General features: G+C 39.4%; 11 protein-coding genes, 1 non-coding gene and 1 pseudogene across 19 annotated transcripts; 8 read left to right on the top strand and 5 right to left on the bottom strand.

Annotated features, from left to right (window-relative positions):
- Positions 1 to 3,235, top strand: part of LOC136746592 (sialidase-3-like) — a 3,987-nt pseudogene extending 752 nt beyond the window's left edge.
- Positions 3,236 to 14,660: 11,425 nt separating this feature from the next.
- LOC136746595 (sialidase-3) lies at positions 14,661 to 18,050 on the top strand. Its single transcript, XM_066699194.1, has 2 exons — positions 14,661 to 15,042; positions 16,466 to 18,050. The coding sequence occupies exons 1-2, from the start codon at positions 14,812 to 14,814 to the stop codon at positions 17,465 to 17,467; spliced, it is 1,233 nt and encodes a 410-aa protein (XP_066555291.1). The 5' UTR covers positions 14,661 to 14,811; the 3' UTR covers positions 17,468 to 18,050.
- Positions 18,051 to 18,746: 696 nt separating this feature from the next.
- Positions 18,747 to 22,391, bottom strand: LOC136746594 (sialidase-3). 5 transcript variants are annotated; one of them, XM_066699190.1, is made up of 3 exons: positions 22,137 to 22,391; positions 20,809 to 21,027; positions 18,747 to 20,280 (listed from the first exon to the last, which is right to left on the bottom strand). In XM_066699190.1, the coding sequence occupies exons 1-3, from the start codon at positions 22,155 to 22,157 to the stop codon at positions 19,261 to 19,263; spliced, it is 1,260 nt and encodes a 419-aa protein (XP_066555287.1). In that variant the 5' UTR covers positions 22,158 to 22,391; the 3' UTR covers positions 18,747 to 19,260. The 5 variants fall into 5 exon arrangements, with proteins under 5 accessions (XP_066555287.1, XP_066555286.1, XP_066555290.1 ...); XM_066699189.1 differs by lacking the exon at positions 22,137 to 22,391 and adding an exon at positions 22,012 to 22,130; XM_066699193.1 differs by lacking the exon at positions 22,137 to 22,391 and adding an exon at positions 21,584 to 21,764.
- A 1,099-nt stretch (positions 22,392 to 23,490) lies between these two features.
- LOC136746593 (exophilin-5) lies at positions 23,491 to 41,397 on the top strand. The gene is made up of 7 exons (XM_066699186.1): positions 23,491 to 23,770; positions 24,049 to 24,482; positions 27,646 to 27,803; positions 30,179 to 30,338; positions 32,312 to 32,366; positions 33,669 to 33,792; positions 34,280 to 41,397. The coding sequence occupies exons 2-7, from the start codon at positions 24,364 to 24,366 to the stop codon at positions 39,571 to 39,573; spliced, it is 5,910 nt and encodes a 1,969-aa protein (XP_066555283.1). The 5' UTR covers positions 23,491 to 23,770; positions 24,049 to 24,363; the 3' UTR covers positions 39,574 to 41,397.
- Positions 41,398 to 43,993: 2,596 nt separating this feature from the next.
- On the top strand, positions 43,994 to 52,711 carry poglut3 (protein O-glucosyltransferase 3). The gene is made up of 8 exons (XM_066699195.1): positions 43,994 to 44,515; positions 46,582 to 46,779; positions 47,205 to 47,488; positions 48,981 to 49,197; positions 49,535 to 49,731; positions 49,964 to 50,158; positions 50,622 to 50,726; positions 51,224 to 52,711. Exons 1-8 carry the CDS (start codon positions 44,140 to 44,142, stop codon positions 51,359 to 51,361), a joined length of 1,710 nt encoding a protein of 569 aa, XP_066555292.1. The 5' UTR covers positions 43,994 to 44,139; the 3' UTR covers positions 51,362 to 52,711.
- Positions 52,712 to 53,143: 432 nt separating this feature from the next.
- Positions 53,144 to 64,428, top strand: c3h11orf65 (chromosome 3 C11orf65 homolog). 3 transcript variants are annotated; one of them, XM_066699196.1, is made up of 10 exons: positions 53,144 to 53,208; positions 56,693 to 56,843; positions 60,664 to 60,808; positions 61,713 to 61,805; positions 62,003 to 62,056; positions 62,597 to 62,806; positions 63,068 to 63,201; positions 63,373 to 63,543; positions 63,761 to 63,816; positions 64,185 to 64,428. In XM_066699196.1, the coding sequence occupies exons 2-10, from the start codon at positions 56,731 to 56,733 to the stop codon at positions 64,280 to 64,282; spliced, it is 1,074 nt and encodes a 357-aa protein (XP_066555293.1). In that variant the 5' UTR covers positions 53,144 to 53,208; positions 56,693 to 56,730; the 3' UTR covers positions 64,283 to 64,428. The 3 variants fall into 3 exon arrangements, with proteins under 3 accessions (XP_066555293.1, XP_066555296.1, XP_066555295.1); XM_066699198.1 differs by having other exon boundaries at positions 53,207 to 53,240; XM_066699199.1 differs by lacking the exon at positions 62,003 to 62,056.
- A 421-nt stretch (positions 64,429 to 64,849) lies between these two features.
- trnac-gca (transfer RNA cysteine (anticodon GCA)) lies at positions 64,850 to 64,921 on the bottom strand. The gene has a single exon. It is a non-coding gene; the product is annotated as a tRNA-Cys (tRNA).
- Positions 64,922 to 65,100: 179 nt separating this feature from the next.
- On the top strand, positions 65,101 to 68,232 carry pomp (proteasome maturation protein). The gene is made up of 6 exons (XM_066699202.1): positions 65,101 to 65,207; positions 65,687 to 65,787; positions 66,148 to 66,208; positions 66,878 to 66,979; positions 67,239 to 67,332; positions 68,023 to 68,232. Exons 1-6 carry the CDS (start codon positions 65,205 to 65,207, stop codon positions 68,088 to 68,090), a joined length of 429 nt encoding a protein of 142 aa, XP_066555299.1. The 5' UTR covers positions 65,101 to 65,204; the 3' UTR covers positions 68,091 to 68,232.
- A 132-nt stretch (positions 68,233 to 68,364) lies between these two features.
- Positions 68,365 to 72,916, bottom strand: ccdc82 (coiled-coil domain containing 82). Of its 2 annotated transcripts, none has more exons than XM_066699200.1 (8): positions 72,763 to 72,916; positions 71,014 to 71,637; positions 70,554 to 70,755; positions 70,214 to 70,306; positions 69,840 to 69,964; positions 69,560 to 69,730; positions 69,291 to 69,479; positions 68,365 to 69,202 (listed from the first exon to the last, which is right to left on the bottom strand). In XM_066699200.1, exons 2-8 carry the CDS (start codon positions 71,623 to 71,625, stop codon positions 69,137 to 69,139), a joined length of 1,458 nt encoding a protein of 485 aa, XP_066555297.1. In that variant the 5' UTR covers positions 71,626 to 71,637; positions 72,763 to 72,916; the 3' UTR covers positions 68,365 to 69,136. The 2 variants fall into 2 exon arrangements, with proteins under 2 accessions (XP_066555297.1, XP_066555298.1); XM_066699201.1 differs by having other exon boundaries at positions 72,711 to 72,916.
- A 122-nt stretch (positions 72,917 to 73,038) lies between these two features.
- On the bottom strand, positions 73,039 to 75,425 carry spag16 (sperm associated antigen 16). Its single transcript, XM_066699203.1, has one exon. The coding sequence runs from the start codon at positions 75,245 to 75,247 to the stop codon at positions 73,343 to 73,345; it is 1,905 nt and encodes a 634-aa protein (XP_066555300.1). The 5' UTR covers positions 75,248 to 75,425; the 3' UTR covers positions 73,039 to 73,342.
- Positions 75,426 to 75,468: 43 nt separating this feature from the next.
- ndufb4 (NADH:ubiquinone oxidoreductase subunit B4) lies at positions 75,469 to 77,263 on the top strand. Its single transcript, XM_066699205.1, has 3 exons — positions 75,469 to 75,681; positions 76,428 to 76,574; positions 77,083 to 77,263. The coding sequence occupies exons 1-3, from the start codon at positions 75,505 to 75,507 to the stop codon at positions 77,143 to 77,145; spliced, it is 387 nt and encodes a 128-aa protein (XP_066555302.1). The 5' UTR covers positions 75,469 to 75,504; the 3' UTR covers positions 77,146 to 77,263.
- Positions 77,262 to 86,071, bottom strand: hgd (homogentisate 1,2-dioxygenase). Its single transcript, XM_066699204.1, has 15 exons — positions 85,964 to 86,071; positions 84,224 to 84,295; positions 83,833 to 83,921; positions 83,007 to 83,112; positions 82,856 to 82,915; positions 82,348 to 82,439; positions 82,113 to 82,147; positions 81,794 to 81,873; positions 81,438 to 81,537; positions 80,994 to 81,118; positions 80,138 to 80,242; positions 79,497 to 79,623; positions 78,905 to 79,086; positions 78,336 to 78,491; positions 77,262 to 77,746 (listed from the first exon to the last, which is right to left on the bottom strand). Exons 1-14 carry the CDS (start codon positions 85,976 to 85,978, stop codon positions 78,348 to 78,350), a joined length of 1,332 nt encoding a protein of 443 aa, XP_066555301.1. The 5' UTR covers positions 85,979 to 86,071; the 3' UTR covers positions 77,262 to 77,746; positions 78,336 to 78,347.
- A 17,225-nt stretch (positions 86,072 to 103,296) lies between these two features.
- arxa (aristaless related homeobox a) lies at positions 103,297 to 113,544 on the top strand. Its single transcript, XM_066699206.1, has 5 exons — positions 103,297 to 103,644; positions 104,518 to 105,070; positions 106,805 to 106,850; positions 108,935 to 109,263; positions 112,282 to 113,544. The coding sequence occupies exons 1-5, from the start codon at positions 103,467 to 103,469 to the stop codon at positions 112,520 to 112,522; spliced, it is 1,347 nt and encodes a 448-aa protein (XP_066555303.1). The 5' UTR covers positions 103,297 to 103,466; the 3' UTR covers positions 112,523 to 113,544.
- Positions 113,545 to 115,183: the final 1,639 nt, after the last annotated feature.

Here is a 115,183-nt window from a genome sequence, read left to right on the forward strand (position 1 = left end):
TGAACTGGAATGAGGGATCCTAGTCTGAATGCTCTCACGTTTTTTCCATTTCTATAACCATATATGAAACTTCCAAGAGGTTTGTAACAGGATGGATCTACATCAGTTTTTGATTATTTTCTGCTAGTAAAAATGTATAAACTCACCGTGCCTGGTAAACATTTTTCCTAGCAGAAAATAATCAAAAACTGATGTAGATCCATCCTGTTACAAACCTCTTGGAAGTATTAATCGTTGTGTATTAATCGTTAGTTCATGTGTCAGACTGATTCATTTTCTTTGGTAAAATATTATTATTTTACCAAAGAAAATGAATCAGTCTGACACATGAACTAACGATTAATGCACAATGTATACACATAAATACATGTATGGATGAAAAAAATTAAAGATAAAACAAATTAAAATAACATAATTGTACACATTTTTTAAATAGGTCTATACTATCAGTTTTATTTATAACACTATTTGTGCACATAAAAAGTGCACAAATGCTTAACCAAATGCTATTTATTGTATATATTTGCACTGTATATAATGTTTTATAAGGGTCCACTGATGTTAAATGTTACATTCATAATGTTTTGTTCAGACATTAATAAATTGCATTGTTTTAGTTGTTTACATCTCGCCCCTTGGAGTGTTCTCTTTTATTAAAGTTCAGACAGGGTAATAGGATTATTATTATTATATACAGAAAAAAAAAACTGGACACAAACTCTCAACTGTAGCAGTAATCTTTTATATTATAGTTAAGGTTACTGTGCCCTACTATATAGCAGTCTTTACTATTTAGCCTACAACTTTCAGAATAGTTCATCAAGAGATTTACATCAATCAATTTTACATCTATTTCCGACACTTGTTCAGTATTGAATAAAATAAAGTTAACATGCACACATCACCACGCATATAGTTTATTATGAGTAAGGTGCTCTTTTACTGGAAGGTTAATGCGTCACGCAAGTAACATCAAATAATAGTGGTTAACATTTTCCAGAGATGGGGGGAATTCCAGTTACATTCTGGAATTTGAATTGACAGAATTCAGAGATTGAGCTGGGATTGAAACTGAACAACAGACATTGATTTAATATATACATTTTGTTAATGTGCTGTTCAAATGCAATATTTTGTCACAATATATATATACACCAATCAGCCATAACATTATGAGGAAGGAAGGAAAAGCGGTGAACCGGCGACAGGGTCATGGGCGGCCAAGGCTCATTGATGCACGTGGGGAGCGAAGGCTGGCCCGTGTGGTCCGATCCAACAGACGAGCTACTGTAGCTCAAATTGCTGAAAAAGTTAATGCTAATTCTGATAGAAAGGAGGCCGAACACACAGTCCATCTCAGTTTGTTGCGTATGGGGCTGCGTAGCCGCAGACCTGTCAGGGTGCCCATGCAAACCCCTGTCCACTGCCGAAAGCGCCTACAATGGGCACGTGAGCATCAGAACTGGACCATGGAGCAATGGAAGAAGGTGGCCTGGTCTGATGAATCATGAGTTCAAGGTGTTGACTTGGCCTCCAAATTCCCCAGATCTCAATCCAATCGAGTATCTGTGGGATGTGCTGGACAAACAAGTCCGATCCATGGAGGCCCCACCTCGCAACTTACAGGACTTAAAGGATCTGCTGCTAACGTCTTGGTGCCAGATACCACAGCACACCTTCAGAGGTCTAGTGGAGTCCATGCCTCGACGGGTCAGGGCTGTTTTTGTAGCAAAAGGGGGACCTACACAATATTAGGCAGGTGGTCATAATGTTATGGCTGATCAGTGTATATATATATATATATATAATACAACAGAGATTGAAATAGTGAGCTATAGGGTGTTTTCCAGTTGGGAGTAACGAAGGAGAGGAATAATCTTAGGCTTGTGTATTCTCCATTACAGCTGTTGCCCAGAAAGAAAAGTAACCTACTTGCTATTTTGATTTTATATCCTGATCCTGATTTACTCTCAACATTTGTTTTCAGTGGTCGCCCATTTGTGAGCTAAAGAAGGCACAGCTATCAGGAAATCGCACCATGAATCCCTGCCCGGTGTATGACAAAAACAACAAAACACTGTTCCTCTTCTGCATCGGTGTTGATAAAACAGAGCGAGAGCAAATAAAAAATGCAAAAACGCAGCCAAACTGTGTTATGTAACCAGCAAAGACAACAGTGAGAATTGGAGTGATATAACTAATTTGACAGAGAAGGTGATTGGCCAAAAAGAAAAGGATTGGGCAACCTTCGCCGTGGGGCCGGGCCATGGGGTGCAGCTGAAGAGTGGGAGGTTGATTATCCCAGCCTATGCCTACAACATTGAGAGATGCTGCTCCACACCGTATTCCTTCTGCTTTTATAGTGATGAAGGACAGGTCTGGAAGATGGGAAAAAGTATGCCACAGTTATCTACACTAGAGTGTCAAATGGCAGAGGTTGAAATTCAGAGTGAAAAATCAGAGACAGAATCAGAGACAAAACTCAAAATTCTGAATTATTTGTACTGTAATGCCCGCAATGTAATGTCGGGTTACAGGGTAGAAGCTGAAAGTCAGAACGCAGGCAAAGATTTTGCAGAGAAGAAATAACAATATCTAGTGGAAGTGAAAGGTGGCTGTCAAGGCAGTGTTATTAGCTTACCTGGGAGTGATGGGAATAGTTGCCTTCTGTATTCCCATCCATCCAGCAGCACAGAGAGATGTGACATCTACCTTAATCGTTCACCCAGAGACCCCTCTAAATGGCAGCACCCTTGGAGCATTTACCCTGGGCCAAGTGGCTACTCTGACCTGGCTATCATTGATCAACCACGGGGCTTTTACTGCCTGTTTGAATGTGGGGTAAATAATGCAGATGAATCGATTGTGTTTGTGAATTTTCACATCCAAGATTTAATGTGAAGCACTGCAGCCGAGGCCAGAAATTAGTAAATACAGGATTGCTGCGGTCAGTTCTACAGAACTGAGCATCAGACAGAAAAGGCTCTTGTAATTTCTTCAGTTTTGTTTTTCATTTCACTATTGTCATTCCTTTGTATCCTCACTGTTTAATGCCACATCATCACTAAAAAACTTTTCATTTCATGGAGTTTAAAACTCAACCTTAAGACATTAGGAGATGCTTTACTCTGCTCCAAGCACAGACAATGAGATGTACCTTCATGTATACACAGTTCTGTCTCCTTGCATCAGTATCTTGCTCCCACAGCATTACAAACACGCTCTGCTGCAACCACACAAAACTCAAGAGCCACATCCCTGCACCTCCTCAGTCTCTGCCTCTGCAGCAGCTCCTTGGCTCCACTCACCATGTGGGGTTGGGGGCGGTTCTTATGGCCTCGTCCTCCTGACCAGGCCGTTGTTGCCTCAGCCAAGGGGTCAGTACAAATAAACTCCATCACTTAATTCACTACTCTTATTTCTATAGGGGGTTGTATGAACTACTCAACTGAAGCTTAGTCTTGTCATTTGTTTTTAATCCTCAGCACGTCATTATTTTATGATTCCTTCTGTGTGGTACATCTTTAGCTTCCCAGAGGAAAATTATATTGCTCAATGGTTGATCTTCTAAAGCTCAGGAGACAAAATTGTGATTATCATTTCAGCCTCATTTTAGTTTCAGTGTTGTCTGACCTGTTTCTCATACGTTGCTCCGAAAATTCACTAGGAGACATAGGTGAGACATAGCATTTAGCAGCAGCATAGTTGAGACTTGAAGGAGATATCTTGTTCAGTCTCATTAATGGCTCATTTCTTTCTCCTTAGGAGAAGAAAATGAGCAGTACTAGAGCTACTATGGAGCAATATGTGAGTCATGCATTTTATATGTGTAAATAAATCAAGGACACTTTCACAAATGCTGAAACAAATGAACCCTTTATTAAAATGGTCAAGTTTACCCTACACAAGATACAGCAATGCTCTGCGTATTAGTGATTTGTTTTAAACAGAACAAGCAGAATAATGACAGGGCTATAAGCTTGACAACATTTTTTTTAGAAATTCAGAAATAAGTGACTTCAGATTGCATTTAAGGTACAATAACTGGTGCTGGCTATCCTGAACAAGCTAGTCCCTCTCTATCTCGTCTTGTGACAATAGATGAGTGGTGAAACATAAATAGAATGGTAAATTGAGATCTGAAAAACTGAGATATACTGAGATAGAAATATACATTTGAGTTTTTGCAGTATATGAGGCCCAGTATATGAGGCCCAAGCTTGTTCAATTGTAAAAAAAAAAAAAGGTTTAATATGCTGCAAATGAAGTAGCATTTTACGTTTATTTATAATTAATTTAGGCTACCAGGTAGAGTGCACTCATGCAGTCCACTGCGGCCCTAACCCTAGAAAGTAAGTATCATTTTGTGTAGATTTTTGTTATCATAATATCATCCAAAACAATAGTAAAAATTAAGAAACATTTATTTAAAGAAATAACATCAAATTAAAAAGATGTGCAGTAAAATGACAATGATTCAGTTACCATCCTGGTCATCTTTGGGTGAGCCGGGGTCTGGTTCATAAAATCTCATCTTCTTCGTTGGGATGCTTGCCCTTTTGGGCATCTCTTTTTTTAAATTTCCCGCTTGGCATTCCATTCTGTAAAATACATAAAGGTACAACACATGTAAATGAAAAAAATGCCCATACTGCATTTTATTAACATAAAGAGTCATACTCATAAAACACATTTTCACCCATTTGAAAATGACAATGTCAGCTTTTCCATTGCCAAAGTAGCCTAACTTTGGTGCACTATTTAGCCCCCGACAACCTGTGTCGTCTACTCTCATTTGATAGGTATCTTCACCCGCATTAGTGATGGGCATTCTTTTGGCTCCCAAGCGGCTCTTTAAAAAAATATATGTTTTGTATTTTTGCAAGTCAAATAGTTTGCGACAGTTTGACTATGATTGGTGTTAAAACGATTCTAATTAAATTATTAAATGAAATCATACTCTACCTTAACCACAATGTATTTAAAAATGCATTGGTTTGTTATGAAAAAGAATGCTATTAAACATTTGCATTTAAAGTATAAAATTGCAATGTATATAAACAAAGTGCATATAAATCTAAGCATTCAAAACGAATACAATCTGAACAACATAATAGAATATTGCACCATATTAAAGAAAAATAAATAACAATTTGCAAACTGCAGCATCCCAAAAATTGAAATTAATTTTATAAAGAATTATGCTATTACACATGCACAATCTCTAACGTCTGGCATCATTGTTTTGTCTCCTGTATTCTAGTTCAGTTTGTTATTATGTGACAATTCCCGATTACGTAATAACGTAATAATTCCCCAACACGTAAAAACGTAATAATTCAGTATCACGTAAAACCGTGATAGTTATTACGTAATTACGTGATATATATTTTTTTTTCGTGTGGCAGCAATACGCTTCCGTATGTTGTGAAGGCGTATAACATAGGGAAAACGGTTTAAACTTCAAAGCAGTATGTCAAAGCTAAACGAAGGAACAACTATACAGTATTATTTTGTGATGGGATGCAGATCAAATATGGCCAGATTGAATTACTGTGTTCTTACAAAGAAACCAGTGAATGTCAAAATGAGACCAAGTTTGCATTTGTGAATGAATTCTCAGTTGCAGGCATAAATCCTCTACTGGATTCTCTGACAGATGGGACATGTTTTCACATTGTGAGCTTACTGGAAGTTCCTGTAAAAAGGACAGAAGTTGCACTTCATAGTATTTTGGGAAAGATGATGTTTATTGATTTGTCCTCAATGTCTGGTATTGTGTTTGTTGCACATTTCCCCAACAGACTTGAAAGGGACTGAACATAAGTCAAAGAAGAGGTCATATTCTGAACAGAAGAGCATTAGTTAAGAGAACTAGTTAACATTTCTTATTGAAAATTAGAAGTCTAAGTTGATGGACAGATATTACATAGTTTGTATTGTGATGCCATACCAAAACAAATACTAGTGATCTCACGGTGATCTTTTCATATAGGCATATCTATTGTCACACTAAAAGGTCGCTTTTGAGCCCTGCATAAGAAGATAAAAATATCTGAATATACTACACTTACTTACACCAGTTATGAATCTGTTCTGAGATTTTTGCAATTTTGCTTTGATACAGCTAAAATGCTGTCTTGTGCTTGTCTAAATGGCTGTATTACATGAAAGTGATAATTTTATAAACTTGAAAGACACTTGGAGCTGAGTGATATTAATGATATACTCTAACTGATTATCATCCTCATTACTAATAAGCAGTTTTCCATGTCCTATTTAAGAGCAAGTAATATTGTTAGATTATTGATGTTGAAATATCCAGTGAAAATATTGTTATATTTGTTTTTGTCTGAATTATGTAACCCCAATTATCACCATGTAAATATCAAAACATCTGTTTAAAATGTCTTGGAGTTTGTTTTTGTCATGGATAAGCATATAAAACCCATTACAATGAGGTCCATGTATTTGAGTTTCTTTAAAAAAAAAATTATATTAGAGATTGAGGAGATCTATTTTGAAACTAAAAAGGAGGCAAATTTGAGATTTTGTGTAGCTTTTTCTTCAGGAGAAAAAAATGAGAAACAAGAGAAATAAGCCATAATCTCGTTTTGGTTTCACACAGACCTCATTGTTGTTTATGAGAAATACATGAGACATTTTTGAGAGCTCTTTTCTAATTTTCTTTTCCTCTGGGTTGATTCCCTGATTATTTTCATAACCTTGTTTAAGGAGAAATTCCTGTTTTAAATATCATAGCTGCTCCTAAACAACAACCACCTGTTTTTAAATTTGCTTTAAAGAAAGAGATATTTAAAATATTTTCTACCCTCCAAATTAAATGGTCTTACAGTTTGTAGTTTGCATATCTGATGTGATGATGCAAGAGCATTATATAATTGTTGTTTCCCATTTTTTATTCAATTCATTATATAAATATAAGATGTTTTCCCTGTGGACGTTTCTAAAACCTTTTTGTGGCTGGAGTATCACCTTGCTGAATGTAAAGGTTATATTATGAACCAATTTGTATTTTAGTATTGAGTATTACTTCAAGAATGTGGTGACTTGATGCTAAAACAACAAGCTCTTTATTCAAAAAATGAAGTGAAAACTGTATGGCAGGCTGGGGAGATGGCATAGTACTAGTACTTGTATTGTTTCTTTTGATCTCCCTTATGCTGCCTTGCCCTGGCCCTTGACTGTGACCTAACATCTTGTCTGCACTAATCAGCTTTTATAGTCCAGGATGTAAGACCTCATATATTGTGTAAATTGGAATTTGTAAAATGTTATGCCTTGAACTGCACTGTATTTTTGCACTTTGCAATGCACTTATATTTTTTTAAGTCACCCTGGATAAGGGTGTCTGCTAAGAAATAAATAATAATAATGTGAGACAACTTTCCTGGATTCTCCCATACTCCATTAATGTGTAAAGAGCTATTTTTTCTCTCTGACTGGAGAGTTGTCAAATGAACTGACAAAATTAGTCATTGCATCTAAAAAATACTGGACTGAATGGACCACAGCGCCCTATGATGGACTTCAGTCAAAGATGATTAATTGATCCAGTTCACACGGATTGATTGTTCGGAGACATCAGCCGCCAGCAAGTCCTGAGAAGTTCTACCTTCACAACTGAAGACTATAAGGGCTGTGTGACTGATTTGTGACGGAGAATTATTACATTGTAAAGCAAATAGAAAAGATTATCATGACTTTTATTAGTACTGGTAGAATTACATACAAGTTAGGAGTAAGGTTGTGAAAATTAACAAAACGTTTTATTTTGTACTTTATAATCAAAATATTAGATTCAAGATGATTTATCTTTTTTTTTCAACAATTGCTATTAAATGAAATACAATATATATCCTGCTTGCTTTCAAATTGAATTCATGTATCTTACTGAAGCATTTCATTTATCATTAATGGATTAGAAAAGTGGAATTGGTTTGGTTTGTGTGTTTTGGTTTCTTGGCAAAGCAATGTGGCAGTTGAAGGCTCCATTGGGGCAATAATAACAGGCTGGAGATGATGGTCAATAAAACAAGGACATTTATTTCCAAAGAAGACACAGGGTTCTGGGGGTTTTAGAGTCCAGTTCTGAGAACTGGGTATGAATGGTTACACAGGCTTTTTATAGTCTGAAAAAAGGCGACTGATTCTAATTGCACAACTGAAAAGAGAGCAACCCTGAATCCCTCCCATAAGATCTCATTATGTATTTTTATTTTATTATTATTTTTTTATTATTATTTATCTCAGTCATGGCCAGAGTGCAGAGTGTGACAATAAAGTAACGGTTCTATTTATTTAAAAGTTTGTGTTATTATTAATATTTCTAAAAGGCTGTAGCTGTTATTTAAATAAATTAATACAAATAAAATCACAATACCTACTTACCTAAAACACAAACAGATGTGGGTATAACTTTATTGTGGGGAACATCACTGGTCAGGACAGAAGGACAGATTTGTGCTATGTTTTCAGTGCGTTTTCGATACTCCAGGACTGTTATTCCATAGAAAGCAGCTGTCATTCCACTTATATGAGGTTATTTTAAAGAAAGTGTATTCAGGATTTTAGGATTCCTGTGTGGGATTTGAAGATATAGACCGTCCTTCTGTTTTCCCCATTATAGTCAATGGGCATTCCGTTTTGTCATTCGTTTTAGTCTGTCCCTTTATTTCACAGAAACATCTCTTTCCAATAAGCAAATTGCTATTAAGTATGGGTTTGTAATTTGTGATATTATCTGATACTTCGTCAACCTGTTGAATGATGTATTCACTGTGATTGTGTGAACGCCACTGTTTCAGAGATCAGTGCTAATTTGAAAACGAGCACGATGCTGATTAGCTAAAATGATATATTGCCTTTTGATATAATTCGGGAATGCCAAATGTCCCATTTTGGGTGGGGAAAAAGCAGTTTTTAGCATTGGGATTACAAGACATAACTCGTTTTAGATTAAAAAGGGTACCCTCTAGGGGTATAACCATAGCAAGAGCCTGAATCATGTGTGGAATTGGCTTCATTATCACGTTTTGCCACGAAGCTCTTCAAATGTTTGCTCACTAATAGGGCTGTGACTGTCACGGGCGGGGTGTGACGGGTACCCAGCAGTAGATCACTTTCAATGTATTTTTCTAATATGATTTATTTGCACTTAATTACTGTTTGTGTGCACTGTTTGGTTTTCACGTTTGCTTTATTTTTCGAGGTATGTTCTTTTACTTCCTTATTGGTTATATCTTTATGGTTTATTGTTATTGGGTTTATTATTGGTTTATTTGATTGATTGCTTTGTTGCTAAGCATTGCATGTCTAAGTGTTTATTTATTTGTTTTATTTTTTATTAAATATATACACTCACCTAAAGGATTATTAGGAACACCATACTAATACTGTGTTTGACCCCCTTTCGCCTTCTACGTGGCATTGATTCAACAAGGTGCTGAAAGCATTCTTTAGAAATGTTGGCCCATATTGATAGGATAGCATCTTGCAGTTGATGGAGATTTGTGGGATGCACATCCAGGGCACGAAGCTCCCGTTCCACCACATCCCAAAGATGCTCTATTGGGTTGAGATCTGGTGACTGTGGGGGCCAGTTTAGTACAGTGAACTCATTGTCATGTTCAAGAAACCAATTTGAAATGATTCCACCTTTGTGACATGGTGCATTATCCTGCTGGAAGTAGCCATCAGAGGATGGGTACATGGTGGTCATAAAGGGACGGACATGGTCAGAAACAATGCTCAGGTAGGCCGTGGCATTTAAACGATGCCCAATTGGCACTAAGGGGCCTAAAGTGTGCCAAGAAAACATCCCCCACACCATTACACCACCACCACCAGCCTGCACAGTGGTAACAAGGCATGATGGATCCATGTTCTCATTCTGTTTACGCCAAATTCTGACTCTACCATCTGAATGTCTCAACAGAAATCGAGACTCATCAGACCAGGCAACATTTTTCCAGTCTTCAACTGTCCAATTTTGGTGAGCTTGTGCAAATTGTAGCCTCTTTTTCCTATTTGTAGTGGAGATGAGTGGTACCCGGTGGGGTCTTCTGCTGTTGTAGCCCATCCGCCTCAAGGTTGTACGTGTTGTGGCTTCACAAATGCTTTGCGGCATACCTCGGTTGTAACGAGTGGTTATTTCAGTCAAAGTTGCTCTTCTATCAGCTTGAATCAGTCGGCCCATTCTCCTCTGACCTCTAGCATCAACAAGGTATTTTCGCCCACAGGACTGCCGCATACTGGATGTTTTTCCCTTTTCACACCATTCTTTGTAAACCCTAGAAATGGTTGTGCGTGAAAATCCCAGTAACTGAGCAGATTGTGAAATACTCAGACCGGCCCGTCTGGCACCAACAACCATGCCACGCTCAAAATTGCTTAAATCACCTTTCTTTCCCATTCAGACATTCAGTTTGGAGTTCAGGAGATTGTCTTGACCAGGACCACACCCCTAAATGCATTGAAGCAACTGCCATGTGATTGGTTGGTTAGATAATTGCATTAATGAGAAATTGAACAGGTGTTCCTAATAATCCTTTAGGTGAGTGTATATATAGGGGGGTGTTGTCGTCTTCCAGTATTTCCCTTTACGGTCTTGTATGCTCAATTGACTGACTGACCTTCTGATTTGTGCCCCCGACCATGTCTCTTGCCTTGTCTTTATCTCTTCCTGCACCTGAGTTCTATACTACAGTGTCTTCCACTTTGTTAATGATATAATTTTTGATTATGTTAAAGGAGACTTACTCAGGGAAAAATGCTGTCTGATTCAGTTAGCCCTTTAAATGTTTACCTTAGTAGATATAACTTTCATGTTGTGTTTCTGTGCTTTACAATATTTAACTTAATTTTACCTTCATTTCAATACCCACCTGCAGAAGCCATGGTGTCATATGATCCCCAGCCTGACTTAATATTTACAAGAGCCTTTCGGGATACCCAAAGACACCGTACAAAAAGTCAGAGCAAAACATTAGCAAACAGACAATCAATCTTAAAATGCTCAACAAGGTTTGTGTATTGTGGATGTACATGGGTAGACTGTGGGTGTGAATGCGCTGGGGTTTGGCTTCCTGGAAATCCGGTCTTGTTAGAGGATGATCTGGGTGCCAGCTCTTCCCCATATAAGGAATTCAAGAACTGTGTAAAAAGGGCTACTTGACCCAGACATATATCTGTTGTATTTCTCTACCAAGGAGCTGCAGTCCACTCAGTCTCTTTAAAGCTGTAAAAGGGGAAAATAGGATTTTCTTCCTTGCATTATGCTTTTACTTTATTTTTAAAAAGGAGTGTGTTATTCATCAATATTCCTTTTGTTTTCCAGTTTCACTGTTTTTCAAGAATGGGTAGCTCTACATTATTATTATTATTTTTATTTCTTGGCAGATGCCCTTATCCAGGGCAACTTACAACATAAGTGCAAACAAAGTGCAGAAATACAGTTAAGTACAAGGCATCAATCATTACAAATTCAATTTAGCTAAAACATAGCAATTCAAACTAATACATTTTACAAATTCCAATTTACAATTTATGTAAATTATGGAGAGACGAGGGTCTGAAGGTAGCTCGGTGCAGTGTGGTGAGACAGCGGTAGGTGAGGGTCAAAGTCTTGAACTGAATGCGTGCCGCTATCGGGAGCCAGTGGAGCAGCGTGTGCGAATCGGGGCAGAGAGACACCAGGCGAGCCGCAGAGCTCCGGACGAGCTGGAGCGGCGGGTAGTGGATGCAGGCAGGCCGGCCAGGAGGGAGTTGCAGTATCCAGGCGGGAGAGGACCAGTGACTGGACGAGCAGCTGAGTCGAGTAGTCGGTGAGGAAGGGACGGATTTGGCGTATATTGCTCAGGAAGAATCTGCAGGTGTGTGTCAGCGTGGTGATGTGCTGGGTGTAGGAGAGCGCAGGATCTAAGGTGACTCCTAGATTTTTAGTGGAAGAAGAAGGAGAGAGTGTGGTGGATTCCAAGGGGATCGAGATGGGGAGGTCAGAGGGCAGAAGGTGAGGAAGAGTGGGGGGAAAACAGGAGATCCGATTTGGAGAGGTTGAGCTTGAGGTGATTTTATGAATCCAGGAAAGGCACATTGGATGAGAACTACACAAATATAAACTCTGAGTTCTTGTTTCCCCCTTACATAGTAATTAAGATGCGAGATTCTGATGACCTGGATCAAAACTACAGAGCAGGTGGGGCAGTCAGCCAATGGGAACTGGAATCATTAGACAGCACAGAAGTTAAAATCTGATCCATAATACATACTGTGTCCCAAAAAACACACTTTCCTCATCAGTGCAGTCTCTAGTTAAAGATCTTTCAAATGCCTGAACCCACGCAACACACCATCACTCAGGCAGTGACCAAGTAACTAGCAAAGCAAATACACTGAAATAATGGACTTTATATGAACTTACATACACAGTGCATATAGAGTGTGCTTGTGTAGTAGTTTAGTTATGTATTTGGTTCATTAACTTCCTCCTTAACTTGGTCGATAAATCATTCACCCATGCAAACTCTAATTGAGAAGATTACCTAGAATATAGGTAATATAATATAGATCTGTGGAATTTGGAGGCAAAGTCAACACCTTGAACTTGTGATTCATCAGACCAGGCCACCTTCTTCCATTGCTCCGTGATCCAGTTCTGATGCTCACGTGCCCATTGTAGGCGCTTTTGGCAGTGGACAGGGGTCAGCATGGGCACCCTGACTGGTCTGTGGCTACGCAGCCCCATACGCAACAAACTGCGATGCACTGTGTGTTCTGACACCTTTCTATCAGAACCAGGATTCACTTTTTCAGCAATTTGAGCTACAGTAGCTCGTCTGTTGGATCGGACCACACGGGCCAGCCTTCGCTCCCCACGTGCATCAATGAGCCTTGACCGCCCATGACCCTGTCGCCGGTTCACCGCTTTTCCTTCCTTGGACCACTTTTGATAGGTACTGACCACTGCAGACCGGGAACACCCCACAAGAGCTGCAGTTTTGGAGATGCTCTGACCCATCTAGCCATCACAATTTGGCCCTTGTCAAAGTCGCTCAGATCCTTACGCTTGCCCATTTTTCCTGCTTCTAACACATCAACTTTGAGGACAAAATGTTCACTTGCTGCCTAATATATCCCACCCACTGACAGGTGCTAAGATAACGAGATTATCGGTGTTATTCACTTCACCTGTCATGGTCATAATGATCGGTGTATGTCATAGATGTTGCATGTTCTGATTCAGTGTGACATAACATATGAAGTGCACTATGAAGTGTCATAGGTGTAGTTTAGTTCTCCACATGAATATTTTGATGGAGGATCTTGGTAATAACATGTTGATTGACCCTTAATCGTCACAAAATTAACAAAGGGGGTTTCTATTTGTTTGCTCAAGATTAATACTTGTGTTGATTCTCATGAATAAGACTTTTACGGTTTCGGAGGGATTATAAGACTTTTGGAGAGATCAGATCAAACATTTTTTTAAAGAATAAACTCTACAAATATCCCTGAATTATTGGTTGTCTTTTTAATTCAAAATATTGAGCAACACAATTTTAATCCAATAAGGCTGGTCATTGAAATAAAGTAGTTTATTTATTTGTTTATTTGTGCTTCATCTGTCCTGAGAATAAAAAATAAATAAATAACTATATATGTATATCTGTTACATCTGCTATCCACACTTCCCCAGTTCACCTCCAGAGGTCATCATCTCCAGAATACTAACCATGTCTCTCACATTCCCCAACTCAATGACCAATCGTACAATTAACCTTCCTCAGCACCATGTGCACGTCCACCATCATCCCTCTGCTCCCATTGGACCAGCACTACACATCCCTGTACCCTGCATCCCTCTGCTCTGTATTAAACCCCCTGCTTCATGCATTCAACATTTAGTCTTGTTAGTTTCTGCATTGCATGTCTAAGTGTTTTTTTTTTTATTTAGTTTATTTTTATTAAATGTGTATATATATATATATATATATATATATATAGGGGGGTGTTGTCGTCTTCTAGTATTTCCCTTTACGGTCTTGTATGCTCAATTGACTGACTGACCTTCTGATTTGTGCCCCCGACCATGTCTCTTGCCTTGTCTTTATCTCTTCCTGCACCTGAGTTCTATACTACAGTGTCTTCCACTTTGTTAATGATATAATTTTTGATTATGTTAAAGGAGACTTACTCGGGGAAAAATGCTGTCTGATTCAGTTAGCCCTTTAAATGTTTACCTTAGTAGATATCACTTTCATGTTGTGTTTCTGTGCTTTACAATATTTAACTTAATTTTACCTTTGTTTCAATACCCACCTGCAGAAGCCATGGTGTCATATGATCCCCAGCCTGACTTAATATTTACAAGAGCCTTTCGGGATACCCAAAGACACCGTACAAAAAGTCAGAGCAAAACATTAGCAAACAGACAATCAATCTTAAAATGCTCAACAAGGTTTGTGTATTGTGGATGTACATGGGTAGACTGTGGGTGTGAATGCGCTGGGGTTTGGCTTCCTGGAAATCCGGTCTTGTTAGAGGATGATCTGGGTGCCAGCTCTTCCCCATATAAGGAATTCAAGAACTGTGTAAAAAGGGCTACTTGACCCAGACATATATCTGTTGTATTTCTCTACCAAGGAGCTGCAGTCCACTCAGTCTCTTTAAAGCTGTAAAAGGGGAAAATAGGATTTTCTTCCTTGCATTATGCTTTTACTTTATTTTTAAAAAGGAAAAGTGTTATTCTTCAATATTCCTTTTGTTTTCCAGTTTCACTGTTTTTCAAGAATGGGTAGCTCTACATCAAGCAACAATCCCCAGACAACACCAATGGCCCCACTGAACCAAATCGTGTTCAGTCAGGAGCCCAATGGAGTGACCTACAGAGTCCCGGCCCTTATCTACCTGGAGGAAATCGGCACATTCCTGGCCTTCGCAGAGAAACGCTCCTCACCTGCTGATAGTGATGCCAAATACCTGGTGATGAGGAAAGGAAAGATGAACGGTGAATCAGTTCAGGTAAAAGTAATCTATATTTAAGTATCGCTTTGAAGATGGTACAGTCTGTTGGTTTAGTACAGTCAGGTGTGAGGATTGAATTGGAATGAAGGATCCTAGTCTGAATGCTCTCACGTTTTTCCATTTCTAATACCCATATATGAAAGTTCCAAGAGGTTTATAACAGGATGTATCTTCATTTTGAAATAAGCCTATATTTTTAGCATTGAAATTGTACTTGAATTCACACAAATGTTTTATTTTCCAAACAAATGTTTTTGAATTAAATTAAAATAATAGTATAGTTGTGAATTAACACATTTTATTATTTAAACAAATGCATACAATTAAGAAGGCACACAATTACATATATTAATCGTTAATCCTGAAGTTTCTAACTACTGGACCCTTCACAGAAATCTTGGTGCCAGTCCAGCTGATGGTTACCTAACTTCTGAACTGGTTTCTGACTTCTATTTACTGAAACGCTGCATTAATGTAACTGTGTTCTCACAGCTATCTCTGTTGTAATGTACTTTACAGTATAATATAATGCATTATAATTGTGGTTATAATTTTCCAGAGATGGGGGAAATTCCAGTTAAATTCTGAAATTTAAATTGACAGGAATCAGAAGTACAGAGTTGTAATTGAATAAATCAAGCTGGAATTTGAAACTGAACAAATGCAATATTTTGTCACAATATATACAGTAAGGTCCAAAAATATTTGGACAGTGACACAATTGTCGTCATTTTTGCTCTGTACACCACCACAATGAATTTGAAAGGAAACAATCAAGATGTGCTTTAAATATATACTTTAATCTATAATTTGAGGCAAAACACCCCAAGAACAAGCAGGAACTAAAGACAGCTGCAGTACAGGCCTGGCAGAGCATCACCAGGGAAGAAACCCAGCATCTGGTGATGACTATGGGTTCCAGACTTCAGGCAGTCATTGACTACACGGGATTTGCAACCAAGTATTGAAACTCACAATGTAATTCATGATTATGTTAGTTTGTGCAAATACTTTTGAGCACCTAAAACAGGGGGGACCACATATACAAATGGGTGTGATTCCTACACCGTTCACCCAATTTGGATGTATCTACCCTCAAATTAAAGGTAAAAGTCTTCACTTAAAGCACATATTGATTGTTTCCTTTCAAATCCATTGTGATGGTGTACAGAGCCAAGATGATGACAATTGTGTCACTGTCCAAATATTTATGTACCTAACTGTATATAATACAACAGAGATTGAAAATGTGGGCTATAGGACGCTTTCCAGTTGGGACTAATGAAGGAGAAGAATCTTTAAGAGGAATACTCTTAGGCCTGTATATTCTCCATTACAGCTGTTGCCTAGAAAGAAAAGTAACCTATTTTCTATTCTGATTTTGTTTCCTGACTGGGCTTAACTCTCAATTTGTTTTCAGTGGTCACCCATGCATGAGCTACAGAGTGTATGTCTACCAGGATATCGCACCATGAGTCCCTGCCCTGTGTATGACAAAAACAACAAAACGCTGTTCCTCTTCTTCATCTGCGTTGATAAAACTGAGAATGAGCAAAAGTGTAGTGGGATAAACGCAGCCAAACTGTGTTATGTAACCAGCCAAGACAACGGCAAGACCTGGAGCAATATAACTAATTTGACAGAGAAGGTGATTGGCCAAAGAGAAAAGGATTGGGCGACCTTCGCCGTGGGGCCGGGCCACGGGGTGCAGCTGCAGAGTGGGAGGTTGATTATCCCAGCCTATGCCTACAACATTTGTGGCTGTAAATGTATTGGGAGTTGCTGTCAATGTAAATGCACACCCAGTTCCTGTATAAGCGGATGCACTTGCTATAAATGCGAATGCACTTGCTGTAATCCCACACCATTTGCCTTCTGCATTTATAGAGATGTAGGGCAGGAATGGAAGATGGGAAATCAGATGCCACGGTCACAGTCACTAGAGTGTCAAATGGCAGAGGTTCTTGACCACCAGGGAGGGAAGTATTTGTACTGTAATGCCCGCACTAAGTCAGATTACAGGGTAGAAGCTGAAAGTAAGAACGCAGGTGAAGATTTTGAAGAGAAGAAATCAAAACTAGTGGATGTGAAGAAATCTGGTTGCCAAGGCAGTGTTATTAGCTTCCCTAGGAATGATGGGAATAGTGGGCTTCTGTATTCCCATCCATCCAGCAGCACAGATAGACGTCAACTAGGCATCTACCTTAATTGTTCACCCAGAGACCCCTCTAAATGGCAGGACCCTAGGGTCATTTACTCTGGGCCAAGTGGCTATTCTGACCTGGCTTACATTGATGGAACAGAGAGCTTTGGCTGCCTGTTTGAATGTGGGGAAAAAGACTATCACGAAAAGATTGTGTTTGTTAAATTGCCTATCAATGATGTAATGGGACGCACTGCAGCAGAGACCAGAAATGTGTAAATACAGGACTGCTGCCATCAGTTTTGCAGAATGCTCATGTTAAGAGCATCCAACAGAAAAGGCTCTTACTGTAAATGTCTCATTACTGTTTTTAATTTTACTGTTGTCATTCCTTTGTATCTTCACCATTTAATCATAAATGATATCTAACAATTTCAAGTTGTGTCAGTAGCTTGCTCCCATAGCATCGCAAACACGGTCTGCCACAATCACACAAAACTCAAGAGCAACATCCCTGAACCTCCCCAGTCTCTGGATTTGCAACACTCCACCCCCCACGTAGGGGGCCGGTTCTGATGGCCTCGTCCTCCTGGCCAGACTGTCGTTCCCTCAGCCAAGGGGTCAGGACAAATAAACTCCATCACTTCAATCACTACTCTCTTCCACCTATTTATATAGGGGGTTGTATGAACTACTCAACTGACGTTTACTGTTGTCATTTGTTTTTAATCCTCAGAACATGCTATTATGTGTATGAATCCTTCTGTGTGGTGCAGTGGTATCTCATTTCATATCTTTAACTTTCCCTGATAATTTGCATAACCATGTTTAAGAGAAAGTCTTGTATTAAATGTCATAGCTTCTCCTAAGTAGCAACCACCTTCTGCTAAGAAATAAATAATAATAATGTGAGACAACTTTCCTGGATTCTCCCATACTCCATAAATGTGTAAAGAGCTCTTTTTTTCTCTCTGACTGGAGAGTTGTCAAATGAACTGACAAAATTAGTCATTGCATCTAAAAAATACTGGACTGAATGGACCACAGCGCCCTATGATGGACTTCAGTCAAAGATGATTAATTGATCCAGTTCACACGGATTGATTGTTCGGAGACATCAGCCGCCAGCAAGTCCTGAGAAGTTCTACCTTCACAACTGAAGCCTGTAAGGGCTGTGTGACTGATTTGTGACGGAGAATTATTACATTGTAAAGCAAATAGAAAAGATTATCATGACTTTTATTAGTACTGGTAGAATTACATACAAGTTAGGAGTAAGGTTGTGAAAATTAACAAAACATTTTATTTTGTACTTTATAATCAAAATATTAGATTCAAGATGATTTATCTTTTTTTTTCAACAATTGCTATTAAATGAAATACAATATATATCCTGCTTGCTTTCAAATTGAATTCGTGTATCTCACTGAATTGTTTTGTTTATCATTAAAGGATTAGAAAAGTGGAATTGGTTTAGTTTATGTGTTTTGGTTTCTTGGCAAAACAAAGTAGTAGTTGAAGGCTGCATTGGGGCAACAATAATAGGCTGGAGATGATGGTCAATTAAGCGAGGATATTTATTTCCAAAGAAGACACAGGGTTCTGGAGGTTTTAGAGTCCAGTTCTGATAATTGGGTATGAATGGTTACACAGACTTTTTATAGATCGCAAAAAGGGAACTGATTCCAATTGTACAACTAAAAAGAGAGCATGTCTGAATCCCTTCCATAAGACCTCATTAATGCTTATCTAAATAAATACTGATGCATGCAGGTCATCATACTCTAAGCACCCCCCACCCCTCCTCTATGTTTTGGCCATCCCTTGTGCTGAGTAGTCATGTCTTCAGAGTGAGGGAGAGGTTGCCAGCACATCACTTCACACTACTGGTTTCTCAATCTTGACCCAAGCGTAACCTGAAATCAATCTCATTTATGGAACTTAAAGAAAAGCACCATTTATTCTGAAAACAGAAAAAGTAGGGAAGAGCTTATTTTATGCATGCTTGCATTATTCTACTAGTTCTACTAATCTGACATAAGGCGTGGAGATGTCAACTATATGGAAGTGCTTCAATGTAATGTAGAGCTTGTTTTATGTCCTGATGCCCCAATCACATCTTCCAGGGGAAAACTGACAAATGCAATCTCTTCTACCTCACTCTTCAGCCCGCACTCTAAGAGGCAGCCGAAGCTCTCTGAGCCTTTACAGTAGGCCAGGTCAGAGTACCCACTCGGCCCTGTGTGGATGATCCAGGGGCTCTGCCAGCCGGAGGTGTGTGGGGGTGAGCAGTTCAGGTACACCCCCAAGTCCATCCTCTGCTTTCGGCTGGTTGGGTGGGAGAAAAGCAGCCCGGTGTGAGTTTCTGAGGTGAACAGCAGGCCGGAGCTCTCTTGGTTTTCTCCCGCTCCCCTCTGGGCAAGCTGCTCTGGCACAGGGAAGCTGACCACGCTTCCCTGGCACCCATGTGGCTGCTCCACCAGCTTGGGTGCCAGATGGGGTCTGTCAAATTCTGTCCCCCTCTTCTCACTAAGAGCCTCCACCCTGTAGCCCTTTGTGTTGCGGGCATTGCAGTACAAGCTACTCCTTCCGTCCCGGTCCACGATCTCAGCCATTTCACACTCGCAGGACTTCAGACCCCGTATGAAATCCCCCACGTGCCACGTCTCTCCACAGTCGTCGCTGTAGAAGGAGAGTGCATGAGGCTTAACACAGCAAGGCAAGGGCAGCAGGCAACAGCACTTGCAGTGGATGTAGTAGACGTAGGCCGGGATGATCAGCCTCCCACAATCCATCTGGATACCGTGCCCTGGTCCCACTGCAAAGGTTGCCCATTTATTCACCTTGCTGCCAATCACAGTCTCTGTCAGCTCCTCCAGCTGGCTCCAGTTCTTCCCATTGTCGGTGCTGCGAATGTAGCAGAGTCTGGCTGCGTTTCTCCCAGTCAAAATCTGACGGCACTCGGAAGTGGTTCCCCAGATGCAGATGAAGAAGAGGAACAGGGTTTTGGTCTGCTTCTCATACACCGGGCAGGGGTTCATGGTCCGATGTCCAGGCAGACATGCAGTAAGAAGATCCACCATGGGCGCCCACTGAAAATCAAACTTTATGTCTTTAAAGTGTTTACGTTTCATAAATCCAGGAAAATCACATTGGATTAAAACTACACAAATATAAACTCTGAGTTTTGGTTTCTCCCTAATACTATTGAAGATGTGAGATTCTGATGACCTGGATCAAAACTACAGAGCAGGTGGGGCAGTCAGCCAATGGGAACTGGAATCATTAGACAGCACAGAAGTTAAAATCTGATCCATAATACATACTGTGTCCCAAAAAACACACTTTCCTCATCAGTGCAGTCTCTAGTTAAAGATCTTTCAAATGCCTGAACCCTCGCAACACACCATCACTCAGGCAGCGACCAAGTAACTAGCAAAGCAAATACACTGAAATAATAGACTTTATATGAACTTACATACACAATAAACGAAAAAGACCATTGTAATTAACATACTTCTTGTATTACTCGTAACTAATTGCGATTCTCTTAGAAAAGACACCCTAATCTTTCCTTGTGGGTCTCTACACATGCAAATAAACCGTGTGTCCTCCGGTACCTGAACAGCCCCATCCCTCAGGGTCCCTCTCCTCATCACCAGGTATTTGGCGTGACTGTCGAGGGGGGAAGAGCGTTTCTCTGCGAAAGCCAGGAAAGTGTCCGTGTCGCTGAGGTAGAGGAGGGCCGGGATCCTGTAGGTCACCCCGCCGGGCTGCTCCTGCCGGAACAGGGTCGTCTTTTCTGGGATTGCCATTGTTTGCGTGCAAATGGAAAAATCCTGAAATAAATAACACACGGATGATGTAGGTATGTTCTCCCGCTATTTTAAGGTGATAAAATGAAGATTATATCCAGTGCAATGTGTTCTACCTGTTTAACTCACTCGTACAGACACGGTCCGATATATATAGCGTCTCTACCAATCATAAAGCATAAGCCACTCAATCATAATCTTTCCATGTAACTAACTTTGCCTCCATCAGCAGTTTAACGGCGTTATACGCAGGTTTTCTGTTGTATAAAACTGTCAACCAAGCCAGCCAGAAACAACTTTCAATTTATCTTCCCCCTTAACTCCTTCCTCTTATTGCGTTTGCTACGAGGCACTTCAACGCAAATCTACAAGATACATTGTAATAAAACAGAAATTGAATGCAGTCTTAAAATAATGTAGTTTAGACAACAACAACAACAACCATAATAATGATTCAATTCATTTACTGTCACATATCAAATATTTTGCACGATTCTTCAGTTTTACTTCTCCGAATCAACACAAGCAAAACTATGGAGCTGTTTAATACGTGCAGAGTGAAACCGGCAGAACTGGTTACTGTAATGCGTCTGCAGTCGCAGCCTTAATGGGTATCCGGTATCAGATTATATCACGTCAGCGTGTGTGCATCTGAGTTGCTCTACAATATTCATTTACACGTTTATTGGCAGAGAACCATTCACGATATAAAATGCAATATCCCTGCCACTGTCGACAGTGCAGGAAGTAAGGACGCGTGCTTGTAACGCAAATGTCCGCAGTTCTGCGCAGATCTGCAGAATTCCACCGATCCCATTGGTGCAGCAGCGCAGATCTGCACAGAACTGCGGACATCTGCGCTACAGGAATGCGACCTTAGAGTCAAGGAGCGCAATCTACACTCTCTTCGCACATTCGATGCTTCTGTGGGTACATAGGCACACATCCCCAATAAAGAAACAGAAATGATTAAGCAATTATTATAATTAGTATGATGCGTATCCCTACCTGTAGTGCACTGCCCTGCAGACGCAATGCTTGGACGGCGATATATTCCTTGTGTAGATTGTGTTTGCTATCGTAATCGTTTGTAATAATAAAATACAAAACTAATAAAACATGCATAGACCTACTGGTGTCCAGTGTTTATACATATTGTTGTATTTCTTTTTTATTTCACATCGGAAAACACGTTTTTCCCTGGCAGGCTGGATCCTTGACACGCTTTTTCTGTCGAATCTGACTTTCGTGCTTCGTGAATCCCCGGAACATTTCGTGCATTTCCGACTTAATCCTGTAAAAATTACATGTAAAAAGATTGAGGTGAAAAATCGCAGTATTTTTGGTGAGGTTGTGTCAGTCTAGAGCTGTGGTGCATCTACAATGGCTGAGTTCCGGTTTGATGACGGCACTTTGCCCTCACAATTATTCTACACAGCATAGTTGAAAGCTTTTTAAACAAGAACGCCTGGTTGGAGTGATTTAATCATTAGAATTATAGTATTAATAATAATATTATTAATAATAATAATAATAATTGTTGTTGTTGTTGTTTAATATGTAAATAGGAGGTCATTAAGGAAAACACAAAGTGGACAGCCAAAAAGTGGCATACCGACCAAAAAGTATTATATGTGAAGAGTGCAAAAGTGTCATACATGACCAAATAATGTCATACTGGAGAAGAAAAGGCCATACAGCACTAAAATGTGTTGTACGTGACCACAAAATGTAATACCTGACAAACATTTCTCTGATTCTGTCCACTGTGGCCTCTAAGGAATCTGATTTACACACAGGAACATCTAGAGATGCATGTGTTTAGTGTTTCACTGCTGCACCCCAATAAGGCAGTCTGACACTGCTTTGACTCTCAGCCCTGCTCCTGGGGGCACAATGTCTTGCTGTTTTTTGTTCCACCAAAGCTTTACTTAATTGACATCTTAATTGAACTGCTAATTGGCTCAATTTTACTTTTTAAATTGCTAAGCTAACAAAAAGTGTTTCATCATTTTATATTTAACCTGATATCGCCAACTGTTAAAATATTTATTTAAAACTGTGATTAGGCAAATGATGAGTTCGATTAATGGTTCAATGAAGTAATTTAGAAATGGTTTGAACAAAAATCAATGAGAAGTACAGCTATAGATCAAACGTGTTTACACTCGTTCCCAACTACTTGTGTACCCACAAGATGGCGTAGTCGGGCCACGCATGATATACCTTTTTTGGTTCTTTAATTGTTTATATTTCGATAAACCACTTATTGATGTTGAATTTAAAAAACTTTAAAGTCAACTTCCCACGGTAATAATGAGAATTGGAATTACTCCAACTGCCTTAAATGCTTGTTTTTCACGTCCACTAATGACTGCACCATTATTCTTTCAAACGAGTTAATATATAACCTGGATGAACCTTAGAGTAGAAAATGAAACGAGCTGTGACTTTTACTGAAATGAGAAATCTTGTTGGAGTTAATGAGCAAACACAGGCAAGAAGAGAGCAATGTCACTGTGATACACCCATGTTTGCGCAGCATACCTGTTAAACACAAAGTGGAAAACTGGAGCTGATAAGATTGACATACTTCTTGCTCAGGAACCTGAAAGCTACCAGGCAGTTCTTCATTTTGTTTAATACGAGACCGTTTGATTTTGATTGAATTCACATTTAGCTACACCAGCGACTGGGTGAAACAGGAACATGCCAGAAATCAACTTGCATTGAAATTGGGAAGGAACCGTTATTACCAGTTCATCAGGTAAGTAATTATGCAATGTTTTTTGATGTATATACTTTTAACTTGTATAAACCGTTTATAAAGATTAGTAGTATAATAATTAAGGGAATAGGCCAGCCACCAGAAATAGGGCTTGCATTCACCGATAATAATAATAATAATAATAATAATAATAATAATAATATCTAGTCAATACGCAAACGAGGCATAAGAGCTCAAAACACAATTTACGCCCCGTTTTGCTTAAAATTGATGAGAAGATAATGCAAATACTTCAATGTCATATTTTTCTGATTTAGGTAGAAAATAAGGAGGACCAAGTCGACCTGAGAGAGAGAGGATAAAGATAGGTCTGCCTACACCTACCGGCCAGTGCTCAGTGGTGCCATTTCGGCTGGCTAGGCTTGGTGCGCTCAGGTGCGCCTGCAGCGATGGAGGCGTTATTGGACGCTTACGCACTGTGCCGATCGAGGGATAGGCTTCAGCCTTAATTCCAAACCGCATTTTTGGAGTGTTTTTGGCAACCTGTCTATGGGAAAATGCACCGGAGCATTAAGGGTTAAGAGCAAACCAGCGTAAAAAAAAAAAAAGAAAAACAAGAACACCCAGGTATAATGACAACAGCCGCCAAAAACTTGGATCTGGGTTTCTTAAACGAGGAAGAAGCAGACTCGATCTTGGGAGTGCTGAAGCGAGACGAGCGGCTGAAAACCTGCGACAGGGAGAGGATCGGGTGAGTGGGGGAGCGCTCTGGTTATCGCACAATCGCAAGCTTGTTGCTGGTGTATTGCTGTATTCATTGCGTGTGCTATTTAGCTTCTACTTTACATACAGTGAACTTGGCATTTTCTTCTGAAGGCTGGTTCCAGTATTCAGAGTTAATAAACACACATGTTGCACTGAATTGATTTGATGTGTGTTTTTTTTACAAGAAGCCAATGTGAAGGCATGAGGTGCAGATGCATTGGCGTCAGATGCCATTTCATTGCAGTTGCGCTGTCTGTCTGTCCCAAGGTCGGGCACATGGACTATTGCCAAGACAACTGGGTCTTAAAAAGTCAAATCTTCAGAAGGGGCTTGATTTGCACTGGGCTGGACATTCAAGACTAGACCTAATATCCTCTACTGTGCAATTGTGAATGGTTATGTCAACGTCTACAGTGTTTGGCGTTATCCATATCTGTGCCCATGTTTGAAAAGTTTACATGGATTTGTTACATATTGTGTTTATATGAAATTGTGATACATTGTTACATAGGGAGAGGGCTATACAATTATAAGCTTTCTTTATCCACCCATAATCAAGTTACTGCACATTGAGTTGTATTACAGCATATGGTGTTTACTTTGGTATATGTTCTATATACGTATATTGCAGTTATTTTCTTATTTATGACAGGCCATTGAACTGCATTTACAGTCTGCACCAGAATACATCCAAGTCAGGGTTTTTGAAACGACTGTCTTGTGTTGTTCCCTTTTATGGATTCTTGCCAAAATGTTGCATAAAATGCCCGCTGGAACCTTCCACCCGCTTTTGATCTTGACTCCATAGAATCAATTAATTTGAACTGTCAAGCATAAATGAAGAACACGTAGTCTGACAATTATTTTGAATCAGGCTTTTCATGATGCATATGCAAGCTTTAACCGATCCTCTGGAAACCGGTTCTAAGATTGGCATAATTAAATTTAGTTGTTTAATGAGCCCTGACATGGCAAGAACATGGCACTTGGTCAGGTTTTAAGAACAAAAACAATAATTAAAAAAATCGAATGCACATCAGTTTAATTAAATATACATGCCCATCATAATGGCAATATATTTTCTAAAATTATGTTGACGATCATAATAATAATATTGTTGTTTGCAGTTTTTTTTAAAACAATGAGTCTTGTCCCCCTACCTTTGTATCATCAAAATAGGGAAGGAAAGATGAATAAATATGGAACTCTTCAGAGCATCTACAAGATGTTTAGAAAGTTTACAAACGAGAGGGGGCCATTCGACACATCGTGCTCGTTTGATTTTCCCAAACTTTCAGCTTCTACCACATCGCTGGGTAGTTTATTCCAGATTGTGACGACTCTCTGTGTAAAGAAGTGTCTCCTGTTTTCCGTTTTGAATGCCTTGAAGCCCAATTTCCATTTGTGTCCCCGGGTGCGTGTGTCCCTGCTGATCTGGAAAAGCTCCTCTGGTTTGATGTGGTCGATGCCTTTCATGATTTTGAAGACTTGTATCAAGTCCCCACGTAGTCTCCTCTGTTCCAGGGTGAAAAGGTTCAGGTCCTCAGTCTCTCAGTAGAACATTCCCTTCAGACCTGGAATAAGTCTGGTTGCTCTCCTCTGAACTGCCTCTAGAGCAGCGATATCTTTCTTGAAGTGTGGAGCCCAGAACTGCACACAGTATCCAGATGAGGTCTAACTAGTGCATTGTACAGTCTTAACATTACACTTTTGACAATATACCCTAACACTCTGTTTGCCTTTTTTATTGCTTCCCCACATTGTTTGGATGGAGAAAGTGAGGAGTCCACATAGACTCCTAGGTCTTTCTCATGCATTACTTCATCTAGTTCTATTCCTCCCATAGTGTAATTATAGTGGACATTTTTGTTACCTGCATGTATTACCTTGCACTTGTCCACATTGAATTTCATTTCCCAGGTGTCGGTCCACAACTGAATATTATCTAAGTCCCTTTGAATAGCCTGTGCTGCCGAGATTGTATCTGCTGAGCCACCTATTTTAGAATCATCTGCAAATTTGACAAGTTTGCTAACTATCCCAGAGTCCAGATCATTAATATAGATTAGAAATAGCAAAGGCCCTAGTACTGATCCCTGTGGAACTCCACTAACAACCTCACTCCAGTTAGAAGTGACTCCTCTAATCGACACCCTCTGTTTCCTATACATTAACCAGTTCATAATCCATCTACTTACATTACCCTGAATGCCTACAGCTTCCAATTTGAGGATCAGTCTTTGGTGTGGAACCTTATCAAAAGCTTTTTGAAAATCTAAGTATATCATATCATATGCTTTCACGTGATCTACAGCTGCAGTTGCATGTTCAAAACATTTTAATACATTAGTAAGACATGATCTGCCTCGTCTAAACCCATGTTGACTATCTCCAAGAATATGGTTTTCATTGAGATGCTCCTCTATTTTCTGTCTAATCATTTTTTCCAACATATGTGTGTTTGATTTGGCTTAAATTAGCATTTAAGGTACATTTCAAAGTCAATTCTGTAGAGACGTGTCTTGGCTTGTTGTTCTCACTGATCCAGCTGTGAAAGAATCTAACCCTGAAGTAATCAAAATCTTTTAATACATTTGCCTCCCTTTGTTATTGTAGCATGGGTGTAGTGTTTGTTATTTAAGTTGACGTCTTCACACAATGTACTAAGGTACCAAACTTTTAAGAGAAGGGTTGGCAGACTGGTTCTATCACTGGAAACGTTTGCTGATTGCATTTATGTTTGTATATGTGTATTGATGTTAGGAAACGTCATTAACATAAATATAATGCATGTATTTCCTAAATATTGCTGATGTTTCCATTTTGGAGAGTGCTTTATCTAAGTTATAGACTAGTAATTTGTAAAATAATATTTGATTACATTTTTTACATTGTAGAGTAGATCATGTGTATGTAAGGTAAATGGATGGTTATAGATTGAATTTAGCTCAAGATATCACAGCTCAATGGTGTGGAGCTGTAAAAAGTTTGACTATAGAAGAACAGAGAGCATGTGGCCCTGGACGCCCTCATTATTATTATTATTATTATTATTATTATTATTATTATTATTATTATTCGTTTTACTACCAACAGTATGTGCACAACACATGTATTTGTAGTAATTTTCCTTTTTCCCTTTGATAAAGGCGACTTCAGCATGCAAGAAAAGACCTGACGTGGCTGAAGGGAGTAACTGGACAGTGGTTTGAGGATATACAGAGGAACAAGTACAAAAATGAGTCCAGTGTGAATGCTGTCCTACAGCAGTCTCTCACTGTCAAAGTTAAGAAGAAAGTCCGACCGGGTGAGTGTTCACAGACAAGCGACGCTAGCAGAGAGAAGTACAACTCGTGTTGGATTTTGAAAGCAGTGGTCTTTAGAGAGTAAATCTGAAGCTTGAAAGATACTGTGGTGGTATGTAAGGAAACGTCATGCTTGAGAAGAGATAACGAGGAACACCTGTATAGAGTTTCAAAATGGAAATGGAAAAGTAAGATGCAACATGAATTGACACTTGCCCCAAAAAACAAGGGTGTTGCAACTAAGTGTTTTCACTTGGGACTATTAATCATATTATTGTGTAATGTTAGATAGCAGAGGCATGGATGCCAGCCCAGAAACAGAATTTGTGTGTGTGTGTGTGTGTGTGTGTGTGTGTGTGTGTGTTTAGATCTATTTAAGATGAAGTGCTTGTTCTTCAAAGCTAACCCGGCACAATAGCAATTACTGTAGTTTCTGAGGCTGTTTTCTCAGCTGTGATTGGGCAGTTTTGTCCACGCTTCTGACCTGAATGTTGTTTTTTGTATTTTTGTTGTGTATGCAGGTCTATCTTTCTAAGCCTCAGACCAGTAGCAAAAGCACACTGCCTGCTGAAGGTTGTGGTTGAACCAGTGCAAAGTGGCAGATGAAATATGTATAAATCTTGCAAAGTTGTGACAAAATGCCTTAGGACTGTGTGCTGAAATATGCGAACAATCTAAAATAGTATAGTCTTCCCATGAGACATCAACAGCAGACAGAATCTGTAACCAGTGTCAGAGAGTCTTCTCAGAGCCCGATAACTGGCTAAAAAAACACAAGATCCATTCTAAATAAGTCTCTGAGGAGCTATATCTCTGCTTATGACATTTTGATGTTCACAGTCCTGATTCACTCATCGCATGGTGAACGGGGCTGTGACTTTAGAAGTGGAGTGCAGTGGATATTGCTGACTTCTGCATATATTCTTTCAAACAATGCAAGAGAAAAGCTTATTCTTCAGAAATTAAAAATGCTTGACTGAGCAATCGGATATTCAGGTGGAATGTGTATTGAGCAGTGAGGAGCTCACCCTAGGCTCCAGGGATTCCTGTCTTTCCGCTACTAACAGACATGTCGTGCCCATTATAGACATTAATTGATTGGGACTGCTAGCATCCATGCAATAGGGTTGCAGCTTTCAATCATGCTTCAGTAATGTTAAGCTGGATGGGACTATTTTAGCAGTGTTGTATATTTCCCTTTTTGAATATGTTATCCATTGCCATTAATGTGAATGTAACTACTAGAAGGCCCAGTTGTTGGCACCATGCTTTTTGTTCCAAGCCCAGTTAATCTCAATTGGTTTTGTGTCCTTTTGGAATTTCATGCTGCCAGTCCTAAAGCAGAGTTTAAATGACATGTCCTGGTCTTTCAGCTAACATGTGAATTAATGACAGCATGGAATGTGCACGTGTGATATGAAGGGCTCCGTCAGTATTCCCTCAGCTCCTCTAGAGCAAATATTGATCAGAGGTGGTGGACAGAAAGATTTCTGGGTAAATAATTTTTGTCTAGGCTGTAGTAATATGCAAGTGCAAAGGTCACTAATGGTGCATGGTAGCAATATCTTGAAGAAGCTTTGTTTTTTGTCGTTCCCCCTTAATTAAAAGCAGTATGAGCTTTTGGACAGCTGGATACTGTGCCAGTTAAAACAGTTGGCAACACTTTAGATAGTGAACACAGGGGTTTTCATGTGTGAATACTTAAGGGTTTGTTTTCAGACAATGTCAAACACACATTTTGAAATGGCCTTTATGTAGTTCAACTGAGAAGCCTCAAAGCATATTTTAGTTAACAAAGTTTCAGAAGGTTTATTGAGAGCTGGAGTATGTGTAGGTGTGTGTTTGTGTGCAAGTGTGGCATGTTGCAGACCTGTAATGAGTGGCTAGCATGGATGATTGTTTTTACTGATTATTTCTTGACACTGTGTGCCGTTTGTTGTATATGTCTTGTTGTTTCAGATCTGTATTTCAAATAGTACATATATAATATATAATTGAGACGTGTTAAAAATTACATTGGCCAGAACTTTACCAAGTCCTCATAGGAATTATTTTATATTCAAAAAGCATATAAATAAATCCAGAGACATAATATCTGTCTGTGCCACCTGGCAGGGCAATGCCTTAACTGATATAGACAGCAAAGTGTATCACTTTCTTGGCAAATGAGTGAAAATATGAATCAATCCAAGCTACTGTTCTTGAGTACACACATACACCTGGTAAGGTAATAATTCTGGTAAAGAAGCGATTTCCCAGGAAATTCAAAACATACGTATCAAGTATGACTACTACTTCCTCACAAATGTGACATAAATGAAGGTGTTTGTGACTGATATTGAGTGGGGCTTAATTTGTATTTGTTTTACTTTTCCAGAGCTTAAATTTGGAAAAACAACAAGTTTAGGAACACACAACGATGAAGCGAGTGTTGGTGCTAATCCCAATGGCAGCTCCTTCCGAAATCGACTGACTTCATTATTCAACTTAAAAAGCTCACGGAAGCGTATCGCCCAAGAAAACCAGAAAGAACATAGGTAAGCCAAACATGGCTGCAGAGTCCCTGCTTCCTCTTCCCCTCTACTACTAGTTAAGTCGGTGCTAAAATGTGGTAACCTTGATCCATTAAACATTAAATTATTACCTACGAAGCTAGACAGAACTATGGTCCTCTTTCTGAATGGCTGAAGGTAAAACCAATGGCATTTATAAACCATTGCAATACTGATGAGGATATATAGACAGCAGTAAGCGCATATAAAGGTCTGAGAAGTTAGCCTTCTCAGACACAGGGAGTTACTTGTTGCTGCAAGCAAACCAAATGCCCCCTGGAAAGTTTCTGCAGTGTCTGCAGAGCTACAGTCCCACAGGCAGCTGTCCCAGTAGTGTTTGTGGTTGCTGTTACTATAAACCCATCTGTGCTTAATCACGTCAGAGGAATGATTACACAACATGGACAAAGTCTGAGAACAGAAGGGCAACTTCATACTCACACAAGATCCACACCTTCCTTTCATTGTTTACTGCAATTAACTATAGTGTTTGAAATCATCTCCTAAACTCACTACATGGAAGTTCAGCAACCTGAAGGGTGTGTGTGTGTGCGTATATGTATGTAATATATATATATATATATATATATATATATATATATATATATATATATATATATATATATATATATTTAAGTGTCTCCACCTAACATGGTAAAGTCTACTAAATAAATAGTTGAGACCAGTGTGTCACTAAACATTAGTCTGTGGCCTGACAAAAGTGTTGAAATGCGTTGTAATGTATGGTCTAAATATATATTTTTGAATGGGATACCTAGTGTTTTCACTTTAATTGAACAGTTCATCATTGTAAAGGACCTAAATGAGTAGCTGACACACTTGTCTCTGCTACTTATTAATTGAACTTTACCATGGGAGTTGGAAACACTTTTAAGTGTTTTTCTTTTGAGGTAAGTACTTTACCAATTAAAGTTTTCCAAGTTTCTAGTAGATAACTAAACAGAGTATGAACAACATCAGTCCCAACTGTCTCATTTCTGAACTTGATCATCACGATTTGTTTCAATAAACTCTTTCCATTAACAGAGTACAGAGGGTATCATCAGGAATCAGTTAGGTCTGATTGGGCACCAGTCTGCTTCAGATTTGATAAGCCACTCATTGTCTGGTGCAAAACTTTGACTTCATTAATTCATGATAAGATCACTGCTTACACCTGGTGTCACACCTGGGATCTGCGGTACTGCGCCACTGTAAAAGCTCATAATTTGCTATAGTTTGGGATGTAGAGATGCAGCTTCACCTTTTTCTATGAGGTGACGTGTTTCGCACCACATACTTTTTTTTATCCTTGCAAAAAAAAAAAAAATACCTTAATCTTTCATCAGAAGTAGTGTGCTGTTGAAATAATAAGCAATGGAATGGAATGCTGCCAAGCTTGTATTTCTGGGGAGTCTAGACAATCCATGCTGTTTAGACTAATGGGCAAACTAATAACCATTTAGTGCAGAGATGGGATTCTATCAACCTGTGTCTGTGTGTTTTATTGAAGTAGAAAAAGTTAACAGATCACAAATAATTGTGCAATGTTACGTTGACAGAATAATCCACTGCTGAAAATGTCTGCGGTTCTGCACTGTTAATTTTAGTGTTCTTTTTACACTGTAAAAGTTAGCCATTAACAGACCAAATTAAATTATATGGTTAACTTGTAGTTCCATTCTGTTTTCTACTGATTTTATGATCCTGTTAAACATTTAGTTTCTGGACAATATTTAAAGAACAACTAAAAGCTTAAATTCTATACAGATTGAGCATTTTACTTAAATTGTGAAAATACTGATGACTTTGAATTCCAAACTCAAAATGTTGATGTCCGTGTCAGTTCCATAAATTGTCAATTAAAATGAATTATTTCAGTTCATAAATAAATGGACAGCAGATTAATCGATTGAGCTGATTCAATTATAACTGTTCATTTATAATTGCTTTTTTAGCAACACTGTTCAGGATGCAGTAAGAAACAGTTGTGCAGCTGAAGAGCAAGCTGATGTAAGTACTGGAGGTCTGATTGCATAGTGTATGATTCATGTTTAGTTATTTACAATTTTTAGTTTGACAGATTTGAAATGAAAGTGATTTAACAGATTGTATTGGCTAATTTTGAAATCTTTGATCATGCAGTTATTTATAAAACCTCTTGTTGTGTGACGAGCACTCTGAAAATATAGATTTTTGGAGAATAAAGTGGTCTTCCTTAGCTAAGAGGATAAACTAACATTGTAATGGGAATGAAGTAACATTAGGTTTGTGGTTCTTGGTAAACAACAGCTATGTGTGCCACACCCAAATATCTTTCAACCTAAATACATCCGATAAATCTTTGTGCTTAATTTATTTTCAAAAATTGTTTTACTGAGAAGCATTTTTCACAAATGCAGAATTTCATATTACAAATTAGTCCATTGGCTTTTCAGATGGATTCTAGTTTAAATACATATCTTTATATTGCTTCAAGTTCAATGTGCTGCACATGTTCTCCATTTACCAGTAAAGCTGTGTGACTGGATTAATGCTTCTATTATTCATACAATACGTATATGCAAAGACTACCAAGACAGGATTTGCAAGAATCTTCCATGCAATAGATTTAACTATAAGATGATTAAGCATCTAACAAAAGTAAAAACACAAAACTTGAATAGTTAACTGTATGTGTATGTATACACATCACACACATATCCTTTTTGGTTTATACTTTGGCCTATGGCTATTGGAACGGTTGTTTTAATTGCTCAACACTACATTGTCAAAAACATTAAATGTGTAATAAAAAGCAGACCTTGATGTGTTCTAATCTTGATTTATATCCTTACATTTTTCACAAGTCATATGTGATGACACAAGGCTATTTGTTTGTCACGTTAATGATTTAGCACTAAATATAATGATAAAACTCATGGAATAATTAATAAGGAAAATGGAAGTCTTGAAATTAAAAAAATTGAAGCAGATAAAACTTGGTGAGTTTACACAGAATTCAGATGCCCATATAAAGAAAGTTTTGTGCATTGACACACACGGTATAATGGACATTGCTGTACACGAAATGATGACAACACCAGAGGGCATACAGTAGATGGCTTGCTCTAAACTTCACAATGAAAGGTCTGTTCAGTCTTTCTATGAAGTGTTTAGTGTCCTTGGGCAGTTTATCCTGAGTGTTTGACAGTCTGTTGATGTAGGGTTTGTGTAAAATAGATTTTTTTGAAGCACGAATTGAGACGTCTGTCTTCTTTGTGCAAGGGGCGGTGTGATGGACTGGAAATGATTTTATATTTCTATTTTAAACAGGAGCAGACAAATGGTGAAGGCACACATGATGAGGAAAGCAAACAAACCAGTAAAAGAGAAACTCACCACTGGTCTGTCAGCAAGAACAGAGATTCTGCTGATGTTCAAGAGGACATATTTGCTGGTAAGTGTTGGCTCCTGTACTATAAAGTGGTAATTGCCAAGTATCTGAGCTCAAACTTCAGAGCTGTTATTGCGGTTAAAGTTTTTTCTAGGAAGTGTGTGTTCACCGTAAGAGGGTGACTTCATTGAGGCTTTAAAACTAATACTCAGTAGACCTTTTTATTAACTCACAGCATGTTAGTTTTGCAAAACAAGACAGGAAGCTTAATCAAAACATTTTTTTTAAATTTCTAAAACACTCCTAATTATTTACCATTTTATTATTATTATTAAAAAGGGTGACTCAGTTTTGTTTCTGTTTATAAACAAGGATGTAATAGCTGCTTGGGTAACCATTATGAAAACAAAACAAGACTACTGAGTACCCACAGATTTATTCAGCAGCAGCTTTATTCACTCTGCTCACCAGTAATCAAGAACACGTGTCTAAGAAAGACAAAGGCCATTGCTTTGTCATAATCCCTTTTTTTTTTTTTTTTTTTTTTAAGTTTTAGGTGACCTAGACAGCAAACTCGCCAAACAGGATCAAGACAGCTCTGGGGACACAGCCACATGTGAAGAACAGGCAAGAGAGTCCAGACTCGGGGAGCAGCAAACAGAGGGAGAAGGCAGAGAGGGGTCAAGAGCCCAGCTGAGACGGAGGGAGCAGAACCATTCATTAGCACCAGAAGACAGCCACACGACACCACTTCACTGGCCAGAAAGTCCACTAAACATAGCAGATGCAGAGAATAAACTGAACAACAGTTCACCAAATGGCAAAGTTACTGCAGCTAGAGTGCCACCAACACTAGAGCCTGAAGAAGAGGAAAGCTCTCCTGTAGAGGCACAGGAAGAGGAGTGCGCACCTGTAGAGGCACAGGAAGAGGAGTGCGCACCTGTAGAGGCACAGGAAGAGGAGAGCGCACCTGTAGAGGCACAGGAAGAGGAGTGCGCACCTGTAGAGCCTGAGGCAGAGGAGAGCGCACCTGTAGAGCCTGAGGCAGAGGAGAGCACACCTGTAGAGCCTGAGGAAGAGGAGTGCGCACCTGTAGAGGCACAGGAAGAGGAGTGCGCACCTGTAGAGGCACAGGAAGAGGAGTGCGCACCTGTAGAGGCACAGGAAGAGGAGAGCGCACCTGTAGAGCCTGAGGCAGAGGAGAGCGCACCTGTAGAGCCTGAGGCAGAGGAGAGCGCACCTGTAGAGCCTGAGGCAGAGGAGAGCGCACCTGTAGAGCCTGAGGAAGAGGAGAGCGCACCTGTAGAGCCTGAGGAAGAGGAGAGCGCACCTGTAGAGCCTGAGGAAGAGGAGAGCGCTCCTGAAGAGCCTGAGGAAGAGGAGAGTGCACCTGTAGAGCCTGAGGAAGAGAAAAGCTCTCCTGTAGAGGCACAGAAAGAGGAGATCGCAGCTGTAGAGCCTGAGGAAGAGGACAGTGCACCTGTAGAGGCACAGGAAGAGGAGAGCAGACCTTTAGAGGCCCGGGTAGAGGAGAACGCTCCTGTAGAGCCCGAGGAAGAGGTGAGCCTACCTGTAGAGCCTAAGGAAGAGGAGAGTGCACCTGTAGAGCCTGAGGCAGAGGAGAGCGCACCTGTAGAGCCTGAGGCAGAGGAGAGCACACCTGTAGAGCCTGAGGAAGAGGAGTGCGCACCTGTAGAGGCACAGGAAGAGGAGTGCGCACCTGTAGAGGCACAGGAAGAGGAGAGCGCACCTGTAGAGGCACAGGAAGAGGAGAGCGCACCTGTAGAGCCTGAGGCAGAGGAGAGCGCACCTGAAGAGCCTGAGGCAAAGGAGAGCGCACCTGAAGAGCCTAAGGAAGAGGAGAGCACACCTGTAGAGCCTGAGGAAGAGGAAAGCTCTCCTGTAGAGGCACAGAAAGAGGAGAGCGCACCTGTAGAGGCACAGAAAGAGGAGAGCGCACCTGTAGAGCCTGAGGAAGAGGAGAGCGCACCTGTAGAGCCTGAGGAAGAGGAGAGCACACCTGTAGAGGCAGAGGAAGAGGAGAGCGCACCTGTAGAGGCTCAGGAAGAGGAGAGTGCCACTGTAGAGGCAGAGGAGAGCACTCCTGTAGAGGCAGAGGAAGAGGAGAGCGAACCTGTAAAGCCTGAGGAAGAGGAGAGCACTCCTGTGTCAAGCAGCGAATCGTGGCCTCCCGTGATTGGTGCTTCAGAGTTAAAGAGGAGTCGATCACTAAACGATCTGCATTCACAACCGCAAGGCAATGAGCAAGACAATAGCCCTGAGGATGGCTTTAACTCTGTAATTGCCAAGATGTCCTCAGTGGCTTCAGATGTATGCAGATACTACACAGGGGGCATGAGGGGACTGCTGGAAGATAAAGAAAAGAGAGATCTTTTTGGTTTCAATCGTGCATACAGTGAGGATTTCTCTGGGCCACATGTTCACAGGAATGCCATTTCTCAACCTCGTTTCATTCTTAAGAAGCAATCGCACGCAGATGGAGAGTCTTTTTATGGATACAATAGCATGGACAGGAAAAGATCTCTAGGTCATCAAAACGTTTCTCAACCATTTGGGAATGGAAATAGTAAAGGAGTGAGCTGGCTTGTGGACAGTGAACGGACAACAGTAAAGAGCCCCATTTCTGATGTTGCCTCTGCAAAATTGAACAGCAGGTCACCGGTCACATCACCAGTTGTCTCCCATCAAAAACAATATCCTGCACAAGAGAGATTCCAGTACCAAAGGATTTCACAGGATAATCCACAGAGCGCCTTGGGATTAGTTTCCCCTATGAGTCCAAAGTCATTAACAAGCCCTTTATTTCCAATGAGGAGATATAACTCTGTAACCATTTTCTCTAGCAGCATCCCTTCTGGTCACAATGAGAAGAGTTCTCCCACGTATGGCACACCCTACACAAGCACTCCAAAAATTAACTTGGCTGAGCCACGCAGAGTTAAAAAAGGTCCCTACCATACAACGTCCCCTAGCACTGAAGGGAAAACTCCAACCTCCCCATTGAGAAACAGCAAGGGAGACCTTTTTCATAACTATGGGGAAACTTCAAGAGAAGAGATTTCAAGGACCAAGACCCTGTCCATTAACCCCAGCTTCAGCCCCCCACCACAAAACCAGGCCAAGACTGACAACATGTACACAGCACAGCAAGGTCCAGAAAGTAACAGCCCTGACAGCCACCCCCATCAGCTCTGCCTTGCTAGGAAGAAGCATTACATGTCGGAAAGATCTCCTACAAGCTATATGCGCCATTCATCTGATAAAGAGAGTTCTCCAAATGATGTTAAGACCTACACAGTCTCAACTCAAAGCCCTATGGAAGCTTATTCTCCTGCTGTTCAGAGAAACCGGTCCCAATGGTCCCCAAGTCCTGGTCTGTCTAGTACTCCTGCATCACCATCCAGATTCCCCCACAGTGGGGACAGTCCAAGGACTTATTTGTCCCCGCAACACGTCAGCCCAGCCCAACCAACATCGCCAGCGAGATCATTTTTGGATCAGGAGTCGAAGGGTGATGGCCACTCCATGCCTTCTACACCCAGTTCTGATGACAGGAGGTTTGCATACAGGCGCAACATCATTAACAGCCATCCCAGCTCACACTTTGTCTTTGATTTCCAAAATGACATCAGCTCACCAAAAGACAAGATTCAGAGCCACTCCTTAGATGTTCCTGACCACTCCCCTCAGTCCCTGTCTCCAGGATCACCCAGCAGATACAGGAGAAGACTGAGCCAAGCATCCACCAACAGCTCTGCCAGACCATCCCACAGCAGTGACTCTGAGCAGCTGTCACCCCTCCACAATCATCACAGAAGAGCCAAGTCATATAACTTGTACCAGGAGATGGAAGACAACAGCCCAACTTGCATCCTCCATAGTCCTCTCACTGATGCCAGACTAAGGTCTACGTCTGAAAGGATTCATAGTATAGCAATGCAACATAACCTGTCCCCCAAGCACTCTGCAAAACAAAGTGAAAGTGACAAAGTAATGAAATGGGAAACAACTGGGACAAATTGCACCATTTTCCCAGAACAACCTGCACTTTTGAAACCGAATCTGCAGGGCCACATTACGGATACAAATACTGTAACTGATCAAAGGATGTATGAGGAAAGGTACTCCCCCAGTTACAAAAGAGACACCTCACAAAACATGTCACCTGAAAACTTTCAAGTTCCTCAAAGGCAATCAGTTTGTAATACATTTCCTGGAAACAGTTACAACAATACATATGTGGACAATAGCGATGTTTTGCCAACTGCAACCAGGGAAATAAATACAGTTGGCAGTACAAAGCTACAGAATACTGTAGATCATACCCCACTAACCAGACAATACATTTTCAGAGACAAAGGAAAGATTGTAAGTAAGGTCAGCCCAGCTGTGCCAAATGATTGTATAAAGATGTCTGAAAGTTCTACCCTGGATCTCCCACAGAAGAAACAAGTCATGAACAGAAATCGGTTACCAATTAGGAGGATTCAAGAAAAAGGCAGCCCACCCAGCTCCAGTGTGGACAAGCAGCAAGTGTCTTGCCACCTTTCTTCTTCTGACAGAACCGGCAATGATACTGTCTTAAAGAAAGGCAGTAAAGTTGAACAAGTGGTGCACCGTACAAAGTTGACTTTCAGTGCCAAGTGGGTTGAAGACGAGATACTTACAACAAGGAAAAAGAGCAAGAAGATGGATGAGGGCTCCCAAACCAGCTCCACACAAAGTTCTGAAACCCACGAGAATGTGGAGACCATTGAGGAAGTGATCAGGGTGGTATTAAAGCCCTCCAACAATGAAAACAAGCTGGCAAATAACAATTACAGACTGCAGTATTCTGACATCCAATGGTTATGTCCACCAGGAAAGAACAGTGAACCTGAGGACATGCAGTTCAAAACTTATGAAAATGTCAGTGGTTCAGAAAAACTGAAAAATGTTAATAGGAGCCAGTCCTCCCCAGCTGAGGACTACAAACCAATTCAAAATCAGGCTTACAGTTATGGTACAATACCTGGATGCAAAAAGTCCTCTTCTGGAGCAAGATTCAGCAAATACAGGTTGAACTATGATCCAGAAGATTTGGAAAATAATAACGAAGTCTTTTACAGTAATAGGAAATCATCAGGGCAGCCCAGCAGGAAGAAGACTGTCTCGTTTTCTGAGGATACAGAGAGGGCCGCTGGTGAAACGCTCACCAACGCAAAAAGCATGAATGCCGTTGCTGAATGTTACTCGTCTGCCGATTACGGCCTGAAACATGGCCGGTCCTATTCTGTAAACAGTTTCCAGAGCAGCCGGCCTTCTGGGTTTGACCGGATATCCACAGGCCCTAAAATCACAAGCGCTGACAAGCACAGCACTCTGACCAGGACACGCTCTGAGGTGCTTACCTGCGAACCAGACCAAAGTCTAGCAGAGAGTGACAAGACAGGCAAAGGTAAAACTCTTCTTAAGACCAGCAATGGGTACAAAGTGAAGCCTCCCGACACTTCCATATACAACGCAGAGCAGCAAGCTTTGTATTTGGACCAGATTAAGAAATCCCTGACCGTGGGTAGGCTATGGAAGCCAGGCTGCCTTGAGAACCTTCATTCCTACAAGGATGAAGAGTCTCCCTCTTCTCAGAGTCCCACATCAAGGCTGCTTAGCACTTCTTCCACCAGTAGCTTCACCTCCATGGAGAGCCTGTCTCCTCTCGGGCCTCTGGCCTCTCGGGGCTACAGAGGCAGCCAATCAACCTTCGAGGAGTCTGACTCCGACACCACCACGGACGACGAGTACTACCCGAACATTGATGGACCCGCCAAAGAATCAGAACTGTAAATCCATTAATGGACTATGGTTTGTTTGCTTTTTATTTTTTAAAGACTACTTTATTTTCTTGGAATAGAAAGATGATATATGTGAGGTGAAATGTGGGTTCTGGTCATAATGGTCTTTAGCTCTTGTGGAATCTTCATTTTATTTTTATTATTTTATTTCATACACACACCTTGGGACTTTTTCCAGGACTTGGGTGTTTATATAGTTTCGGTATATTGGAACTATCTGAGAAAATCTCAGTCCGAGCTCAAAGAGTCTTCTTTGAAAGTCACAACCTGTATCTGCCTCCATTCATTTCAGTGGAACGCACCCTGGAATTATACTATATTAATGATAGTTGTGGTTACAAAAATAAAACCAAACCATTCATTAAAAATTCAGTACAAATAAGTCCTCATGCTCTGTTTTAAGCACAAAAATATAATAGGAAGCTTTTTGGCAGACTATTTCAAACAGACTCCCCTTGCATTAATGCTGAAGACTTCAGACACTCTTCCAGACATGCTTAATCTTATATTTTTTAATAAATTCAGTCAGATAATACAAATAGAAACCAGTTTTTCCTAGGCATTTCAAAATTATGATTCATTGTATAATATATACTGAGAAAATAAATGATCTAACTTCTAACTTCAAAACATCTTCCATCTATAGTTACAAGTGATTCAAACACCCAACCAACTAAATTCAGAAAGTGCCATGGAGCAGGAAAAAAAACAATGACCAATAGCTGAAATTTGGATTTGGTTTTAATGCTATTAATAAATCTGTCATATTCAGTTTGGGGTTGGGCATTGCAAACAGGGTACATAATTTTTATGGGAGATTTTTCATGATTTAATTATTCGATTCGTGTTTTGTTTCTATCTGACTGATATCTGCATGCATTACAAACACAAACATCCTAACAAAGATCCCCTTCATAGTGTTTATAAACAACAAAAAAATGATGACTTGAACTTGCCATGTAACCTAGACCCTGGCTCTCATTATGTTTACAGGAATCTCCACTTCGAGAAATAAGGGAGAACAGTTTCACTGTATAACATATGCTTCTCATATAACAATTGGAAAAGCTTTTAATATAACCTAAATATTAGAAATTTGAAGGGGGGTAAATGAAAGTAAAATATGCTCTTTTAATTAGTTTGTAGGACTTGCAAAGGTAACTTACACAAATCGAGATTAAAGAATAACTTTCGATTTTCATGGTATTTTCAGCATACATTAATTGAGCATTTATATTGAAAAAATATTGCTGCTATGGCATTTCAAATTCAAATCACAGACTCTTGATTCAGTTAAATGAATACCGATTATGAAAATATTGATTTCCAAATGTGCAAGATTTTATAAATGCCTAGATTTAAATGTAAAATGTAATAATGAGCACAAAACACGATTGATGATTGTAATTACTTTTGACTGCTAAATATGTTTTTTACAACGAGGTTTACTGCTGCTTGAGGATACTTATATCTGTGTATATGTATGTATGTATGTATTGTCAGCATATATTTGTTATTTTTTTTATTTAAAGTTTTTTTTTAATTCAATGTATTCATTTATTTTTACTGTTTTAAGTAAAGCTGTTTATATGTTAATACAATGTAATAGCTTTATATACCAAGTGTACAGTTTACAATTATTTTCATAATGGGATAAACACCAGATAACAGTAGATTTTGTAAATAAATTATTTATGTAAAATGCGTACATTTAATGAAATGGTATGTACATTTAAATGGTTAAATATTGGTAAAATGTCACGTTTTCCCAATTACCATTTTTTGTTCAAATTAAAGGGATGGTCTTTAACTATTATTTTATTATATTATGAGTTTTTGTTTACTTGTCTCTTCCACTTTAGAGTACTACTTTGTGGGCTCTCACTAGGTGATACTCCAGGTTTTAACATATTTGTTTGCTAGATTATTTATTAAATGGACTCTAAAAAGTGTCAGCTATAGTTAATTTAGTGTCATAGAACTTAAAATTACTTTATTTTCACACGCACACACAAAACTGTATTAGATTAATTATTAGGTCTTCATCATTCACTGCAGCATAGACTGAGGCAAACAATGTTTTTTTTTTATGTCCTTGTAATTGGTGAAGCACTTCAGATGACTTATGTACTTATTCTTTCAGTTGGCAAAAACAACCAGACATTAAAAAGTAACATTGAAATCATTTTGTCCAGATAAAAGCCTTGAAACGTCTGCGTATTCTGGGCCTTTAGCTTTTGGAAGGCTCCAGGGTTTAGATAATGTAAATAGTTACAAAACAAACAAAGCATATTTTAACTTGACTAAAGCAAAAACCTTTTTATTGTTCTTATTATTTCAAACATTGAACCTAGCGTCTTTCAGGTCTCGACAAAGGTCCAACACACCCTGCAGTAATCACAGATGAGATCTCCTGATTTAACTCTTATTGTACTTCAATGCATTAAGCTATTGGGTGTGATCACAGGAGGGAGGGAAACAGCACAAGCCTTACCTACATGTGTAATTATCATTGACAATAATTATCCAGCATAATAAACACCCTACATGTTTGCTCTTGTAAAGACGCTGAAACATTTTTGTCTAATATTCACTTGCAATTCAACAAAAAGGTCTAATAAAATCATTATTTCTGAACTGCAGCAGTTTGAAATAAGTACCCATAACCTCATCACACGCACTGGCACAGTTATGAATTTGCACAAGGTTGCAAGCTGTGTCAGGACAACCACGACCAGCTGGAGAATTGCTGCAGTCTTCATGAGAAGAGAGTTAGTTTATTCTGCCTTGAAACTGTAACCTACTGATGAAGGAGAAAATTATTGATAAGTACTTATCCAGAACCTTTAAAAGCACAATGTCGTACCCATAATATGTCCAAGTTTGAATATATATATATATCTCAAACCAGTGCTCATCATTATTTGTGGGATAGAAGGAAGGGGTAGAGAACATTTTAAGATCATGATTCTGTGCTACATATAAATAAATATTATTACAGTTAAATCCGGCTAAATTTTGTTATTTGCATTAACATGGTTTATAATCCACCTGTAATACTGGGTTATAATAAATCCATCGTATTATTTAGAAATACTTTACACTGACTGAAGTACACTCACCTAAAGGATTATTAGGAACACCATACTAATACTGTGTTTGACCCCCTTTCGCCTTCAGAACTGCCTTAATTCTACGTGGCATTGATTCAACAAGGTGCTGAAAGCATTCTTTAGAAATGTTGGCCCATATTGATAGGATAGCATCTTGCAGTTGATGGAGATTTGTGGGATGCACATCCAGGGCACGAAGCTCCCGTTCCACCACATCCCAAAGATGCTCTATTGGGTTGAGATCTGGTGACTGTGGGGGCCAGTTTAGTACAGTGAAGTCATTGTCATGTTCAAGAAACCAATTTGAAATGATTCGACCTTTGTGACATGGTGCATTATCCTGCTGGAAGGAGCCATCAGAGGATGGGTACATGGTGGTCATAAAGGGATGGACATGGTCAGAAACAATGCTCAGGTAGGCCGTGGCATTTAAACGATGCCCAATTGGCACTAAGGGGCCTAAAGTGTGCCAAGAAAACATCCCCCACACCATTACACCACCACCACCAGCCTGCACAGTGGTAACAAGGCATGATGGATCCATGTTCTCATTCTGTTTACGCCAAATTCTGACTCTACCATCTGAATGTCTCAACAGAAATCGAGACTCATCAGACCAGGCAACATTTTTCCAGTCTTCAACTGTCCAATTTTGGTGAGCTTGTGCAAATTGTAGTCTCTTTTTCCTATTTGTAGTGGAGATGAGTGGTACCCGGTGGGGTCTTCTGCTGTTGTAGCCCATCCGCCTCAAGGTTGTACGTGTTGTGGCTTCACAAATGCTTTGCTGCATACCTCGGTTGTAACGAGTGGTTATTTCAGTCATAGTTGCTCTTCTATCAGCTTGAATCAGTCGGCCCATTCTCCTCTGACCTCTAGCATCAACAAGGCATTTTTGCCCACAGGACTGCCGCATACTGGATGTTTTTCCCTTTTCACACCATTCTTTGTAAACCCTAGAAATGGTTGTGCGTGAAAATCCCAGTAACTGAGCAGATTGTGAAATACTCAGACCGGCCCGTCTGGCACCAACAACCATGCCACGCTCACAATTGCTTAAATCACCTTTCTTTCCCATTCAGACATTCAGTTTGGAGTTCAGGAGATTGTCTTGACCAGGACCACACCCCTAAATGCATTGAAGCAACTGCCATGTGATTGGTTGGTTAGATAATTGCATTAATGAGAAATTGAACAGGTGTTCCTAATAATCCTTTAGGTGAGTGTATATAGGAAACTGCAGTCAAAGTTCCTCCTCGCCCACGGAACCCAATACCCCCTCGCAGTTCCCCGTCGGTATTATTTTCATGGTGCACCCGCATAGACGCTGAACTCCCACGATTAATATTTAACTTGAAATAAACATCAGCACTTGTACATCGGCGGGCACATTGTGTAGCAAAACCATCACGGAAACATAAGATCATGTATAATCTGTAATTTGGGGAATGCCAATCTTGTTAAGATGTCTGTTTCTCATGCCAAAGACGAGTCTGTCCCGCGTCCAATCAAACTCGGCCAAATGTCAGAAAGTCGGAACTGTTGGCAGCATCGCTAGTGGCTCAGACTCAGACTCTGGTCCAGGCTGGTCTGTAGACACTATGATTGTACTGAGCCGCAGTGCCATCATGGTCGTCCTGGGCTTGATTTTAGCCTCGGGATGTGTGCATGTGTCTTATTGTGAGGGCACCCAAGATGAAGTTATTAGCCCTGCCATGTCTGTTATCTGGGGTGCTGGACTCCAACCCAGAGTTGTCCTGCCTGTTCGATACTTCTACATCCAAGCCGTGAGTCCCACTGGACAAAACCTCACCTATTCTCCAGGTAAAGGACATTTCACTTAAGACATAAGAGACCCGTTTTCACAAGGGAATCATAATGTGCAAAATTACTTTAAAACTGCTGTGATAAGAAAAGTCTTCTTTTTCTGTGATGATGTCTATACAACTCCCTACCACAACCGAGAGGCAAGGGTGTGTGAGAGTGAATTACTGTTAAAGTATAGTTATGCGACAAGAAGAAAAAAGGGGGGGGACACTAAACAGGATACATCTAAGCTGTATAAAAGACAATATAATTCAAAAGCATTTGTATATTATAATGATAGGATAAAGCAACTGTTCATTATTCATACATGCTGAAGGTATATTTTTATTATTGTTGTGGTTAACATGTTTCCATACAACTACTAGCTTCAGGGGGCCTGAACATATAGTATAATGGCAGGCTGGAAGAATAATTTGGAGGTAATTTGATAAACTGTTACATAATATACATAATTATATTTAAAAAGTGAACACATTACACATTGTGATCACAGATTTGTTCTTTGGTTTGACTGATGTTCTCAACTTGTCTGGGCCTGTCAGTAGTGCTGGGATGATCAGTCTCTACTGGGTTTGGTGAGCCTGGTGGGCATATGAACAATAAAACAGACATAACATAACAAGTGAGCAAACAACACATCCAAGCTGATACAATCCTTTGAAAGGTTCTTTTGCATCTGTAGTTCAATATTTGCATCACTCAGGTGCTCTGTGCGACTTGCTGTTCCCCATAGAAGCCTTGTGTGGCTATTATACTATTATTATATTATATTATACTATACTATTATTAAATATAAAATATGATATATTTACATTTTACATCTGTTCTTATGGTGCAATGTTGAAGATGCTGAATGGTATCAGAGTGCTTGTCACACCCTCAGAGAAATCTTCACGCTAGGGTGTGGTGAAGGGAAAAATAATCTTTCTAAATAAAAGAAAAGAAAACTGTGATTTATTGTTTCCTCTGGTTCATTCTTCAGCTTCAGTGGAAACTGGACATAATATCCTCACTCCTGGGTGTTGGTTGAAGTAACCATGTTTCTGTCCTGCATGATGTTAGTATGTTAGAAATAAAGAACAATGTATGTATTGTTCAGTATACTTTAAATTTAAACACGTAGGCCCTTTGTTATAACACTAATGTTGTGCACTCTTATATGTACCATTTTGATGATCACCTTTGCAGAGAGGTGGAGTTTCTGAGCAGGCTGAGCTACTATAGTATTAAATTAACTCGTATTATTTCTGTCTGGAGATGACAGTGTCCCAGAGACATTGGCAGGGGACCTGTTTTAAAATTGTATTATATTACTTGTGATGGTTCCCAAGTTATTCTTCTGTATGGGAACCTCCCAAACCACAGGCAGTCTGCGGCTGTCATGGCCTCCAAGGCAGGGAGGGGAAAATGTGAACAGGACTTTGTAGGAGGCATTAGAAAAGTGACAAATGGCTCTCTAGATTGCTTTGAAAAATCTTATAAGCGAAATAAGCGTAAAGTGACCTATCTTGCCTAAGAAATCTGAAATAATCTTGTTGATGGAGATTGGAATTCAGAAAAATTACCAAAGTGAAATATGCATGCCACATTCTGTGAGATTAATAACAAATACAAATACTTCTAACTGAAACTACAGACCATAGAATATCTGATTTGTCAATTTTGTGTTACTGTGCCTTAAATAGGCTTTATCCAATGTCTCATTCAGAATGTACCCCTTTCTCTCTGTTAATCCCACTGGGAAACCCATTTCTGCTTGTGTCAAACTACAGGGGAAGTTTGTGCATTCGCCTTCTTTCACTCATGACTGCCTACCCTGCTTTTCCTGTATCCATTAATAAGTAAATAAGGTTGCAGGTTGTTTCTGTGTACACGCCTGTCTCATATTACCATTTCACACTGAGTAAGCTTTCAAGTTGTAGTTTCAATTCACACCATTATGATGTGTGATTTAATCTCAGTACTTACTAACTCTTTGATCTTTTCAAAGTGGATACATCAGTTTGCCAAATTGCTTAAGTAGCTGTAGGGGCGTTAGTATACTCATCTTTCTTGCATTTCAGGAAAAGAAGCTTTTGTGGTGAGAATTTCCTCTCTGTCACCTAAGGAACACATCCGTATCCATGTGCCAAAGCCCTTGGACAGAAATGATGGCTCATTTTTGATGAGGTACCGTCTGTATGGCAGCGCCAATCAGGGCCTGAAGATTGAGGTGTTACACAGGGATAAGCCTGTTGCAAAGTCCCCATACATCTTAGAAGGTAACTGATAAGCTCCTTTCATGCTTTTTTTGTAGAAGTGGAGTTTATGCTGATTATTTAATTTTAATTTTATTAACAGTGGTGAGTTTACTTTAAATTTTGTGATAAATTATGTCCGCAAAACTTGACAAGTAACAGGAAAGTCTGACAAAATGTGAAACTATCTTTTCCGTCTGATAATTTTTTTTTAAAGAAAACATTTTCATTTTTAAAAGGAAGTTAAGTGTTAACCCACAGATCCATAATGGTTTTCATATTAATTAATACAGCTTTAATTTGATATTTATTCATTAATTTATGCATTTTTAAAACTTATAAGCATCTGTTTTTAAAATATCTTTAATGTCAAAAAGTATTATGAGAGTTCTTATGGAGAATGGTGAAGAAGTAATTGACAGTTTCATTAAACGTTCCTCTGTTGGCAGGGCCAGTATATCATGAGTACTGTGACTGTCCAGAGATGGACCCCCAAGCGTGGCAGACTGCAATGTCCTGCCCTGACCAGGAGCCTCAGATCTCCATGGACTTCGCCAGCTTCCCTCAGATCGACCTGCAGCGTCTGCGCCAGGAGGTCCCAAAGCGCTTCAGCCAGAGAGGGGGACTCATTCATTACACAGTGGTCAACAACCAGGTCTATCGCCAGACCCTGGGGAAGTACACAGACTTTAAAATGTTCTCTGATGAAATACTGCTTTCCCTGACCAGAAAGGTGAGTTTGTACAGCAGTGGTTTGTTTTTTGGAAATTGGGCAGAATTCCCGGTTTGTAGCAGTGTTTTTTTTGGATTGTAATTCAGGAAAAGTTATGCATACTAAAGTGATTGTCATCCTTTTTGTGAGGTGCGTTAGGATTCTGTTTGATGTTAAAGCGCTATATAAATGCGACAGCATCTGGTTGTTATTGTCAAGTTCACTCCAGTGCTAATCTAGAATCGAGAAATTGCCGTGGTAACTGTAGAGCTCATGAAAACCACATCGTCGTGACACTGTGCCACAGCAAGTCTATTATACTAACACTCCTCCAGGCACTGCTATTCAATCTCAAGTGTCCTTCATTTGTTGTTCTTTTCAGTATTAGTCACTGTGCAGGCACTGTATACATAGATAAATACTCTGTAATTCCCTAAAATCTCATGATTAATACGGATCACTGGTTAACACATAAAAACAAGAGCTTGTGTATGTTTAAAGCCAGCTGATTAAGAGTTTAGTGAGGATATCCGATTAATACGGTATTAATTTAGTTTCATTCAACTGTGAGATCAACAGAACAAATAGGTTAATGGCTTAGTATTTGAAAAAATATTATGAACGTGGTTGTTTTTAATCCTGCTAACTTGAAGCACAGTTTATTCTGAGGGTGAATTCTTCATGCAAGCATGCCGGGGAGAGTGTCAAACAGTCACCACGAAAATAGCAGGATGGTTTTAAGGCAGTTCTCTCAAGCACTTAATTGGTTACAGCTTTCATAACATATTACAATGGCAAAGACTAATAACTGAAGGCAGTATAATACATTTCTATTCTAATAGTCAGGAAGTTAAATCCTAATATGGTCCGTAATACCACCTAGCAACAGCAAGTTATCTGTATGAAATGACAGTAACGCGTCTGCAAAACCTTGAGCAACAGAGTCTCAGCTAGAACCATGTGTAAAATAACAACTGAGAGAGAGAGGAAAGGACGATAATATTAAATTAAACTCCTCAGTATTAGCAGCATGGAACAGTACAGAGCATACACTAACGCTTAAATAGTTTTTGTAATAAATATAAATATGGGTCTTTCATAACCAAATCTTTATTTGTTCAAATCAGTAGGATTCGTATGTCTAGTCTATTCCAGTTCTATCTGTTTGTACATGCTGTCAACCTTTGCTTGTTATGATTGTCTGCCAAGAACCTCTTTGTGGTTTTCGTGAAAAAGGAAAGCTCACAGAGGCTACACAACACTGTGTGTAAACATGTGAAATAGCTTTACACTGTGGACACATTTGTTGTTTGAAATTATGTAGCAATTACAAAACTAAAGACTAGAGGTTGTCTTTGTTGATTTATTGCCGGGTTGCAATTCAAATAGCAACGATGGGAGAAGAGAAAAACAACATAATTTACTCCCACACTCATCACTCTCTTCAAACAAATAATAACAAAATAATTTAATAAGGTTTCCCACACTTTTCCCCTGCTTGTTTCTATGTAAGGTGCGCTTGCCCGATGTGGAGTTTTACATTAACGTGGGAGACTGGCCCATGGAGAAGCGCAAAGTGAACGACACTCCCGGTCCAGTGCCAATTATTTCATGGTGTGGCTCCACAGACACCAGGGACATCGTGGTGCCCACCTATGACATCACACACTCCACACTGGAAACCCTGCGAGGCGTGTCCAACGACCTGCTCTCCCTACAGGGGAATACAGGTGACCCTCTTTAAAACCTGCCTCTGGTTTCCACATGGAAAAATCAGTTGAAAAGTTAGTGTAGGCAAACTCAAGCCTTGAGCATATTCCAGTAGAGCACTTTGGCCTTTTGGAATACCTGCAGTTGTCTACTAGCTTAGCCTCAGTTCTTGAACATTACCTCAGCCTGCTGAAAAAGTATCCTGTCTACTGTTCACTGCTGTCTTTTTAGCTTATACCCTCCTCCTAATAAAAAGATGATGGTAGAAACCTCTGTCTGCAGCGTTCATGGGACAGGACAGCAGTGTTGGATTTTGTGTGCGTGTCATTATAATTCCAGCCTCCCTGTCTCTCTCAGGCCCTCCATGGAGCAACAAGACTGAGCAGGCGTTCTTCCGGGGCCGGGACAGCCGAGAGGAGCGTCTCCAGCTGGTGCAGATGTCCCGGCAACACCCCGAGCTCCTGGACGCTGGCATCACTGGCTTCTTCTTCTTTAGAGAGCGGGAGAAGGAGCTGGGGAAGGCCTCTCTTGTTGGGTTCTTCGATTTCTTTAAGGTACAGGGCTGGAGGTCGTTTAGGGGAACTGAGATACAGGCTTTCAGTCAGGTGTGCAATAACTAAGGGGGTAGGGAGGGAGATTTCTTTTGAAGTGGGACGATAAGTTAAGTGAAATTGTCCACCTTAGGGGTGTAATTTAATTATCATGGACAATTACTGTAATGGGAAAGAAAACACATGGGTCAGAGCAGAGTAAAGATAACTGGAAACCGCATCTCTTTCCCTGCAGTACAAGTACCAAGTGAATGTGGACGGCACCGTAGCAGCCTACAGGTTCCCCTACCTGCTGCTAGGGAGCAGCCTAGTGCTGAAACAGGACTCCAACTATTATGAGCATTTCTATATACACCTGAAGCCAGGGAAACACTATGTGCCAGTGAAGAGGAGCCTCTCGGACCTCATTGACACGATCAAGTGGGCTAAGGTGAGCGAGTGACATCACCACATTACTGGGACAGCCTTGGACAGAGCTCTCACATCGGAGCAGTGCTAATTCACATTGTTACGATTGACACTGGGATGCAGGTTTTTGCCTGAATTTACATCAGAATTAAAATCAATGTATACAAGACATGGATGTGTGCAAGAGGACAAGGTGTGGTACAACCCCCCTCCCGCCACACACACACGCACACACACACACACACAGCCTTTGATTGGACCACATGTGTTTCTCTGCAGTTGTCCATCTGTCATCCTCCAGTAACTTCAGAAGGTGAAGATTTTTAATTAATCAAGGTATAGATTAGGGTGGGATGCAAGCTCATTCATATCTAATAATCAGTAAAGCCACAATAACATATCATGTGGAGTAAGTTTGAATTCTTTATCATTTAATAATAATTTTATAACAGGGTCTCAATTAATCTGTATTGTTTTGTTCCCAGGAGAACGATGCTGAAGCAGAACAGATTGCCGGAGCTGCACAAGCTCTGGCCAGAGACCTCCTCCAGCCTAACCGACTGTACTGCTACTATTACATGGTGTTCCAGGTAACCTGGTGACCCTTTTACTGAGAAAATGGAACTAAGTGGAAAATGGAACAAAGGAAAATAATCCGGAATGTTCAATTACTGGGGCACCCAAAGACTGACCTAGGAAGTCTGCCAGGCTTTTTGGATGTCTTTAATCAGTCACCTGCTCAAAGCCTGGGAAAGATAACTGACCACTTCAGTACATACATTCAGTACCAACAGATCTCCGCATAGATCAAAACTTCAGACATCTATTAATTATTTTGTTATGACTGGTCTATTATTTAATGTAAGCATAACCTAGCTCTATATGTGTCCATTGGAACAAGTCACATTTTTCAGTCTTATTATTTAGAAAACAATTGCAAACTCTGAAAGTGTAAATGCTTAAACAGTACTCACTCACTTTTACTGCACTTCAGATTCTAGTATAATGTTCAATGTCAATTTTTGTTTTAATATCATTTTCTAATTTGTTAATTATTTCCTTTCCACCTTTGTTGTTTTGGATGTAGAAATATGCCGAGCGTCAGACCAGCAGGCCTGAGGTCCATGAAGGAATGGAGCATGTGCCTCAGCCCAGTGACGGGGACTCCTGGTGTACCTGTCACCGGAGCCCACAGGGGAGCTCCCAGAAGAAGGACGAGCTCTGACCCCCAATCTCTCTTCAGAGTCACAGAAGACCGGCACAATTCAGTGGTAAATTATCATTGCCCTGTTGTACCCAAGGGGCTGAAAAATCACATTCAATCTCTAGAGGCCTGAAATGTGTCTCGGGTCACCAGTGAAGGGGCAAGCAAGACAAAGGAGACTAATAATAAGCAAAAATAAGCATAACGTAACCAAACCGTTTATTGCTTATTTCCCAATGGAGTTTACTGCAGCCAATCCAGCAACCTGTCTGCTCAGTTAACTAGAATTTGCTGCTTCACATGGAGCAGTAATTTCTCACTCATTCTTGGGATGCAGAGTGTACTGTAAGACCCTTGTGTTCAAGGCTGAGTTATTGTAAGTGTCTTCCATAGTTCTGGTAAAAATACATACAAATAAGGGTTGTTGTTAAACTTGATGTGCCATAAGCTTTTATTTCTTCACAACACTCACCAGGAAGGTACTATACATCACAAATGTTGTTTTTGTTTATGGCCCTGAGGCTTGTGAGTTACTACATTTTAGCTATTGAAAACACATGAATGGATAATAGACTTTCATGTAGGTGGAATAGGTAGGTACAATCTTATGGGTGCCGGGGTATTTGTATAGTATGTTTCCAGGTACAAGGTGAGTGTCAAATGGATGAAAATGTTCCAAAGTGGGGCCTTATTTCTGACCCTGAAATGTTGGCTGTAGTCATTGAATGCTAATATTGTGGTAGTGAAAGGATGAGAGAAAATAGCTTTAGGCTTTGCTGCCTGGTTCTGTTTCCACCCTCCCCCCAGAGACGCAGTAACACTCAGAGAATGGAATCACTAGGTGGGAACATGACAACAGTCTTGTGACGTCAGGTGCCACTTATCCTTTCTAGAGAAACTCGGGTGAAGTTTGTTGCAAGTGCAATTACAGCAGCCCTTTCAGAAGATTTTAACGCATAGTAGGAGTGCCTTGCTCTGAACGGTTTGCAGCCCATTTAGGGGAAAAAAGGTACATTTACTGTGGAGCCTGCCACATAGTACAATTCAGTGATTCATCCATACACCACTTGTTATATTTACTCTTTAACCAAGGCTATTGTAAAGACTTAATACATTGAAGAGAATTTGTAAAGTTTACATTTATTTAAATGCCACTTTCACAGAAATCATATTAAGGTAATTTCTGGATATATCCATGTTTGTATTTCTATTCCTCTTGATCGTGTCTTTATATCATTATGAGTGAAAATGTTTAATGGTGCATTTGTATTTTTAATACATTTATACTGATGTTTTATTTTGCACATTTTTCAAATATTTATTGCACAATAGTTGTGAGTTTAGTTTCTTAAATAAAAACAATATACCATTCACACCGTGTGCATATGTGTTTTGTCTTCGTCAGGGCCTAATTAGAGACGTAATGTGAAGGTTTATGTTATAGATCAAATGTTTCTGCTTGTTTTTCCTCATCATAACTCTCAAACTTAACTAACATCTTTCTGAAAAATATGTGTGAGCTAACAAAACAAAAAAAAGCTGTGGTAGTTAGCTATATTTTGTTCAGGTGATAGTCACAGTCTGGGGAATAGAAAGGCTTTATAACTTCTATCACCTTGAAAAAAGTTCACATAACTATGATAAAACGAACGACGTAAAGATTATCTCATCTGCAACGTTGCAAATCCGTGCAGGCTACCAACGTAATAAAGCTACAGCAAACATCTTTGCCTCCAGTATGAAGATTATATAACTGCACAGTGCAGCAGACACTGCATGCGACGCGAGCGCTTACACTGACCACTTCCGTCACGTCATATCCGCTTGGTTGCTGCGGTAACCAGACGCCGCGGGACGGGATCCGCAAGGTAATCACGGCTGTGAAAACGTCACCTTGTTTGTATGCATTTCGCTATACGTTTGAAAGGTTTATCTGATGTTTTCAATTCAATAATTTAATCCCAGAGCACGTCCATTGTCGTGTTTAGACGGTGGCAGAACTACGGTGTTGTTGGTCGGGCTGTACTCTGAAGGTCTGCTTCTCCTTACCGAAAACGTGTTTGGTGGCATAACATGCAGGAGCTCACAATTAATTTCAAACTACAATCTGCGTTATGTGGACGATAGCTACATTAAAAGAACTGCGAGAGTGAAGTTTTTCTAGACTATTGACCTGTTCCTGAATACTGTACTTGCATTTCCTTTAACTGTTTTTTTAATAATATTTGAAGACTGTGGTGACTAAGAAATCAAAGGCAGGCTGAAGCTTGGTGATCTCAGTGCAAAACAAAATGAAAGTCTCTTGTTCTCACCTCACCAGACTACTTTCACTAGGGCTGTCACACTACTGCTTGTGTCAGACATATGTTACACCCAGCGTCACTTGATCATCACATCGAATTTGTTTTTATTATTTTTTTATTTTTTTATACCATTCTGATCTCAAAAGGTTTTTGGTTTTTTTTTTAAGTTCAAAGAGAGCCCATTCTGCTGTACCTGATTTAGTAAACATCTAAATTGTTAGGGTGTTAGCGGTCATGTGATTTCCAGAGGAATGGGCCTAAGATAATGTCCAGATGACACCCAGAGCAAGAAGATGGAAATGTGCTGTAGCCCAAGAGTTCACAGTGTAGAGAAAAGACTAGGGGGAGGTGAGTCAATGGTATTTTATTCTCAGGATGAATATAGGAAGGGTGTGCAGAGATTAAACATAGGTGTGAAGTCATCATACCTTCCCAAATACTAAATGGAAAAACACCAAACTTGGCTTTAGGTCAACCTATTTATGTAACTCCGTCCAAAATGCTGGGCAGCATAGTCCCAGGTAGATTTCAATTTTTCACACATTGACAGCTCTGATTATTCAGCACTAAGTAAAACACTCCATCGCATCTTTGGTGATGTATAACAAAAAAGGCACCAGTGACAAAAAGACTCATCCTTTTTACACCCTGATGTGAAGGACTTCATGACAGATTTAACTGATGTTACAGCAAGCAGAGTATGATGCCATAAATTACATTTTAATTTTTTACTTGAATCACACTTTAAAGATTAGATTTTAATAAACAAATTTCACATTTCCAGATTTTCTTTGTCCAATAGCACATTTTCACTTTCAATAGCCCACAATGTCAAAACCTTCTCTAGACAGCTGAAGACTAAGAAAGAGACTTTGTCCAGAGTTAATTTTAGTCTCCATGTTAAATGGGGAATTCAGGTTTGCAGAAAGATTGTTTATGTATGGTGCAGACAGGTTATTTAATACTGAATTCCTACACCAGTACACCAGTTTTATTCTTCAAAGTAATTGTTTTGTAAATGTGTTGGTAATGCATTCCCTTAATGGGTGTTTTCCCCTATAAATAGCCAACAATGCCAAAGAATCTTAAACCTGTCTGAAGAAATAATGACTCATTACACAGCCATTCAGCAGGGTTCTTCTCCCACTTCCACTGCGTTTCACTTAATGTTGCAGTTCCCATGAAGACAAATTGCATTTATATAGTTTATGAATAGTTCTATGGTATTTCTACATAGATGATAATAGAACGTGATGTTTGCATTTTTTCTTGATATGCCATCTCATGAATGGTATAGGGACTCTTGTGTGGTGTGAGATTTAATCCTTCTCTTAAACCTGTATCAAGTGGTGATGTCATTGTGCAACAGGAATGTGTTTTAATGTCGGTCTTATTTTCACTTACCTTTGCAATTTAGTTTGATTACATGGATGTTCTGTGTAGATTTGTCTTCAGTAAATAGCAGAGGTTAAAACACAAGCAGCGGCCTGTAGAAGAAGTATTACAGAAATTAACATGGATGTGTTATGCTAATTCCTTTTTTTGTTTTCTTCATAGCTCATATGTATCCTGTATGTTAAAGTACAGATACAAAGACATAAAACTCGTAATCATTTCCATATGGTTTGTATTATCCTGTAAAACATTAATCACACCATCAGCAATCTTGTTTATCTATAGTTACACCTTCCTTTCTGCCATCTCATGAACTTTTCTAATTCCATCATGGCTAATTACCTGCTGGTTTGCAATTCTCAGAAATGCATAGAAAAAAAGGGAGTGCTTTTGAAAGGCTTTCTGCAGCTTGCCAAGCACTCCTCCACTGAGAGTTGGCATAGCCATAAAAACCAGCTCGACAGCACAGGATAAAGTCTCCCGAGCTGTTTGATGCGTTTGAGCTTCCCACACAAATATTACAGAGGAAACGTTTATTATGTCATTATTAACTAGTTTTTCTTCAAATGTATCCTAAAAATACTAGAAATCCACTTATGGTCCCATCTATAACTGTGGAATTAATATTACAATTATGATTACTAGGCATGAAATAAAGTACATTTATTTAATTATGCCTGTGGAATAATTGTGTACATTTGGCACTATATTGAGTTCTAAAGCTTTTAATGCACTGAGACCATTGTTCATCCACCTGTAAAGTAATGTTTTCAAGTTGATGCTAATTGTTGAAATACAGTGTATTCTTATGGAGAGTCGTAATGCAACTTGAGCATGATTTTCATTTTAAGGCCATGAGGCTAATCTAGAATGAATGTGCATTGCCTTACTAAAGTTGTGTTGAGTGACCTGGGTTTTGTTCCTTTAAAGTCAACATTAAAGTGCTTAATTGCCTCTGGACAGTCTTGTTTCCTTATTGCAGGATTAAAGTAACATCGAGAGTTAAATAAACAGGATCTAGTGCCAGTAGACCTGAGCCAGCATGTTTGTGTGCCATAGGTGCTGTCAGAGGATTAATCCTGCAAGCTATAAGACATTGAACAGCTGCAGTCGAATGAAGGAATTTAAAAAACAGACTAAAGGCAAAACATAACATGTTTCATCAAAGGCCAGGGCACAATTTTCTTTTAATAACTGGAAAACACAAAATGACAAAAGAAGGGCATAATACATTTTGCATTGTTTGATTGTTTTCAGTTAAACAACAACAACCACAAACAGACTTACAGATAAAGAAAAAAATGTCTTTAATTACAAGGAGTAGAATATAAGCTAAGGAGAGGAGTAAGTTGTCTTTAACTATTAAATAATTATTAACATTTTGATTAGTTAAAATATTTGCCTTATGTTGGTTATTAAATAATAAAATTAAAAGGAACAGAAATGTTTTAGATAAAGGGCAGAAAATATGCTTCACATCTTTAAGCTGTTTTTAAAAGAATTTGTTACATTAATGACTTAACGTTGAGTGAAGACTTTAGCCAGACAATACTGCAGTTTAAAACAAAGAGATGGAAATTATCTGTCAATAAAGTGTGTTTTCCAATCTCCTTGTGTTATGCTTTCTACTAAAAACATGTTGTGCTTCTTCTAGGAGGTGATTATTGAATTGAGCCCCTTCAGCAGACCCCTATGTCCAGTTATGTGTCTGGAAATCCAGCCAGTGTAATTGCCTCTTCTCTGGTGTCTGTGGCTCTGGTACCGGCAATGTCTGAGAACACGTCTCCTGTGGAAGACAATATAAGGTGGGCGAAGCTTAACAAAAGGGCAACTGGCATGAATGACTTTTCCAACACGATCTCACATGACTCTCAGTTCCAAAGGGCAATACACAACATTCGATCACAGCCTGTCCGCCAGCTACTTGTCTTTGGTGTGTTCTGATCATTAAAAGAAGTTTGCTCTTTAATACCTAAAAGACGGCACAATTGCAGTCCGTTAATCGATTTATGAATACCTGCACATCTAAACATAGTCTACTTAAAATTTAGAGATTTGTACTGCCTTGATCATTTCAAAGTGGTTGCCATTTGGATCAGTCAAATAATCCTTCATGTATTCCATTATTCTCTCATTTCCGTTATGCTCAGTACTCATAGGGGTGCATTACACTCTGTCATAAAATCTACCGCTAGCCATAGTTATTAGTGCCTCATTTAGGATTCTTTGAGGAGGTTATAGAATAAAGTCAGACCATGCTCTGTTTTTCAACGCCGTGATTTACAGGGTTCCTTTTCCGTTTTACAACCACACTCACATGTGAAAATGCTAGTATGGTATGACCATTAAAAACATAAATCAGTCCAGTGAATTACAGACTTGTCAGGCGGCAGGTGAAAGCTAGGAGCCTTGTGGAATTCAATGACAGGGTGGTGTTGTGATTCCTCTACAGTCACATTTTTCTGTCTTTACTGATAATTGTCCAGCCCCACACAGCCTCTGTTTTCAAGCCTACCCTACCTGGGCTATTAATTTTCTCTGCTTATGTAAATATTTTACCTCTCTTCTGCTCATTCTGTTTCCTGTGCAAGATCTGTATCAGACTATACAATAGTCTTGCGCTGTTTCGCATGGAATGAGATCAGCCAAGGACAAGTTCTTGGAGATTTTGACTTAAATTCAACACAAACGTATGCATAGATTTGTCTGGATGTACCCAGATGAAACGTTTACTAAAATTAAACAAAAACAATTACCACCCAGTTTGGGTCTCTGGATCTTTTTTGTGGGGGGTAAGATTTTAAATATTTTGTTGAGTGTTTCCTTTATTAATGAAGTGTTGTTGGCTGTAAGTTATTTTAATGTGTACTATCTGTTTAAAATGCTCTTACACTGTAGCCAACACATATTCATTAGCATAAACTGACCTTTAGAACGCAAATGGAGTACTGTATAAAAACGTTTTAATGAATAACTGGAATGAAAACAATAAGAGGGCATTCATTTGAGAGATGAGTTTAATATCTGTTGATGTCAGTACATTTTGGTTTGATGGTTCAGTGAACATCTGGACTAAATGTGTCTGTTTGTTATTGTGCAGGGATGTTGCTAAGGTACATTTAAAGGAATGACAAACATTTTATTGTTGTTGTTTAAGTCTGAGAATAATGCAGTCACGTGTTTTCACATAGAATAAATGTATCTCAGGACAATGTAATGTTTTTATTGAAGTTAAATAAGTCTCCTTGTGTACCACTGCTTTGAGTTTTTTCCAAACAAGGGTGATCCTGGGGGCTGAATGGTCAAGATGAAGTGGGCATTTCAACAGTGTGAAATCTAACAATGTGACACACACACAAACACACATATATTGTACTAAATAAAAGAAGAAACAAACAGTATTTGAGGTTTTAGAAAAGTAAGATTTTGCTTTGTTTAAGAAACACACGGGAACATTTTTTGCATCTTTCCAAAACACACGTATCTATACAGTAGATGTTTTATATTATTGTTTTCCTGAAAACATAGATTACCACACTATTGCCCAGCATTTCATTACATCATTGTGCTCTAGAAAACACTTGGGCTATATTTTCTTATTGGATCAAACTGAGGTCTTAAATAAAGTGGACTTAAAACAAACACTGTAAAAGCAGCATAATCTTTATGGTCTCTTAATTTACAACTTCTGCCAATCGTATTTGCTTTTCCCCTGTGATGGAAATTCAATATTGTGGTTGACTATCGTACTTTTGCTTTTGTCTGCCTCCTGTTTTTCAGGAATAAGATTGATATTTTCCCAAGTGCAATGCTGCAGAGAAAAAAAATAACACCAAAGTAATTTTACAAGCTTTTACATCTTAAAATAGCCAACAATTCCCAAACAAGCATTTATTTATTTTGTATCCTACAGCCACAGTGCAATTAGGCAAGATGCGTGTTTTGTCTGCTGTGTCAGTGTTTAGGGAGATCAGGGGAGTTAATTTACTTCCATGTGGCTAAGTGTGCTTTATAGCAGAATTGTTTGGATGTCCCTGAGGATATATAAAAGAAGCCTTTACCTTGCCAGCAGGGGGGTTTCCTGTTTGATTTATGAGGCTTTTTCCAAGTGCTTTTCTTTGGGCAGTTGGAACAGGTTCTTTGTTCCCTGCATTCACCAGTGTGTCTCGCTTCTGTTCAATCTCTCTCGTTGATTACATAGGAATGGGGGTGGTGAGAAACACATGTCTGGTGGGTTACTGAACCCTTTCCATTAAAGTCACAAATGTAGACAAAATGGTTCCTGCAATTTCATACCCAAGTGCTCAGATCATCAGCTATCACTCAGCTTTATCGATTAAATTTGGACAAAGACTGGAAATATGTAAAACATTTCTTTTACTGCTCTGCTCATCCTCTACATCAGCGCTGACCCCCTCCAGACCTCAAGGACGCACGGTGTCCAACTGAGCTGCAAATTACACAATTGAACTAATTACTTTTCTGAGGTAATTATTGAAGTCTTGGAAAGCCTGCTGGACTGTGCCCCTCGAGGCCCATGGTGATCGACCCTGCTCTTATCCTGTTCTTTTTAATTATGTGAATGGACGTCTGATTTAATGTTATTCAGTAACCCTGTTGAAACTGTCTCTAGCAGGCAAAGAAGAAAATAACTATAATTTCTATAGGTCCCCCATACAAACTGAACTGCCCTTGACTGCAGGTTCCTTCCCCCCACACAGTATGTTTATACGTAATGGTTTGAACTTGAGAGTGGTGTGGGGCTTATATAACAAAAAGAGCTGTTTGAGGTAAATTTCATAGCATGGTTTTCTTGGGATTATGATTTTTGTAATGTAATGTAATAGGAGACTTTCCCTGTAAGCTTGTTCAACCGTCTTCTCTGCTCAAATCTTACCGTACTCTAGCTTTCTCCCCCGAGGCATAGGTGTGCTCTCTGAAAGCTAGGGATTTCAAGGTGTGTTAAAATATAATGAAAACTTCAAATCTATCAAGTGTCGTATATCATCTGTAATTGACACTTCAAAATCGCACTTTTAAGTCAGGTCCAAATCTTTGTTGGCAAAGTACATTGACAAGAAAATTGATCTTCTACCTTCTTCCAGTTAGAGCTTCATTATCTGCTGGATGGCGGCAGGTGATGGAAGTTGGACATGTCGAGCTTTGATGTTATGAGCTGCAGCCTCCTCCTCCCCATCCCTTTTGATGCGTCTGTCATGACTTACTGTCATCTGTTGAGTGTCACCAGACTTATTTCCATCTTTTCTTTCAGAGACCGGTCTTGGTAATGAGAATGTCATTCTGATGGTGTGGCATGAAGTGGCTGCACTTGTCTGTCTTGTTGCTACTTTTCAGCAATTCAGCCTGAAACTGAATTGAAACTGAAACTGTATTCTATGTATTCAAACAACTGTATGGCTACTTTATGACACTGAATCGGGATGTGATTGCTGACTTCAGATTCGCCTCCCTGACTCCTGTTTTTCACAGCACATGTTCTGCGGTATACTCAATCAGTATATAGGCATTGGGATAGTCAGGCAAGGCTTATAATTTGATCTCACAGACCCAGTGCTTCTGTATTAATAACTGTCTATAGCTTAAACATTAATAATTGTCCTGCAGTGACCTAGAAGTGAAAGGGCCATTCTGGGAAGGAAGCCCTCTGGAGCCTGTGGCATGGACGACTCCTCCAGACAGTGATGATCCTGTACGAGACAAGCAGGCCCATGCCGCACAGGTCATCCAGAGGGCGTGGAGAAGGCATATTGTAAGCACGCAGCTCATCTTATTTTTTAATTGTATTTATTTATAGATTAAGCATGAATTGCACTTAAACCTTAAGCATTTTAGCACACAATCTGGGCAGAAACAAAGCTTTGTTCCCTGGGGTGAACATGAAAGATAAAGTCAGGTATTACTTCAGCATCAGCTTGTTTTCCATGAGCAGGAGTCGGTCCCATCCTCTTCTTCTTAGATAAACAGATATCAAAAACATGAAAAACAGAGTTCACATACAAGTTGAAACCTGTGAAACAGAAGAAAATGGTTTTGGTTCAAAGCTCACTGTAAATGAACTGGATAAACATTCCTGCTGGTTGCTAACTGTTTGTTTTTCAAGAGTTGTAGGAGGTGTAATACATCCTGCACAACACATTAGTTTACAAGGTTATGAAGCACAAAACTGCTTGAAACTTCTGTGACAACAAATGGGAGTCCTCTGTATCCACTGTATGTCTTAAATATATTTGCAGTTCAGTACTTCCATTCATTGCCCTTTTAAGCAGACAGGTCCGTATTCTGTGAGGCTGTCATATATATGAACTTTAAATGCAGGGCCAGTGAGATTATAGTAGTTAGTTAATTCATCAATCATACTAAAGATGCTGCACATCTGAACTTTGACTAAGGAACCTGATATTAAGTTGAAGCTTTTTTTGTATGTGCAATATACAGACTTCCCCTACCTAAACACAGCTGATGTTTCTGACTGTAGGCTGAACCAAATAAAAACGTTCACCTCCCCGTGAACCACAAAGTGCAACTGTGCATCACTACACAGTTAAGTCTATTGTCAGAAACCGCTTTACACTATTTATGAATCAAAACGCAATATGCTACATTTGTATTTCACTCGGAAACTGATTGCACTGTCCTTTTCACTGTATGTGCAGGACACTCATGTATTTCAGTACTACAAGCATCTGATTGGATTCAGAAACCAAGGGGACCCACGCTTACTACTTAAATATGTCAATCCTAAAGAGGTGAGTAAATACATGTGTATGCATTTTTAATATAACTTTGTCAATATAAATGTTAAAAATTATGTCTAAAAACAATCTGTAAAGAATTTCCTAACATGAGAATAAACATACAGTCTAGAACCTCAAAGTCAACATTATATATTTGTATTATTATTATTTTATTTATTGATCCCTTTTTTAATTGGCATAATTTCTAGGCTGAATTACTTGATGCAGCTGCAGGGGTTTACATAAGATTTCGACTTGGAGGTGTAAGTACATTATAATACTAATTTTGTATATTTATATAGAGATTTTTGTTAACACTTCATTAGACACATTTTAACCGTCTATAGTAAGTGGCAAAAGTCTGTTACAACCCACTCCAATTTCTAATAGTATATAATAATACATGACCTCCATTTCCTCATAGTCCAACATGTCTTAAGTTCTGTAAATTGGTTAGGAAATGAAGGCAACAGTAAGACTGACCTCCCATGGAAGACAAAGGAATAACATAACCAAACACATTGCGTGCTTTGTTACAGCTAGTATTGTGTGTGTGTGTGTGTGTGTGTGGGTATCTTTCTCTCTCTCTCTATTTATATATATGTGTGTATATCATCATCATCAGCCCATATTGATGAAGGCCTCCCCAAGATGTTTCCACTTCCCTCGATCTAGTAGACACTATATTCCATATGTATAATACTAGCATATTTTATTATTAACTTCAAAATTAACTGGGGGAGAAATGTCAAATAAGAGACAGTGTTTTGTTTCTTCTCAGGATTTAATATTTATTTTTCTAGACCACATTTCCTCCAAATATCTACTACAAGATATACACACACCGGCCCATTGTGGACATGTGTGCCAGCAGCCCTAAAGACTACACCAGCCCTTCAGCTAAACAGCCTCTGATGGGGCAGCTGCATCACCACGGCCCGGCTCCACAGGACGATCGGTCGGGCTGGTACAGACGCACAGAGAACAACGGCTGGAGGCTGCTGTCAGGCAAGGTAGTGCAGATCACTCCGGGGCATCATGAGTGTTGTATCATGAAGTTCAGATATCAAAGAAGGCAGAAGTGTGTGCGACATGTTTTTGCACTGACAACGTATCTGGATTCTGTTACCTCATTCCAAGGTGTTTGTGTTTGAAATACTTCATTCTCAGTTATGGTTTTTGAAACAGCACACCACTCTGAAAGTGTGCATGACAGTTTTAAAAACAACCTTCCCTTTTCCCGTTTGGTGTGCCCTGCGTTTTGCTCTTCTTAGATTGCGTTAATGGGAGACACAGTCACACAGGACTCCAGCAACAGGAAAATGGAATTCCACTTCTCTAAAGTACAGAGGCGGCAGGAGGTAGAGAGAAAGCGGAAGCAGAGGAAAATTGAATGGATGAAAAAGATGTAAGTTTGTCATCTGTCATGACCTTGTATTTAAAGGAACAAACTTAGACTTGTGGCATTCGGTGACGATCGAAGATCCAGCCTGGAGTGGTAGGATCTGAGACAGTGATTTATCTATTCAGAAAGTGACAACTGAAGTGTGCTGTGGATTAATGTGACCGCTGTTTGCAGGTACGAGGAGGGCATTCTCCAGGCCCGTACGGTCCAGCCCGACACTGCGGCGCTGGTGCAGAAGGCTGCAGAAGGCATGATGGCAGCCGTGGATGAAATGGGGCCAAACCACGTGCTGGAGTGGGAGGTGGATGAGCTGCTGGAATGGACCAATTCTCTCAACTTTGAAGAGTAAATGACTTTGTATATATACACACTTTCTCCCTCCCTCCCTCTCTCTCTCTCTCTCACACACACACATGCTTGCACACACATTATCTCTATTAGTAGTAATATTTGATCGGGACTCTTGGAGTAAAACATGCGTGAAATGGTATAAACTGTATGTGTACTGCACGTTGAAACAAAGGTGAGAGTTTAATTTCTTTCCATGCTGTGCTTGTTTTAGGTACATGAATGAATGGAAGGAAACAGCAACCAGCAGTTCATCCGATTCCTACAAAGGTAAAACACAAAGAACATGACTGATGGCTTACAGTTAATTACCTATAAATCCATCTTCATGCAGAGACATATACAGCCAATTACAGCCAAACATACGCCCAGGTCATAAAAACCCAGGCTTCTGTAAGGTGTGGAATAGAGTGGAATAATGCTACGTATATCTGGAATTAAATGCTTGTCTTGATTTCCTGCAAAAAGGAAATTTCTTAATTCCTGCAACTTAATTCCTGCAATTGAAGGATTACTAGAGTTCCTCCACTTTTAATTACATAATATTTCATATTCAAAATTTCATAATTTCAATGTGGAGTCAGGTATAGTACCCTCTGCTGGCGGAGCATTGACACAGCCTTTTATCTGTCCCACAGGTTCTAGATTGGTTCTCTCACATTGTGACCAGCGGTTCTCAGGGTTCTCCCAGGAATACAGCCTCCCACCCACGGACAGCGATGCCATGAGTTTTTAAGTCTCAAACCAGTGCAAGTCTTACCACTCATCTGTGCTCTCCGAAGTGAACGTTGCAGATTAGAAAAACTGACTTTATACCCATTTCTTCAATGTAATAATGGTTGCTGTGCAGGGATGGTGTCTAATAAAGTTCCCCAGAATGTAGTGGCATCTGTTCATTTCTGTTTCAGTTTATGTCAGACAGGTTGATGCTTAAGCTCTGTTACTTAAACATTGTTTGTAGTTTTCTATATTATTATATAGATAATGTCATGCTGTTGTTCAATCTGTACGATAATGTTATTTGTTTTACTTTCTCATAATTGTTATAAACAGTAAGCAGTTAACTAACACTTGGTGAAGTGTGTAGTTTCCAGGAATCAATTGTCTGCTGATAAAGTGATATGTAGGCTATTGGACTTGTCAAAGGACTTATTTTGTTCATGAACACTGCTCAGGTTAAACTTCACGATTGGATGGATACTCAGGTTTATATAATTCACATATAAGATATAATACAATAAACAATAACAATAATAATATTTTACAATGTATTCTATATATTATAAAAAATAAAATAAAAAAGAGGGGGCACCCGGATTTGAACCGGGGACCTCTTGATCTGCAGTCAAATGCTCTACCACTGAGCTATACCCCCGATTGTTGAAAGCGTAATATTATTACCTATATAAATTTGTATCACTGGAGTTTTCAGTGAACTAATTGTTAAAAATTGAATAATTAGTTAATATGTATAGAATATAAATGAAGATTTATATTGAAATAATGTATTTTTCATTACATTAAAGCACATTATAGTCTTGTTTTCTGCACATGTAAGCGGAAGTTGCGTAATTTGTCACGTGTGTTATTTCAGACGCGGCCCGGAAGTCTACGGTGTGACTCGGTGTATCGCACAGTGAAGCAGCACATTACACGAAATGGTAAGTAAACTTTTCGCTTACTTTATTTATTTTTATACAGAAATATCCTATAATACTGCTTTTAAATTAATGTTATGAACAGACCCTTTTCCCCCGATGATGGGAAATGTAGGGTTTGTTTTGAAAATAACGATTTGCTTAGTTCTGATTAGTCACTGCTGTGTGTGCATTCATTTTCGCAGCAAACTACAATATTGAGGCCTTGTGTTCATCTTGTGTGCTGACAATGTAGCACGTCTGACTTCATAGCCCGTTATTAGTGTGATCAACCCTGTATTTGAGCTCCAGAGACACTCCATTGCTTCGTGGCGGAGCAGGGAAAGAAAAGCGTGATCAGTTTGTCAGCGGATACAAATGAAACCGAAAGTCAGCGGTTGTCTTCGAAGCTGAGAGACGTCGTTCATTTGCAGTTAAACTAAGCGTGACAATCAAGGTGTGCAACACATCCATGATCACATCCTGCTTCACATGTGTTACAGAATACCAGAGGCCTGCGCTCCCAGCTGAAGGACAGCGTCCCTGTCACAGGGCTTTGTCCCCAAGCAGGGGCTTACGGGGTACCGGACACACTGCGCAAGGGGTGAGCGGTCTGCACTGTCTTTAATGAATGCCTGTTATCCTGAGTTATGAACCAAGCTTGATTATTCCACTATTATTACTTGTTGTTTTATTGAAGCTAAATTACTGCATGTACGTGTTTTAAATGACATTCAATAGCAGCAATCTGCCTGCCAGCTACAAGTCCATATCGTACAGTGCACATATAATGGCATAATGCTGGTTTCCATGTAAGCGTGACACACTAATGATGTTAAACAGGTGTTTCTATACATTGAATTGTATAAAGCATAATAGGAAGGCTTGAGAGCTAATATATGCACAGTGAGTGCTCCGAAACCCCATATTGAGCAGTTTCACCCCTTCCTGTCTCTGGGCTCAGCTTCAGCAGTGTGAAGAATGAGCTTCTGCCCAGTCATCCCCTGGAGCTCTCTGAGAAGAATGTAAGTGTCCCACTGCTTTCATTTCAGGGTTTATTTAATTTATTTATGCCCTTATCCAGGGCCACTTACAGGTTACAAGAGCAATACAGAAGTGCAATACTACAGTACAAATTATAAATCAAGCACAATACAATTTATTTACACCTCTCTTCTGACTTTGTTCTTTATTTTTATTCATCCCATTTGAGTTTTCAAGTTTGAGTTTCTTTTGTTTAAACGCAATAGCTTTCAGTGTCATAATCCATCTCACTACCACTCACTACAGACGCATGTCAAGTGAAGCCTTCTCTGTATAGTAAATTGATATTCAAGACCTGTGTAAACTGGTACCTTCAATTTACACTTAAAATGTTACTATGAGTCTACTAATGAGTTACTATATTTTTTAAGCCGATGCCCTTATCCAGGGTGACTTAGCATTATGAAAGAGCACACAACATACAAAATACAATTTTGTAATCTACACTCCTTAAGTAATTTAACTCTTACAGTTGAGAGTGATTGCTACTTCTAGCATATGTTATTGCTCACCATGTTATCACATTAATTCAGTTAAGATTGAGGTTTATGTATTTATTTATTATCCCCAAATGAAACATTTTGCAGTAAATTACACCATCCGAAAATCACAGTCTAATGTCCTTAATGCTCATTCTCGGTTTTTAACAGTTTCAGCTCAACCAAGATAAGATGAACTTTACGACACTCAGAAATATTCAGGGGCTTCATGCACCTTTGAAACTTCAGATGGAGTACAGGGCAGCACGACAGGTATGTCCTCAGCCAGGTATCATAGTCAGCAAGATGCATTTGGGTACTTGTATATGGAAATCTGTGTTATTTCATTGATATTAAATTTGCTTTTAAACATTCGTTTTCCAAGTTAAGCAATGTGCATCATAAGACTTCCTTTGTGTGTCTGTGTGTATATCATTTTATTTTGTAAAACTGTATATATGCCATATTGAAGCTACAAGTTGTATCTGCTTCTTAACACAATATTTGTACTCTGCATGTAATGTATTTACAGATACAGCGCCTGCCATTCCTTCAGAGCTCAAATATCGCACTAGATACTCTCAGAGGCAATGATGAGGCAATTGGATTTGAAGACTTCTTGAATGGTAAGCATGGATCACAATGCAGTTAAAAGAATTCAGTACTCGGTAGTAATTGTTCCTTTTTTAATTGCATCAACACACTGCTAACGATGGACTGTTTAAATTATATCTGACGAAACACAAATTAATTTGTTTGCTGTCTTTGGATTATAGTAATTATTTTGCTTAGGTCTCTCAAACTTGAACCCCAAAATATCTGTACTTACAAAAGTACAGTAAAGGATAATTGCATTTATTACACCTGTAGATGTGATCAGAACAAGAATGTTATCAATCTTGGCAAATTCAATACAACTTTTTTTAAATTAGTCACACTAAGAAAATTAAATGCCATTAAATACATATAAATAAAGCCATATTCTCTTTGGAGGGGAATCATAGTTTGTTTTTAACTACAGTGAGTAATATAAACAAAAAAGCATGTATGGATTAATTAGATCTTAACATTACATATAATGACATTTATTATTTAAAGTTATAGTAAGTAATGGGTAATTATTGCTAAACTAATACTAGTATTTCTTTAGCACACACTCAGGACTAAGCTGTTATGTCTGCAGTTATGAGCTCAATATACTAGGATGTACTGATAGAATTAATGCACTTCTGTTACACTTTAATTAGTTTCTTGTGTAAATTGTAAGTAGCCTGGATAAGTGTGTCTGCTAAGAAATAAATGTTGTTTATTTGCAGATCCAGCACAGAGCGAAGTCATGGGTGAGCCTCATATCATGGCAGAATATAAACTGGGTGTGCTGTAAAAACGACATGTGTGTAACATTTCTGATTTGTACAACATGACATATGTGCTTTCCCCTCTATACAACCTAAGCATACAGGATTATTTTGTATGATTAGAATAGAATTAAACGTAATGTATTTCTAATAAAACTTTAAATCCCACTCTTGTTCTCCTGAATTTACATTTATGTGCTGTTTTTGTATATATATATATATATATATTTTTTTTTTTTTTTTTTTTTTTTTTTCTCATTTTTTAAATTTAAACTTAAAAATCACACCATTCAGACAAAGGGAAATCAAGAAAGCTTTAGACATTTATTCTTGCAATATACTTGTTTTTTTTATAACAGGTTATGTAACAGGTAAATGCAAATAGAAGCTGAGCTCATGTATAGGTTCAGGAATTTGCAATTGTCTGGTATGTTATTTTGTTTTAAATGCATTCTTAACACGTAACTAAGATACAAGAAATCTCAGCATTTGTCAATGTGAGTGTTAATCACTATAGTTAGAACATTATAGAAGCCTTTCTAGTAAAACAATGTTCACAAAATGATTACACTGCACTAATAATGGGAAAAAAAAAAAAAGTAAAATAAAGTGCAAAATGAAACTGTGGATCACTATCTACCTAAATGACCCAGTGTTGCATTATTCTTTTACTTTTTTTTAGCCCAGCTAAAAAATCAAGAAATTGCAAAACTAAGCATAATAAAAATCTGTATAAAACAAACTTGCAATGTGCCGTAAATAGACAGTTCAGGACTTGTATGTTCCTGGTCCACAGCACATCTTGATATGTGATGGAATCGGTTACATAAAATCAATTAAAAAATATATATATATACTTTTTTTTATATATATATATCTACTTTGTTCTTCCTTTGTGCCATATCAGTGACACTGCCTCCACATGATAAAGGAAACCAGTATGTACAGCAGCATCTGAGCAAAAAAAGTAATTAGGGAAAAGGTTTCTTAAGTGGGAATCTTATATAAACACTTTCACTTGAAGAATTTTGCAAAGACACCCTGCAAAAGGTTTCCCATAACAGCACAGCCTCTAGTCCAAGCACTCTTCCTGGAACAGATCTGCGTCATTCAGGTAATCTTCAAACATCTCGTATTTCTGGAAGAGGAGAACATGCGTTGTTAGGCTTTCTTTTGGGGTTTGTGTTGTGCTTCTGTATACTGTTTAAATCTATACAGCGGAGCACCTCTCTGATCCAACCCCGCTCCTCCAGCTCGGCGAAGGTCCTGCTGACCGTGTCCTTGACCGTCTCCTCCGGCGGCGCAGCGCAGCTCTTTAGCTCGGAGCAGCACATCTTGAACAGGTGGTATTTGAAGTGCCGCAGCCTGTGGTACACCTGGGTCCGCTGGGCGCACACGTTCCCCACACGCAGGCACTGCAAGCGGGAGCACATCCTTCAGAAACGCACTGGGGCCTCCCGCCACGGGCGATCCAGGAACATTTTCACTGACTCACCTGTCTGTCGTCCGGCATGAAGGTGTCGCTCTGCAGCGTGCGGCTGTCGTACAGCTGTCCCGACAGGCACACGCTGAATCGGCTGTGGCGATGCAGTTCGCAGGCCTCGCAGGTCCACGCGTGAACCCCCGTCATCAGGACCTTCGCCACAGGATAGCACTCCACTCGCTCCTGCAAGGACAGCCAGCAGTAAGTCAGACACCGGAATAACAAAACGACTTCCTGCTCCTACCACAGGAACCCCAGGCACAAGGTTCTTATGTGAGTTACACTCATTCACCTTGTAGCGTTCCCGCCAGCGGCTGCGCTGCTTCAGATTCTCCAGACGGGGAAGAATGAACCTCTGATCAAAGTAGTACAGGGAGTTCTTCATTTCCTGGGCGTACTTCTTTGTTCGGCTTCCATCTTTGAAATGATAGAGATTTCATTAAGAAGCAGAAAAACACAAATCCAAATTCACACCTGTACCAAACTGGAAGGCTGAAGTTACGTGGACAGAAAGTGGTAAACGGCTTCATCAACAACGAGGCAACAAGTTTTGATCTTACAGTCCGGCAACTGTCCACCTCAGAGGTGATGCCACAAGCTGTGTTCTTTTCATCAGTGAAATCAGGATCCACTGCTGTGTGTGCTTCTGCAGTTTAAAAGCCTTACCGTGGAGTGACTTCAGAAAGGTCTCATCCAGAGCGTTTATCAGGAGCGCCTTGACAACCACCTGGAAGTGGGTGAAGTGGCAGCCTGAAGAGACTGAACACAGACACCACAGTTAGTGTGAAGTGACCGCACTCGGGTAAAACACACACACGTGTTCAGCTCAGTCCAGATAAGGTGTGAAATACTGCTGTCTGGGTTTCATCAGCCCTCGTCTCATTAACTGTTGGCTGGAGTTTTCTGAAGCTATTGTGATTTCTATAACTCCACGATAAGACAAATCCAGCACTTGAGTTTTGAACGTTTATATATATTTGACGGGACAAGGACGGTTCAAACTCACACAAAGGAAGGTGGTGAGACAGGAATGATTTTTTCGGAGGCTCAGAGTCCTGCTCTGGCTGGCTGGGGCCACTGGTCTCTTCCTCTTGCTCCTCATCATCGACAATGAAATCTTTCAGGCTGTCATCATCCCCTTCACTGCTGCTGCCACCCACTGGGGCCAGAGAGACAACCTCCTCTTCCTCCTCCTCCTCACTGGAGTCCTAGCAACCAGGGACCAGAAATATACAGACATTCAAACCCAGTGGATCACAGATGTTCCTCCTCTGTATCATTTAGTTCTACAACTTATTGCACCCTTAAAATTAAATACAAAAAGCTGTTTCATCATATTCTTTAACAGGGGTGTCAGATTCAGCATCATGTTCAGATCCTTCACAATTTATACAATGTGAGGTCCCTACGGTCCCCCCAATCTTTATTAAGATAAAAGACTGAAGCTACAACCAGACCCAAGTCACCTCCAGGGTCACGTTCGTGTTGCTGGATCTCCGGCGCCTCCTCTGCTTCAAGAGCTCCTCAAGCTTAGTCTGCCTCAGTTTTCTCTTCGCACTGGAGACTCTTTCCATGTCCTCCTTTCTCTCAACACTTTGAGTAGAACTGGCTGTGGGTGAGTCGGGGCCACTCTCGAAGTCCGACTCCCCATTAAAGCGGCAGAAGCGTCTTTTTGGGGCCACTTTCCTGATCGGTTTGCTACACACATCGCTGTCCGATTCGCTGGAGCTGTCCATCAGCACGCTGGTCGAGGTCCTTTTCCGGTGCGGTCTGACCACCACGCCTTCCTCATCGCCGTCCTCCTTCCCATCGCTGCACTGGGCGGGCGGCCGGTCCTCCTTGCCGCTCCTCGCAGAGTCCTCGATGTCCCCATCGCTGTGGTCTCCCTGGGACTCGCTGTCGGAGTTTGTGCAGCAGCTCCTAGGGTCGGACTCATCGCCGCTGTCACTGTCCTGCAGGTGAGACAGGAATCCGAGTCTTGTTCGTCTCCGGTCCACACGGGAAACCTTCTTGGACTCTACAGATAATCGTGTCCTGCGTCTGGTTCCGTAGGTGTTAGTGCTGCTTCCACTCGCCATCGTGTAAATCGTCTACCAAGGAAACGTAAGTTATTTAAACAGTTAAACATGTTTAGTTTGGTCTTCCATGGTAAAACCACAGTAAAGTGTAGGAAATCATAGTCAAGCAGGTACAGTAACCATAAAGCAATTAAAATTTGTACTGCAATTGATTAAATCCATTAATTTCAAAATGTCAATTCCAATTCTGATTCCTATTCTTACTCCACATCCAACATCCATCTGAATTCACTCCATCTCTGGTAGCTGAACAGATCCATTCCACAAAACAACCCATTTCTCACTGAAGAAATAAAATCAACATCTAAAAGGTTCAGAAAAATGGCCAAATATTTTAGGAGCCACCACAACCTGGGAAAGAAACCTGGGTAAGTATTTTATTAAAACAAATAACTACATTAGCACGGCCACAGTGCATCAGCACCCTGACTATCTCAATCAGATGTATGCTGAAGGGGTTTATAACAAAGGCTAGGGGGTGATGCTCTCAAAGTAAGGACAGTTTACAGGGACACAAAAAACAGTGACAACAGGAGCGCTTCATATGTTCCTGAACTCGGGGATTTCCACACCAATAGCTACACTGGGATGCTGTGCAGCACCTCTTCTGTGAAAGCTAACTTACTGGCTGACAGTCAATGGTAGCAGTACATTACACGACAGTAGTTTTTTTATTTAACCTTTTCCGTACATACATAACACATCATCAGCTTGGCACACAGGACAGCTGTGCAAGGAGCCCTCTACTCCAGGAGATGCTGCAAATCAGTGTGTAAGAGCTTAAGACATTGCTTTGCCACTATGGACATCTCATACTGTACAGATTTATCAAAGGCCACCAAACAGAGAAAGACGCTCTACTGTGATTCACTGTCCAAATAGACTTAAATTAATACGAAGCAATTACGTCCATGTGTGTAAGTAAATAAAACAAACGCATTGGGGAATATTACTGCAGCATCTCAAGTTTCAACGTGTTTGGGAAATAATCTCAATCATGTGAAGCCAGAGGCATGTTTTACTGTTCCTTGAGATAGTGGTGCGGTTGTGTTTAAAACGCGACATACAGATACACTAATACATACATTGCAGCTTCATCTGAAGCACTTCTCAGTTTTGTTGGTAGCCTGTGCTTACCGGAAATCCACAGAAAGCAGCTGAAACCCAATTACCGAAGGAACCCCGATATCTGTAATATGTCAAAAAATATAAAAGCTCTATTTTTTTGTTTTCGCCAGGGCGGGAATAATAATTATTATTATTTGCATGCTTACTTCCTTGTACACCTACCGGAAATACGTCACTCACAATGCTGGTCCATGAAAGCGCCACAGCGCCACCACGTGGGGCCTGGCAGTACTGTTTCAATGCTGCAGTACAGCGGACATATTTTCAAATGAAAACAGTAGCTGGTTTAACTTCAAAATCAAAAGTATTTATTTATTATTCATACACAAGTTCAGAAGAAATATGCAGCTTTATACAGACGAATCATTACACAGAACACCAAGTTCAGAAGACAATGCATTTGGATATGGTTTATAGATTGGCATAAATGATGTATATGAAAAGATTTGCATACACCTATAAAGATATTACAGTGGATTCACACGTACTTTAAAGAAAATTAACACAAACATGTCATATTTAGAGAGAGACTGGGATGTAGAAAGAGTGAATCTGTAGTTTATTTTAAATCAAAATGTGTGTGTTTCTTTTAAGACCAGATAAGCATTTTGCCATCTGAACCTCCTGAGAGTAAATATTCCCCTTTGTGGTCAAAAATTACGCTCTGGACGGCGTCTTCATGCCCCACTAAGCTGGACACCTCTGAGGAGGCGAGATCCAGGAGCTTCACAGATCCGTCATTGCTGGCGATGGCCACGGTTCTGCCTGAGGGGCTGAAGGTGGCCTGGTTGGCAGGGTGGGGGCCAGTGTCCACACTAAGCATCACCGCCACCTTCCTGACATCCCACAGCTTCACCCCCCCGTAGGAATCGCAGGACACAATTGTGTCCCCCAGCAAATTGAACGCAGCGTGGTTACAGGAATGCAGGTGGCCGTAAAACGTCTGGCCACATAGGCCAGTCCTGGCGTCCCAAAGGGAGAGTGTCTTGTCGGCAGAGCTGGTGAGAAGGGTGTTGGAAAAGGGCAGGAAGGTGATGCTGTTCACAGAGTCCACGTGGCCATGCAAGGTGAAGCGGCACCTCTGGCTGTTCAGGTCCCAGACCTTGCTGGTGTTGTCCATGGAGCAGGATGCCACAAAGTCCCCGCAGGAGTGGAAGGAGCAGCCCCAGACGGCGTGGGTGTGGCCCTCCAGGGTCAGCATGCACTCTGCCTTGGAGAAGTCCCACACCCTCACCGTGGTGTCTCCACTGCTGGTGGCCAGCTTGCTGCCGTCAGGGTGGAAGCAACAGCCCGATAGCCAGTCAGAGTGGCCCTCACCGGTCATTATGATCTCCCCATTAGGGAAGCCCCACATCTTCCAAAATCGGTCGTCGCTGGCCGTCACTATGATCTGCTTGCGTGGGTGCATGGCCAGGCTGCTCACAGGCAGGTCGCTGGCTTTCAAGGAATTGGTCAGTCTGAATCCGGATGCTTTGGAGACGTGGGCAGACTGCCCTTTGGCATGGGAGAGGTAGGGGTTAACCCTGGTATCGACAGGGAACTCAGAGTCCCTAGGGTGTTTGCTGGCTGTGTGCTTGGTAGGATCTTTAGCAGGATCATATGGTGCCACGCCTTCCACATGCTGCCTGGGCTCTCTGTCTGGGCTGCACTTGGGTCTCCTGTGGGGAACACTGCCCTCCCTTGCAGGCCACTGTGACGACGGAGCCCCCTGAGGTGGCACCTCCCTCCCGGACTGCAGGTTGCGCAGGGTGGCCTCCAGCCCAGTGATCTGGCTCACTGCTCTGTCCCGCTCCAAGCTCACGAGCATTTTCTGCTTGAGGGCGGCCTGGCACTTGTCGTTCAGCTGCCGCACCGTGGGCTCGTAGGAGGCGTAGTGCTTCTTCAGCCTCCTGATGTCCTCGATCAGCCTGTTCTTCTCCTGCACCACTCGCTTGTGCTGCATGCGGTGGAAGTCGCGCTCCTTCTGCAGCTTCACCAGGGTCTCGGCGGCTCTGAAGGCCGCCTGCCTGTAATTGTCGCGCTCTCTCTGCACACTCCTGATCTCGTTGTCCAGGAGCTGGTTGTGGGTGTACACGTCGGGCACAAAGCCCACATCTGCGGCGTTCAGCAGGCCTCGCTGCTCCATTTCAAACCACTCCGTCTGGAAGCAGTCCATGGTTTTCCCCATGCCCATCTTGATTAAGAAGTTGCGGATAAAGTCGTCCACCACTTCTGGTTTGTGGGAAAGGAGCTGTCTGGCCGATGTGGGCCCCTGAGCCACGGTGAGCATGTCCCCTGTCTGCTCACACATCGCCTTCACAGCAGCTTCTAAATTCTCCTCCCCCTCTGTCAGGCTCCATTGGTCATCTGCAGGGACCTCCTCGTACTGATAGTCGTCTTCAGACTCTTCAGCTATTGAAACCTTGTCAAGATAGTAAGGTCCCTGTCGCGTTTGCTCCGCCGGTGCAGCCATTGCGCCCCAGTGCCGCCTCTGCGTGCAGTGTACTGTTGGCATGGAAACAGCCTGACCGCGGGAGAGCGACTGCTAATCTCGCCAGAAGTACGGTGTACGCATGCGCAATAAAATGTAAATGAAAAATATATAAAGGTCTATACATAATGATGTTATTTTACGATTTTAATGAATTTGTGTTAGATGTGGTTTCTGGTTCTTTCTCAATACAACTAAAAAAAAAAAAAAAGTAAAAAATAGAAAGTGATCTTGTCAATAAAGCTGCATCGCTTTGAATTGTTGTTAGGCTTCCTTCCATCATGGCGGACTATCGAGAGGCGCCCTTGGCATCTCGTCCAAAAACCTTGGACCCGGCCGAGTATTTCGCCCTATCGCCGGCCCAGCGGAGGGCTGAGGCGGAGCGGGCTGCGTTGCGAGCCCAGCTGAAGAGGCAGTTCCAGCTGCAGCTCAACGACCCTCGCCGGGCGGCGCTCATTGTAGGTCGGGGGCAGGAGGACCGCAGTGCTGGGTGGTGGTGTCATTTCATTTCAACACAACACAATGCATCGCACCCCGTGATCTTACAGTGAGACAACTGGACACGTTTGTTACAGGGACGTGTCGCTGCTATAGTGTCGCGACTCTGGTTTGTGATGTCTAAGCAGGTTTTGATTTGAATGCACAAAGTGTTGGATGCGAGACGACGTGACCTTGCTGCTTTGCTCTTATGTTAGCAGTAGTATATGATTACATCCAGTTAGTCGCTCAGTGTGTTCACATTTACTGACATGAATATGTTTACAGTACAGCAATAAAATAGACCATGTCACTAAATTACACTGGTGCTCTGCGGAAATGTGTTGTCTGTACTATGTATAAAAATATATCAATTGTGACAGGCGTAAGGACTACTATTTCCAACACGTGTGTTTTATGTATCAAAGTGCTGGGCTATTTATTTTGAAATAACTCGTTTAATGACTTACATAGATGTCACTACAATCGTGTCTACTAATGATGGAGTATTTGAGTAAATGCTAAAAATGCATTTTAAGTGATTGAGCCTGTCCTCAAAGGTGAACTCAAGGCATTTGTTATTTGGCTAAAATAACTCCTAATGCATCTACTTACATGCTGGGGTGACTTGACAGTGTTTTTTGTGTCCTTTTTTTTTATCAGAGAGGGTTGGGTGGGGGTGACAGTGGAAGACTTGGGTGATCAAGTTTGTGTGTTGTTTCTCCAGGAAGACCCAGCTCTAACTCGCTGGACCTACGCCCGCACGCTCAACGTGTACCCCAACTTCAGACCTACTCCCAAGACCTCCCTGCTGGGCCTGGTGTGTGGCGTGGCACCCCTTTTGTTTTGGTACTTTGTCTTCAAGACAGACAGGGTGAGTTCATTAAGTGCTTTATGGTATGCTATGCTATGGTATTGCCAAGACTGACTTGTTGTGCCTCTTTCATTCATCTTCTTCCAAGTACTATTGGTGTGTTAATTGCCGGAAGACATTTAATTTGGCTTTTGAAGCTTGGCTTGGTATATTTCAAGCAATTCTGCATAATGTACATTGATTTCCAGCAATGTACACAGCCAAGTCCATTTTTTTTTTTAGGAAAAATATTACAGGCCTCTGGAAAATGTAACCACAAAGGATTGAAAATAATGCAAAAAGGGACAGATTTGTAATTTAACAGTATTACTTGAGTTAGTCAACAATTTGGCATTGCAACTTGGTTAACATAAATACATAAAGTGAATAATGAAGGGATTCTCTGGAGGCATTAACCATGTGCTGTTATATTGGGCAATTAAAAAAATCTTAAAATGCATACTTATGGTAGCCGAGTTCTACTGTTCTGTTGTGGACTGTTGATCAGTTATTTTCCCCTCTTTTGTAGGATAACAAGGAGAATCTGATAAAGGAAGGAAAAGTAGATCGCCGATTCAAGCTTTCCTATTGATTTGATGGAGATGCTGCAGGATAGCCAGAGCACTTTTAAAACAATATTTGTGTAATGCAATGCTTGACAAACCTATACATATTTCAGTGTAAAATAAATAAAAGTATTATGGAAAGTAGTTTTGAGTAGCTTTATTTGCAAGAAACACAAGGAAGTCTGTCCATATGTATTTAAACATTGGTGGGAATGCTGGACATTTTACTGCTAATATAGAAAGAAACTTGCAAGCCAATCTCAATATTTTCAGATTATGTTTGGAAACTTCATTTAAACTCAACTTTTAAAAATGAGGAATGTTTTATAACCAAATCATCATTGAATTTGGCCACCAAGGAAGAGATTAATTAAAAACTAGTTAAAGGCAAAGATCAGATTATTTAACTTTTCTTGCTAATTTATAATTTATAATTCTAGTTTATTAAGCTATAAAGGGAGGGCATTCATCCAATGTATTTAATTAGGCCAATGGGGATGCTTCTTTTGCATTTAGGTGGTGCTTGTAGATACAATTAACCTTCATTTTCTAGCAAACACAGTAACCAGGTCCGCTGATCAGCTGAAGAATAGTGTTAGAAATGGCTCCACGTTCTTCCTTTATCTCCTATAACAACAAAAGTGGAAGATATTTATCTGTTTGCCTTTAAACTGAAACATTATGAGAAGCAGAATAGACTACAAACAGCATTTTAAGCACAAAGTAATTCAAGTACCACAACAACAGTTACTAAAATGTGTACAAATAAAGTATTTGATTTAAGCAAAGCGTAATCCTGAACAAAACCAAGGTGGCTTTCTCAGTCTCGACACGTGTTTGGCATTTCATCGCTTATCTGCTACCCAACACCGACGGAAAACTGTAAGAGCATGGGATTTATCTCCCCATGTTCAGTGGTACCTTAGCATTAATGTCATAATGTAACAATAGCTGTGAAGTAGTGGGTTTTCCCATTCTATTTCAACATGAACAATCGAAATAAGGTCTGAAAACTGAATCAGTTTTACTTAAAGAAAGGCTTCATTGTATAATATTGGGCGTCAGCTGCTTTTTGTCCCGAGTAGTACTCAGGAATTCGCTTTTCATTTCTACTGCAAATGAAGGGGCTAAAAAAACAGGAGTCCCTGCTACGTGCATAATGAGTGTTCCACACCAGTGACGTGTGGTGGAAACGGTGGCTTTAGCCCAGTTTTACCTGCTGTTTTCTTTATTTGCTGCTCGGTTTCCAGTTGGGATTGAAGTGGCTTTTCAGAGGTTCCCAGCACTTGTAATAGTTCTTATCCAGACGATTACAGGTGTCCAGACCCCACTTAGTGACTGCCATGCTGAAGGATGACTCGAACATAAAGGCCTGGGCAGCACAAGAAAAAAAAGTCATAGAAGTGAAATTGCCTAGAGAAAGGAAGGTGTAGATCTAGATTGACTGTAAATTGTCACATGACTAAAATGTTAAAATCTGAATAGGACATTCAGAAATAGTCCACAACATGTTTAACACTATACAGCTTTTTACATCATTACAAAAGGTTTCCCCATTTGACTTCTGTTAAGAGCTTTGGCAGTCACCAATCGAACACTTGTTCAGAAACGCCAAAGAGAAAGATTTTTCATATTAAACTATTCACCCCCAAGCCCCCTGGATAGAGTTAAATAATAATAAACAGCATTAGAAATGAATAATGGCAATTGATTAATATTTGCTGTGCACCATGTGCCGTGCTGAGCTTATGGACACAAATGCAGTGCAGTGAGAAGAGCGCTTACCATGGTGCCCTCTGCCACGCGCTCTGGCTTCAGGTCGGCCCCGCTGGCTTTCTCAAAGCACTCGCTGTCGGGGCCGTGCGGGGTCATTATGCTGTGAAGACTGGCCCCTCCTGGCTGGAAACCTTCCTCCTTGGCCTCGTAGTAACCTTTGATCAAGCCCATGAACTCACTCATGCAGTTCCCTAACGCACAGAAGGCACTGTAAAAACTTTGGACATTGAGGAACACTTTTCACTGAACCCACAAGAATGTGCCTCTGTTAGTTAGTGAGGGGGATAATTTCGATTTCATTACTTGTCATGGGAGCCCAATTATAGGAAAACCATGAACCATGATATTAAATTCATATGAAGCTTTATTTATTTATATTCACTGCATGACCAACAAATCTGGAGTCACGTGAAGGTCCCATGATGTGGCATTTAAGCAGGCTGACTCAATGGGGTGAGTTTCATCATTCTCAAAAGTTACTGGCTTCAGCCTCTGTGCTCAAGGTTCATCCTCTTCCAACCACGTATCCTGTCCACTGAACCCACCAATCCCAGAGCACCATCCCCGCCCCACCCCTCCCTGGCCTCCTGCCCAGCCTTACTGTGGTAGTACGGGGGCCTGAACGTGTGGTCAGCAACCCCCCACCGTGGGGGAAAGATGACAAAGTCTGCAATAGCCACACCGGGGCGAGTGGACTTGGCTGTCAGCACCGTGAAGATGGAGGGATCCTGAGAAAAGGCACAAAGCAGACTTGGATACCTAAAACTGCACTTGATTGAAAATTGATACTTTAATTACAGACCTCCCACAAAAACCCATACAGGTTTAAATCAACAGCTTATTGATTCATAGGTCTTTTTTATAATCTTATACAATAGCTTATTTTGTCTGTCACAGTGTCTCGCTGCAGAGCCTTCTGAAGACAGCACACCAGTGTAGGCAGTTCTGAATTATTCATAGGAGGTCGAGTGCTTTATCTGAGGGGTTGTCCAATCATTTCCATAAGAGAAACCTGATGTTCTGACTAGGTTACACAATGTTTGCACAGTGCCGTGTGTACATGCCTGATGTGAGGTTTCAGGTGCGGACTAGAGCAGTGTGGGGGAATGACCCAGCTTGGAGTAAATCATAAGCCATGTCTTTTCTTTCTATACATAGATTTCACAGTAACAGATGCTCCCTAGTGTTGTTTTCTGCAGTCATCTACTAACTTGGTGTATATTTTCAGCTCTAAATACTTACAGCGTGGTCAAAGGCAACACAATTGATCACCATGAACTTCTCCAGGTTGTATTTGTATGGGACGTAGTTTCCATGCCAGGCCACGACATTAAATGGTGAAAAATCCTATAGTTAAATAAGGTGTTAATAAACACATTTAAATTATTGATCAAATAATGGGTTTGTTACTGATGTAATTACCTCCTGTAGGTTAACGTTAGATTTCTTCTCTGTACAAGTTCTCTTTCTCCACTACAACCATAAACATTATACTAAAAATCCTCAATCCTCGTGAAGAGAACCAGGTTAGAATGACTAATATTCTTCTCTGTCTTGATAGTTACAGCAGCAGCAATTTTATATAGCACTCCTCTGACAATGTCAGCACAAAGTGGCGTTCAATAACAGCTGCGAGATCAATTTTTATTCATTACCTGCAAGAGCCTCCAGCCTTGCACCCACACATACACAAGCAGTGTATGTCTACACCAGGGGCACCCAACTGGTCTTCAAGTGCAATCCTACAGGGATTACTGTTCACTGCAAACCACTGACTCCTCAAGACTCGCTAAACAACAAAGCATCGTATTGGCTCAGTGATGCTAATAATAATTTCAGCAATTCTGGGCTCAGTGAAAGACCAGAAGGAGCACAAGACTTTGCTGTGTTCTTCCCGGGTGTAACACGAGCACCACTTGCTCAGACTAATAGGACAGTTGTGTTGTTTCTCTGGGTCCTACGAGAGGCTGCCAGAGGTTTGCGATCTCAGTGCAGCACTGGAGCGAGCAAGGGGGAAGCAGGAGGCTGAGGCAGAATCGAAAACATTGCTTGTTTTACATGGATAATTGTCCATAACACGTTAGGCTGCTGTTCATACCTGTTCAGCTGCAAATAGCCTGCCCTGGTACTTATTTATGACCGAGTACCCACTGGGCACCTTGCGATCCTCATACCAGGCAACAGGCACCAGGAAATCACGAGGATTGGCCAAGCCATTGGCACCTGGAGGAAAAGCCGTATAAGGCATAGAGAGACACACTTGGATGCGAGTAGTTTGTCTGGTTTGGCAGTGCTGATTTTAGGCTTCCTGTAAACTGCAGCATTAAACAGACAGTAGGTGGACATTCAGTTTTCACACAAACTTTTTGTTTTTAAAATGTGATATGTGCAGCTCAGCCCTCTGCTGTTCTGGCTATTTTATTAGCAGTGAGATGACATTAGGAAAAAACAGTAGGAGAAAGGATGATATATAATATTGCATGAGTAGGTTTTCTATAATTGTTATCATGTCATTTTCAATATAATATATCCGTTTACATACCTATAGGTCCAAGATCCGGCAGCTCAAAGTGAGAGCCGTACACCTCCAGGATGTAGCCTCTCGCCTCCCCAAACACGTCCACACTGAAACGCATCCCTTGCTACAAAACCCACAGATAAAGGCTGTGAGACGATGTGCGAGTGAGAATTTCACATTCGGTGTCGAGAGATTTCCCCGATATTACAGCATTATGCAATTGTTGTTACTGGAGCTACTAACAAAATAATTGCATTTCGATTCTCCCATGGTAAACAGGATTGTGCATTGGTGCATAGAATCTATTGAAGTATTAGATATTTCATATTAGTTTGGGGGTTTGGATCACCGCCACAGTAAAACAAAAAATAATCCCTTACCTGAATAACACAGATCTCATTGGGCTCTACCATCATTTTCCCAAATTCAGTTGTAATCAGGAGTTTTCCTTGCTGGGGAACTGGACAAGATATGTTTTTTACAGCTCATATTTCTTCAATTTTGAATGTAATCAAGAGTACAAAATCAAGTAATTATCTTAATGTAGTTCTAAACCCATAGCAGGTTCTAGGTTTATCCCCTTAAACAAATCTATTTATAATCTTGTGTCATTACAGTACAGTTATTATGCACTTATATGCTCCAAATAATAAAGCTTTGTACTCTGTCCTGTCCAGAGACGTATTAAATACAACTTACCAATTAGAAAATCCCCATCCGAGTTGTTGAAACACCTGAAAAAGTATAAAAATCAGAAGTGATGCATTGGAAAGACAAATTGGTGGGCTCTGGAAATATCTTGCATATCTGAGAATCAGCCAGCTTGAATGAGCATATTTTGACCATTTATGTATGAACATAATGATATAGTGATTTCACCATACATACTCCATGCTGCTTTCAGGCTGGAATCCAAAGCAGACAACACACACACCTGTCGAGCATAGAGATGTTGCAGGTGTAGATGTGAACGGCAATCCCATTGCGAGTTCTGGTGTCCCCCGCCCCACACACTGTGTGCAGACCCTGAGAGAAGGAGTGAGACACAGAAAAGACAAAGAAAAACAGAGATGCAATGGAAACATTTGTATTTTTGTAAGGAGGCACTTTACATGTTATAAATGTCAAACACAGGAACAGCTTGTCTCAGATTTTCATACAGAGATGAAATGATTTAATTTGACTTTTTTTTTTAATAATCACAGAAAATCCTTGAACACTTACAACCCATCAAGGTAAATCTGACCTGTCTCTTCAGTAAGATGGGATGCAAATGACCGAATCTGATTTCTCTCAGACACATTATCATTCGGCAAGAAGCCTTTCCAAAGGTACTTAAGGGTTCAAGTGTTCTACAGTATCAGTTGCAGTTGTACAGTGACAAAAATACTAAAATAATAATAATAATATTATTATTATTATTAATAAGCATAGAAACCTACTGTCACAAAATCCATCTTCTTCTCGGATACCTTGGGAACAGTGAATGGCAACCACCGGAGCTGAGGAAAAAAAAAAAAAAAAAAAGTTATTTCAAGACATCAGCCATTTCTTAAGTTTACAGACTGAAGTTCAGTGTGGTTGTGGCCATACCTGGTTGGGATCGGGATCGACTTCATCCCAGTTTTGTGTCAGGTGTCCCTGCTCCAGAGGTGCAAAGGGCTTGTGACGCACGGAGGGTAGTATCCGGTAAAGCCAGCTAAAACACAAACACACAGAAAGTGCTGTGGCTGCAACCCTGCCTTCACTCAATCCGATTTACACCGTTTTCATGCAGCCTATCCTGGCCTCTCTCCGAGCTTTGAAGTGTGGCCGAGTACCATCAGTTTGTACATATGCACGTATACATATCATTTCAGACTCAATGATAAAATGATAATACAGAATTTTACATCTGCTATACGGTTTAGTAACTGGATAAGAACAATAGTACATGGACATTTTCTTGCGGTGTTGATAATTTTAATGTGGCACACTGGCATGAATACATTTTCTTAACTAGAACATACATTTAAACAAGAGTAATCAAAAATGCTAGAGTTAACTGCCAACGGTAAATGTTTTTTTCTTTTTAAAATATAATTCAAGCCCCTGGGAATCAGGCAATGTGTAGTCCATATCATCTAAAAAGCAACTCAATAAATTCTGCCACCCTTAAATGGCAAATTTATCCTACTGCTGCTTTCCCCATGGGGAGTTAATTGCCTTCTTAAACAAAAGAGTTTGAAGCACAGCAGGTGTGCTAGTGTGCAGATCATTGATACTGAGCCAATGTTTTGAAAAAAAAAAAAAAAAAAGATCATAGAAACAATGCTTTTAAAGCAATAAACACAGCAACACAATCTATTCAACTTCATTTTGATCATGCTCTGTTCGAGACTTGTTTCGACATGTTTTAATTGCAGCCTCTCATGGTTACCTTCTCTTATTGGTCGGTCGTGGGCAGGTGAAGGCGGAGCCAGAGAGCTGCTCTGCGTACAGACCATAGGGGCACACCTGCGGATTGTTCTAGAAGAACAACAGGCCAAGAAACTTTGCATCTTATTTTAGAGGTCTTCTTTAAACACTTCAGTCTAGCACATGGGCAGAAAACAGCATGATAGCATCAGAAGTCATCGGCAAGTCAGTTGCTCATTAAAAAACTGAAGATTGTTTTTTATTTTTTTTTAAATTAAAAACCTGTGGCCCTTGAGGACCCAAACTGTGACTTCCTGAATAAAAAACAACATTACCATCAGTTTAATCACATCACCTCCACATGGGAAACAGAAGTGTAGTGTGGGTTTTCAGTATTTGGCTGTCTGTATTACCTGTGCATCCGGTAACGCCCCAGGGCAACGTGGATCTTCTGTGGCAAATTCATTGCCAAAGCCAGACAAATACTGAAGGAAGCAAACAAAAGCAGTCATTTCTGTGACATTTCCTCACAAGGGACGAGTTGGTACAGCAATTGATCTAAATCAAAGATCACACTTGACATTGTGCTGAATATGTTGTAGACATTTGGAGACAGTCACCGGCCATGATGTAATTTTATTTTGTATTTTTTCTCTAGCTCCTCAACAGTTCTTCTCTTCGTGAAACCTTTTACTGGTTTGTTAGTTTCACCAACTGGACAAGCAAGGTAGGCTCCAATGGTGTGTAAGATTTGTTAGTTTAAATCACTGCTTAAGGGAAACTGAAACAATTCCCCATGCAGGAATGCAGAGAGAGATTCATGCTGAAGATCTTTCACAGAGGGGTGATCTTTGTGCACTTTGTTCACATCAAGAACAACCGAGAAACATCCGAGAACAACTAGCAATTGACTCTCACCCGTGCAGACATTGCAAGAACCTGCAGTGCTGGGGCCACTGGCCAAAGCAAACGAATATTGCTGAATCATTGTTTGCCTGCAGAAATTTCCAGACCATCTGGATCTAATTCCAGGGCTGAACGCTCCATCTTAATTCCTGTGCATGTGGTGAGAGAACACACTGTGCTGCTGTACCGTAGCACTGAAGCTAGTTTATATTCTGACATTTTTAAACACTTTTAAACACTTCATATGTATTTATTAAAAACGAGCGGGAAGGCAATGTTTGCATTCAAAAGGACATGCATTTCATAAAATATATGACATAACCTAGACTGGGGCCCTTCTCCCGCCGAGAGGTGGCAGCATGACCATTCCTGATAGACTGCAGTGCACAGCAATACTGGAGAAAAGGCAAACCTATCAAAGAGATAGCAGTCGTGCTAACTTTAGTCATTAGTGAGCACTACTGATCTTACAGACTGACTGTGGCTTCTTAATATGAACTCGGTTATTGTATCTCGTTAATCACCCCGCATATAATATTCATGACATTGCTGTACTAAAACATGTAAACTGTTGGGTTATTTCCAGAACATGGTTACAAATGAGAGACGGCCATTCTGCTTATTTGCCTAAATATTGAAATCACATTTCTGCATTTCTAAATGTATTTCGTATTGTGAAATGTTTCAATCTAAACAGTTTTTTTCTCAGTAGGCTATATGGTTGATGCATTTTACTCATGATCATTCCTTTGAATACTGCATCCGGAGGTAACACGAGTAATTTGCCAAGTTCATTTCGTTCAAGAAGTTGGTTTTTTGGCGTTTTCAGGTGCACAGTGAAGTCGCTGTTAGTGAGCAGGCCAGGCTCAGCGCAGTCTAGCCGGAATGCGCAGCTGCGCAGATGTTGCTGCTGCTGCTCTGATTGGAGCGCTCGGGCGGCGGAGCACAGGAACTGTGAAACACCCACCGCAATCGTTACTTTCTTTGAAAGTACAAGAACAAATCCGTCTTTTTTGTTTTCCACTTCTAAAAAGTGTGCCGTGTATACATTTTCAGCATGTATTAGACACGTGTGCCCATGTGTTTATATAAACCAATATACATAAATCACACACACAGAAACACAGTCGACAAAATGACATTATTAAAGTACATGACATTTACATATATTGGAGTGTTTTGTCTACAATGACGCACTGACTGTAACGCATCCAAATGCCAAATTTTAAAGAAATGTTGAAAACTACCTTAAGTTCGGCCATGTCTTCTGTGAAACAGCTAGCAGATGAGCAGATCAATAGTGCGCGCTGTTTGCTCAGTTTGAACGGGTTCTCAATGTGGGTGTAATTAAGCCCAGGACCAGCTGTGACGTAACCACGCCAGCAATGGAGAGACCTGGACGAGCACGACAGCGCTGGCGACGCACGGAGTAGGAACACGTGTGATACATTGTTGTTTTGTGTTTTATGTTACAGAAGATGGGTGAAGTAAATAAAATACTTGTGTATTTGAAAAACCGCTGCAATTCCCTATTTGTGCGGGAAAGATCAAAGTATCAAGTCTATTGAACTCTGGAGTTATTTGCTCAATTACAGGAACATGGTATTTAGAAACAGGTATAATGTGGCTGACATTTCCTAATACATCTGTGGTTGGAAGACAGACTACACTTCACTGCCCAATGTACCTGGCAAATAATAATAATACTAATAACGGTAGACATGTCTGGATAACGTAATTGTCTCCTGTAATACGCAATGTTGTCTTCTTATGATATTAAGAAACGCACTCTTGTTAAATTTGATACATTTTATGTAATATATATGAAATGTCTGATGATAGTTTATGGGATCTACAGGCCATAGCAAACTAAGTATATGCTAATGTCAAGTACACACTCCGTTAGCAAAGCACCTGTATCACATAACAAAGGTAATATCACAAAGCAAAATATACCCATGCTATGGGCGGGACATCACCTGCAGTAGTAACTGATTGGCTGGAGTCTGACGGAGCAGCCGGAGAAGCGTTGCAATATCTCCCTCTGGTTGCACGGGAGAGCTGTCAGTCACTCACAATGGGCGGGACCTCCAGCTGTAATCAGGCTCTGCCCTGCAAGTCAGTGTTTGAGTTGGCAGAAATAATGCCACCGACAACGCATTGCACCCTGGTCTATATATATCAAGACTGTTGGTTGGGGCAAGGTTTTAGTTTAATATTTGCATAGCTTTACCCCAATTTAGTCCATATATTGCATAAAGTGTGCATACCACACAAACTACATAACAGAGTGCATATATCAAACTTCTGTATGGATCACTATACCATGATGGAGCAGTGTCTGTGCGTGGACAATGGCTGTAGCCAACACAGGGAAAGCAGTCAGTGAGGAAAGCTGCTGAATGAGAGAGACTTTAAAGAACTGTGTTCATTACTGTGGAACTAAAAGGCTTTGTGAATCCTGTACATTTCATAACACATGGGAGAGGTCTGCCTAAATTAAAGCTATAGACTGTGAATTTGGCAGAGACACCTCTCGCTATATACACTACCATTCAATAGTTTTCTAATAGTCACTTAGAAATGTCCTTGTTTTCCAACATACATGAAATGAGTTTGAATAGGAAATATACCAAAATGAATAGGAAATATAGTCATTGACAAGGTTAGAAATAATGATTTTTAATTGAAATAATAATTATGTCCTTCCAACTTTGCTTTTGTCAAAGAATCCTCCATTTGCTGCAATTACAGCCTTGCAGACCTTTGGCATTCAAGTTGTCAATTTGTTGAGGTAATCTGAAGAGATTTCACCCCATGCTTCCTGAAGCACCTCCCACAAATTGGATTGGCTTGATGGGCACTTCTTACATACCATACGGTCAAGCTGCTCCCACAACAGCTCAATAGGGTTGAGATGCGGTGACTGTGCTGGCCACTCCATTATAGACAGAATACCAGCTGACTTCTTCTTCCCTAAATAGTTCTTGCATAGTTTGGAGCTGTGCTTTGGCTCATTGTCCTGTTGTAGGAGGAAATTGGCTCCAATCAGCCGCCGTCCACAGGGTATAGCATGGTGTTGCAAAATGGAGTGATAGCCTTCCTTCTTCAAGATCCCTTTTTGCCCTGTACAAACCTCCCACTTTACCACCACCAAAGCACCCCCAGACCATCACATTGCCTCCACCATGACAGATGGCATCAAGCACTCCTCCAGCATCTTTTCATTTGGTCTGCGTCTCACGAATGTTCTTCTTTGTGATCCGAACACCTCAAACTTAGATTCGTCTGTCCATAACACTTATTTCCAGTCTTCCTCTGTCCAGTGTCTGTGTTCTTTTGCCCATCTTAATCTTTTATTTTTATTGGCCAGTCTGAGATATGGCTTTTTCTTTGCAACTCTGCCTAGAAAGCCAACATCCCAGAGTTGCCTCTTCACTGTTGATGTTGAGACTGGAGTTTTGCGGGTACTATTGAATGAAGCTGCTAGTTGAGGACCTGTGAGGTGTTTGTTTCTCAAACTAGACACTCCAATGTATTTGTCCTCTTGCTCAGTGGTGCACCGGGGCCTCCCACTCCTCTTTCTATTCTGGTTAGAGTCAGTCTGCGCTGTTCTATGAAGGGAGTAGTACACAGCGTTGTACAAGATCTTCAGTTTCTTGGCAATTTCTCGCATGGAATAGGCTTCATTTCTCAGAACAAGAGTAGACTGACAAGTTTCAGAAGAAAGTTTTTTAAAATGATAAACTTGGATTAGCAAACACAACGTGCCATTGGAACACAGGACTGATGGTTGCTGATAATGGGCCTCTGTACATTTATGTAGATATTCCATTACAGATCAGCCGTTTCCAGCTACAATAGTCATTTACAACATTAACAATGTCTACACTGCATTTCTGATCAATTTTATGTTATTTTAATGGACAACAAATTTACTTTTCTTTCAAAAACAAGGACATTTCTAAGTGACCCCAAACATTTGAACGGTAGTGTATACTGAAACTGTTCTCTGCCATTCAAGAGAAAGGGTGTTTTTGCATTGTTTATGCATGTTGTTTATAAACTATTTAAACCAATTGCCATTTATAATCTTCTCAATTAATCATGTCATTGCTTTCATCAACATAAATATATTCACACATTTCAAGGTGATTGTATTAATCACAAATGCAAACCCAAGACAAACTAGGAATAAATATATAACAAAAATTCCCACTACAGATTATGTATTTATTTTTGTTTAAAGAATACTGAAATGATTTGATTTATAATGCTTGAAACTAAATATCTTACTATTTTCACAATCATATGTTCATAATATACTATTCTATACTATACTATTATATTATACTTGTAACAAACATGAAGGGAAGAAACAGTCGAGTGTTCCTGGGGTACCAAAGTGAAATCAATATGCTGTGGAATATTTTGTCTTCCCCCCACCTCTTTTTCTTTCTTTTTTTTTTTTTTTTGTAAATGATGGCAATTCTCATAGAGAGCCACAAATAAAGTAGAAATGCTAGAAGTAACTATTCTGCAGTCAAGCATGAAGATGGTGTCAGGACTCCCGCTGGTAAGCAGTTTAGTACCTCCGCTCACAATGAAAATGTCTAATGCTAGAAAATATCCTGACCTAGTCTGAAGAAATTGATCTGCCCTCGGAAAATGACTGATTTTAATTTCGTCCCTGCATCTGATGACAGATTTTGAACTGCTCCACAGATTTTGTATGTGTCGAAGGAGACAATTTCTCCCAGCAACATGCTGTACAGATTGAGAGATAAACAGAGATGTAAGTTGTATGGGTGTATTTGAAATTAAATCCTTTCACAGAAGCTAAGCACATTTTTGCCTTTATCCAATGCATCTCACATGCAAGAACTGCACCTGCATCATAAGCTCACAAGGACCTGTAAAGAAAAATATATAATCCAGGTTTATATATTGTAAATTGATTGTCTTGCACAGTAGCTGAACCAAAGGGCTTGACTTGAATAAATCACACAAGTATAAACCCCTCTGAGGTCTACACAGATTAACCTCCATGACATTGCTGTATGATGTCTGAAATAATGATGTTACACGTAAACCTGACCACAGACAGTGAGTGGCATCTATAGCCAAAACTTTTCTTTGCTACTTCATGTGCCATAATTCAGTGAGAATGCAATCATAAATAACAACGTCTAAAATGACCCAGAGAGATTAAAAACAGTGCTTTTCTGATGGCCTGTAATATGCTGTTTAAACTGTCTCTAATACCTGGTGGAAACTTATGCAAATGTGTTAATATGATAAGCAACCCGTTTCACAGAATTTATAGTGCAAACAGAATTCTCCTTCTCACTTAAATGCTATGAGCATTATTGAGAGTCATTAAATAACTACCTTCTATGGCAATTTCCCCCTGTCATCTCTGGCCATTAAAGTACTGTACACACATTTAAAAGACTGCAGGATAACATTTATTTTTTATTTTTTTATTTTTTTAGACAACAGAATCTCAGAGAACAGAAAATTACACCATCCTCCCACAGAGAAAATTGCTTCAGAATTGCTTGGTTATGAGATGTGCTTTAAACACCATTTGAAAAATAAAATATAAAAAAAAAAAAACACAAACATACGGTAATTACTTTTGGTGGAAATCCCATTGTTCAGTGTTGCCATTCCTTCCAGGCTTTTAGCCACCAGATTAAATCCTAAATAAACAGCATACCTTGTGTTTCCTTGTGCATTATGCTAATGAGGCTGATTATTACCTCTCCAGCCATCTCTCTTGTGAAGACAGGGTGACAAATTAAATGGAATTGTGTGGAGTTGTGCGAGGTAATGAGTGCTAAGTGAAGGTAAACAAGCGCCTCTGAAGGAAAAGTGGCCCTGATTCATCGTCTTGATGGCCTCCTAATTACTATTTAGGAAGGTCACCTACATCTTCTCCGGAGATGATGAGCTTGGAAGGAGACGCTCTTTTCTTTTTCCTTGTTTTTCCACTTGTTTTCCTGGTGCCAACCGGAGTCTGGGAGTGTTGATGGTTTTGATCTGCCCAGCTCAGCGGTGATCTAGAGGGGTGATCTCTGCATTAAGGAGGCACAATGGGGTCGTAAAGACAAAGGTTCTGGTTTTTGTGTGTTTTTTTTTTGTTTTCTTGCAGCTGAGTCAAAGATGCCTCAGGATTCCAGACACGGTGAATAACATTCGGCCCAGGAATGCAGAATGTATGATCCCATTGAGGGGAATTTTTAACTGATGAGATGTTTTGAGTCATTGGTGAAGCAGAATTAGATCTAGTGGGTCTGTGGGCATCCCATTGAAAGTGTAACCTATTGGATCCTCTGAAGACATTTTGGATCCTGGCAACTCCAATGTGGCAGCCTTCCACAGCCATCCCCTGGCCAGAGAGAGCAAAATCCCTCAGGAAGCAGCTCCTCAGTTTGAAGGGTGTATTGCAGTTGCTGGGCTTGTGCATCAGCTCACAGTGACCGAGCTGCACAGTGGGAAGTGCGCTCATATATCCTGACGGTCAGAAGATTCTGCCTTTATGGGGGTTTTGTTGTTGTTTTTACTGGTGGTCTTTGCCAGGGCAATTGATATCCTTAATTTTTTTGTGTTTCTTATTTCCATTTAGAAAACATATAAAATAATCCACATTTACTTAAGGGCGGTTAAAAATGACAAGATGAGAACAAATATGGGGGAAAAAAACATATTCCCTGTCCTGAAAATGGCTATTTACTTCAAAAATTGATTTTCCAGAGACGCCTTTGAACGATGTGATGCGTAAAAAAAAAAAGAAAGAAAGACAGAAAGAGAAAGGGAAAAAGCAACTTAATTTCCTTTTTAAGTTGCTACGTTCAGTTGAAAGAGCTGCCTGCCCGACTCTGTTAAACTAGTCACTGAACTACTTCATACTGACCTTTCAGTCCCCACTGTGAAGTGAAATTTACTATTATGAGTTCCTCGCTGTTAGAGCTGGAAGCCTGGTGATGGAACAGGAATAAATCCAATATAGATTGCAAGTCACTTGTTTTCCCACTGTGCTGCACAGATTCAGGGACTGATATTGAACTACTTTTCTCTGCCAAATTGTTCTCGAGGTATTAAAGACTTCACCATATATATGGACATCTCCACACAGAAGACTCCTCCACCCCATGCTTAATTGTGCCCCTGGTCTGCTCTGGTTAAAGGCCTCACTCTGCACCATTCACCTCCAGCGTATCCAGAAACTTCCATTTCTAAATCGGCTAAAGAGATGGTCATCTTATCGAGGTCATTTTTATTTTTATTTCATTCTACCCCCCACACACACCCACCCACCCGATGCTCTGTCGGTGAAGGGAACGTCAGGAGAAAATATTGTGAGCCGTATAAAATAACTGTCTTCAAGTCCAGAAACCAGTCTGAGTACGAGACAGCGTTCGCAATTATGGCCTGGTGATTCATTTGCTTCGCCGTCCCTGTTTTCTTTGAACAGTGCTGGGTTGAGTTTGAGTGAGGAAAACCCAAAGCCTTTACCTCTCAAATAGCCTATGATGATGATGAAATGCACCACTTTTCATATGAGCCAAATCAATACCCATTTCACATTAAAGATAAACACTATTTGCAAATAATGTGCCACTCAACTGCTAAGGAGAGAAAGGGAGGGAAAAAAATGAATAAAGCATCTTCCTTTCTTTTGACAGATACAGAGACATGGATATTTATATATTTTAATGCAGTAATTACTTTATGCCATCAGAGGGAGTTAATCCCTGTTCTGAATCCCAGGCTCAGTGTGATTGGGTGCTCGGGCTGTATTCCTGTGTCAGTGCAGCAGGCCGTCTGCATGTAGTTCTTGGATGTCACTGATGTACAAAATGAAAATGATTCCCGTGAGCTGAGCAGGGCCAGTGCATTTCTGCTCTCTCATACACGTCTTTTTATGCCATCCGCCTCCTTTTGTTGTTAACAGTTCTGTGGGCTGGGAGACAAACGTTTCTTGTTAGGCTTGACAGTTTAGTAGGGGAGGTAAATTATTTACTCTAGACTTATAGTCAGTATTAGGAAGGGTCCATTTTTGAGATGAAGCTGACAGCATAAGATTAATTGTTTGTAGGTTGTATGTAGGTTTTCTTGTGTGAGGGTTGACATGGAATGAGGGTTTAGATACTCTATTATTATCTTAATAGCTAGAACCTCAACTTTAGCCAATACCAGGATCTGAAGGTACACCCAATCCACCCTCATACATCTGTCCACCTTAGTTAACTATGTAGAATCGCAACTGGAATGGTAGACCTCTTCTATTGAACCCTGACCCCAGCCCAACCCCAAGACCTAAGCCTAATTCTATTCCTAGTGCAAAACACACATTAAATATCATTTAGAAACCCTAGACAAACCAAAAGTCTAAGTCTAGTCTAATCCTAGTCTGGATACCAATCCCCACTTCAACCACAAAAGGCAAGTAAAGTAAAGAAAAAGAAAGTACCAACACATCATTGATGACATACTAACATATCACTACCACTAGGTGTCGCTACTTACACTCCATAACTTGAGGAACTCAGCCACACTTTGCAAACAAACCCAATTCTTGTTTTTTAAACAAATTCTTCTTGGTTAGAAACATCAGACTCAGGTATAAGATGTTAGTGTTAAAATGGCAGTGATTTAGAGATATTTCCCTCCCTGTAACAAAAGCTGAAAAGTTGCTATTTTTTAATATTCTGACAATCTCTCCGAGTGTATCTATGTATCGATGTCTATAGCTGTTTAATATGGGGCTGCTGTGTGTTCGCTGATGCCTGCCTGCTGTGGGAGCATCACAGTGGGGCTGCCAGCCGTGGCAGGATGTGCTCAGGGCTGTTTCATCATCTGAAATTAATGGCTTTAAGGATTTATCTGTTCCTTTCTCCTATCGTTGTGTATTAATCTAATGTACTACATAAAACATACATAGTTTAAGGGTGTCAGACTGTTTATGAGGTACAATGCAATCAATACTTAAGGCTAGCTATCTCATATACAGGTATATATATAGAGAGAAAGAAGGGGGGGAGAGAATATTAAATGATATCTGCACAATAATGTTTCCTAACACTGTATTATTTTGGAGTATTGGAATATCTGAAGGATTAAGAATGAAAAATATATAGCAAATGACATAAAACCATTGTCTCTCTCATATGCATCTGAGAAGATCCATCACCTCTGTGATGCACATGTCCCTATGGGTTATTTTTAGGAACTGCATTTTTATTATAATCTCTGTATAGTACATGTTTTCCAACTACCTAAAATCCCCCAAAACAACTTGTGTAACTTAATTATTTTATATATATGACAATACTTTTGACAGATGTCCCAATTTGCCAACATAAACTAATTAAAACAGCATTTGCTAGGTTTAAAAGCTATAACTAACAAATCATCTGATTCTGGTAATTAAAAATAGCAATCATGTTCAATGCAGGTTATTTAAGAGCAGCTCTATTAAAATTAACCTGGTGCTAATTGAGCTTAATTTTCATAATTAACAAATATGCACGTCTAAATGCCTAAAGTCAATTTAATTTCCATGAAGGATGCATGCTCCTTTTTTCACATCAGAAATCATAGTATAATTATTGTTATATAGTCACATAAAAAATGAGTATGAATATATATATATATATATATATATATATATATATATATATATATATATATATATATATATACACACACAGATATATATATATTAGCAGTGATATAAAACAAAGCCTAATGTGTGAAATTGTCCTTTAAACAACACTTTCTTGCTCTGGAAATGTCTGTTTGATTGAGGCAGTGAGGCGGTAATGGGAGGAAGTGCTATAGATGTTCAGTGAAAGAAGGGGGTCTTACAAAGGTGGAATCAGTGAAAAATGCAGTTGTGCTCCTGAGCAATGTAGACTGATCTCCAAAACACACTTCCTTCTGCAAAGCTGAGCCCCGCCGCACACTGCCGTTTCATGACGGCTCGATCAATCTCTCCCTTTAGCCAGAAAAGCCCTAATTACCATAACTGCAAAACAATTGCTGTAATAGCAAAGTAATTATTTTAATATTTTTTGGTGCATAATTACATGAAAATATGGTAGCCTCCCAAGTTTTTCTAATTAGAAACTACTGGAGTTAATTTCTTTCTATATGTTTTTTTGTTGTTGTTGTTTTTGTTACAGCCTAATTTGCATATAAACAAAGAATGTGCTTAATAACATGGTATATTATTTCTTCTCTGCTGGCGAATTGTATGTGATTCTTGCAGCCTGGGAGTTGAGCCAGTTTTCAAAAGGGAATATAAAAATAAATAAATAAATAAAAAATAACATCAGGGTTGCAGAACACAAGTCTGTGTGCTTTCAATGTCTCTCTTTCATCAACTGGGGGGTGATCATTAGGACACTGAATTATAAAAGCAACACTTTTAATTGTTTACTGGGTTTGTATAATGTAATATAGACCATTTTCATTAATATAATATTTGATATAATATTTTAGGCAAACAATCATATCCACAAACCTACAGAGGCCTGTTCCACCATATTAATAATACAGTATCAATGTTATTAACATCAATAATTCATCATTAAATAATTGAAAACTGCATGTTCTGTATTAAATGGTCCAACACATAACTCCACAATCAGACTGTGATCCCTCTAGCCCATGCTGCACTGCAGGACTGATGTACTTGTTCTTCTTTGGATCACTAGTGTTTCCAGTCCATTCAAAAGGTTACTATTGGCTGGCCACTGCTGCATTTTACTCTCAGGAAAAGTCTAATCTCTTTTCAAATGGCTTCACTTACCCAGAATTGTGTTTACAATAAATTGCACATTTACCACCCACAAAAACACAGTGACCTGTAACAGGAAATGGGGGAACAACAACAAACCAAAACAAAAACAAAATGACAAAAAAAAGACAAAATAAAAGGATGGCTTGCATTACTGGGATATCTTGCCTTTCAGTTTGTCCTAAATGACAGGGCTATTACTGTGCCAAGAACTTCCTGCCAGGACTGCGTCTAAGCTTTGTGATTGTCCTGCAAAACGAAGTGGTTACTTCACTTTTCTGAGACTGATACACACCTGGGGAAAGTTGTTTTATATTGACAGCTACTTGTCCCTGAATAAGCTGATTACACTGAAACTTCGATTTGAGGCAAGGTGGTGAGGGCAGAGTATTCATAGAGACTTTTAAATATGTCAGCATGTCCCTGGTTTATGTGTTGCTGTGCATGAGATTAAGAAAGACTCTTTAAGAAATCCATGTACATTGGAGTGATTAAACAAGTTCCAGCTAACTGAAATATTATATATTTATATGCCTAGACCTGATTAAATCAGAACTTTGACCCATCTGCCAAAAGACCAAATTCAAACCTGCAGATTCCCATTGAGTAGATCCAAGAAACAAAAACATTTTAAATATAAAACATAAGGTGAAATAATCTGTGTAAATAAATGTATCTGTTTGAAGTTGCTGCAGAAATCCCATTTAAAATCATATAATTTATCTTACCAACCAAACAAAAGCAAAAAAATGCTCAATCTCAATACATTATGAATTCAGCCTACAGTCTGTTTTGCAATTATTTCAGTAACAGTATTAAGTGTTAAAAGGCTACGTTTCTTTACATTTCTTTAGATTTTAAAGTTAGTCATGTGTATTGGGGATAGATTGTGTGACCTTGAGAACACTGAAGATACAAAGAACCCGCTTCAATATACACTTTATTACATGTAACCTTTGCACCAGAATTTTAAAACATTTACATAAAATACAGACAAGGTCAAATAACATGAAAGCCCTTAATTAATTGTAATCAACTTTAATTTACATCCCGGTATACATAGTAGTTATTACTGCTAACTAAATAAATGGACTTCTTCGGTTTGGAGAAAAAAGCCACGTTTTGATAAGCAGATATGAAAATCTAAGTGCTAATAAGGTTTCATTTGCATACATTAGTTTGATGATCTTAATAAAGAACTCATTGAAGTATTCCTTCAGATTTTTTTGTTCTTATTATGCACATTTATGCCACGCGGCAATCAATAAATGGCAAAGTGGGGGGAAAAAATATCATTTTAAATGAAGACAGAAATAGTGTCTGATAAAATATATTACAGAGGACATTTTCTAGAATTGGGCATAACATTGTTATAAACACATGCACCTTTGTTAGTTGAAATGTATCACATATACAGGCACAATGCAGAATTTCCAAAAGCTGAAAAATTGATTGAAAATAAGTTTTGAAGGCATGATTTATACAGCTTTGTCTCTTTGTGTGGCCTATGTATCTAGAGCAATAAATGGATAAACAACATTTTACATAACTCATTCAAATGCCATGCATTCAGTGATCCAACTTGCTCTCTAGAAATCACTTCCCTACCTAGTACCTATCCCCCATTTTATAATTCATGATGGACATGTGATAGACCAGTGAAGGTGATATGCTTTTATCATTCTATTGATTTCTACTGGATTTCCCCTATACTAATTAATTCAAATTGGCTGAAATATTTACAATTTTCTTTTGGCTGAACCAGCATTCAACAGACTCTGAAAGGACATATTGGATAGTATAGTCTAACAGACAATATGTATTAACCCAACTGGCACTGTTTCAAATGTAGGAGGTGCATATTCCCAAATACCACTGCATATAAAACAGGCAGGACATATAGCAAGAAAAATGGACCATCACTGGACCAGGGAATTATGGGACTGAATCCTAAGACACAAACCCCAGGAAGGTGATGGGAAGAAATCAAAAATATTCTTGAAGCATGATGGATTAGAATAGACATGCAACATGCAATGATGGATTAATCTTGGATAAATATATAATGTTACAAGCAGATATACCAATTGATTTTGCTATGCTATTGACCTACATCTCTGTCATTTGGCATGATGAAACTTGGAAGCGTTTCAGAGGTTGCAGGGGTTCATTTAACAACAAGCTGTATTGCTGAGTATTTTTGGCTTTGCTTAAATTATATTCTGTGTGACCTCCTCATGTGTTTTTTAAACATTAACAAAACATTATAACAGTAATTGCAAAGATTAAGCATTGTGCTGCTTAGCTGAGATGTTAAAGAAATATGAAGGCTGACGCAGAAGCTTTAATTAATATATGCTGGCTGTTGAGTTATATAATTAAAAGATATACATCCACACTTTTAAACGATACCCCCCCATTACAGAGACAATGGGACGAGGCCGCCTAAATGCAATACCAACTCATACCCTTGGAAGAACTGCAAGTAGGTGTATTTTCATTTAATCTTTTTTTTAAAAAAGGTAATCTTCTGGCTAAATATTAAGTCATCAATTATTCTTTTACATAACTTTAAATTACCGAGTCAGTCTAGTAAAATTAGTGTCTTTTGTTTTCATGACGCCGTATTGCTGTTGGAAATTATAGTTGATCATAGCATGTAAGGCTTGGCCATTGTTGTCCCATTCATCAGTTGTCATTTTAAACTTTGCAGGAACAAAGTGAATAAATTGACTCTCTCGCGAGCTCATTATGCTGCTTGCTTTTAATAACTGCTAATTAGCTTTGCTTGCGCGTGCATATCAAAGCTCCCCTTTTTTGTTCTCCTTTACAAGCAGAGCAGCAGCCAATTATGCCACAGCAAAGCAAAATATCGAATGCATAACGAAACATCAATGTGTCCACCTCCCAATGTACACTGCCTGCATGCACTCTATTGGCAACTATACAGTGGTGATCGGAAAATGTAGTCCTATAATCTATTTAGTTAAAATACCTTATCCTAGCAGACACTGACTGTGTCCCCAGCACATCCAAAATCTCACAAGCACCTTGCTTTCGTTCTCAATCTGGATTAACCATATAAGCAAGCTGTCAGTGCTGAATAGCTACAATTTACCTTGCAAAAACTAGCTCCCTGGCTCCCCATAATGAACGAGTAACTCTTGGTATTAAATTGATAAACACATATGTATGCAAGTCCTGGACAAGGGCGTCTGCTAATCAATCAATCAATAAATAAATAAAAATAATAATCCCGTCAAATAAAACGAATTGAGGGTAACGAACTGCCAAAGCAAAGTGGTTATATCTGAGCAGACCTTGCAGCCTTAAAATACCGGGAAGCTAAGAGGTTTAATTGCGAACCTTGATCCATTTGTTTGTTATCTAGGTTCCAACATTTTTTGTTTGTTTGTTTGTTTGTTTGAAGAAATAAAACTGCAAAAATATCTGCTTGCTGTTGTGTGAACTTTGTGACTTCCAGCTGATGAAAATACAAAATCACACCTGCAAGAGCCACACACTCAGACAGAGACAGTGGAGAATAGGCATATAGATGGGCCTGACCTTTAAAAGCTTTTGCATTTTCTTCTGTACAGCACACCATCATTCTCCAAAACAATAATACAAATTGTGCAATATATATTCATGAAACATTTTTTGAGCCCATTTTAAGAGCTCCATGTAATAAAACTGAATATTCAGGTAAACAGGAAGAAAATGTTGATTGATTGATTGATAATTGAATGCTGCTGCCAGTTTAATATTTAGACCACTTTTAAGTACACAGATATCTTAAAATGTATATAACATTAAATTAAAATTATTTATTGCAGATACTCTGCAACTGAAATCTGTTTCATACTATGAATATAAAGCAAGTATGACTAATATATATATACCTTAATATACATTAAATATTTTAATATTAATTACATTGAAAAATGTTAATATTCAATGTCTGTAATGTGAAAGGAAAAGCGCGGCTGACTATCATGGGGAACACTTAAGATTTAGTTAATTAATATGCAATTATGCGCAATTACAGAGAATCAGCTTTAATCAATGAAATCAGATATGTAATTAAAATTTAGACATCAGCTACTTTACATCAGTTAATTATTAATTAGTATTTGACGTTTTTTTCTGATCGTATCATAGTTTTGATGATTGCAGATCAAATGAAAACCGAAACCTGGAGATGGCGCCAACTCAGGACAATGAAAAAAGGGTCTACTGTGTGAATGCCTTAAATACGAGACAATTGCTGTTACTTGTCTGTTTTATTGACCACTAAGACATTGGTCTAATTATCATGCCCCCATGCAAAGCTTCCTGTATGAATTTAGTTGTATTTTCACACAAAGGCCACAAGAAGGCGCAACGAATGGGCCAGTGTATTAAACAGGCTTTCTTAAAGTCTTCAATTTCATTTGTCCCAATAAACTACCTCGCCTACCCAACACACCCCCTACCTCGGCGTCTAACAAGTAGGCAAAGAAGGCAAAAGTTACTAAAAATGCGAAATTATAATAATGTTTAGACCCTAAATGAAAGGTAACGGTCCGTCCCCTCCCCTCTTCAACCTCTATTTCATGTTATAGTGCTCAGGGATGTCTTGAGATCTGTTCACCTGACTGTAGGGCTTTAAATAGATTGCAAATTGACAATGTGAATTGCGCCTTTTTATTATGTATGCTGGTAATTAGTGCATTTTAAACAAAGCGACGGTGCCCTGCTGGAAATAATAGACCCTGACATTTATTTGCTAGGGTTAATAACAGTGCCTGGATAAATGAATCAAATGGTGTCCCTAAAATAATACAGAACCTCTTAATATCAGTCTTTAGCATGTTTCTATTTGTGACCACGGAACATATATATATATATATATATATATATATATATAGTATTATGATTATTATAATTGCATTCAGCTGAGTGTAAATGGCCTCCAAAGTTTCTGCCACAATAATGCAATATTATTTATAAGTAGCATGTTGCAGCTAACAATACTGGGGTCAGAAAACGTACTAAATAATATCCAAATATTTATTATACGCACAGGTTGATATTGAAACGGGTTTCTCAACCACACTAATGCTATTACCTCTTTTACTGTTGTGAACACATAGAGGAACACACATTATCGTCCATAATATAAATCGCATTTAACATTAATATAGATGAAAGACATTTTACTTTACATCGCAATGTATACACACACACACTCAAGCACACATATATTACACATACATACACATATTATATACATTATATTACAAGTATTATTTAAAATGGGCCTATCTAAATACCACATTTCCTTAAATAAGTTATTGTGCAATGTAAAGTACAAACAACACGGGAATCAGGATAAACCTGTAACATGTCAGGGTATTATTTACACACAAAAAAGAATTGAAAAATAGGAAATATTAAATAAAAAAAATAAAAAGTTGCATGCTGAAAAGTAATTGCATGTTATTTAAATAATTATAAATCATCATATTTGTCACTGTTTTACTTTCGATATTGTCCTGTGTGTGCTTATAGCGAAAAAAGCAACTTGAAACTACTTTGCAAGTTTATGTGCTGCTTCTTATTTCTGTAAACTTGTTCATTTCGTTTTTTCTGTCTGAAGTTATATTTTTTATTATTATTTTCATGCTTGGCAGATCTAGCACTATATAACTGAACTGGTATATAAATAGAGAGAGAGTAAATTGCAGCTTGTTGAAGTTTGGGGATTGAATTGTGAAAATGATCCTTTTAGCAGAGATGGTGTGGAGCTGGATGAGGTCGCGCCATCCGCAGCGGGTTAAATAGACTTTCATTTAAAATTACATTCTCAATCTTTCCCAACTCTCTTCTGGCCGATTCCAAAAGAAAGAAAGAAAGAAAGAAAGAAGAGAAAGAATGAAAAAATTAACTTTTTCACTATTATTGCAAGCCTATCACTTTTTCAGTCAATCATCTAAGTTGTTAAAGGTTGCGTCGGTTATTATTTTTTCTATTCAATCAATATTTTTTTAAAATTTTGTATAGCGCCCTTCTCTGGGTAGCCAGATTTACAGATTAATAAACAGACAACACAAATAAACAAATAAATACACCATAAACAATTAAATAACATATTACAATCATTCGATATAACGAAGATAAGCGTCTTCCCGAGGCTGGGTATTTTAATGAGATTTAATCGAAACAGACTTGTATGATCTCAAGCAGGTTGGACAGCAAACTGCCTAAACAACCAAAACAAACAATTACACCTATGGAACTTATTTTGTGAAACGTCGTGTTCTATGATATGTCCTGCATTTGGACAAAATTATTTGCATTTATCTAAACGTAAATTATAATCCAAAATGTCGTATTACTAGAGCTATTGTTATTACAGATACAAAATACTAAATTCTGAGTTTGATTTAAAAAAAAAAAAACTAATGTAGAAACATCTCGCATTTTAATTCTCTCTGCTCATTTTTGTCACCTTTGCCAATGGAGCCTGAGTCCCAACGAGTTTTTTTCCTTGTTAAATAATTAAACTAATAATGTGAAAACATGACTGGAAACGTGAAATGCAAATGCCACATTTTAAGTCCAGTCCATTTACATTGTATTATTTAGACTTAATTAATTTCCCACATATAAAGATTCAAGTTGATTTCAATAATTTCAATTTATAGGCCTTACCAGTACCCCAGTTTTTCAGTCAATATGAATTATATACATACATACATACATACATACATACATACATACATACATACATACATACATACTTAACAGTTTTTTTTTAAAGTATAGTTAGACTTTTGTTAAATTATTTTTACGGAAAAAATAAAGAAAAGTATTTATGTATTATGTATTATGATCAACATCTGTTCACGGCGCACTATATCTTTTAGTTTCTTGTGATTACCTATTGATTCAACCATATGATGTTATCATTGACATTGGCCGGGGAGATAAATGTTTTTGCGCAGTTCTTGTAATGCGTTGCCTTTCAACGTGTCAAGAGCAAAGAGAAGAAGAGCAACAAAATATGGTCTGGAACTTTATTATGGTCTGGACCCCCCTGTCCTTAAAAAAAAAAAAAAAATCACCCGTCAAACTGAACTGTCACTGTCTTCATATCTTCTACATGAACTATTACAATAAAATGTAATGAGTTCGAAATGTTTAAATGTTGTGGTGAGCTAATCCAAATATAGAGATTAGTCATGCCTTAGGTATTAAAACCAAAAGACTTATGTATTAGTATTATTATTATAAAAGCAATAGTTGTACAGAAATATTTCTGATGATCAGAACATTTGAACATTTAGTAAAGCATCCACCACACTATATAATACAATTGAGTGCATTTTGAGAAATACTGTTTCAATATTGTAGGGACATGGAAAAGTGTATGTATGTATGTATTTATTTTTGTGTTTGTTTTGTTTATTTGTCAATAACTTATATTTATTAAGATGGTAAATAGCAATAGAACCTGCATACATGCATGTATGTAGCGCCGTATATTGGTAAGAGCTTTTTTCATTCTGATCACCTTAGATCAATAACAAAACATGACAGTAATTAGTGTTGGTCGTTTCTGATCCAGTCCAAAATTAAACTTCTGCAGGGAAGCAAAAGTTCAGTCCACACGGGGAGACTCCACCTCGAGGTTTGATTTCGTCTCCAAGTCTGTGGTTAATGGCAAAGAAAAATAAAGATCCTTTTGGTTTTGTCTGGGAGCCAATCAGAGAGGGAAGAGCCCGTCAATGTAAGAGAATCGGGAGCAAAGCGAGCGCAGCGCAGCGCACAGGACATTAGTGTCTCCAAGAGTGGCTGGAGAAGAGGGGGACCCGACAGACACCGGCGGAGAGACGCAGAAAACAAGGGGGGGCAAGAAAACAGGGTGGAAAAAAAACAATCTCCAAAAGGAAAAAATGAGCAGTCAGTACGAGGAAGACATTTCCGAGAGAACAGAGTGTAAAAGTAGATCTCCAACTTTGCTCTCCTCGTACTGTATAGACAGCATACTGGGCAGGAGGAGCCCCTGTAAAATGAGACTGATAGGAGCGCAAAGTCTACCCGGCAGAGCGGACCTGGACAAGGCCGGCCAAGGTAAGGGGTCAGATCTCAGCCTTGAGAAATAACGGGTTTAAAGAGCCTGACCAGGATCGGGCATCTACAGGCACAGGGCGAATGCCTTGAGAAGCCCCGACAAGATGGGCTATACCCTACAGCGTGGGTTTGTTGTGTTGCATTCATAATATATGGTTTTGGTTTTGTGTAAAGAAAAAAAAAAGGTGTAAGGATATCATTTTCTTGTTTAAGAGACACAATACTTCAAGCTGAGGCAAACACTGTCGCGGTATGTTGTCAACTGGAATAGATGCCTCAGGAAAGTGAGACAGTCTGCTCAACACTGTCTACATTTTGAAAGTTGTAACGATATAACTTAATACATTGGAACATTTCCGTTTCTAAAATGCCTGAGAAATATTTAGCACAAAACATTTAATACAAATGTAATATTACATATTCAATATACATTATATAAAAAATAAGTATTTACATGGCCTACGAGATATATTAGTATTTCATCTTTATTTAGTGTGATAATTAACTAAGTAGATGTATTGTCATTACTTTCGTTAACGTTGCTTATTGTTGATGTTACTGTTATTTATCCAATAGCAGCTTATGATTTAGTGCAACTCTTTAGCTTTGCTTGCCCTGGCGTTAAACATCTAGTGTAATGTATTTCATTTTATAAATGTATATTGTTTAATAACAGCAACATATTACTGCGGAATAGCTCTCCATATAAAATTATACTAGGCCATTTATAGGAATAACTGCATCGCTAACCGTGACATTATAACCAGATTAATGAACTGCGCATACAAAAAATAAAATAAAAACACAGATTAAAAAGCACTATGAACAGCGACATATGGCATTAACTGAAGTATTTTGGTTGTTATTTTTCAGGTTCCCCTAAAGACAGTCTCTCTTTCGATTCGGAGATCCACCTGCCCCCGAAGTTGCGCCGGCTTTATGGGCAGGGAGGGAAATACCTGGAGTCCAGCAGAGGATTTAACGAGCATGGGGAGAAAGGGGAGAGGGACAGAGTACTGGAGCAAACCTGTGAAAACCTGAAAATCATCCAGGCCCCGCAGGTCAGTATCAGCCGCAGTAAGTCCTACAGGGAAAACGCGACCTACAGCCAAAACGCAGGGGACCAGAGCCCGGAGCGCAGCGCGGAGGAGCGCACGGAGCTGGAGACGCGCCACTGCGAGGAAGACGCCGTGAAGGAGGAGAACTGCGGGGAAGGAGACCTGTCCCCCAAGGGTGAAGAAGGCCTTCACCACGATGGGGATGTTAAAGACGGGGACGACAGCGTGTGCTTGTCCGCTGGCAGTGACTCGGAAGAGGGGATGCTCAAGAGGAAGCAGAGGAGATACAGGACTACCTTCACCAGTTACCAGCTGGAAGAACTGGAGAGGGCTTTCCAAAAGACGCACTATCCCGACGTGTTCACCAGGTAGGACCACCTCAGTAGGTCAGCGCCTGCACTGCTAGAAGGCCAAAGTTTTATTTTATTTATTATTTTCAATGTTTTGTAGGCCGTTAGCCGTTATCATTAATGGTGTCGAATAACACCCAAAGCGCATCGGGAATAGCGTGAAAGTGGAATGATTCATTAGTGGGTTGTCAGCAAATACATAGCTATATCTATCTATCTATCTATATCTATCTATCTATATATATATATATATATATATATATATATATATACTGCATATGGTAAATTATATTAAACATATGTGTGTGTGTATAATCGAAAGTAATCTTTAGTACCAAAACCTCTCTTATTATATAAGTATAATCTTCAAACTAATACTGAATTAATGAATTGATGTATAAATATAAATTGATGTAGGAATAATACACGAATAGCTTATGCAGTTCAGCTGAGGTGTGCTATTAACCACGTGTATAACAAGGTGAGGGTCAGGGTTGCAGTCTAGGCTTGGGGTCAGGGCTCATGTATGTGGTCAAAAAGTGCCTTCATATGTTATTTTTGTGAGATTCATAAATAATTAATACTAAGAACTGGTGCCTATTATCGTAAAGTGATACCTTTATCATGTGTATATATGTATGAATGAATGTATTTTATATTATAGGGACTGGAGGGTATGAAATTGAGTGTGTGGTCACACTATTATTTTTAAGGTTATTGTTTTGTGTTTGTATGTATACAGAAATGTGTGTGTGTGTGTGTGTGTGTTTTGTTTTACCTCCTCAACTCTCGATCAAAGCTAACATTTTATTTGGCTAAAAAGTAGATTGTGCTCAAATTTCTTACATACAAAAGAAGGAGTTATTTAGGAGCGATTAACAATAACAAAGCGTACTTATAATATTCATAAAAAGCTTTAATACTTTGTGAAATTACTTAATATATTTAATATATTTATGTTTGACTAATCATCATGGAGAATGTGTACTCTACTAATCATCATGGAGAATGTGTACTCTATATCTATATATACAAATGATAAATAATTACTGATCATTTTATTTGAATAATTTCAGCATTATATATATATATATATATATATATATATATATATATATATATATATATATATTATAGCATTATTTAACCAAAGGTAAATGGTTCCCTTCCATTAAACATGACAGGTGGCACCTCAGTGTTATCGCTCCTCAGCTCAGCAAATAAGCTATAATAAGCACAATGTTTCAGATAAGAGTCAATAAGTTAGAGTCAAAACGGAGTCATCAGTTAAAGATGGAAGCGATTGATTTACCAGAGTTTTTTCCAGAGGGATTTGTAACATACTGTTTTCATACATACATATATATATATATATATATATATATATATATAATGGGTGCTTCGATTACTTAATAGCTTGTTAGATGTCTTTGAAATGTTAATGCATTGAGGGTTTTTTAAGCTCTGAATATTGAGAGCATTTTTTAAATGGTGTTGCAATTTTTCTAGAAATGCTTTAAATTAGATATTTCTAAATTAAAAACTATTTTAGAATAATTATTCTGCATGTTCTGTACAGAACTGCTAATACTACATAAATATTAGCCTTTATTATTCGGTTGTAATTTGCGAATGACTTCTATCCCTCCTGTATTTTCGTATAAATGCAAAAATAAAGGCTATTATAAAAAATGTAATGTAATATTATGTTGAGTATTTTTTTAAACTTTTTTTTTTTTAAATTATTTTTAGAGAAGAGCTGGCGATGCGACTAGACTTGACAGAAGCCCGAGTTCAAGTAAGTGGTTTAAATTTGTTTAACTTGTCTATTTATTTTAAATTTAATTTATGGCTACACAAATATTAATTTGTTCCCTATTAAAAATACAACACTTTAGATGCGAACCATAGGCCAAATTCATAATATTGACGATAATAATAATAATAATAATAATAATAATAATAATAATAATAATAATAATAAATACCTATTATTTAGTTTTGATTCTTATTCTTAATTATAATAATGCGAAGGAAACTTATGCAGCGCTTAATTTTGTAAAGAACATTGTTTAAACTATTTAGTGTACCAAAAAAAAAAAATATGATTCAAATTGATTAAGTTATTAATTGCATGGAAGTATTGGAGTAAAAACTGAAGGCATCTCTGAACAAATATTTTTAAACACACAAATCTATCTTTATAAAACCGTTCATTGTAGCCTATTGCTGAGAACACTGCGGTCACCGATCAAGCTTTATAAATGAAGAAAATAACAGAGCAGGATTGAAGTTAATCCTTAACTTTCATTAGTTTCCAGGTAAACCGCCATTTCCTCCTGTCGAAAGGTATTAACGGCAATGCAGAGTATTTCAGCTGTAATTAAGTGAACAATTGTGATTCATAAAAGCGCACTTTAGCGCCAGAGTAAACAGGCCCATTTCAGGGTAAAATGCTATTTGATTTCTCATGGCCTGTGAGAGAGAGAGGAGCCAGGATAATGCTATTTGATTTCCCATTTTCTGATTGCCATAGCCTTGCATTGATCTGATGCCTAGCTCTGGGAGCAAGTGAGAGGCTATTAAAGGCGTTTGCAGGTCCCCCCCCCTCAGTCAAAGCCTGGCTTGCATTTTCTAACCCAAGTCTCATAACCAAAGAGACCATAAACACTGCGATGCCCTGATGGCCAACATAAAACAGATGTCAGTGTGGGCTTGGAGATGAACAAATCACTTTACAGTTACAATACAGCCCAATCAATTCCATATGGCTCATTTAATACACAACAGCTCCTTGCATGAAGATAGTGGCGACTTTATGAGGTTTATCCCCCCCAGCCCCCCACTCACACACACACTGTTGACACATTGCTCTATTGTCACAGCCCATCAGTATATTTCAGCCTCGAATCGAAATACTAGAAAGTCGTGGGAAAGTTAAATAACTTTACCCTTTTGAGTAGAATTTAATTTAAAGAGTATTAATTATTATTACGCAGCCTTTCAGCTTCTCTGTCCCCACCTTTTGTTAACACGACTCTTAATGATCTCTTCCCTCCCATATTTAGGAAGGCTAAACCAGATTTTAATTAGGAAACTTAGGGTAACGGGCCATAAGGGAAAGGGTTTAAGGCTATGTAATTAACATTGACTTTCCGCCTATTTGTCACCTCATTAAAGCCTTTTTGTTAACTGAAGCGACAGCTTTTTATGATTGTTTTTTCTCTCTCCTTTTAAAAGAAATAAGCTTTTACAGCGTATATACATAATATAATACAAATGTAATTCAGGATGCAGTGCCTAATGCACGAGTAGAGCTCTACAATACATTATTCATATTTTAAATGAAACCATTATTTGAAAGTAACTTTTGATTCCATAATGTTTCATTCTACAAAATAATTTCGTTTTAGCATTTTCCACTATGTACCCAAATACACAGTCACATGAAGAGAGTACTGTTTGAAGGTGTATCGGTGTGGAGTTCATGCTGCAGGTGTCTCAACAGTTAACAGGATTAGTCAGTAATAATACTGTGTGCAATATCACCGCAATACACAATAGGAGAATGCGACACATAATAATAGTGCTGATTATGATTACCAACAGAATTCGGATTATTTAAATGTCTCAAATCTGTGCTGCAGGCCTTGAATGTTGTCTAAATAATTAAATGTGTCCAATTGAGAAAAACACAGCTTGTGAAAAGCAGCATGTGAAAGACAATTTGCTAAATGCCGAATTTACCTTCAAGTGCTACCAATGTGTTGTTCTTAGAAACCAGGCCATGCCGTCCTTAGACAAACACATTACCCCCAGAGATATCCTGATAGTATATTGCAGGCACTTGTAACCCGCTCCCTCTCTCTTTATAATTGCTAGGTGTGGTTTCAGAACCGCAGGGCTAAATGGAGGAAGCGGGAGAAGGCTGGAGTTCAGACTCACCCGCCAGGACTGCCTTTCCCCGGCCCCCTGGCTGCGGCCCACCCCCTGAGCCACTACCTCGACGGCAGCCCCTTCCCCCCGCACCACCCGGCGCTGGAGTCCGCCTGGACAGCTGCCGCCGCCGCCGCCGCCGCCGCCTTCCCGGGCCTGCCGCCCCCGCCCGCCAGCTCCAACCTGCCTCCCGCCGGGACCCCCCTGGGCCTCAGCACCTTCCTGGGGGCAGCCATGTTCCGACACCCGGCCTTCATCAGCCCCACCTTCGGCAGGTAACTTTATTGCATTTTTGCACTGGCCTGGCTCTACTGAAGCCCCTAAACTGCTGGTTGTTAAAATGCAAAATAAAATCCCAACCAGCTTGATTTTGTAAAGCACCTTTTACGTTGTAGATCAAAAGCAGAGATATAACGTGATAGATTAATAGTTACAAAATAGCAGAGCATAGTTTCCAATGTAACGAACAAACAAAACCCCAAACTTGTGGAGAAGTGTAGCAGAGCTGGTTTAAGGTCCTATCACCACATGCCACAAGGAGACTCAAAGCAGAAAAAACTAAAAACTAGAAATGATTCTCACTTCAATACAAAAACAAATGTCATAACATTCCTTTGATGTTTAATCCAAGTTTTACACTTAGACATTGATTATAGCTTATTCACCTGCAGTTTAAATGCATCAGTACCAGAACAGTGTACCCTCCTTTTTTTAGGTACATACAGCTCTTAAACAAACTTCAATACTTTCTGAAGTGTTTTTTTTATAGTTCAAATTCTAAAAATTGTACTTCATTAAATACACCAGGGCCATGGATTTTGTAAGTATATTTCTGAAGGTGGCTACAAGCTGTACAGACACCATTTCTTTCCTCCTTGAGAAGTAATATCCACTCCAATACACTTCAAACAAGGCACGAAAGTAGAGAAATAACAAACATATTAAGACTGCAATTAAACTGATGCCTTTATTCAATTTTTGTGCTTGTTGAGAATTGTGATAATCTTCCTGCCAGTGGAAGTTGCTGCACAAACTCCATTATAAGAGGAGCTCCCCTAGTAGGGCTAATTTAGTTGTATTGAACGGCAGAAATTAATAAATACAGAAAGAATTTGGAACTGATGTTAACCTGCACTCAATAAAATTGTAATGGAAATGGAAAAGGAAGTAGGTAGTGTAAATGCATCTGAATTACAATGAGGCACTGTTTGGCTGAAGTGGGGGAGCACTGCCCAGTTATGTTTTATTTTTGTTTTGCTTTTTTAATTTCAGTTAGTGTCCATGCATATTATTTGCACGGACAGTTTTATATCTTTTGCATTCTTGGTGCACGGCACATTTACTGCGATATGTGTACTGTATGTGTTTCTGTGCGTAAATAGGTATTCTGCTCTGCACTTTGTTAGTTGAACTTTAGTGGGTTTTAGGGAACTTTCCAACGCTTCAGTTGCACATTTTGGCAGATGTGCTTTTGCATGCGTTGCGTTTCAGCGTACTGCACAGTTGTGAGAGTCCAGTCAGTGTGAATGAAAGGACTCATGCTGGCCTGATACTTGACATAAACTGAAAGGCTAAAGTCTTTACAAGCATAACAAATCCATGTAGTCAACCTAGTTTGAGAGCATCCGAATCGTCGATCATAGAAGACACGGAAATCAGTCTCCAAGCACTCGGGATTGTGTTTGAAAATAAGACTAGAACAAATTAGCAAAACTGGGTAACTGCAAAGGTGTTGGTCTCCCGTTTAACATCTTTCCTGTACACCCCACAGCATTCCTTCAGCAAATGGAATTGATAATCACCGATAACACTCTCACACAGATTTGTAGGAATGCGCTGGTTGGAAAGTGATTTTAACAGATGCTGATCACACATAATTCAGGCAGTGTGAAAAAGGTACATGTGGATTGAGTTGCTGTGGAATTGTTAAGTGAAAGAAAGGCAGCTACAGAGCCTTCTCTCACAGCACCGAGCCCTGGGGGTAATGTAATTAAAAGTTATTTTGCAAAATCCTCTAGAATTAGACTGCAAGAAAGGTTTTTGGAGATATTTTGGACCTCTGCCTATTATATTTATATATCATGAATGGGAATTCCCTGTAAGATTGAAGCTACAATATTTGCCTTGTAAAATAATAAAAAATTAAAAACTATATGTGTTAAAAATGAAACAGTTGGGACCAGTAGAGAAACGGTGTGTGGTGTGTGTGTGTGTTTGGGAGGGCTCCTTAAACCAGCAAAATGAAGTTATAGGAACACAGAAGAAGATATTTATGGGATTCTACAAAGTACCAAGAGTGGATTTGAGAAAGCACATAAAAATAAAATAATTGCGTAAAACGTGGCCTTGTCATGACATAGAAATGGGTATCAATTAAACCTAAGTGGAACTATAAAGATTCACATTGTGAGGTATTATTCTAATTGCAAATCCATCTCTAACTCTATTGGAACATGTCTTTCCCTTCACTGACACCCACACAATGACTTTGTTAAAAATGCAGGCTAATTAAAGTTGTTTACCATAATCACATATCCTGCATGCCTTGTTAGCCAGATCTTATAGATAAACACACTTAGATGAAGAGGAGTTTTGTATTTACAGTTTTGTCACCCTAAAGCACCTCTCCAAGTAATACTGAATACCAATCAAGTTGCTTTGTATTTCACCACCAAAGATGTATTTTCACATAAATATTTTTCACTGCAAGTCAGTGTTTTACTGCTCTCTAATTATGATTTCTTACCAAACTTATAAATAGGTTTATAGTCCATTTCTTAATATCTCTCTCCCTCTGTCCCCCCCATATATATATATATTTAAAAAGTTTTAATTATTGACTAAAGTGAAAAATCCCTTGTTCTACCTTCATGAGCTATAAAGGTTTTGCTCGTGAAATAGCACACTTGAACAGATTACAGCACTTATGCTAATACTATGCAATTAGTAAGATATCCGTCCTTTGCATTTATCTTCAATGCTTTTCTCTTTCCTTCACTTCAGTGTTTTTCAATTCAAATCCTTCAAATTAATTTTAAAATATTGAAATTTCTACACGAGAAACACGAAAACAGACAATCCACTAAATTCCCTGTTAAAATCAAAAGCACAATACTTCATCAAGCATCACGTTCTTAAACAGGCTGCACTCCCCAGTGTGAACACTAGGCATTTAAATCTCATATTTTACAGTTGTCCCCCCACAGAGTGAAGCCCCTCTGGGGATGCCTGAACTCAGGGAAGCTATAGTGACTGCCTCGCTCATTCCTCTCCCTTCTCCTTCCTCCACACAGGCTTTTCTCCACGATGGCACCCCTGACCAGCGCTTCCACTGCAGCCGCTCTTCTGAGACAGCCGGCCCCGGCAGTGGAGAGCGCGGTGCAGGCCAGCGGTCTGTCCGACCCCACCGTGGCTGCGGCCGACCGCCGGGCCTCCAGCATCGCAGCCCTCAGACTCAAAGCGAAAGAGCACTCTGCCCAGCTCACCCAGCTCAACATCCTGCCGTCCAGCAACACGGGCAAGGAGGTTTGCTGAGCCCAAGGGCCTACACTCACCAGGAGCACGACCAAATTCAAAGAGGACTGGCAACTCTCGCAAGCGGCTAGGATTCTGAAGGCCCCATCTCCCCTACACTCCCTATCCACCCCCCCACAGTCCACAACCACACCTTGTGCCATGCATCAGAAAAGTCATGAACTGGCTCGAACCAGCATTGGTCACCGAATAGAACAGTCAGGATAGATGATAAAGAGTTGTTTTCTTTTCCTTCCATAGTAAACTAGAACTCTTATAACCCAAGGTGATGCACACTTACTTACATGTAAGTATGAAATGTAAGCAAAAGCAAAAACATACAAACTTACTGGAAATGCAAAAGGTCCTTAGACAATGGATCATTTTCTTCACCTGTAATGGAAGAGCCAACACATGGAATATCATTTCACCTGCTTCCGATGTACTTTGAGAGATTGAGCACACGGTCATTTTTATTATCTACGCCACTGTGTGACCAGAAGTACAGCCGTAACGGCACATTGACGCGAAACATTCGTAAGACTGGACTACAAAGTTGGGAATGACTCGAGCTAATGGCATATTACCAGAAGTTGAAAGTGGTGCACTTACATTATAGGATTGTTCTGTCCTTCATCTGTTTTACATTGTAACCAAGGTTGCTATGCCAAAGGGAAATATACTACTGCCAGATTTTTGGACTGTTTTAGTCACTAAACTGTGATTAGTACTTCTGTACATAAAGTTGTAATTAAGAAAAAAAAGCAAAACAAAGCTTTGTATATTTGAAATGTTATAAAAAGAAGTTGCACTTGATATAGTATTGTATGGATGTTACCCTGTAGATTTTTTCCTGTGTCTGTGAAACAATAGGTTCCTAGAATATTATTTATGTAAACTCTTTATTTAACTTATAAGCCACAGGTTTTGAAAACCTTGAAAAGGCAATGATACTTTTTTTGTAATGTAAATGTTTGTACTTTTCCTTGCCTCAGTTGAGGCAGAAAAGTGGCCTACTAAAAATAAAAATGTTGAACAAGCAACTTCATCCCTTTTTAGTATATTTCAAATCCACAGGGAATATTTCTCACAGAGTAAAGCTGTTAACATTGCCAGGCACTGGACTTGCATGGGTCTTCACAGAAAAAATAATAATAACCAGAACACATCTCCCCTCTCTCTATATGTCAATCTATATCTATATGTGATGTGTAATTGAACACAAATAAACTGTCTTGAATCATAAGAGAAGCACAATAAAGATTAGATTCACAGCCTACCTACAGCACAGTAATAACCAACAACTGTGCTCTTTACGAGATAACAACACACGTGTAAATAATAATGTGTTTAAAAAGACAGTCAAATAACCATAATACAGCACTTAAAAATACTACCCGGGATATAATTATTTCCTGATTGTTTACAACCTAGTATGGAGACATAAGACACAATTGCGCATTTTTTATGAATGTATTTATATATTTATTGTCAGATAGATGTATTGTTAATTGTAACAACTTATGATAACCGCGCAGTCTCTGCTAAGTATCACATTAAGTGCGTTATTGCCGGCATTGAAAGCGCAAAGGCAGGGGAGCACTGTTTTAAAAATGCGCAATTACTTATCAGGAAGACAGTGCAAATATTTAGTCGGAGAGCTTCCCTAAAAACACATTAGCTTATTTGAAGACTGTTTTAAACGGTTAGCGATCTTCAGGCTTGAGATCACAGATACAACGATTTTCGGAGTATGTTGTCCTTTACAAGAAAGCATTAAAAAATAAAACTAATTATATATCTATAAATAGACTTTGCATGTCGTTTTTTCTTTAAAAATACATGCAAAGGCTGAAAATGTGCTAAAAAGTCAAAGAAATTGAACACATTTTACAGTAAGAAATTAAGTAGCACTTTAGAGGACTTTTTTTTCAAGTTCGTACCACTTGAAGATTTATAAAGCAAAATAATAATAATAATAATAATAATAATAATAATAATAATAATAATAATAATAATAATAATAATAATGCAACAACGTCAACATAGGCTTTAGTTAAAATACATACCCACACACACACACATACATATAGATAGATATATAGATAGATAGATAGATAGATAGATAGATAGTTTAAATGTCCAATTAGTAAGATGGCTATAGGCTATATGCCTCAGTAAAAGCACTTATGTCGGGGCTGTTTTCGGGTCTCCCGGGTTACTGAGCCCCGTGTTAACAGTGTCTCTGGGCGCTTGTTTGCTGAAATCCCGTTTGTTTTAACTGTTGCTGACAACCCTATAGACACAGCTTGTTTAACTGGGGGCCAACTCGTCTCATTAAGAGGCAATTTAATGATATTACACCAGAGCCTCCAGAGATTTCGTTTTGGAAAGGGAAACAGGAGAAAGCTGTAGTGATGACTGCTTCATTGGTGTTTCGTTTATATGCCACTATATATATATATATATATATATATATATATATATACACACACACACACACTTACACATATATACACATACTTAAAATATATAGAAAGACAAACACAATAATGAAATTCAAATTACTTATATCTATTATATCTAATGGGGTTCCTAGAGAATCAAATGGGCAATATTGCCGCCAAATAATAATAATAATAATAATAATAATAATAATAATAATAATAATAATAATAATAA

This window comes from Amia ocellicauda, chromosome 3, assembly GCF_036373705.1.
Source record: "Amia ocellicauda isolate fAmiCal2 chromosome 3, fAmiCal2.hap1, whole genome shotgun sequence".
NCBI classification, from domain to species: Eukaryota; Metazoa; Chordata; class Actinopteri; order Amiiformes; family Amiidae; genus Amia; species Amia ocellicauda.

What these genes read in the sequence shown, in the direction of transcription:
- hgd (XM_066699204.1), bottom strand. An exon ending in GCCGGATCTTGGACCTATAG is followed by an intron (nt 81,119 to 81,437) that starts GTATGTAAACGG and finishes CTTTTCCTCCAG; the next exon opens with GTGCCAATGGCTTGGCCAAT. An exon ending in CAGGCCCCCGTACTACCACA is followed by an intron (nt 79,087 to 79,496) that starts GTAAGGCTGGGC and finishes TCTGTGCGTTAG; the next exon opens with GGAACTGCATGAGTGAGTTC.
- pomp (XM_066699202.1), top strand. An exon ending in TGGAGCTCTCTGAGAAGAAT is followed by an intron (nt 66,209 to 66,877) that starts GTAAGTGTCCCA and finishes GGTTTTTAACAG; the next exon opens with TTTCAGCTCAACCAAGATAA. An exon ending in AGTACAGGGCAGCACGACAG is followed by an intron (nt 66,980 to 67,238) that starts GTATGTCCTCAG and finishes ATGTATTTACAG; the next exon opens with ATACAGCGCCTGCCATTCCT.
- poglut3 (XM_066699195.1), top strand. Translation starts at nt 44,140, where the DNA reads ATGCCAATCTTGTTAAGATGTCTGTTTCTCATGCCAAAGACGAGTCTG. An exon ending in GTCCCCATACATCTTAGAAG is followed by an intron (nt 46,780 to 47,204) that starts GTAACTGATAAG and finishes CTCTGTTGGCAG; the next exon opens with GGCCAGTATATCATGAGTAC. An exon ending in ACTATTACATGGTGTTCCAG is followed by an intron (nt 50,727 to 51,223) that starts GTAACCTGGTGA and finishes TTTTGGATGTAG; the next exon opens with AAATATGCCGAGCGTCAGAC.
- c3h11orf65 (XM_066699196.1), top strand. Translation starts at nt 56,731, where the DNA reads ATGTCCAGTTATGTGTCTGGAAATCCAGCCAGTGTAATTGCCTCTTCT. An exon ending in GGGCGTGGAGAAGGCATATT is followed by an intron (nt 60,809 to 61,712) that starts GTAAGCACGCAG and finishes CTGTATGTGCAG; the next exon opens with GACACTCATGTATTTCAGTA. An exon ending in AATTCTCTCAACTTTGAAGA is followed by an intron (nt 63,544 to 63,760) that starts GTAAATGACTTT and finishes TGCTTGTTTTAG; the next exon opens with GTACATGAATGAATGGAAGG.
- arxa (XM_066699206.1), top strand. Translation starts at nt 103,467, where the DNA reads ATGAGCAGTCAGTACGAGGAAGACATTTCCGAGAGAACAGAGTGTAAA. An exon ending in TATCCCGACGTGTTCACCAG is followed by an intron (nt 105,071 to 106,804) that starts GTAGGACCACCT and finishes AATTATTTTTAG; the next exon opens with AGAAGAGCTGGCGATGCGAC. An exon ending in ATCAGCCCCACCTTCGGCAG is followed by an intron (nt 109,264 to 112,281) that starts GTAACTTTATTG and finishes TCCTCCACACAG; the next exon opens with GCTTTTCTCCACGATGGCAC.
- spag16 (XM_066699203.1), bottom strand. Translation starts at nt 75,247, where the DNA reads ATGCCAACAGTACACTGCACGCAGAGGCGGCACTGGGGCGCAATGGCT.
- ndufb4 (XM_066699205.1), top strand. Translation starts at nt 75,505, where the DNA reads ATGGCGGACTATCGAGAGGCGCCCTTGGCATCTCGTCCAAAAACCTTG. An exon ending in CTCGCCGGGCGGCGCTCATT is followed by an intron (nt 75,682 to 76,427) that starts GTAGGTCGGGGG and finishes TTGTTTCTCCAG; the next exon opens with GAAGACCCAGCTCTAACTCG. An exon ending in TTGTCTTCAAGACAGACAGG is followed by an intron (nt 76,575 to 77,082) that starts GTGAGTTCATTA and finishes CCTCTTTTGTAG; the next exon opens with GATAACAAGGAGAATCTGAT.
- LOC136746595 (XM_066699194.1), top strand. Translation starts at nt 14,812, where the DNA reads ATGGGTAGCTCTACATCAAGCAACAATCCCCAGACAACACCAATGGCC. An exon ending in TGAACGGTGAATCAGTTCAG is followed by an intron (nt 15,043 to 16,465) that starts GTAAAAGTAATC and finishes ATTTGTTTTCAG; the next exon opens with TGGTCACCCATGCATGAGCT.
- LOC136746593 (XM_066699186.1), top strand. Translation starts at nt 24,364, where the DNA reads ATGACAACAGCCGCCAAAAACTTGGATCTGGGTTTCTTAAACGAGGAA. An exon ending in TGCGACAGGGAGAGGATCGG is followed by an intron (nt 24,483 to 27,645) that starts GTGAGTGGGGGA and finishes CCTTTGATAAAG; the next exon opens with GCGACTTCAGCATGCAAGAA. An exon ending in GAAAACCAGAAAGAACATAG is followed by an intron (nt 30,339 to 32,311) that starts GTAAGCCAAACA and finishes TTGCTTTTTTAG; the next exon opens with CAACACTGTTCAGGATGCAG.
- ccdc82 (XM_066699200.1), bottom strand. Translation starts at nt 71,625, where the DNA reads ATGGCGAGTGGAAGCAGCACTAACACCTACGGAACCAGACGCAGGACA. An exon ending in CTTTCTGAAGTCACTCCACG is followed by an intron (nt 69,965 to 70,213) that starts GTAAGGCTTTTA and finishes ATCATTTCAAAG; the next exon opens with ATGGAAGCCGAACAAAGAAG. An exon ending in GCTGGCGGGAACGCTACAAG is followed by an intron (nt 69,731 to 69,839) that starts GTGAATGAGTGT and finishes CTGTCCTTGCAG; the next exon opens with GAGCGAGTGGAGTGCTATCC.
- LOC136746594 (XM_066699189.1), bottom strand. Translation starts at nt 22,128, where the DNA reads ATGCATGTTTTATTAGTTTTGTATTTTATTATTACAAACGATTACGAT. An exon ending in TGCAGGGCAGTGCACTACAG is followed by an intron (nt 21,028 to 22,011) that starts GTAGGGATACGC and finishes TATTTATTTCAG; the next exon opens with GATTTTTCCATTTGCACGCA. An exon ending in TGAGGGATGGGGCTGTTCAG is followed by an intron (nt 20,281 to 20,808) that starts GTACCGGAGGAC and finishes TTTGATTTTCAG; the next exon opens with TGGGCGCCCATGGTGGATCT.